This window comes from Orbicella faveolata, unplaced genomic scaffold, assembly GCF_042242905.1.
Source record: "Orbicella faveolata isolate gen_17 unplaced genomic scaffold, um_ofav_v1 contig_35, whole genome shotgun sequence".
Classification (NCBI taxonomy): domain Eukaryota; kingdom Metazoa; phylum Cnidaria; class Anthozoa; order Scleractinia; family Merulinidae; genus Orbicella; species Orbicella faveolata.
Window position 1 is genome coordinate 13367501 of NW_028301564.1, and position 105000 is coordinate 13472500.

Sequence of the window (105000 nt, forward strand, 5' to 3'; positions counted from 1 at the left end):
AGTGTGCTACTAACAAGTTGATAGTCTGGGCAATCTTGTTATTTAAATACCACGGTTTCGAGAAACTAGTGACTTCTTCAATGCGCGACTAAGCCTGCGCGTTGGTAGACCAGCGGCGTTGTTCTACAAACGCGCTGGCGGCAAACCCTATTTTCCAGAGTCGTACCCCAGCACGTGACTTTATTTACGAGAATGGTCAATTTTATAACTGAATTGAAATGCGATATAAACCGCCCAAGTTAAGTGATGAATGTTTCTATCAATATCTTTTTTCTCTGTTTAAGTGTATAGAAAAATATTTGGTAGTAAAGAATTAATTATACATTAAAATATATTTTTATAATATCTATAGATTAGCCAATATTTTAAGTATTTTTTAGAGATTTCAAAAGCGTTTGCTTCAAGTTTTTCGTAGTTTTTGCAGTTTTCAGGAAACATGATAATGAAAGCATGTAGAAGATTGTGTAAAGCCAGTAATACTGAATAATAATAAATAGTGTTTTAAACCTGACCTGCAATAGTTGTGAGGAAACTGCGACAAAATGTGAAGGAAATGGTAGAGTGAATTATTTTGATGTACAACATTAAACTTGTGTGTTGTCCCACTTGGAGGTGTTATTCCAAACTGGTTTACTTTCACTGTCATTGAAATAGCTCAAAATTGGCCAATACCCAACTTCTCTTTTCAATTTTACAACGATTTGTCAATAAAACGTTAAACAATTTATGAGAATCGGAAAATATCTTAAACTTAACTCAGGACTAAGCCGGAGATACTGTCTTGATGTACTTTACCATCAAAATGTCTTAAAAACATGTCTGAACAAAGATTGCGAGGTAATTTTCTCAGTCTCGGTTACGTTGGATCGCTGAGCTCGCGAAGCTTCAGCTTTGCACTTCTGGTCTGTATGTCAGGAGGAACGCGGCAAGCTCTAATAAGAGATTGGAGACGCCCCCTCCCCTCCTCCCCACAGAAATTAATGATGACATAATAGAAATGCTGTTTGACAGATATAACGCTAAAAGATTGGTCCTCCTTCAGTTCATACCGGAGGCTGAGATCAAAACGGAGTTTGTCAGTGATCATCTCTTGAATTGTTCAACCTCCACCTAAAACTTTGTATTTCTCCTGTGTAGCGAAATCGAAACAATTTCCGTGCTTACTTTTCACTCATCCGGTAACCCTTCATGGAATCACGCTCACGCAAGGTACTTTGTCACTGACATTCACACCGTAATTAAATGGCCGACAAACTGCTGAAACTGTACGTCACGAGATAAAAGCCGGCAAAGATTATGCAAAATAAAAGCATTGAAGGCAAAAAAAGTAGACTAGAAACTGAAATTGCCAAACAATCGCTGAAAACCACCCTAGCCAACCACGATATTCAACTTTCACCTTTGTGCTAAAGGAAACAGTCCACCTACGTTCACGTTTAAGGTTACGTTTGAAAGCTATGTGACACTCTTAAGATAAGTCATCCACGACATAACATTTTCAACTGTTTGCCTCATTGAAGCAGGAAGTCCAAACATTGATCCGTGGTAGACATATAGCGTGCCGCGATACGTGATTAACTGCACACATTTACACCGTCTAGCTGGAGGAAATCATCACGCTCCTGAAGAATGGATAACTCTAATTCTGGCAGCTTGTTTTTTATCTTGATTCTTGAGCTTGTTTTTCTTCAAGGTACACTTATAACAAGTAAGTCCTTATCGTGTAAAGTGCCATGACAGCATTATTAAGTATAATAAATCATTCCCGTTATAGAGATATACGCCATGAAAGGAATCTTGGGTTACACTGACAAGCTATTACGGCGCCACTTGTATTAAGACAAAGCTAGTTACAACGTGCTATGCATGAAAAGTTATCTGGTTAAAGAGAGGGTAGTGAATGATAAATGCGAGACTTTGTGGGAAGGCGAGACAACGGTTTTTCTTCTCGAGCTTGAGACATTTTTACCTTTTCAAATTGCGATGATCGAGAAGTTCAGACGTATCTAGTTCCTCGGCGGAGAGATTACAATAATACATGTATAAATGCACAGAGATTTGCGTGTTGATTACCGACAAGTACCGCTTTTACTATTATTGTACCGAGACGGAGTCAAAGTGAATATTCACCAATGTAAACCCAGCCTGAAGCGAATAATTGCTTAAGTGAAACTTTTAGATTTCAATATAAATAACATCGGAAACAAGGAAAAACAGACGCAATCGTTCGTTCGCATTCACGTTTGAGTTCTCGCGTTTAGAAATCGTGTCTAAATGATCGGCTGCCGGTTACAAAGCCACAGCTGGTTATTTGCCAGTGAGACCATATGGAACACGTAAACCGCTTTTTGTTTTTAATTTGGTTTCAAATGATCAACTTTTGTGTCGCGAAACCGCGGGCAAGTCTTAGAATTAAGGAACTCGATAACGCAAAGATATGAAATTTTTGCCTCAACCACGACTGCCATTATAGAAATTCCAAGAAAATTGCCGTTCTATGTTAAAGGAGCTACGTCACGGTTGGTGCATCTTGAAAAGTTTAGCCTGAATTTTTCAAGTTCGTCGTTTGTAATCCGTAGCTAATCTGTGTTAATCTTCTCCATCCTTAGCCCTCCTCGGTTCTTTTATGGTTTTATTTTGTTAACTCTTTGGTGTTTTTCCATCCTAGTAAACTGTTATTTTCAGGTTTCCTTCAATTTAAAGGTAATTTTGTACATGGCCAAAATAACTCAATATGCCGTGACTAAGCTCCTTTAATCAATACGTGCAGTTTATACCTGCTGCATTAAAATCGATCAAATGTTTGGTACTCAAACCCAATAAACTGACTTCAGTCGTTGAATTGATGTTGACTTGGTTCGGCAATCCGATCGAACACAATCAAACTGACCTGAAAATCTAGCCAATTGAACACAATCAAGTGTTCAGTAATCAAACCTTTATGCAGTCAAACACAATCAAACTCTTGAAGTTTGATTGGGATCTGAATATCCAGTTGACTAAGCCATTCATTCAGAGCCAGTTTCAACAGGTTTTCAAGTTATTTGTGTGGTCTTGACACACGACAACATTAATATCCACGTTATTGAAATGTGCGGAGCTTATTGATATTTGTGCGTATTTTTTTTTTTTTTTTCAAACTAAATAGTTTGGTACTGTAATTGCTTTTTGTTGTTCAGTTTGGTTCAAATAACGCCAGCTTCAACTGCAATTTTCCACTGGAGTTAATTTAATAAATTTTGATAATTGTTGTAAGACGGACTGGTATGTATTCTACACCATTGAATCTATAATTTTATATTTTACGCGCACAAGGTCTGAAATTGGGTGGAGCCAAAAAGGGGTTACTCTGACTTGTTTTCATGCATAGTTAATAAGTTTACTTGAATTACTATCCTCTAACGAGATAAACCATATGTGAAATCAATGTATTCTTCTCTCTATCTTGGTTATTTTCTTCTTCTTCTTCTTTTTTTTTTTTTTTTTTTTTTTTTTTTTTTTTTTTTTCGTTCTGGCAGGCACACAAGCTTCCAATGGAGGTATGACTTTGATTACTTACACTGTACATATGTTATTCATGATTTATACAAGTATGCATGTACGTCTGTACGTGAGTCATCTTTATCAACTCCTGGATGGTCTGGGAATTCCTCAGTTGCAGACCAGATCTCATGATCTCTCATACGCGTATCATCCAATCTCTAGGTGTGATTGTATGAAGAAACAACGCTCAACGTTCATTTTTCACTCTGATTAGGCCATTTTTAGGGGAGAAATGTTTGAATAATTTATGCAGTCTTGTGTTAAGGACGGTCCCTACTTTTGTTAGTATGCAGACGTTCTGCGCATCACGCAAAGCACGGTTGGCATTGACGTAATCAACTACGCTACCAAGAAAAAACCAAAATTTTCCTACTGTGACCAAATCAAGTTTTGATGAACCTGTACTTAAACCAGGTACACCAAAATAGCAGCATATCGCTAACCACTAACTGTTAACGGCTTCCAGCTGAAAAACTAGCTGTTATCTGCCGAAAATTATACTGAGACCCACCTGTAAATATGTACCTACAGATGGCGTAGTACGCGCGCAAAACAAGTGCGAGACGCAAATGTTTTACTTACTGGGGATGTGAAAGGGAAAAATATAACGAGCACCGTAACAGTTTTCAAAAAAGATTAAGACGAATTCTAGGGAAATCTGTGAAGAAATATCCTTTTCATTTTCTTTTCTCAGAAAAATGCCGATGTCAACATTTTAATGAGATGAGAGGCTAATTATCTCGAAACAAAAGCGTGGCTACCCCCATTTTTTCTATGTGGATTCCAATATACATCCCTTAAAAAGATCTACTTGGTCCCTATGGTCCTAATCTGGCGCAAAGTAGGCACCGCCCTTAATAATCATATTTCCCAGCCTTTCTGTAAGGTTAGAAACTCCCAGGAACCCCTAGTAACATAACGTATTTTCCTACCGAGTAGAACCTTAATACATGTACACGTACCATGACTGTGCATGTAATTAACCTTTCATATTGATTATTTTCAGCTCCCACACCTCCCAGAAACCTCAAGCTTGTGGTGGACTCATCCACTGAAATCACAGCCTCTTGGCTTGAACCTCTAAAGTTAAACGGCGTTTTACGACGTTATGTGGTTATGTATGGCAAAGTAAGAGGTAAACTGGATGGACGATTTAACACTACGGGGAAAACATACTCACTAACACCCCTGGAAGAATTTACGGACTATTTTGTTCAAGTTTACGCAGAAACATCTGTATCAGGAGCTGCTTCTAATATTGAACAGGCAAAGACTCTCCAGGATGGTAAGTTGCTTCCTTTCCATTTTCTTGGTTTTGAGCGTTACAGTGTACATGATCAAAAGTAATTACCGGTAGGCATTAGGAGATGATTGTCTGCATGCAGGCTATTTATAAGAGATGTTACAGAACGCTTTTTGATATCTCTACCGATTGTGTAATCTTTCATCCGACTCTGGCATGCCCGCAGCGCAAATCGTCAAAAACAGACGGAAGTCGCATGGGCTAACCAAACGCAAGGCAGTGTTCCTCCATTAACGCCATCAGGAGTTGTTTGTATTTGATTAATAGCTCTGGTTCAATTGCAAGTCGCAACAGTTAACTCGCTTTCGTTAGGAACAACGCAGAAGGGAGGGGGGCGTCTGTAAGCAAAACATTGGTTGAGTCATCGCTGCCAGTGTGACGTCACGTTTCGCTTGGATGAAATTCAAAATGGCGCCCAATGGGTAAAGTACAAGAGGTTGATAAAAATGCAGAATTTCGCTCCGATATTCTACCCCATTTGCTTAGGTTCGTTAATATGTGGTTTATATGACATTAAGGAATCTTTATTTGGTACTTTTCGTTGGCTAAAATATTTAACAGGTAGATGATTTGATCGAGAACTTTCTGTTTTGAAGCCAATTTGTCGAGCTAAACTGTTAGCTGATTGACCTTTCGAGGGTCACTGCATAACGAAGCAGGGCCCTTTTGACACAAGAATACGAGGTTCGACAGAGGGTATGCTTGGCTTCTTGTATGTGGAATTTCAGTTCTTCAGTGCTCGTGGTTCGTCTCATCAATCCCTTCAAAGTGCAAAGACTGGCTGTATGGGAAGAACAGCCATGTTTCAGTTAGCCAGATTAGGTAAGTTTTCTGCCTTATTTCACCTTTGTCGTACTACAGTTTACATTTAGGGCAATATCCGTAATTTGGTTAATATTTATGGTTTGATTAGTAATTCGGTTCTATTTTATTTTGTTTTATTTGAGAAAAGAGAAGTTTTGATTTTCTTATATGCTAGGTCTGCCACAAATATTATACATAGTTGTGTTACATGAAAAACTCAGCCTAGTTCCTGGCCGGCGGCCTAATTGCGACTAGCTTTTCCCAGATTTTAGTTTGGAATTCGATATTTGAAGAATTGGTGAATGCTGTTAATCCAATAGATCCATCAGAATCTATCGATTTGCAAGGTCATGATCAGCCAATAGTCCCCTTTTGTTCATGTAAAAAATTGTGTCCCACTGAAAACAGGTTATTGAAGACACTTCGGGTTTTTTTTGCAGGGAATGTCACTGGAAGGAACATAGCATAATGCACAAATTCCCTTCCAGAATGCCACACTGGGCAGCACTTAGGGATTCTGATGAACATTTTCCCCTTGATGGCTAATGTCCCATCGCCCCCCCCCCCCCCCCTGCCCCTGGATGATCAACTGGCATGGAGTTTTTAACTCACCTTAGTTTAGATTTTTTTTAAATTTCTTTATCACCTGTCAAGACATACATATGAGAGCTAAATATTTTTTTTCATGTTCAATCATGCTGTCAAATTTACAAGTTCTTTCTTCATTTTTGCACCCCCTTAAGTACTTTTCCACACCTTGTTATTAAACTCCCATTGATTATGACAGCCGAAGACATTTCCTTTAAAGGAACAGAGTCATACAAAGGCTTACCACAGCTTGATTGCCAGTATAAATCAATTGACAAGTTTAATTTGGAATTAATTTGAGATCCCAAATTTATGATAGTTTCACTTAATAAATCAGTGTGAAGTTAAAAAATGTGACTTTTCTGTTACATCAGCAACTAAAATAGATGCCACCAACCTTATTGACTTTAATACCATACTGAAGAAAAAGCTAGGGTGGTGAAATTCAACCATTTTTACACAAGGATAACTAAACATTTAGCTATGAAGACACAAAACAGTGCAAAAGAGGGGAAATTCTCTGGAGCGAACATCAAGGTTTTCAGAGCTGACTGCTATCACACAAACCACAAATAAAACCACTAACAATGGATCAGGCAGGGCATGTATGGCCATATATGGTCAGAATGAGAGCATAGCTGCTAAGCACACTGGACGAGAATGAAGCTTATGGACCTCCGGAGTCTGAGGAAGACATGTTGATTCAGTCAATCATTTATTCCTTTATTTGGTAATGCAGGTTTTATGAAAAGTAGCCTTCATTCGGTGTCCGCTCTGTGGATATTATCCATTCCAAGAAGATAGGAACAGATAATGTCCAAGGACAAATATCGAGCATATTTTTAAAGTCAAATGGAAGCTATTGTGTTTATTATACTTCAAATATTTTTGGCAATGTGCAGAATCTGCTTGAAGATTAGAAAATAGGGGAGTACCACTCCACTGGAGAATATTTTACCGTTGTAGCTTGAGCATTTAGTGATGCAATTAGACAAAGACATGCAAGCAACAATATTTGATGGATTAAATGGTACATATAGTCATAATTGAAACTATAGGCTGATGTGGACCTGTGAAGAGCGGGAGATGATTATAAGAGCAGAATAAATAAAAAAAGCTAATAGGCATAAAACTTTTTTAAATATAAAAAATTAATAAGAATAGATGTCTGATTGTCTTTACAGCATTTCTGCACTCTAACACTTAGCATTTGCTGTCATTTATTTTGAGTGCTATGCTGCAATATCTATTTAGTGACATTTAGTGGAGGGTTGTTTTTTTTAGTTGGAATATAATGAGAACTTATAGGGATGAAAAGACTACAATGCAGCCTTGAAATTCTTGGAGGCTTAAGAAATAGGAGCCATTACAACATGGCAATGCAGGACAGTTGCAGCATCATTAACCTGTTCCATGCTCTCGGTCTCTTTCTCTACAAAAACCCGCTTGTTGCTCGGCCACTTTTTTCGATTGTGCCCACTGACCAAGAACCTGGAACAGGCTACAGCATCATCCAAGATGTGGCACTGTTCAGGAATAAGCCAAGTTATCAGGTTATGACAAAAGATAAATAAATCATACAGTAAACTTGATTTCACCATAACTGTAATTATTATATTTAAATGCTATATATTTTTACACCAAAATTGTAAGTGGCAAGAAGAAAACCAAAAACAGCTTACTCCGGCTAACTCTAATTTGAACTTTGTTGTAAGTATGAAATCACAACACTGAACACCACAACTGCAGTGGACAGCAATAAGTCAACAGTTGCAACGAGACAGGAAAAAAAAGCCAACAAACCTTCACAACAAAAGCCAACAAATAAAGCTGCTGTACAATTAAAGCCAACAAATATCACCATACAGCGGACAAAATTAAAACACAAAAAGCAAACGGAGTTAAAACACAAAGAATTGAATTCAAAGACCTGATAACTACCACCAAAAGTTCTCCAAAACATGCAAAAACCGATCACATCGCAGGGAAATTTTGGTGGAAATCAAGAAATAAACAACATCTCAACACCAAAACGGATTGATGAGAGGAACGCGGCAGGTATATTTTGCAGGGTGCAGGGTGCAGGTTGCAGGTTGAAATTTAATTATAACTGGAAAACCGCTGGCACTTAAAAGAACGTACAGTTGGTAGAATTACCGTGACTGTTACATGACGCTGTTTACAGTCGCTCAGAAAGGTGGCTTCCACCTAAGTGCCAAACCGGCCGAAGCGATGGGAGGAGAGTATATTTCAATGATTTTAAGCCTGCAATGACTTATTGTTTTTGAAGAAACATCTCAAATATCATCTCAAATATCTGCTGAATTTGGTTTCTTCCCAGTGAGTACCAAATTGAAAGCACACTGAGCTTGCGCTAGTATATTCCGTCGGTTAAAATCTTATATTATTTCATTTCTTTATTTAATTGCTTCATTTGTGATGGCAATCTTCTGTTGTTGAGGGAAGACTCGAGCCAAATCTGGAATCGATGGAGACATCTGTGGAGCGGCCATCCAGATGGCTTTGAAGAGATTTCACCAGTCTCTGCGTGTCGATCGATAAGTACTTATAGCGGATCGATCGTGTTTTCGATGGACATGAGAACATTGCCCAAACCAAGTGCGATCACAAACATGTTGGGAAGCGTACGAAGTCTCTGGTTTCTGTACACGGCGTAACAAGTTAGAAGATTGCCAAAGAAGGCCTAAATATTAATAACAGCGTGTTTTCACTACGTGAAAGAGGCGAACTACTTTATGTAAGAACCCCCGACGAGTATATAGGTTATTAATTATTTTTAGTGCCAGCGGTTTTTCAGTTATAATTAAATTTCAACCTGCACCCTGCACCCTGCACCCTGCACCCTGCAAAATATACCTGCCGAGAGGAACGGCTCATTCAATCGACACAGAGATATACGCAGATTAAACGTATACTATCAACGCATAAAACCTCCTATTAACAAGACTATATTGGTAAGACATTTAAGAGAGAAAACGCGAACGTTTTACGTTGACCTCTCTCATCCCGTTTTCAAGATGGCGGTCCCGCCACTTATCCGTAACCAAATTCAACGAGGATACACGATAACGCGCGTACAAAACTAAAACAAATAATGCACACAGACAAAAAGCAACAAACTGTACACACCTATACTTAGTTAGCGAACAAAAGCGATATTAGGCCTGTTTTTTGGTCTTTCTTAACCTCTGTTGTCCTTCTTCAATGGCGTAATCTGAACAAGCTACTCGAAGCGCTCATTCGTTGCTATGTGACGTCACACTGGTAGCAATGAGTCGGTCACGAATGAATACCGAAACACAATAGAGTCACCCCCTCCCTCCTGGAACAACGACTTCAACTGCAGTTTTAATTGTTAACCATAACCTCCCAATCGCATACAAATTTGGAAATGGTAATTTTGTTTTTCATTTTCTTTTTGAATCATCTATGTTCTAATGAAACAATCGATAAGTTGTTAGGAGATGATTGTCTGCATGCAGGTTACTCTTCTTCACTTTTGATTGTTATGTGCAGTTTTGAAATTCTTTTTTGGGGGGAGGGGGGAGAGGAGACACGCAAACAACCTTCTAAAGAGATATAGGTGGAATGTACAGCTGTATGAATGCTTGAAATTGTTTTACTTGAAACCTCCACGCACATGCACAATTAGCCTTTGTGTCAACTTTAGATTTTTGATTTTGAGTGCATTTTACCAGCAGTCTTAGTAAAAGATCCTTGTATCACTTTGGCTAAAGGGATTAGAGGCTTCATTTCATTGTGCACACACCACGTAGACTTACTTACATGTACTTAGTCTGCATATTTACCCTAAAATGTGTTTCTACAGCGTGCAAAGAAACCTGATAGGACTAGCGGATAGCCCAGTGGAACTAGTGGATTCTGTTGATTTTCTTGCTCAGTGGGCAAGTGAAGTTTCCTGGGAAATTATTTGTTATGTAATGACAATAATTTTCAGTCTACATGTACTTGTCAGAAGCACTGTCAAAGGAGCAGTCACGTTATTTTTAGTTATTTTGGCCACATACAAAATTACCTTTAAATGGTAGGAAACCTGAAAATAGCACTTTAATATGATAGAAAAAAAACCAACGAGATAATGATAAACCATAAAGGAAAAAGGATGGCTAAGGATGGAGAAGATTAACACGGATTACAAACGACGAATTTGAAAAATTGAGGCTAAACTTTTCAATATGCGCAAACCGTGACTAGCTCCTTTAAGTAACATATCACATTTTTGGCACTGGTCCGAATGACCTCGGGAAAGTACACATACATGTACATGTAGTTACAGCTTGCCAAAGTCCGAAAATTAGTTTCCTTTGTACCCAGTTCTTTACATATTGAAAGGGAATGTTATTGACTTTTTCTGTGATTTACAAAAGCTCCTAGCACTCCTCCAGCCATAGATAAACAAGAAACGAAAGCAGAAGACGCTCACACTATACGAGTCAAGTGGAATGAAATAAACAAGAAAGATCGAAACGGTATCATATTGGGTTACATCGTGTATTACAACGAGAAAGGCCAACTTAAAGAGTTCAGCAAACAGACAACTGCAACAAATACCATTATCACTGGACTAAATCCATTTACAGAGTACTGCATCAAAGTCACAGGCTACACTGAAGTTGGGGTGTCTCCTCAGGGAAATTGCTTCTATGTCAAAACCATAGAATCGGGTAAGCTACATATACAGTGTGTGACAAAAATAGACCATTTCCAAGTCCCTTACTGACTCTTCAAAACACATCCTGGTACAAAATTGACGTATCAGAATGAGTTCAACTTTGTGGAGATGAATGTGTGGGTAAGGCAGTTTTTTTTTTCAGGAATTGAAATGTTTTGCATCAGAACTACAAATAACTGCATGTTAATGTTACGTACATGTTCATGTAGTTTGAATCAGAGAAAAATGTAACTGGGAGATTGCGAGGCATTGATTTGCTCCAGGAAATGTCAACTAGTACTACTTTGAATTGCATTTTTTTTTTAACTAAAGGGGAGTGCAAGTGAGATGAAAGAAAAGAATGTGATAAAAACGGACAGAACGCGCGGACAAACAGGAAACCTAACAAAAGAATGCGGCAGCAAAACCAAGGACAGTTTCGTGAACTTTACATGTATTTCGTGATTTCAACATTATTATTTTATCGGCAGAAAGTCTCAGTTCTAAATTCCTTACAAACTCTTACATTTTGAAAATGTCATCAATACGTAAATATTACGCTTTGGTTACATATGGTGCTACGAACTTTTGGAGCCTTAAGTTGATGAAAAGTGCCAAATGTCACGTAGTCTTTGATGACTTAAGCCACGTGACGAAATGTCACCGAGCCGGAAGTTCAAAGTCACAGTCTCCATTGAGGGTTGGGGTTTGGCACTGGATTGCAATCTTTGTACACGTATAATAGTTCTTTTTTTCTTGGTTTTGTCTTAACATTCTAGGCCCAAGCCACCCACAGAATGTCAAAGTTCAAGCTACGTCTTCTGTTTCAATTCGTGTGACGTGGGACGAACCAGCTTTTCCAAATGGAATCATCAAAGAATACATCATTTCTTATGGAACAAGCAAGGACTTCCAACCGTACGAGCAAATAGTCGCAGGGAAAACAACGGAACGTGTTCTGGATGGTTTGGACAAGTTCACTACTTACTTCATCAAAGCCAGGGGCAAAACGTCAAAGATGGGAAATGCTTCCAAAATATTGAATACAACAACTTATGAAGACAGTAAGTACTGCGCAACAGCCTTTGGCAAGATAGTGCTATGTTTACTGAGTAATTTTTTTTTCCTTTTTAGATGCAAATTTAGCCCTTCCGAATTAAGCTCAATCATTTCTGCACCCTCTCTCGAGGTTCTTCTCCTGGTCAACACAACTGCTATTGTCATACCTCCCACCTCAAATACGTTTTCCGATTGGAGGAGTACGTGTCACATGTCATGGGTCACAACTCGCTAACTCTCAAGGGAATCAACAACTTGAACTTTCCACTCGCACGTGATCAGGTCGTGCACTTTAAACCGTGGCAAATTTGTGTGCTAGCCGGCGTCAAGCAAGTAATGTTTTCTCAATTTGTTCTATTTTGAGGGTCTTGCGGAAACAGAACTTACTGTTTCCTGTGGGGCCAATCGTTAAGTGACGAGTGCTTACAGTATATTAATTGACTTTAAGAATGACCTCTTCTCCATCCGCTCCAGAAAATACACCATTCGAAAAAAACTTTAATTTGCCAAGGGTTTAGCTGTATAATGGGATTTTGCGGTGTTTATCTCAGTAGAGGGTCCTTTCTCAAACCTGAAGTTTCTAGTCAGCAGAGGTTTTAGTAGTGCCATGTTTTCATGTGCACGAGAAGATCGTACTCTAAAGTCCCGTCCACTCTTCGCCGGAAGAATTTGAAAACAGAGGTTTCACTCTGATAACGCATCGAATGTTGTCGGTCCACACTGCGCCGCAGGAATTTAAAGAAACGCAACAATCACCGGTTATTTTAGATTTGTGATGAGGGAAACTCGGTCAGGGAAATCGCATGATAATCGTGACTACACTGTTTTCGAAAAGCTCCGTTTTCAAAATGTTTTCCGTCCACTCGAAAACGAAAAGCTGGTGTTTTCTAATTCCTCCGGTTTGAAGACCGTTTTCCAAAAGCTTCGTTTTCGTGAAATATTAGTAGGGACGGTAGCCTTAACCGCTGCCTTTTCAAATTTCTTTAGCATAGCGTGCAGGCTGCCTAACTGTGTCATCGAGCTAGTGTTTGTTTCTCAAAAAGTAAAGTTTGTTGCCTGTGCATCATTCAAAATATGAATAATGCTGCTCTATACCTGCTACTGGAGCTAAACGCAAATTAGTTTTTTTGTTAATATAACTCTACCTGCGTTTTACATGTATCACGAATGCCGTTCTCTTATCAGCTATGTTTCTCACTGTGTTCTGTTGTATATAATGAGTAGTCTAGTGGTGTGCGGTTGTTTACAAAATGGCGGCCGCTGGATACTTTGCGTTTCCGAAGTGTGTGTGAATAGGATTTAAATATAATTGTTACATAATAAATCTTCATATATCTGCGTGTCTACAACAGGCCCCGGACCTCCTAGGCAATTCAACGGACAAGTTATGTCAGATATGGACGTTTATCTCTCCTGGAGAGATCCCGTTAATTCCAATGGGATTGTGAGGTTTTACTACATCAGAATTTACGACACCAAAACTGGCCAACAGGTGAAAAATCTTGTGAACAAGACTGCAGTGAAACAAGATCGTCCCCAGTGGCAATTGATATCCAATCTGAAGCCTTTTACAAATTACACCTTCACAATCCAGGCTGTCACCATCAAACCTGGAGAGATGGTTACCTTTACAGCAAGGACGAATGAAGGAGGTATTTTAATTTATGATTGGTTGCCCTTTTTACAGTCAACTCTTGTTATGATTGCGGACACAACCGGGACCGTCATTAGCTCTCCGCAATAACGAGGGTCCGCATTAGCGGGGTCAGGCGTGATGAAAATGACTCGAGTTTTGGTTCTGAAGTGTCACATTTACTCTTTTAAGATTCCTTGTTTCATGTTATTAACTGGTAGGGCACATTTATTTTCATACATAATCGTATGAACTCTGTAACAAAATTCTCAATCTTGATTGGCTCTCCTCGCGCCTATTTTCATGTAATCAGTGCGCGATCATGCAGGTGTCCAATTACAGGTATCTAATTTCGACTTCTTGTTAGTTGATACCTACATGAACGCCAATCGCTCATCAATTACGTTAGCTTCAGTGGCTTCCCTCTTGATGTTCCCTACAATTTTTACAACTTATGGAAAACACTAATGACTTTTTCGCGCAAACGAAGTTCTCAAAAGACTTGCTTATTCTCGAGATTTGTTATTGATACTAACTACTTAATAACCTCGACCGTTCGGTCGTTACCGGAAAATCTCAAACTGGTTTCAAAGGTTTGAGATTTTCCCGTAACGACCGAACGGTCGAGGTTATTAAGTTGTCTATTATATGGCTCATCAATAAAGAGAAAAATCATTCGAGCGGAAGTCGTCAATTTACATCCGGTGATGCGCGCGTTTACCGATTCATTCACCGTCTCAAACCTACCGCAAAACTACACAGTCAGTGAACTTCACCACTGTATTACGTATTCCGTTAAAAACACTCATTTCTTTACAGAAAAGTCACAGTCACAGCCTCAAAAACGTATTTTAGTATCGTGGTACCACAAGTTGATGGGGGAGTTTTTCCGACTTTTGGGGCGAAACGTCAACGCATATAGAAAAGACAGCAAGTGCTTCAAAATTGTCCAAACCAACCGTCTTTCGGTGAAAGAAAATACTAATGCTTCAGAATGCACTGCTCAAAATAAGCTTAACTCGATCTTCGCATTCGCTTTCGACAACATATCTTCGCCTTCTTCATTTTGGGATTTATGGATGAACATTTCAAGCCTTGTGAACGTCTGCAGTTATCAGAAACACTGCTACCTACAGAAACCGCCCGATTGTTTACGTCTGATGATCCTGGAAGCTGATTTACACTTGCTTGTGTCAAAGCGAGGGAATCTAATTTGATGAGAACTTTGACGGAGTTCAATACTTCGGTAATTGCTGAGACTAAGATGATAACTTATAAGTTTCTTTGTGGCGTTCTGCTCAGGATGCATGGCAGATCTGCCGATGGTGTTTTTTACTTAGCGATTTTAGCTTTACTTAAGATGTAGGCAAACTTCGATTGTTTTTCACTAGTGCCCGCCAAGGCCGTTACCGACTGGTCAGTCATCTATATAAATTTTATTAAAGAAATATCTTTAAACTTTTAGCTACTGACATTCTCGTACTGATTTTAATCGGCTTTCATCGTTTCAATGCGCTTGAATTTTCAGAACCGGGCTCTTCCTAATTTGCATAATCCGTAATCGGCCCGTGGGCATTACGGCTGCATAATGACCGCTCAGATCTCGCTCTTAGCCAATCAGAGCGCGCGTTATATCGACCACAAGCCAAAGCCATATAATAAGATTAATTAGTAACTGGTTCTCGTGCCCTACGATTCAGGGAGAAATCGTACCCGTAATATCAGATCGGCTCGCGCTGCGCACTCGTCCCATTTTGAGATTACTCGCCTGATTATTCCCTAAATTGTACTCCACTCGGGCCCAGTACTTTTACTCGTTTAATCATATCCCGTAATACCAGGGAGGTTTCCGTAATAGCGGGGTGTCGGTAATAGGGGGTGTCCCCAAGGCGAGAGTTGACTGTATTTAGTTACTACGCTATTCTTGAAAAAGATACTAGCGACTTCAATCAAAGTACATTTATGTGCTGTAATTCTGGATCCCCCAAATCACTCATTTCACACACTTCCTTTCTGCGGCGTGAGACCTTCGCTTGTAATTATATCAAATGGTAAATTTATTAGCCGCTGAACCATCTCGTTTGTTATAGTCCCAAGTCAACCAAGAGATGTCACAGCTAAGCTGGTGAACGATGCCATAGTTGTAACGTGGAAAGAACCACAAGATCTCAATGGAATACTCACTAGATACAAGGTGAATAAAAAGTACCCGAACAACGAGCTCAGCTCGAAAGAAAAAAATATATATACGTCAATTAAGATCAGATATCCAAACACCGTCACCGTCGTGTTTTCTTTGTTTAAACTTGATGCGTTTGAGAAGACTCAAGAAGAAGGTCAAGACGCAATGGGCATAGCCCCTCTCACTGTATACACGAAATGTCCTTGACTTAACGCAAGTCTTGCCTACAGTAGTTGTGTAAACCACATACCGAAATACCTGTTATCATTAAGGTTAGTGCAGCGATGTCCAGTCCTCCGACCTTTTACCTCCACTTTTCCCAAGATATCGGTGCTATTTGTTTTCAATTTTCTACTTCAAGGTGTTCTGCGAGGGCACACGAGACTACAACAGTTCATTCAGAACTAGTATACAAGTGGTAGAAGCTGTGAGCGCGCGACGGTCTGTTATAAAAAAGGACGAGTTAAAGCCCGGCACAAAATACAGTGTTTATGTTAAGGCAACCACAGTGAAGGGAGATGGTGTTGGAAGTGATCCTGTCATACTGCAGACCCCATCAAAAGGTATGCATGTAGAGCTGGATTTAATATCAAGGGAGTGCACTCATTTTTGGTACCAATGTTTTAGTTTGGAACAGATTTTAATGCTGTTAAACTTGTCATCATTGCTATTTTGTCAGGGCTTGTCAGGGCTTATTAAATACGTTTTGAAAGCGACATTTTCGACGAGAAAACAGTTTAAGATTGTTTTCCATCCATATTAATTCTGATGAATTTAAAACGGAACATTCTTCTCGGTTTGGCCTTCTGTCAACACTTAAACATCTCCAGAAAAATTTTTATGTACGACTGCAAACGACTCCCTATCCAAATCAGGTTTGGTTGCGAATATACTCCCTGCAATGCAGCGGGCTGGGTTTTGAAATTTCTCCTCTCTGAAGACCTTATCAAAATGCTCCGGTTTTGGTAATGGCACCTTTTTAGCGCCGTTTAAGTCGGGACGGCAGGCCAAATTGGATAACAAATGCGTCATCCAGATAAATGTGGACGCTGCCTTGTATATGATGGCTGCCGATGGCTGAAATTTGAGTTAATTAGAAAACCCAAACCCAGAGAACAATATTGTTGGTATAAACATATCTGTAAGCACGATTGTAAAGGTTTTCAAGTCCCTCTTTTTTTCCTACATGCGAAACTGTATTTAGTTGGATCTCAACTTGTGACTACTCTCGCGGGGCACTCTGTTCTACTTATGCAATAAATCGTCTGCACTCTCATGCATGCATGAGAGGCGCGGTCCGTGCTCGAGCTCTGGCCATGGACCTTGTTTTGAGTTACCGGGTAAGACACTTTGCTCTCGCAGTTCCTTGGGTACCAGCGTATTTAACGCTAAAGGGTAACCCTGCGATAGACTAGCATCCCATTCGGGAGGGACGTAGGGTAAACAGAAATACTCCTAGTGGGTTCATGCTACTGGAACTGGAATACACTCCAGCCCGATCAATGAGCCACTTGGCTCGTATTCAGACTTTTTACCTTTTACTCTCATGCATACCAAAGTTGAATTGTTGTTTCTGGTAAATATTTTATTTTCAGCGCCTCCTCCACCACCTCCTCTCCGAGTAAATGAAGATGACGTCACGGCAACGACAATTACCATTTTTCTAATACCATCTTCAGATAGCAATGGAAAAATTACGTAAGTCTGATTGAAATCTAATTAATAACTTATCAAAAGCTGCGTGACGACCTCGGGTAACTGATGTGAAATTACAAGGTATTATGACGTTATGGTCATCTTTCATCCAGTTTTATTTCGATTCCTTTGTTTCGTCAAAACCTTTAAGACAAAACAGTAACACCGACAAACACACTGTGCGCGAGAGAGACTGCTCGGGGGCGGTGGGAGTGGGGTGTATTCATGGACAAGCAGTCCATTGGGGGTAGGGCCTGATTCTTAGTGAGAACTCGGGAGATAAGCGTCAGCCTCATGGGCTCATGATCAGTCGAACTTCTACAATTGAAATCGCAATTTTTTTTTGTTTTGTTCTGTTTGTTTGTTTGTTTGTTTGTTTGTTTCTCTTAAATTGATTTTCTTAACTTTTTTTGCCTACATCGAACAGTACAGTAAAGAAAATAGGTTTGTTATCAATTCTTAAGTTCTTATTATTCCAAATTACATAGTGGGTATAACTGATATCAGAAAAAGCATTTCTAACGTCTGTTCACCAGATAAGTAACTGCTGATAAAAATCGTTTAAGCGTAAATTAAGATTCTTTACATCATAATTGCATTTTAACAGCAGAGTCCCTCCATATTTTTTCAAATGAAATTAAAAATATGGTTTCCATAGACCTATCCGGTCATCAAGAACCCGTGGAATCCAAGGTAGCCTAAAGCTTTACTGTTTGGGTTTCGAGGTCCGTAAGATTCAGGGCACCATTCTTCAGCGAGTTAATAACGGAGATTATTATATGGCTGTGTCTCATAAGGACTGGGAACTACCGAATTCACGAATTTGATTGGCTGAGGTCGATATTGACCGCGGTCTAGATTTTCCCATCTAGACCGGCATCTCGACCGTTTACATTTTGCCGTGAAAACGTTGCAAACTAAACACAAAAATATTGGCTATTTTCTTCCAAAATATTAGTTCCAGAAAATATCCATATTATGGAAGTGCGAAGCCTGATGAGGAAAAAAAGGAAAGAGGACGAGTTTGGCAGAATTAAGTTCATCTCACCGCCGTTCGCAGACAAAATGTCAGCTAGTACATGCAAACCAGCTACATTAAACGAATTAATTTTTTCTTGTTTGCCATATAATAAACATCTTATTAACCGAGCTTAGTCGATCTGTATGTGAGAATCTTGAAATCGTTCAGAATTTGCACGAAGATTTTACAGAAGATGTGTTCGCCAGAGTAGCAGTCAAATCATCAGCATATAGGAGTGTTTGGATTTCGTCATTATCGATTTTTATACCTTCAATATGTTCATTTTGCCGAAGAGATATAGCCAAAATTTCAATTGCCGCAACAAATAAATAGGGTGACAAAGGGTCGCCTTACCTTACCCCTCTTTCTAACTTAAAGGGCTTGTAAAATAATCGTTTGTTTATGACACAACTCGAGGAAGACCTTTTTGATTCTGTTGGCTATGACCTTGGAAGCAAGCTTGGAGTCAGTATTGACTAAAGAAATTGGTCTCCAGTTTTCCAAATACATTCGATCCTTATATTTTTTATCAATTAATGTAATAATTGCCTGTTTTTGTGAGGTTGACATTTCTCCTAAGTCAAAAGAACAGTTAAAAGCATTTATCATAAGTTCATCAACAGAGCTCCAAAACATTTTGTAAAACTCGGCAGGTATCCCGTCTTTCCCAAGGGTCGTTCCATTTTCAAAAGTGTCCAGTGTTTTGACACATCCTTCACCGATTATTCGTCCTTCACAACTTAACCTTTCTTCCTCAAACAATTTTGGTATGCTAGCTTTACCAAGAAAGTGTTCCAATATATCAGGCTGTATCGTATTAATCTTACTATACAGATCTTTATAATATTTCGAAGACGAGTCCAATATTCTTTCATAGCTGGTAGTAATAACTCCGCTCAAACAAAGTTTCCTAATATGTTTCCTTGAATGGCTTCTTGTCTCCAAACTTAATAAAAATACTTAGTACTCTTTTGCGCATGTTCATGCCATCTCGCCCTTGAACGCACCATTAATCCATTACCTTTCTAGTAGTAAAATTGCGCGAAATCATTTTTACATTTGTCCAGGATCCTTTCATATTCTTCGTAAGGGTTTTGTTGAAGTTGTGTGCAGCTTGGAGTTTCTTCTGCAGACTTTCCTCTTTCTCTCTCTTAATTCTTGCTAGTTCTTTTGAGTATTGCATTGAAAAAAGACGTACATTACATTTAATCCAATCTCAAGCAACTCTTATATCTATGAATTCTTTCGCTTCTTCTTTTCATACTTCCAGATTTGTTTTCATTAGTTGAACGAACTTTTCATCTGACAAGAGCGATGTATTCATTTTCCAGAATCCCGGCCCTTTTTTAGTCTCTCCAACCTGTAGCCTCTAACCAACACTGTAAACGAAGAACAATTGCCGAGTGATCCGTTTTAATCGATGCTAAAATATCTACATTTTTAATCAGGTCCTGAAGTGTCTCTGAAATAAGCCAATATAATCTAACCTGCAGAAGATAAATGGAGATTTTTGTGACCATGTGAAACTTTCTTTCTTTGAATTTTCAACCCTCCAAATGTCATGAAAATTGAATGTCGATTAAATTTCTTCAATACGTTCAACAATTTTCTTTCTGGTCATCATTACCCCGCCTTGTTCATCCAACATCGGATTCAAAAGACAGTTAAAGTCCCCTCAAAGGATTATTCTATCTTCATAAAGGAGGTCTTCATTTTTTAGGACGTCGAACAGATGATCATAGAATAGACCAATTTCGATATATTAAAATTCAGTCTAACACAATAGACCTCAGCACGAGGCTCTGGGGAATAAACCCCACAAACTCTGTAGTTATTCCCCAGAGCCTCGTACTGGGGTCTATTGTTTTAGGCTGAATTTTAATATATCGAAATTGGTCTATTGTGCAGCTTGATTATCTTTGTTTGGACCGTAAACGTTGAATAAATAATAGATTTCGTCATTAATTCCTGCCTGAATACCGGTATATCTACCGACGGGATCAAGGTAGTTTTGTTTATTTTACAATCAAAGCCATTTCGTGATAATATCGCACCGCCTCTTGCATTACTGCTTCCATGGGCGAGCTCTAATGGTGCGCCCCATTTAGCTTTCTATTTTTTTCCCCTATCGCGCGGGGAATGCGTTCTTGAAGATAAATTACATATGCAAATATCGAACGTCGTTTTTTTAATTACTCAAACTTCTTACATTCAAAGACAACATTTTGAAATCACAAGAACCCTTCATAAGTCTTCTTCAGCAGTGATCGAAGAGGAGCCGAGAGAAATTTGTGGCGGGCTGCTAACAATTAATATTGGTTAAGAAGGATCTCCATTGTACAAAGAACACAAACACACACATAAAAACACAAACATGATAGAATTTTGGTGAAAACAATTTTCGAAAACATGTTGACGAAGATTTTACTGAAGGAGTCTCGCATCCTTTCCTCCAATAGCCATGTCTGGTCCTAAACATAATATGCCTTTTCTTTTTTTCGAAATAGATATCACCTGACATATTTATCGGTTTTAAAACAAATAATAAACTCATTGGAGTTTACAGAATAAAACCCCTAGATACTATTAAATATGCATCACTACGAAGTAGCAAGAAAACAACCAAGAGAAAGTCAAAAATATAAAAAGATACATGTTCAGTTGTCTGGCAAGAAGAACGACCTCAATTTCGGCGCATCTTTCACCTTGTAGAGAATACGCGCGGGGACATTCCAAGGAATGCAGGCAAATTCCACTTCTTCTCGAGAGCTAATTTCGTTAATATACCTCCCCTTCAACTTCTTTCGGTCGTTCCTCACCGTTTAGATTTGCCTCCAGGAAAGGGTTATCTCTTAAAGCTGACGCGGCTTTGCGGAGAATACACAACTTATCTGTGTAACGCAGTAAATACACGTGGACGGGTCTTGCTAGAGGTGACGTAGTATTTTCGGAGGTGCTTTGTTTTTTTTATGTTTGTTCGATGAGCGCGCATTATTTCCAAATCGCCTACCAATTGCATGTGATGGGTCAAAATGTTATGGACGATGTCTTGACAGGAGAAACCTTTCTCGGCGCCTTCAGAAATGCTCCATGTAACAATGTTGTTTCTTTTCGCCCGGTTCTCAAGGTCGTCGGGCTTTTCTTCCAGACTGGCCAGCCGAGCGGAGTCCGTTTTATTGCTCAATGCATCCTTTACCGCCTCGACTTCTTCATTTGTAAGTTCAAGTCCTTTCTTTAAGTCGTTGATCTCACCCGGTTGGTTGGCTGTTTTGGACTCCAGTTGTTGAAGTTTTACACACAAGACATCATGGCGGCTTTGGCTGTCAGAATCAAGCTTGTCTATTTTCACCGCCAAACTTTTGACCAGTTGGGTAATTCTTCAAACTTGTTATTAGTCGGAATTTCTTCTTGTAAATTGCCTTTTCCTTTCCTTGAACGTAAATGTTTGTTCATGCTCGCCAGGATTTTAAAATTTTAGGAGCGGAGCACGGAGTGACGGGTCCTCACGCTTTGAGAGTGATGCTAAAAATCTGAATAGCAAAGTTACTAGAAGAGAAATGCTCTCTTATCCTTCGAGGTGTTAATTCTACTTCACTTTCAATTATCTTTTCAGAGCTCACCAAGTTATTGTAGAGATGGTCGTCAAAGTGAGCGAACGACAGGAACTAGCTTGTTTACCAAATGACACTTCCGACTACGAAGAGGCGAAGTCAAATGGAACTCGTTTTTACATTGCAGCTCAGTTAAAAAGAAGTGAACTGCCTGCGGAGTTCATTCTAGGCGATGGAAAATTATACGGTGGTTATGCAAATGCTCCCTTGCAGCCAGAGACACAATACAAGGCGTACTTGAGAGGAGTAACCGAGCATAACGGGGTAAGCCTTTCATCATAATAGTCAGAACCATTTCATTTAAGACAATGAAGGTTTCGATCAACTTTCGCCATATGGTACTTACATGAACGGTGTGACCATTTTCAAACTCAGCTAAAGTTAACTCATCCGATGAGATTCCAGTTATCTTGTTTTTTTTGGTTCCTTGAGAGTGTTTCGCAATTTTTTAACTTGTAGTACGGATGTGTTTTACCATTTTTTCTGTCGTTTCTGTAGAAATCGCTTTTTGGAGAGCCAGCCGCGATTTGCCTGCCACCAACGGGTAAAATGTTCTTCTCTCTCTTTTTCTTTTATCTTGTCCTATCAAGTTTGTGGATAAAGATGCAGTCTATTAATGCAATTGTTTGACTGTATGTTATTGTTTACATGCTTTGCCATGTTGAACTTCGAACACATCAGCAAAAACCGAGTAACATTCTTTCATACATTACCCTCGCATAAGGCCACCTGTGAGGATATCCCGGACAATCGGCGTACTTTTAAAGTGAGTAAGAGGGTCGAATTAGTGGAGTTGGGGTAAGGTGTTGCGTTACGAACCCAATTACTCCGCTCGCATTGTTGAATACATGCTGCCTATCTCCTACAAAAATTATAATTAACCTTTGCCAACAGATCCCAAGCAGGCTCGGATCAAAGATAGCTCTTCCTTGGTAGTGATAGTTCTTGCATCCTCGACAGCAGTTTTATTTGTTACGTTGCTCATTTTTGCTGGAGTTTTCATCTTTTGGCGAAGGAAACAGCGAAAAGGTGATTTATTGTCTTACCTACATGTGTACAAAATGTTGGGTATATTTGGTTCGTCTATGCTAAGGCCTCAAAAGGTAAAGTGATTGTAACTGTGACAGCTTTAACAGGTTACTAGTGAAGATTTTGTGTTATCGATTATACATTCATAGCACATATGAATTGAATACTGATGTTCATTATAACATAATATGCCAAGTTATTCTCGCATTTTGATTGGTTGTTACTGATCTAAATGGGAGGACAGATGCATAGAGACGTCATTAGTAACTTATATAAAACAAGTAGATTCCCTGTTGCCGTGCGTCTGTTTAGTAATAGACCACAGATGACGTAAAGATGGGGTGAGAACATCAGTGACACACTCGCCAAACGGCTCGGGTTTCACTATTTTTGGTCCTAGCACATTTTGACGTAATCTGTGATCTACCTTAGGGACCATAGAACGGCAATATGGAATCTATTTGTTAAACATCATGCTGCTTTATATATTGCCGTAAAAAAAGGATTCATTGAAAGACGGGAAATGACCAATCCCCGGCAGAGAGGTTATGAATTAGAACCAAAAATTACTAATCTTGTAATGGGAACAGGGTATGTACTATAGTATTACGGGAATTAAGCCAGTAGTTGTATGGCATTCATCCAACACGTTAAAAGTAACAAAACTGTGGTAACATAGCTTTGTGCTAACTGTTTTTTTTTTTTTTGTTTTTGTCCGAACAACAGATGCAGGACATGTGCCTGTTAACAGGTACGTCAAGTGCTAAACTTGGCATATAATTTAAAACAAAAAAAATGAGAAACAAAACAAAACAAACGAAATGTCATGCGAGTCCTCTTTTAGCTTAGTATCTAATAGGTGTTTATGGGTTCAGACCTCATTATATTTCAGGAGTTGCGACTCAGTAAACATAAAAGACGCGGAATTGCATTGTTGGAATTATAGCTAGTGAACTTTCGAAAATGTAACGACTTAACAGCCATTGCAATGGCTACAAGCTTCATTACATACGATCATTAAAAACCCTTGCTTTTAAAGCAAGGTCATGCAAGGATAAGAACGGCAACAGAGAGTTTGAGCACTAAGGGAAATATCAGATTGTTAATGGTTATTTTCTGTGCATCTGTTCTTAGATATCACATTGCTAACGGGAACCAACCTGATAATAATGATCCAGATGGTTCGTCGTTGAATCCAGCAAATGCAGCGAGACAGCTTGGTTTTGTAGATGAAGCAGAAACTGCTAACAATGAAAACAGAGAGGAGTGTAGATACGCCATGTTAAATCCCCGTACAATGACGGTAATTCCAGTGAGCTTTTTGAAATATTATTATATTCTATAATATTATTATTTCGTGAAAGAACGTTAACTGTGGATAAAATTATATAAAAACTAAATCTCCTTGTCGTCGTCGCTGTCACTATCACTGTTTGTTCTTATTCTTATTTTCTGGCTTCTTCATACCTAATGGCAAATAGTATTCTTCTTTCTCCTTCTCCACCCCTTCGCCTTGCTCAGTTCCTCCTCCTTCTGCTGATCTTTCTCTTCCTCCTTCTCCTGCATGCTCCTCCTTATCTTTTTCTTCCTAATCTTCGTCCTCTTCTTTCTCTTCTTCGTTCTCCCCTATGCCTCCCCACCTTTCCTATTTGGCCAGTTCCTCCTTCTCTCCCTTCTCTTCCTCCTCGTTCTTATATTCTGTTTCTCGTCTTTCTCCGCCGCTGTTGTTTTTCATCCTTCCCTTTTTCTCCTCACCTTACTCCCCTTCTCCTCCTCGTTTTCCTCGTTTTCCTCCTTCACCTCCTAGGCCTCCTCTTCTTCTTCCTCTTCATACTCCTTCGCGTACTCTTCTTTCTCTCTTGGTCATTGTGTTTTTATAATTACTTGTCGTGTACATGTTGTCCTGATTATGATAGGTTTTCTGTACCCCTTACGGCGTTTTGTTGTTGTTGTTGTTGTTGTTGTTGTTGTTGTTGTTGTTACAGTTATATACTTCGCAAAGATGTCTCATAACTCACCAAAAGGTCTTTCGTCTCGTAAATATCGCTTTAAAATAAATCGCCTAATTTGTCCCTGAATTGTGCTCCGTTTAGTCTGGTTACCACTCCTGATTCATTCGATTGACTTATCGCTCCAGCTGATTAATTGATTGCATTATTGATTGACTGTCTGATATGGTGTAGTTCAATTGCTCTAATGTATTCCACAGGTGCCTGGGGATAGTTCCTACACATTGCTTGACAAAGGAGACAGTGTCAATGAATCGTCTACAGCTAGAGCTGCTATTCCTTTGTTACAATCCGATGATGAGCAACCCATATATGTCAATCAAATGCCTTCTTCTTATTATGAGGAAATTTAACTCCGATGTATCGAAAGAAAAGTTGATCTACTCACTCTCCATGTTTATATTAGTCCTATTGTGAAGAAACTCAAATAACGATTGCGTGACTGTTTGTGGTATGTCGAGAATTGGCCAGGATGGAAAACGATCGGTTTTTTAACGCTTCGGCAGGTTTGGCTTGAAAGGCAAATTGACCGGGAGTGACAAAAGGCAGCTGTATTCTGTGATAATAGGTTTTTTGGCCTGGGAAAGCACTTCTGTAAAAACCTGGGGAAACTCTCTGGCTGCGGCGGGGATCAGTACCGGAATCTGTTACAGGGAATACGGGATAGTAGTATCCGGCGTCCCACCACCGGGGACGTCACCGAAGAAAAATTACAAAACACCTGTATATATGCTAGACCCTAAAAAAAAAAATGATCTAATATTTAGTTTAGTAATCCTAACTGCTACTGTCTGCCATTGAGCTTGTTGTTCTAGGCTATCCCATCATAGGCAAGTCAGTTATTCTGCTCGTAAATATTAACTACTTACAACTTCAGGTAGGTCTCACTACAAGAAGTTGTATGATAATAGAGATAGATAAGTGGTTACCATGGTTATTGAACTTTCACTTAACTGCCAACTGTTGGCTTTTTATGGTTACGAATATCAGCAAATTCTCCCCTCACAACTCATTGGCTGCTAGTGCCGTAAGACGGACATCTCCTTCCAGGTGTGGTACTTGCAACTTGATTGTCTGTGAGATGGCAGAATATTTCCCCGGTTTCAAGGAAATAGTAGCAAACTTAAGCAGCGACGCTTTTGAGACGCGGACGCTAACCGGAAGTTAAAAGTTCTCGTTCCAGGTGGCTTTTTGGTCAGCACAGTTTGGTTTAAAATACAAACACGACGACTTTGCAGTTGATCCCATGGCGTCCAAAGCGCTCCAGAATTAGCTCCATTCCTCTTCTGGTTGCCGTCCGCGTCCCAAAAACGTCGCTGCTTAAGTTCGCTTATAACCTCTTGAAGTCTTAACTGAGCCCGCGTATTCATTCCAGCAATGTTGCTAAGTAACGTGGCAATTTCCAATCTCCTACCTATCGAGAACAACGCGAGGAACTGAAATCCAGTTAAGCCGTCCTAGTAATATTAAAAATTTTATATGTTGCGTTAAGGGTACCGTATATATTTTGTTATATAGTATAGAATTAATAACACAATTTATTTTTACGACGTTTTGTAGTGTAGCAAATATCAGAAATATCGAAAGATTTTAAAAGCGTTTGCTAAAAAATTTTTCCCACGCGTAATTTCCATTTGAGAGTATTCTCTAAATTTTGAATGAATTTTGGTAATGGGGAAATAACGGCAAAATATGCAGTAATAGTTATGTGAAGCAGGTATACTTTAGTATAGGAATATAATTATAATAGGGGGAAATGTAGAAATAGGTGTGTGTGTGCGTGTGTGTGTGTGTGTGTATTACAATAGGTCAAGACTGAACGTCCAGCTTCTCGTTGTAATGTTAATTAAATAATGCTCCTGCAATAAGATACTTAACAAGTTATGAGAAAAGGGAAAAAAAATTAAACTAGGGGATATTGTGTCCTAATGTGCTGTACCTCCAAACTCGACGGCGGTTGGCTTTCTCTTCTCAGTGATTATAAAATTAACACAAGCTCAAGCAAGCTCTACCCTGAAGGCTCCGACGCCAATCCAGTACCAACGTATAGGGGCGAAATTTGCGTCGCTCCCTCCCTTCCCACCCCACACTCCCCTTCCCGCTACAGATGTCACATGCTAAGCTGAAATTTTGGCCCTTTTCCAAATGTAACGGAAGCTGAGGTCGAGACGGATTTTGTGACTGGTAATCTTTTGGTCATTTTCCATTCCAGAGCTGACCGTGTTGTCAGCCGTCTGAATTAAAATCCATGTAATACTTCGCATTTTTCCCGTGTAGCGAAACTTTATTGTTGCCTGTTTGTTTTGGACTAAGTCCGGAAATCCTTCTAGGAATCACACAACACCGTACAGCACTTAAAATTCGATCACATTTAAAATGTCGACAAACTGCTGAAACTGTACGTCATGCGATAAAAGCGTGCAATGATTATCACGGTAAAGAAAGATCACGCAGAAGAAAGGAGACTAGAAACTGAATTGCTAAGTAATCATTTTAAAACCACCCGTGTCAACAACAGTGTGAAACTTGTTCCTTTGTGCTGAAGGAAAACACGTACTCCACCCAAGTCAACTGAGGCCCCATCCACAGATAGCCTGAAATGTCAGTCATCTCCGATCCCGCCCTCAGGCAGGCTGAGGGCGGGAGATGACTGACATTTCAGGCTACGTCCCCACTACACAGGAGAAATTTCAAAACGGAATTTTCACTCTAAAAACGCATCAAATATTTTACGTCCACACCACGCGGGGGGAAAATTGAACACGCAACAATCACCGGTCATTCTGGATTTGTGTTAGAGGAAAACTCGGGCAGGGCCGGAAATCACATGATTATCGTGACCTTATCGTTTTCGGAAAGCTCCGTTTTCAAAATGATTTCCGTCCACAATAAAACGCAAAGCCAGCGTTTTCAAATTCCTCCAGTTTGAAGAACGTTTTGTTTTCGTGACAGATTAGAGAGGACGAAAGGCCTAATCGTAGAAATATACCCTGATCCCAGAGGTTTATCTTGATTTTTCTCCGCATGAGAGAGCCGCGACAGAGCGACTCGTGTTCGCCGCTTCGCGGCTCTCTCACGGCTCTCATGATGCGGAAAAAAATCGAGAAAAATATCTAGGACCAGGGTAGTAGAAATAAAGCTGCGTTTTCAGATTTCTCCGGCGAAGTATGGACGGGGTCTAAGCTCTCCGCTTTCCAGTGTTTTGTTTTTTGATGAATATGTGATACACGTCCCCGTAAGATATGAAATCCACGACATGATTACTCGGTAATTTTTCTACTGTTAGCTTCAGCAAAACAGGAGGTGCAAATCTGTGATGACATCACCTGGCTCTTTCCGTTTCTCTGCCACGCCCGCAGCGTAAAGATGACTTCATGGTGATCAAATTCCTCTAAATATATATACAGTTTTATGCCGTCTGGCTGGGAGATATCGGTATTGATTTACCATTCCTCTGAAGTATGGACGTCTCTTATTCAGGCAGCTTCTTCTTGATCGGGATTCTTCAGCTTGTTTGTCTTCAAGGTACACTTATAGCGGCGGGTGAGTGTTGAATTCTTGCTAAGTGTGGGGAACACTTATTTTATTTCATGATAAGCTTCTCCCATCATGGCGGTGAAAGGAATATTGCTTTACAACATGAAACTACGTCGCCACAATAAAGGCTATATCAGCTCTATGATACGATCTTATTTCGAGAGAGATTGAATATGTTGAACTCCGTGACATACAACAACAACAACATTTATTACTTATATTGCGCTTTTGACATGCAGTTAATCAAGATTATTGAAAGTAAATCAATCCGTACTTGGCGCTGAGACTGCTCTTTCGCCCTTTTGTCTGCGCGGTTTCTTTTTTTTTTCCTTTTTTTTATTTTGTCCATCTCTTTCTTTAATCCCTTGCCCGGAATCTATATTCAGAAATCAATGAAATGCAGCCGTATATATTCCAAGCTCGGCATATTTGCCTGGCTTAAACGGAGAAACTCGAAAGATCTACATTTTTAAAATGTAATGAATAGTGATCTGCTTTAACGCTCAAGGAAGTAATGTGGTTGTTAATATTGAATAATCTGAGACGTAAAGATTAATACGAGGATTCGCCTGGAGGTGGTTTAATGGATAGCCGAGAACTGGTAACCGAGAAATCGCCGAATATTTAGCTGATTGGCCCAAATTAAAGCAACAATATTGGATCTTTAAATAGTAACAATTTGATGCCATAACAATTTTTAAATAGCCGGATCTTTGAGGTTAACCTGGCAATCATTGAGGGCGCATTTTTGCTTTTGACAAAAAAGGAAAGAAATGGAATTAGACCAGGCCGCTGAAAGAAAACAAACCTCGCTAAACCGCAGGGTCGAGCAGGAAGTTTAACGCTCGTGTACCTTCACTCCATTAAAATGGACAAGCTTGACGAGACAACTTGACAGAACGAAATAACAACATAAAACATAAGTTAAATATAAGAAGCACGTTATGTCGCCCCCAGGATTTCGCGCGGCTATTTTTTTCTCGCGGTTTTCTTTCGCGTCACGCACGACCGCCTAAGCGAAAGAGGGACTACTCGAGTCTAGTTGTGTCGTTATGTTTGCAATGCGAACATCCTGACACACAGTGTAATGACATAATAGCAACATAACAGCATGAATATAACAACATGAGGAAACAGAAACTAATCTTTCCCTTAGGTCTTTATGTCGATGTTTACAGTATCGACGTAAGCGATTACATGTTGTCATGTCAGTAAAACTGTACTATTAAACCTCATTTTCTCGGTCCGTACTGTAAATTTTCTCCGTTCGGATTTATGGTCCAATTAAAAAGCCCGAAGCGCACGAGCGATAAAACCGAGCGGAAAAAGCGAGGTTACTTACAGTACGGGAAAAAAAAAATTACATTAAGGACCGAGAAAAGGAGGTTGGTAACCCTTTTATTATATCTCTGTTATGTGTCTGAGGATTCCGGAGACGATTTCTATTTACGCGGAATGGCTTTAAATCGGACTGAAACGAGTAAAACGAGTAAAATGAGTCAATCGCAATCATAAGTCATTAGCACGCCTAATACACAATTTAAAGATAACGAAAGTTTTAATTTTTTCTTGCATGAAAGTTAAAAGCAGTTTGCGATACAGTTTGGCAACAAACGCAGCTTGAAATTTTTAGCGGGCTGTACAGTAGAATACAGCGCACGTAAATCCCAGCGCAAACTGAGAGATGTGTGATTTAACCAGTCAGCAAGTTTCTTCCTTAGGTTTGGGTTTTTCTGGGTGAGTGGCCATGGCAAACGTGTTTACATCCTTGTTGCCATCCAATTCAGACCACGTGATGATGCATTTGGGGATATCTTGAGAGGTTACAATTGAGCAATATTTGTCACATGCAACTGATTGCATGCTGAAGTATGTACAAAACAGAGCAAATGTAACCTCCCAAATGAATAATCAGGTGATCTGAATTGGCTGGCAGCAAGGTCGTTTACACGTTAGCCACATCCCTCTATTTCCAGCAAGAAATCGCAAGATGAGCAGACGTTTTAAGGAAAAGATTCTTATTATAGCATTCACCCTGACTCGCCCTGAGTAACAGTCATATTCTTTTTAGAGTACTAGTAAAAACAACATGGTCTTCTTTGCCTTGCAGCACAGAGACACAGCATCGTGATCACGTCCCACCCACCAAGGTCAACACTTATTTCACAGCAATCAACACGGGTAACGCCGAGCACGACAACCAATCAGTTAAAGAGCTCGAGAAAGACTGTTGTATCGACCTCGGCAGCAGTAACAAGTACACAAACTGCTGTTGCTGTTACTGGAAGTAAGTGTAAGAATTAAGTTGCGCGTGTGCAGGAAATACTCAGTGGACGTTCCACTAGGCTAGTGGAGTTCTGAATAGACCAGTTTACAGTTGTCTGCTCGGTGACCTGGCCTTTGGATGCCAGCGAGGCTGGAGTTGACCTTGTTTTGAATACAGACCTCACTCACTGCTAGTCAACCACTCAACTAGTCAAATCCTTATCAAAAATCTCTAGCCAGCGATGCAATATTGTACCCGAATTTATTCACATTACACCTTCGGGGTGGCGAGGGAGGGGGCGGGGGGAGGGGGGTTAGCCAAGGCCAGCCAGCAAATTTCTTCCTGAAGTTTGGATCCTTAATTTTGTGCATGTGCCCTTGCACATTTACCCTGACAAGTCCAAAGCTGCAGTCATACACAGAAAAAAAAATAATAATAATAATAAAATCGGTCTTCTTTGCCTTGCAGCCCAGACAAACAACATCGGGATCGCGTCAATGCCATCATGGGCATCACTTTTTTCACAGCAATCAACACGGGTAACGCCGAGGACGACAACCATTCAATTAACGAGCTCTAGAAAGACTGTTATGTTGCTCTCTGCAGAAGTCACACGTACACAAACTGCTGTCGTTGTTACTTCAAGTAAGTGCAGAAGGTTGTGCTTGCGCAAGAAATACACAGTCGACAGTCCACAGGAGCTAGGGTAGTTTTGAATTAAGGAGGGGGGATTTTGGCAAAGGTCTCCCGTTTTCCGCTAGCGTCCAGTTTTCTCGCGATTCTATCCGCGCGTTCGACGATCGAATAAAAATACAGGAAAGTAGAGGGCTGTGAACAGTCTACTTCAAGTCTAGAAAATACATTCTGATCCCGGAGGCTTACTTACCTCTTGTTTCTTTCGACGCAAAGAAAGTTGTCCGCTGACTGAGCGGGACGTACAGATTTAATAGAGACAACAAGAGAGAAAGAAAACCAAGCTGGTTCCAGGGCAAAGAACCAAAATTTCTACGTAAATGATTTACACAAAGATTAAATGCAGGCTGGAATGAACCACAGCACTATCGCTCCTGACTGACTGACTGACTGACTGACTCTGACGGACTGGCTGACTGACTGACTGACTGACTAACTGACTCACAAACTGACTGACTGACTGACTGACTAACTCACTGCAGGTGGTTGACTGACTGTACTGAATGACTGACGGACTGACGGACTGACGGACTGAAGGACTGACGGACTGACGGACTGACGGACAGACGGACTGACGGACTGACGGACTGACGGGCTGACGGGCTGACGGGCTGACGGGCTGACGGACTGACGGACTGACGGATTGACGGATTCACGGACTGGCTCGCCAATCAACATTTGGACAGCACCGACTAGCTACAAGCTGTGTAGGAGATACATTGGGTGTTTTTCTTGGCAGGGAGGGGAAACTACCTGTAGTATTGAGGCATTAAATGGGTGACCAGTAAAGCCTACTTGTAGCCTCGAATATGGAAATCTTGAGGGTCTTCTTTACAAATTTACCAGCAAGACGCGGCGTTTATTCACGGGAGCCGACATTTCAATCGAACCTGAAAGATTAGATGTTTTCTAGTGAATTTCGTTTTGTCATGAAGAAATTTTTTGATTAGGAGTGTGAGAGAGAAGATATTGAAAAGTTGGAGCTAATTTAAGCTAATGTAGCAAAAATAATATAGCTCTCAAGGTTATAATGAGTGACATGCAAGTAAAAATAACAGACCGCCACGCTGGATGTCATTTCAGACACAAAAATAACCCTATGACCGGAAATCGACGTAGACTTCCGTTTGGACGCGCCCGTCTGAAACGTGATTGGTCAGTGGAAGAATGGTCACTTGAAGTCACATGTCTAAATAGTCACTTCCCGTTTTCAAGAAGGTAACTTCAAGAATGACTTTCAGTTAACCCAGCGAATCGTAAGGAAATAATGGCGTTTTTTACGAGCTGTATGACCCAACTATCAGCCGTGTTCCTATTATTCATCTACACCTTCCTCACGAATGCAGGTAAAAAAGCCTTATTCTGTATGATAACGCGGTGAATTGTTTATTAGCGTGATTGTCACATTATGGCGATTCTGGAATCGCGTCGAAGCTCGCTCGTTTCATTCTGATATTTTGCGATTTGTTTGGATGGAATGGTTGCCGTGGGCTTCGATCAACGCTTAGGCTCTATCGAGTGTCTCTTATATAAGACCTCAAATAAAGAATCTGCCAGAAAACATGATATTTGTATATTGTGACCGTGTAAAAGCTTTTAGTGGAATGTCATTGGCGTAGATGTCGATTGACTTAGCGGAGTTATCTTTGAAAATCTTGAATAAAACTGTCGCTTTGCAAGCTCTATATCTTGTATATTTTCTGCTTGAAGCTGGAATCATGTGTATTTTGTACAAAAACACAACATAAGCCAAGTCGTTTGACGTAAACGATCGAGCGGTCATTTTGCCAAAATATTTGGTTTGTCTCACGCTACAAGGGTGCTCATAGCTTTTTTAGTTGCTTGTGTCGCAATCTTTCTTTACTTCTTCGATGAAGTTTAATTTAGTGTGCGAAATCTTTTAGTTTCGTCAGCCAACCGTCAAGGACTTCGAAAATAAAAATAAATCGTGGAAGAAATATTGTGCCTATGGCGTTTGCTGGGCAAATCGCCAAGAAAATTACAGCGAGCCGATTATTTACCACTGAGACCATATGGAGCACGTAAACCGCTTTTGTTTTTTAATTGATTTTGAATGAACAACTTTTGTGTCGATAAACCGCGGGCTAGTCTGTGAATTAAGGAACCTCATGGCGCAAAGATATCGAAATTTTGCTTATCCGCGACTTCAAATTGTAGAAATTCCAAGAAAATGTCTGTTGATCTTACATGACACTGTACTGTTCACATGAAAATCAGGAAGTTAAGTAGATCATCGTCGCGATTGGTATTAGGCTTAGTGGATTATAAGAGAAATGGAGTAAGTTTTATTAGGTTTGTGATGTGCATATTTTTTTAGTTAAAAATGAAAGGAAAAAATGTCGAAATATAAGTGTGCATGTAGATTAAGTTCTCTTTTGTGACATACATAGAGCAGTAATCTTAATACAATCTTAATAAAATGTACAGAAAAATTGCCAATCGGTACTTAATCATTTCATGTAGTATACCTAGTGTATTAAAATCGATCAAATGTTCCGTAATCAAACCCAACAAAACTTCAATCCCTGAACTGATCTTGATTGTGGGTTTGGGAATCCAACAACATCAAACTCACTTAAATTCCTCTGGCCAATCAAACTCAATTAGATGTTCGATAATCAAACCTTTAAGTAATCAAACACAATCGAACTCTTGAACTTTGATTGGGATCTATTACTGAATATCAATTGACTAAGCCAGGCATTCAAACCCAGTTTCAAAAGGTTTCTAAGTTAGTGTGGTCTTGAAATACAACAACCCAGGGGTACCCACATTATTGAAATGTACTAAGTTTGTTGATATTTGTGTGTTCTTTTTTTCTCAAACCAAATCAAATTGATTGAGTTCAGTTGGTGTCACTGAGTTTGGTAATTGAACTCAGCGGCGGGATCAAAGGTAGCTGCCAGCTCCCCTCCTCCCCCCCTCCTGCAGCAAACAGATGGAGCTTGATTGTGTGTGATTGTCAAACAAATCGCAAAACAGCCAAACCATTGGAATTCAATTGAGTTTGAATGGGTTTTTGTTGTTCAGTTTGGTTCTATTGATTACGCCAGGTTCATCTGCAATTCTCCACTGGAGTTGATTGCATAAATTCTGATAAACGTTGTGTGACGGAGTATGTTTTGATAAAACATTGAATCATTGTATAATTTTATATTTTACATGCACAAGGTCTTTTCTTTTTATTACTCTTGGCTTGTGGCAAAAAGGGGTTACTCTGAACTGCATTCATGGTTATTTAGTGTACTTGTTAAACTCTAATGAGATAAACTACATGTATGTAAAATCAATTTCTCTTTTTTTCTCTTTTTTTTTTGGCAGGCACACAAGCTTCCAGTGGAGGTATGACTTCATACATTATTATGATTCAGACATATACATGTACATGTGCATGTACATACATGTATCCCATATATGTCAACTTTCCTGGTTGGTCCGGGAATTTCTCAGATACAGGCCAGTCTATCCCCTGGTCTCCCATTTGAGTGACATCAAATCTCGGGGCAGAGCTTATTTTTGTAGAGTTTTGTTTTGTTTTGTTTTGTTTGTTTCTTTGTTTGTTGTTTTTTCTGGGGGGGGGGGGGATTTTTGGATGTTTGATGCATTTTTGTGTTGAATCAAAGGGCTGGAGCTCTATACATACATGTATATTACATGTACTTTTTAACAGTCTGTTCATTGTAAAAAGATATAAAAATTTATGATCTCCCAGATTTCAAGTTTTTAGGCTGGCATCTCTGCTGTGTCACTGTGATTTCCTGTATTCAGCAGTGCAGTCTGCTTTCTGTATATTTTACTGGAAACAGTTTCCTTTCACCTGCACATAAATCTCTTTATTTGAGTTCAGTGGAACCCCCTCCTTACAATGGCCTTGTTCATCTGGCCACCTTGTTATTACAACCCAAGATTCATATGGTGACATTTACATTGTGCAATTTGTGTCCTTTGCAATACATACAGTGGAACCTCTGGTTACGACCACCTCTTGTACAGTAAGAGATCACCTGAACTCTCCTCAGCGACCAGTTTTCCAAAATACCAATAGTTGAAGCCAAATCACTGTATTTGAAACCTCTTGTAAGCGACCACCTCTCATAGGCAACCGTGACCACTTTTAGAGCTAAAATTTTGAAATTGTATTGTTTTTAACTTCCCATAAGCGACCGCCTGATAAATGACAGAGCAGAAATTGGAGAACACAGCGTTTTAACATTATGGCATTCCTGGGTAAAACAAGAGACGGAAATTTATCAATGAGAAGTACTGGATTTTTTCTCAAAATTCTAACTCTTCACGTGAATAAGCATTTTAAAATGCACATACACTGTACTCTGATTAGTCTCAAAAGAGATGACCTTTAACGTCTTAAAATTACCATAATGCTAATGAGGCAAAATTTTGAGCCAATATGGTCTCTCTCATATGTGACCACCTCCTGTAAACGACCACTTAGGCTTGACATTTTGGGTGGTCGCTTACAGGAGGTTTGACTGTAATTTAATTTTTCATATTGATGTTTGTATATATACATGTAACCATCAGGTTGTTTTTCATCAGCATTTGGCATGGCAAAAAGAACCATTCATGACAGGGATATCACAGCATCATCAGAACTGGATTCTGACTCATCTGCTTTTCATGCAAGAGTAAGAAACACAAAAGCATGGATTCCCAGGTCAGATGATAAACATCCATGGATACAAGTGAATCTACAGTATAGGAGAAATGTGACTGCTATTGTTACACAAGGCTTCAATGGTTCTTTTGTTAAGTGGTATTATGTGAGTTATGGTGATGATGGAAGTAACTGGATGAACTATACTGTTCAAGGAAAATTAAAGGTACATGTATTTGATGTTGAGATGAATATCAAGTTAAAAATAACAAAATTTAATGCTTTTCAGGGTGGAATATATATATTTTTGCTTTTGTTTGCAAGAGTAAAAAGACTGTAATTTGCAAATTTGGAAGCATATTGTTGTTATTGAGGTTGTGTCTTGTAACCGAGTATTTGGGAGAAATTTACAGTTTGTAAGCTACTTTACACTGTCCTATGGTGTCAAAAAATTAACGGTGTGCCTTATAACCAAGTGCGCCTCATGTGCAACTTAAAAAATGCAGAATAATAACTTGTCACACATGTTTCAGTTTTAGTTACAGTACTTATTAAGCCTCATGTAGATGTGTTCCAGACACATGACTGTACAAATTTATGTAGATCTATGTACATGTACTTGTACATACATACATGACTTTGTGCAGATAGAGCTCTAGATTACACTGTACTTATTCTTGTAAACAATTTACACTGTAGAATTTATGTAACAGTTAAATTTATAACACTCAAACCAAGTGAAGTGTACCCCTCAAGGTTACACTCGTCTGATTATTGACTATTTGAATATTGAACCCGCTAATCGTTTCAAGAACGCAATAATGATGATTGATTATTTGAATATTGAACTTGCTAGCCATTTCAAAAATCAATGTTAAACCCATTAGCCGTGTTCTTGGAAGGACTAATGGGTTCAATTTTCCAATAATCAATTCATTACAACCCTCCAAGTTGCGACCATTTTAGTCGCCATGGCGACTAGAATTTTGGAGCTGGCGACTAAATTAGAACCCAAGTCGCCAGCTCGGCGACTAAAATTAATGTGACCTATTCGTCAGGAGCTTGAGCGGACTATCATCTGGGGCGAAAAGAAAAACGTTCTGAGCATTAAGAATTCACTTAGCAAAGCTAGTTGTTGTGGGATTTTAACCAACAGAAATGGAGACTGAATAAAATGAAATGTTACACGGTAAACAAAGATCAAGGAATTGCATTCAGTTGAGCTTGGGATGCGACGAAATTCGTTCAACTCGACTGAACTTTGGCACGTGACAATTTTACCTGGAAGCATGAGACAACGCACACAATCCGGTCATTTGCCATCGAAAAGAAGAGGAATTGCAAAAGCTTGGAAAGCTCGACGGTGACAGGATCCACAATATATTTGAGAAACATCCAGATGTATTTGAGAAATGTATTTTGTTTCAGTGGACACGAAAATACTTGACTTTACAGCAAACTTGATAACACAAGCACAGGAGATTCTATAAATAAAAAAACTGTGATGAAAAGCGGCTCGCAGTTGTAAATAAATTTCACTTGTGTGAACGAACCTGGGTTTATTTTTGAATTGTCAAAGATTTCATCAAAAAATATCCATCTTAGTGATTGCCCTAAAACTTGTGAAAGTATTTTCGCGTTGAGTATTCGCGTTCCGCGGTTCGCATATTAAATTCAAACGACATTATTAGAGCGTGAACTTTTCTGTCCATTTCAATACAGTCTTTAATTTTCAGATGAAGCTTTATTTCGTTTGCTTATTCAAGCAGAAAATGAGGTTGAACATTTAAAAAAGATAATAAGCGATAAGGTAAAAATAGTGTTCACTTTATGGTCTCAGTAAGAATTTGATGCCGCCTCGATAAACATTGGAAAACTTTCCGCCATTCAGCTGCGAATGAGGCTATCTTATTTTAATTTGGTATAATCTGTGTCCTTTGCACTGCTCCTGTTGTGTGAATTATAAATGATATACACAAATATTTCTGTGTTTTGTGAAGCGACTTTTTTTCTTAATTTTCATTTTCATTTGATCATCAATCATTCCAATAAAAGCATATTTGAATCAACATTAGGTAGTTCTTTCACTGAACGGGACTTCAATTTACTTGGTGGTTCAAGGAAAATGTTATTAATAATACAGTTAGATAATAATAAGATTATTATTTATTATTAATTATTAATTTATGCATATATTTTGGCGACTAAAATTTTTCACTGGCGACCAAACCTGAACAGTCAGTGGCCAAATGGCTACTAAAGAAAAAAGTTAACTTGGAGGGTTGCATTATTGCTTTCCTGAAACGACTAGTATTTTCAATATTCAAATAATCAATTCATTTATGTAATCTTGAGGGGTACACTTCACTTGGTTTGAGTGTGATTGTACACGTATGTATTTATGTACATGACTGAACATTTAACATTTTAGCTCTCACTTGTTTCTGGGGAGGAAAATAGGATGGGATGCTGATGTGTCCCATAGACTGGGAATTAGAGAAGAAGAAGAAAGACTAAACAATCACACGTGTGTGTACGTGTACCCTCATTAGACCAAAGTCAATTCTGTTCATCTTTAGAGAGGTCATTAACTGGATAGCTGCCACTGCCACTGCTACTGCTAAGGGTTAGGGTTACGTTTATTAACAATCATAATTATATTAAATTTGTTTACTTTTTTAAGATATGGATAGGCAATGTTGCTGATAACCAGTCCAAAACAGAGGTTTTCAGTCCTTCGATTGTGGCACAGTACATAAGGTTGCATCCTACAGACTGCTCTAACCAGTGTGCACTGAGATTGGAACTTTATGGCTGCAATATCACTGCAGGTAAGAGAAGAGATGTATGAATACATGCGTGTACATGTTATATTCCATGTACACATGTACATGACATTATGAATATGTACAACTAGGTGTTTCTTGTGTTAAGTTAGAACGAAACAAAACTAGGAACAAAATCAGACTGATTTTGTATTTAACACTGTGCTGGGTTTACATGTATATTCACCTCATAAAATACAAAATGTAGCCTATTTGGTTGCAGACTAAAGGTCTTTTAGATTCATTACAAATGGTAACGGCAAATGTCTTCGGGGCTGGTGACCTGAGATATTTGCATGCATGTAACACAACTGGTTGAGTTGAATTATTCCTAATATCACTTAAAGTGCCACTAACCCCCAAAATTGTTTTTCGCTAAATATAAATCTCCTTCTTTTCCTGATCACCACTGCGAAAAAATTATCATTGTAGCTATTTTTGTTAATTTTCTATGAATTTTCAAAGTTTGAAAATTGGCCTTTTCTATGTTCACGACCGAGGAATGGGAGAGAATGGGATGAGTTAGCTCCTGATGTCATTTCATGAATAACAATGTTTTGCTTCTGAGAATCTCTGAATATACAATGCAGGGTCTGAAATTAACTTTTTTAGGCAGGCGCCAACTGGCGACTGAAATTTTTTTTTCAGTCACCATATGGAAAAATTTGGTTGCCAAAAAGTGTCAATAAAATTTTCCTTCGCAGCGAAACAGAAACCAAAATTTTTGGTTGTCAGACGGAAAATTCTGCTCGCCAATTTTTCTTTTAAGAATCGGAACGAGGAGAATCCATTTGGCGCCACAATGATGGCGATTTTGCCACTAACGATAAGATTAAATACAAACACGCTGATTATTTATACACCTACCACTGAAAACCCACGACGAACGAATCGAATACCGGTCATATACGCAGTTTCGTGCAGCAGCCAAATGTTTCAAGTCACTTTTATACCTTCTCTTGTCTCTACCTTTTGGAGAAGAAACGTACCCGACTAAAAACTGCCGTTTGGTTCTTTGCTCTATGTGCAAAACGATCTTTCCTTTTCGCGTTCTGTCAAGACGATCGACGGATCGCCATGTTGAATATCGAAATCTTCTACTAATTTCTTCACGGATGTTCCGTTTCCATTTTGTAATAAATTATGGAAAAAGTTCAGGACATCTTTGGACACCACGTTGCCTGAATGAATATTCATGACGAAAGAACACACGTGGCCTTCTGTGCCCGCAATACGTATGTTATGGGAAACCGCTGGAAAAACATGGCGGTGAAGCTTCGCACTGATCGTAGCTGTGAAACGTTGTGGTACAGTTATAATAACAGGAAAATCAGTTTTATACTTCAAAAGCAGCGGAAAGGTAAAAAATAAGTGACCAATTGGCGGGTGGCTTTGAATTTTATTTTAATCGATTTGGCTGAAAATCTAAGTTTGTGTAATTATCGTGGCTTGAAATAGTTAATCGCCCGCTGGCGACCAGCTGTGAAATTCTGGTTGCCAGTGCAAACTTTTTAGTCGCATTGGCGACCAGGAAAGCGCAATTTTGGACCCTGATGCAATGTAGGCAAAGATGTGATTAGTGCGAGTCAAAATTGTTGCAAAATGCAAGGAAGATTTGTTGTTGCAGGCTGTAGCAATATAGGAAGCTTACGACTTCATTCAATACCTCTATCTTGATGACACTCGACCAGAAGTGAGAAAAAGACCAAAGAAGTGAGCTGATCTGTGCGAGTAGGGATCTTTAATCTCTCCATCAGGTTTGCCGCCACTGTAAAAAGCCAGAGATTCTCATGGCATGTCTATTCTTCTCTAGCTTCTAGTGGAAAGCTCAACATTGTTAAGGTACTGTGTAAGACACAAATTTGGGATCTGACCATTGCGAAGTTCGCAAACAATTCCCCAAGTCCCAGATCAAAATAATGTAGGCTATAGGTGAGAAAACTTTACGGTAAATCAAATGTGGTGTGTTTTTTGTACTCGAAATAGAGAATTTCCTAAACGAATAGTAAACAAAACCCATACATCATGATACTACAAGGCTATTAAGATTGTTGAGGCTTTGAACTGGTGAACTACTGTAGCTATGTATTTGTGGATTTTGTACAGAATCACACACGCGCCGGAGGTCATATTATCCAGCATGTACATATAGACAATTGTTTTGTTCTCTGAGCTTCATCTTTGAGGAACAAAATATATCTCAATTACAAACTTAGAGCGAACCAATCATTGATAAATATATGAGAAAAGTAAAACAAATGATTTAGATTCGACTCTGTACATGTAGCTACTGGTGGAGAAGAAGAAAAGGAATGTAGTTGTCAGTCAACCGAAACGCAAACATCCCAGGTTATTAGTGTACGTAAAATGGTTTCCTTTTTCAAAATATCAGTGAAGTAGAAATAAATTAATTGATACTATACTGAACCTTTTTTTCAAGATCTTGTCGCAGGATTTTCCATAATTTACCTGTACGAAGTATATGCAAATTTGTGTAGCTTACGATGTGTATGTTTGTGCACAGTAATTGACTACACAAACTATACATGTAAATACTTCAGTCGGTCGACAATAACGAAGCAAAAAGTTACCTCACCTTTGGATATTGTTTGCTGACATCTCTGCTTATATCTCTTATGTTAAAACTATTTTCAGTCATTGATCTGGAGAAGCAGGCAGGAGTGGACTTCAACTCCATTGCATTTTAAGCTAGTATTCGGGGGATATTAATGTTTGAATCTTAAAATGTTCCGACACCCCGGAATCTGCACGTTATGTAAAGTCAAATTACCAACTCTTCGTGTTCATCAATTGACATTCTTTAAGAGCTGTAAGTTAACTCTTCAGCCATTATTTGTGCCTTTATAACCCAAATGTACCTGCAAATTGCCGATTTCCTGTCCTGACTTGCAATGCTGTGGGCTCGACTGGTGAGCTGCACTTCGGAATGGAAAAAATATATATATATACATCACAGCCATTCTAATCGTAGCTAGTAATGTTAGATGATAAAGTTCTTTCGCTGAAAAATCTTGTTCATTTTTTGATAAAAATAATATGAATCACAAATAATAATTATGTTTTGACAGCACTCATCAAGCTCAGTCAAATGTCTCTTGAGTCCTTTAGCCTGGTTCCCGAGGTGACGTCACTAGTAGCCCGACCTAGATGCCACTTTGCGTGGTCATAAAAACAGAAAATTGTAAGTTCAAATGCCTGTAGAAACTCAGGGATTTTATCACTCGAGATAATTTTTTGCTGATTGAAGAAGTTGAGGATCACTAGTAGATTTTATTAAAAGAAAAAAAAAAAAAAATGGGGTCAGTGACACTTCCTTCCAAGCTACCAGTTGGTCATGAATTTGGTGTAAGGATGGTTTTTAACCATCCTATTTTGAAACCCAGACCTTCTTAAGGTAAGCTTTTTGCACAGGTTTGTTTCTTATTTACTCTTCATTTTTTTTTTGTTAGGTTTGCCTGGTCAACCATCACCACCCACTGCAAACTCAGTTTCAATGCATGTTATTGATATATCGTGGACCGCACCCAGTGATACAGGTGCTGGAATCACAGGGTACAATGTACAGTGGCAAGTTGTTGGAAAATTAGTGAAAAACCAAAAAGTCATTACAGGAAGTAGGACAGCAAAACTTGATGTAACGCCATACACCGAGTATGATATCCGGGTTAGAGCTTACAACGGGAAAGGAGATGGACCTTGGTCACAGCCACTACGAGTGAGGTCTAAAGAATCAGGTAAGTGAAGCTGCAGTGTTTACATGTAGCTGATCACAGTCATTGTACTGTAACGTTATAATTGCAATGACATGGTCATGGATATCGACTGAGAAGGATGTGTGTATGATTATAAGCCTTGTTAGACTGCAACATTTGTTTACTTTGTTACAAAACAGTAATTGCTACATGTACATGTACGTGAACCAACGAAAATAATGAACTGGGGCTGGAAGAGATGAGCCTTTTTATGCTTAAAAAAAGTATTATTAATGGTAGGGTCAAGATGTTAGTGAGGAGAAATAAGTTAAAGTGGATGTTACAGCATACATGTACTAGCTTTGCCCAAACAAGAAAGGAAAGATCCTTTTTGGGAGCCTTATTCGGTGCTGTCAGTACAGTGTAGGGAGTTTAAGTAACCACGACGGCGACGCCGAGGACAACGTCGATTAAAAAACGACTTTATGTTTTACCTACGAATCTCGCGATACTCTAAAGTCATTTACTTTGTTTATACTGACAAGACTTTCTTGAAACTGAATCTTGGACACAGCGGTAAACTTGAAATAAAAATTAGCCGTCGTTGTTCACGTCCTCCAGACAACGAAGAATTTGGTCATTTCACGTTGTTGTTTTGCCGAGGACGGTAAAGAAATGTCCCAAGAATTATAACGCACGTGCACAGCCATTGTTCTCCTAATCAAACCTGTTGTTTAGCGACGTTCCCGTTGGCGTTTCCGTCGTGGTTTTCTTAAACTCCCTAGTAAGATTTGGCAGCCGCTGAATCTCCAGTAGATACTCTGTTGTCAATTGTTAGCTGTAATGTCAGAATTTTTTTTTTTTTTACTGAAAAAGTTCTCTCTCTAGGGAAAGTGCTTATGAGGCTCTCTTACTGTTTTCCGATGCACCAGGACAGTCAGCTGCTTCAAATAGTATTGAAAGCTCTGCTTATATATGTATCTACATGTACATGTACAAATTCTTAGTGACTACAATTTCCTAATTAGAAGTTTCATTACTGTTTGCTGCACTTGGCATTACAATAATTTACTTGGAATGATACCCTATTGCGAGTAGTCCATTCCCAACTGTTTTTCGTGTACGTTTTCTCATAGTCCCTTCTGCTGCACCTGGTAACCTCAAATTAACGTCCAGTTCCTCTCTTTCACTGAATGTTTCATGGGACGCAATTCCCGAGGAGTATCAACAAGGAAAGCTTTTGGGTTACTATGTGTTCTACAAGATAAAAGGATCTGCAGCAGAGCAGAACAAGACTGTTGGTCCAGCTGAGGTAACATACAAGCTAACAGGACTTGAGTACAAGATCTATGCTGTCAGAGTAGCTGGATACACTGCCGTTGGTGTTGGTAAATCTACTGCTGAACGGAACAAAATTCCCAATGAAGGAGGTTAGGGAAGCCGTGTTTATTTATAGTTTGCCGATAATTATTACAGAGGAACCCCCGGGTGCAAGCACCTCTTGTAATCGACCACCTCTCCTCGATGACCAGTTTTCCCAAAGTTTCCGAGTCAAATCACTGTATTTGGAACCTCTTGTAAGCGACAACCTCTTAAGCGACCGCGATCACTTTTAGAGCTAAAAGTTTGAAATTTTATCTTGTTTTTAACCTCCCGTTTACAAGTGATCACGACCGATAATAGAGTAGAAATTGATAATAAGGTGTTGTAAGACTATCGCATTCCTGGGAAGTGCAAGAGACGGAAATTTCTCAATGGGAAGAATCAGATTTTTTTCTTGAAATTGACTTCACATGAATGATGCACATACATTGTACACTGTATGCTATCAGTCATAAAAGAGATGACCTTAACTGAATGTGTTATAATTACAGAAAATTAGTAATGTTATTATCCAACTGCAGTGAACACCGGCCAAATAACAGTACAAATATACAGCGATATTATTTTTACAGTTATTTGTATAGTAGAAAACCTGTTTGCCGTTCAAGCTAGCGCGCGCACGCAAAACTCTCATACTCTCTCTATTTCATTGATAAATTTATCAACTACAGCAGTCGTCAAAATATGGCACAACTCGTAAAAATATACAGCGATAGTACACACCAAAACTTCTAATAAGATATATATATCCCTCAGCAGTTACCCTATGCTTTATGAGGCAAAACTCTGACCAGATACAATGAATATGGTCTGAGATCTTGTAAGCGACCACCAAGGCTTGACATTTTGGGGGGTCGCTTACGGGAGGTTCAACTGTATCATATTTAATGCGTTATTTTCCGTTGTTCATGTAACTGTTGTTTGTGTGGTTACAAACAGAGACAACTGGTACTATATTTAGAGCTGTCACTAAGTTTCTAAACTGCTTGTAAATAAACATTCATTTCCCAGCCCGTCTGTAAGGTTTGAAACTCCCAGGACCCCCTAGTAACATAATGTATTTTCCTACCGAGTAGAACCTGAATACATGTACACGTACCATGACTGTACAATGTAATTAACGTTTCACATTGATTATTTTCAGCTCCCACACCTCCCAGAAACTTCAAGCTTGTGGTGGACTCATCCACTGAAATCACAGCCTCATGGCTTGAACCTTTAAAGTTAAACGGCGTTTTACGACGTTATGTGGTTATGTATGGCAAAGTAAGAGGTAAACTGGATGGACGACTTTACACTACGGGGAAAACATACTCACTAACACGCCTGGAAGAATTTACGGAGTATTTTGTTCAAGTTCACGCAGAAACATCTGTATCAGGAGCTGCTTCTAATATTGAACAGGCAAAGACTCTCCAGGATGGTAAGTGTCTTCCTTTCCATTTTCTTGGTTTTGAGCGTTACAGTGTACATGATCAAACGTAATTACCGGTAGGCATTAGGAGATGATTGTCTGCATGTAGGCTATTTATAAGAGATGTTACAGAACGCTTTTTGATATCTCTACCGATTGTGTAACCTTTCATCCGACCCTGGCATGCCCGCAGCGCAAATCGTCAAAAACAGACGAAAGTCGCATGGGCTAACCAAACGCAAGGCAGTGTTCCCCCATTAACGCCATCACGAGTTGTTTGTATTTGATGAATAGCTCTGGTTCAATTGCAAGTCGCCACAGTTAACTTACTTTCGTTAGAAACAACGTCATTAACTGCAGTTTTGATTGTTAACCATAACTTCCCAATCCCATACAAATTTGGAAATGGTAATTTTGTTTTTCATTTTCTTTTTGAATGTTCTAATGAAACATTCGGTAAGTTATTAGGAGATGATTGTCTGCAAATTTTGGGGGAAGAGGGGACATACAAATAACCTTCTAAAGAGATATATGTGGAATGTACAGCTGTATGAATGCTTGAGTTTGTTTTACTTGAAACCTCCGCGCACATGCACATTTAGCCTTTGTGTCAACTTTAGATTTTTGATTTTGAGTGTATTTTACCAGCAGTCTTAGTAAAAGATCCTTGTATTTCTTTTGCTAAAGGGATTAGAGGCCTCATTTCATTGTGCACACACCACATAGGCTTACTTACATGTACTCAGTCTGCATATTTACCCTAAAATGTGTTTCTACAGCATAGAAAGAAAGCTGATAGGACTAGCGGATAGCCCAGTGGAACTAGTGGATTCTGTTGATTTTCTTGCCCAGTGGGCAAGTGAAGTTTCCTAGGAAATTATTTGTTATGTAATGACAATAATTTTCAGCCTACAAGTAATTACTAGAGGCACTGTTAAAGGAGCTCAGCCGGTCACGTTATTTTTAGTTATTTTGACCACATACAAAATTACCTTTAAATGGTAGGAAACCTGAAAATAGCACTTTAATATGATAGAAAAACAGCAAAGAGATAATGATAAACCATAAATGAAAAAGGATGGCTAAGGATGGAGAAGATTAACACGGATTACAAACGACGAATTTGAAAAATTGAGGCTAAACTTTTCAACATGCGCGAACCGTGACGTAGCTCCTTTAAGTAAGAGATCACATTTTTGGCACTGGTCCGAATGACCTCGGGAAAGTACACATACATGTACATGTAGTTACAGCTTGCCAAAGTCCGAAAATTAGTTTCCTTTGTACCGAGTTCTTATATTGAAAGTGAATGTTACTGACTTTTTCTGTGATTTACAAAAGCTCCTAGCACTCCTCCAGCCATAGATGCACAAGAAACGAAAGCAGAAGACGCTCACACTATACGAGTCAAGTGGAATGAAATAAACAAGAAAGATCAAAACGGTATCATATTGGGTTACAACGTGTACTACAACGAGAGAGGCCAACTTAAAGAGTTCAGCAAAGAGACAACTGCAACAAATACCATTATCACTGGACTAAATCCATTTACAGAGTACTGCATCAAAGTCACAGGCTACACTGAAGTTGGGGTGTCTCCTCAGGGAAATTGCTTCTACGTCAAAACCTCGGAATCGGGTAAGCTACATGTACAGTGTGTAACAAAAATAGACCATTTCCAAGTCCCTTACTGACTCTTCAAAACACGGCCTGGTACAAAATTGAGGTATCAGAATGAGTTCAACTTTGTGGAGATGAATGTGTGAGTAAGGCAGTTTTTTTTCAGGAATTGAAATGTTTTGCATCAGAACTACAAATAACTGCATGTTAATGTTACGTACATGTTCATGTAGTTTGAATCAGAGAAAAGTGTAACTTGGAGATTGCGAGGCACTGATTTGCTCCAGGAAATGTCAACTAGTACTACTTTGAATTGCATTTTTTTTTTAACTAAAGGGGAATGCAAGTGAGATGAACGAAAAGAATGTGATAAAAACGGACAGAACGCGCGGACAAACAGAAAACCCAACTAAAGAATGCGGCAGCAAAACCAAGGACAGTTTCATGAACTTTACATGTATTACAGTTCTAAATTCTTTACAAACTCTTACATTTTGAAAATGTCATCAATACGTAAATATTACGCTTTGGTTACATATGGTGCTACGAACGTTGGGAGCCTTAAGTTGATGAAAAATGCCAAATGTCACGTAGCCTTTGATGACTTAAGCCACGTGACGAAATGTCACCGAGCCGGAAGTTCAAAGCCACAGTCTTCATTGAGGGTTGGGGCCTGGCACTGGATTTCAATCGTTGTACATGTATCATAGTTCTGTTTTTCTTGGTTTTTTCTTAACATTCTAGGCCCAAGCCACCCACAGAATGTCAAAGTTCAAACTACGTCTTCTGTTTCAATTCGTGTGACGTGGGACGAACCAGCTTTTCCGAATGGAATCATCAAAGAATACATCATTTCTTATGGAACAAGCAAAGACTTCCAACCGTACGAGCAAACAGTGACAGGGAAAACAACGGAACGTGTTCTAGATGGCTTGGACAAGTTCACTACTTACTTCATCAAAGTCAGGGGCAAAACGTCAAAGATGGGAAATGCTTCCAAAATATTGAATACAACAACTTATGAAGACAGTAAGTACTGTGTAACAGCCTTTGGCAAGATAATGGTATGTTTACTGAGTAAATTTTTTTTTTTCCTTTTTAGATGCAAATTTAGCCCTTCCAAATTAAGCTCAATCATTTCTGCACCCCTCTCTCAAGGTTCTTCTTCTGGTCAACACAACTGCTATTGTTATACCTCCCACCTCAAATACGTTTTCCGATTGGAGGAGTACGTGTCACGTGTCATGGGTCAAAACTCAGTAACTCTTAAGGGAATCAACAACTTGAACTTTTCACTCGCACGTGATCAGGTCGTGCACCTCAAATTTGTGTGTGGCAAATTTGTGTGTTAGCCGGCGTCAAGCAAGTAATGTTTTCTCAATTTGTTCTATTTTGAGGGTCTTGCGGAAACAGAACTTACTGTTTCCGGTGGGGCGAATCGTTAAGTGACGAGTGCTTATTAATCGAGCTTAAGAATGACCTGTTCTCCATCCGCTCTAGAAAATACACCCATCGAAAAAACTCTAATTTGCCAAGGGTTTACCTGTATAATGGGATTTTGCGGCGTTTATCTCAGTAGAGGGTCCTTTCTCAAACCTGGAGTTAGGCGAATGGCAGTTTTTCCTAAATCAGCAAATAACACTCTCTGCCTGGGTACAATATACCATTTGAAAGCCGCTGATCAGCTTATTTAATAACTGACATCAGCAGTTATGAAAAAGGTAGTCATTTTTAGAGAAATGTAAAATGTGAAATTGAAAAGCTTCCAACACGTATCAATTCTCAAATATCATAGGTACACCCCTGAACTATAGCTTATTAAGCAGGTCTTAGTACATAGCTTGATGTGAAACAAGTCTTGCATTCCATGTGCATCTCAAAAAAGAAATTGGAAAATAATGTGGGTTGGTCAACCATGCCTTAGATAGTAGGGGGTCACAATCTTATGCCTTCAATGAGCAGATCTTTACAAGGCAATTTTCATGGCAAAAATTCAAAGAATCTCTCAAATATTCACAAAGGTATGCTTGTGTGCCAAATGGCACTCTCAGGGAGTTAAGGGTCATTGTATCATAGAGCCAGTGGTTGTTTCTCAAAGAGCTAGGTTTGTTGCCTGTGCATCATTCAAAATAAGAATATTGCTGCTGTATACCTGCAATTGGAGCTGAGCGCGCATTTTTTTTTAAACATATAAATCTACCTGCGTTTTACATGTATCCCGAATGCCGTTCTCTTATCAGCTGTTTCTCATTGTGTTCTGTTGTATATAGTGAGTAGTCTAGTGGTGTGCGGTTGTTTACAAAAAGGCGGCCGCTGGATACTTTGTGTTTCCGAAGTGTGTGTGAAAAGGATTTAAATATAATTGTTACATAATAATTCTTCATATATCTGCGTATCTACAACAGGCCCCGGACCTCCTAGGCAATTCAACGGACAAGTTATGCCAGATATGGACGTTTATCTCTCCTGGAGAGATCCCGTTAGTTCCAATGGGATTGTGAGGTTTTACTACATCAGAATTTACGACACCAAAACTGGCCAACAGGTGAAAAATCTCGTGAACAAGACTGCAGTGAAACAAGATCGTACCCAGTGGCAATTGATATCCAACCTGAAGCCTTTTACAAATTACACCTTCACAATCCAGGCTGTTACCATCAAACCTGGAGAGATGGCTAACTTTACAGCAAGGACGGATGAAGGAGGTATTTTAATTTATGATTCGTTGCCCTTTTTACAGTCAACTCTTGTTATGATTGCGGACACCCCTAGTTTCATGTTATTAACTTGTAGGGCCCATTTATTTTCATGCATAATCGTATGAACTCTATAACAAAATTCTCGATCATGATTGGTTCTCCAGGCGCCTATTTTTACGTTATCAGTGCGCGATCATGCGGGTGTCCAATTACAGGTCTCTAATTTCGACTTCTTGTTATTTGATACCTACGTGAACGCCAATCGCTCATCAATTACGTTAGCTTCAATGGCATCCTTCTTGATGTTCCCTACAGTTTTACAACGTACGGAAAACACTACTGACTTTTTCCCACAAACGAAGTTGTCAGAAGACTTTCTTAATCTCGAAATTTGTTATTGATACGATTAATTAGTAATTGGTTCTCGTGCCACACGAATTAGGAAGAAATCGGGCTCGTAATGTCAGATCGGCCTCGCGCTGAGCGCTCGTCCCATTTTGAAATTACTCGCCTGATTATTCCCTGAATTGTACTCCACTCGGGCCCAGTACTTTTACTCGTCTTATCATATCCCGTAATACCGGGTTGTCCGTAAAAGCGGGATGTCCGTGATAGGGAGGTTTCCGTAATAGGGGGGTTTCGGTAATAGGGGGTGTCCCCAAGGGGAGAGTTGACTGTATTCAGTTGCTACGCTATTCTTGAAAAAGATACTAGCGACTTCAATTAATGTACATTTATGTGCTGTAATTCTGAATCCCCCAGATCACTCATTTAATACACTTGCTTTCTGCGGCTTGAGACCTTCGCTTGTAATTATATCAAATGGTAAATTTATTAGCCGCTGAACCATCTCGTTTGTTATAGTCCCAAGTCAACCAAGAGATGTCACAGCTAAGCTGGTGAACGATGCCATAGTTGTAACGTGGAAAGAACCACAAGATAACAATGGAATACTCACTAGATATAAGGTGAGTAAAAAGTACTCGAACAACGAGCTCAATTCTCAGTAAAGAACAACAAAATTACGTCAATTAAGATCAGGTATCCAAACACTGTCACCGTTGTGTTTTCCTTTCTTTAAACTTGATGCGTTTGAGAAGACTCAAGAAGAAGGTCAAGAAGCAATGGGTATAGCCCCTCTCACTGTATACACGAAATGTCCTTGACTTAACGCGAGTCTTGCCTACAGTAGTTGTGTAAACCACACCGGAATACCTGTTATCATTAAGGATACGTGCAGGGATGTCCAGTCCTCCGACCTTTTACCTCCACTTTTCCCAAGATATTGGTGCTATTTGTTTTCAATTTTCTACTTCAAGGTGTTCTGCGAGGGCACACGAGACTACAACAGTTCATTCAGAACTAGTATACAAGTGGTAGAAGCTGTGAACGCGCGACGGTCTGTTATAAAAAAGGACGAGTTAAAGCCCGGTACAAAATACAGTGTTTATGTTAAGGCAACCACAGTAAAGGGAGATGGTGCTGGAAGCGATCCTGTCGTACTGTATACTCCTTCAAAAGGTATGCACGAAGAGCTGATTTTTATTGATATGTAATGAACTCATTTTTTGGTGCCTTGTTCCGCAGGGACGGTAGATCTGGGTACCTGATATAAACCCGTGGACTTGGGACTCCAGGGTCTGTACACATTTTAAAGGACAGTAGACCAGTCTGGAGAAATATGTGTTGTCCTGATTATAGTGCAATGTGCCTTACAAGTATATGTTAGCTGGCGAATTGTTGAAATTCGGATAAATTAGAAAACTGAAGTCTCCATGTGTTGGTCATATGTCGAGGTTATCCTGTGCTTGTTCAAGTCGTTCTGCAGTTGTTCCTTACAAGAGAAACTGTTTCTAGTTGGAGTTCAACTTGTAAAATGTTTACTGCACACACGAAGATATTGTGTTCTACCTAAGTAATGAATTGTCTGCACTTTCATGTATATGTGCACCAAAATTAAGCGATAGTTTCTCGTAAATATTTTATCTTCAGCGCCTCCTCCACCACTTCCTCCCAGAGTAGTTGAAGGTGACGTCACGCCAACGACAATTACTATTTCTCTAACACCCTCTTCAGATAGCTATGGAAAAATCATGTAAGTTGCTCTTAAAGTATTTCAGCTTATCTACAGCAACTAGGAGACGTTAGGTTTTACAGCTGCAGTTATATTTATTATCAAAAGCTGTGCAAAGGACTCGGTTGATCGATGTGAACTTACATGGTGTTATTAAGTTTGGTCCTCTTTCATCTTTTGTTGGCTCAAAACGTTTTAGACAAAGCAGTAACATAGACACACGCTCTGTACGCGCCAGTCACTGCTGGCGCGAGGGGGAGGGGGAGGGGGACAAGCATCCATTAAGGGGGGGGGGGGGGTGGCGGTGTGGTAGGGTTACTTTACTCTGTAGTTGAACCAGCATTATAGACCTCTTTAGCTTGGGCGGTTTGTTTTCCCACTGCAGACCAAGTGATGATACTCTTGAGAAATCTTGCTTTCAAATTTTTAAATAGACGCATGTATATGAATGAATAATTTTAAGATGAATAAGAGAAAAAAATCTCTAGGGAATAATACGTGGTCTACAGTGGGAAAACAAACCGCCCAAGCTAAAGACGTCTATTGGGCACTAGGCTCGAACGCACATTTGACCATCTACTTAGTATTGAAATACCATAAATAGTTGAGGATAAAATGCTTTCTCGTCCTTGCATTGTCAATGTTACTTCACTGTCGTTTCTTTCGTAGATTGCACCAAGTTATAGTAGAAATGGTGGGAAAAGTGAGCAAACGAGAGGCAAATTCTGTGCCAGACGATATTTTTGGCTACAAAGAGGCGGAGAAAAATGGAGATCGTTTCTACATTGCAGCTGAGTTCAAAAGAGGCCAACTGCCCGCGGAGTTCATTCTTGGCAATGGAAAAATATACGGAGATTATGAGAATGCGCCCTTGGAGCCAGAGACTCAATACAAGGCGTATTTGAGAGGAGTAACCGAACATAAGGGGGTAAACCTCTCATCATAATAGTCAGAACCATTTCAGTACAGTCATAAAGTTTCTATCAACTGTCGTCGCTGTGTTTTTTTACTTACTATGTGATTGAATATGTAATCACCTCTCCAGACTCAGGTTTTTTTTTTTTTTCCAAAATTCGCCTCTAACTAGATTCCAAGCCCTAAATCGTCAACTTTTTTCCTTAAACGTGTTTCGCAGTTTTAAGATTTGTAATTTTTACTCATGTTTTTTTTACTTTTTTGTCGTTTCTGCAGAAATGGCTTTTAGGAGAGCCAGCCGAAATCAGCTTGCCACCAACGGGTAAAATATTCTTGTTGTTGTTGTTGTTTTCATTGTTTATCCATACCATGCAAGGTTGTCTTGAGACCGTGCATGTAAACTGTTTTAACGTGCTCTTGCTGGTCTATGAAGGATATCTTCCGTCTGTCTGTTTTCTCAGGTTATGCCAACGCATCATAGAGATCTAGTGTGAATGTTTTTGTTGTTTATTTAATACCTGTTACATTGTCGATAAATTGTTTGTAATACTGATTGACAATTTGTTTCTTATAGTAGCTTGTTATTGTTAATGTAAGACCCCGTCAACACTACACCGGAGAAATCTTGAAACACAACAATCACCGGTCAGTTTGGATTTGTGTCTGAGGAAACCGCGGGCAGGAAAGTCACGTGAATATCGTGATGTCCTCGTTTTCAGTCCACACTAAAACGCAAAGCCGGCGTTTTCAAATTCCTCCGGGTTGAAGAGCGTTTTCGTGTCGGATTAGTGTGGACGGTAGGCCAAACCGTAGAAATAAAGCTGCATTTTCAAATTCTTTGGCGTAGCGTGGATGGAGCCCAATAGTGGTTTTCCTTGTTTTATTATTATCTTTCAGGCGAGGAGCCAGTTGCTAAAAGTGTTGACAACATTGTTGGTGTGGTCGCTGGTATTTTAGGAGCACTGATTCTTATCGTGATTATCATCATAGCAGTTTTGCTTTATAAAAGGTAACTGTCCCAGTTATGATAATCGCAACAATAATGGTCTTATTTACAATAGTAATGATGTTTGTTAAGCTCCGGCCAAATGGTCGCAACGTTTCAACGCAACGTATCGCAATATTGTTAAGCGCAACATGTTGCGCGCATTTGGCCACCCTGTCGCCACATGTTGGGGTTTGTTGGACCAAGTTAGAAAATGGTCCAATTGTTCCACCCAGCAATGTTGCGATATGTTGCGTTGAAATGTTGTGATCGTTTGGCCGGGGCTTTATACATCGAGTACGAAGAAATGTAGTGATATTTTATGCCTGTTCTTTTGAAAACGAACTGATAGTGATTTTCTAGATTAGATTCAAGGATAGGCTCGATTTTCGTCGCTCTCTCGTGTCTGGAACAGCGGCTGGTAACCGAGCCTAATTCGAGGATGGCCGGTAGTAAAATCATAATAAGCGCAGAATGCATTACATTTGGTTACTTCGAAAAGAAAGGGTGGTGACTAGGACAAAACACAAGCGCAAGTTTGTTCTTGACTTCTGATTGAAAAAAATCCCACAATGAAAACTTCAAACCTACGAAGGGTGAAGACTGCATTTCAGATTTAAATCGTCGAAATCACTGTGACCTGGGATTCTGTGTTGCCGGTGTTGTCCTTGTTGCCGTGTAAACTGTAGTTATGTTCCCCAAACAAGTCTTTATATATTCTGTTTGTAAACTAATATCAATGAGTGACAAAGATAACCCCTTTTCGCACTTGTTTTCATATCAGGTCCAACAGACCACCGAATGCAAACCTTGATGTAGAAAATCAGAAAAGAAAGCGACGAGAGTTTGAGCTACGACCCTCCAGTAAGTTTGAAGCATAGAGTAAAAGTCATTCGCGTTTAAACAATCCATAGTGGGCGTTAACATGATTCTTCTTGGTTGCGTTTCAGGTACTAAAAAGAAACTGCTTGCTGCTCCAGGTGAAATTACAAATGATGCAGACCATCCCCCCATACCCGTGGAGCAGTTTGGGAAGCATGTGACGAAAATGCACAAGTCTGATGATCGTGGATTTATGATCGAATACAATGCAAGTATAGTTTCGTTCCCCTTCCCCCCCCCCCTCCAAATCCTGCCCTTACGCTTTCTCCCCCCTCCCCCTCCTCCCACTTTCTTCATCTCTTCTCCCTTCTTCACCCACCTCCCTCATCTTTCTTCAACCCACTTCCCTTCTTCTTATGTCCTCTGAAACTTTGATGATCATTTTGTTACTATTTCTGCAGAAATTGGACAGTGGTCAAGAGTATGCCAGTGATGCCGCGCTGCTGCCAGAAAACAAGGCAAAGAACAGATATGGCAACATTATTGCTTGTAAGATAACCTCCACTGTCTACTTTGTTTCTATTATGACTGCTTACGGATTGATTTGCGTATTTGTACGCTAAATGTTTGGGCAAATAATTTGAGTTTCTTACTCAATAGGACTGTGCTCTTTTGCTGATGAGACTCAATGTGTGTCGGCAATGACTATGTGGTTCCTGTTTTAGCGTTGTCTTGCCTCTCCTTTGACAGTGTCATCCAGGCTTAGTTTGAAAAATTACAGACCCAAAAACAAAACAAAACATAAAGGGAAACAGGCAAACACGTTAAATATTGCGATAGCTTTCGTTTGAATGGACGCACTTGCAAGCTTCACTAAAGTAATAAACTGGCTGTGGGATTATTTCATGGAATTGGGGCAAGAGAGTTAAGGAAATTTTATATAAAGGTCAATAGTGATAACGCAGTATGCAGTAGTTGGAGATGTACTTGTTACTGTAGCCTGCGTATAAAGGGGAAGGGAGGAGGAGGAAAAGAATTCGGGGAAAGTAACGCCTACTACAAAGCCGTTTCTTTTGCATCTCTACCTACTGTTTTACCGTAATCGGACCAACAGAACTGTCAGTTCAATGACCAATCCGAATAAGGCGCGCACTTTTCTGCATGACTGGCTTTATGCTGGAAGGCGTGAAAAAATATTCATAGCAGCGAGCATTGTGAGAAAATCTTCAAGCCGTGTAATGTCAGCAATTCCCACAAAGGTTTGTAAAAGAGGAAGAAAACCAAAGAAAGACATTCAGAAAAACAGCAGCTGTAGATTTTGTGGAGTAAACTATACTTCTGGAGGAGGAAGAGCGTCATTTGAAAATCTGTTTTCGCCGTCGGGCAGAGAAGAAAGTGTCGGGCTGATTTTAGCTGAGTGTTGTGGTTCGATTGGGTTTCCACTAATGAGAGACGAAAACTTTTCAGAGCGGGTCTGTAGATCTTGAAGTCGCAAAATAAGAAATGCAGCTGAACTGTACAGTTTTACTGAGCAAGCTGTATGTAGCACAAGAGTCGATGAAGATTTAAACTGCAAGGATTCGGAAGATCGATGCAAAAGACAACTTCCCACCACTATCACGCCTGAAAGAAGCAACACCAAAAAACAGCTTATCGGAACAGACGGTAAACGCAACCAAAAAAGTACTGGAAATGTTAATTCCAAAAAACCTTGTTTTCGGATGCTAAACAACGGAGAAATCACCAGAATCGTTGCTTTAAAGTCCTTGGCGCGAACAAACATTTGATATATGAGGCTTTTGCTGTATCCTGTGGGCAACACCGCTATAATACATCTTTTCCATCTAGAAGAGATTTTACTGCAACTTCTTGCTCCGGTTTTAACTTGAATTCACTACGAGCGACGACGTTCAAATCAGCCAAAGCTCTCGCTAGCATATCCACTTCGGCCGCCATTTTGGTTGTTTTCGCGTTACTTCACAAACCCGTCCTATTGTCCGATTAACCAATCTGAATTTTGCGGCCGCCAACGACCGCAGAAATGAACCAATAGGGGTCTTTATAGCAGGCGTTCCTTTTTCCCTGCCCCACGCCACTCCACCGTTTTTTTTGTTTTTTTCCCGAATTCTCTTTCTCCTCCCCCACCCCCTCCCCTTTATACGCCTGCTACGCAGGCTATTGTTACTGTAGTTTGAGTGGCTGATACCTGCAGTTACCTAAGTTGGCCTTCGGTATTTCTGTTGTTTGTATAGATGACCATTCTCGCGTTGCACTGTCCCCAATTGAAGGAGTGGCAGGCTCGGATTACATTAACGCCTCAAGAGTTGATGTAAGTGATAGATTTCTGTCTCGGAGAATTGCTTTTTACTTTTTTATTACTTTTCTTATTGTACTAGTTTCTCTTGTTACTTCATTCACGTGAACATGAACCCCGTGGCTCACGCTGTATAAGCTAACTTAATTCCTAAGATCTTACTTCACAGCGTTTATCATAATTTTACTCGTAATGAATCGAATTGAATTCATGTCAACATTTGCGATTCAAAGTTATTACTGTATATTGTAAATTTTTTCTTTCTTTTTTCTCTATTTTTGATTGTCGTCTCCTTATTTCCAGGGATACAACAAACCAAACGCATACGTTGCTAGTCAAGGTATGTATCGATGTGCTCATTGCCAACAATTACACCCTATCGGTTTTCTAAGACTCTTTTTGATAAGAATATCGAACCTGAAATAAGCGAAATTTTAATATATAACTTAGGTAGAGATTTTGTTTACAACATTTGTTTGCGTGTTAATTTTTTTCTGTGTTGATGTGTTATGGGCTTTTTTTCTTAATTTTTTTTTTTTTTAATGAACTTTGTCTTAGCTTTGAAAAGTATGATATGACTTCATTTCCTAACAAAGCCAGCTTAGAAAATGATAAAAACCTAAATATATACGAGGTAAAGCGATAAGCACGTGTGCAGTGTAGCCCAATAAAGACACCACGCAGTTCTATTTGGAATGTCAATTCCTGGTCCGTTTGCTTAACTGAAATACATGCATGTATACTGTACTATACTCTGTAATCTAAGCTGGTACACAAGCATATTTTCCGCTCAAAGTTGGAGGCAAAATCCAGCCCGGACATGAGAAAGAACTTTAAAATGTTGTTAATTCGTTTCTTACAAGAATGGGCTTTTTCAGAAGTAGGGTGGATTATCTGATCCCGTCCTCCCCCTCCCCTCCCATGTTTGCCATGCCCTTGCGATTGGACAATTTTTTCCCAACGTTATTTGTCCCAACAGGCCCAGTCCCTCCCGCCTTTGACGATTTTTGGAGGATGGTATGGGAACAGCGGTCAGCTTCAATAGTCATGTTGACAAATCTACAAGAGAGACACAAGGTATGTAGCTTGGCGAAATTTGCCGGCTACAAGAATGTCATAGGCAAATATTGCTATTCTATTTTGCGGCAAGTAGCAACAGAAACTTCAACTAGTAATGGAGCAGAGAGAAGATGCAACAAACCTGGGAGCGGTCTTCCTAGAAACTTTTGTTTCCACTCTCACGGGAACATTCGAAAATCTTGGGTTTTTGTAGTTATTGTCTTTTACTCTATAAACGTGTTGCACTGACTACGTGTAAGTCGTTTGTGGAGAGCGATGGTCTTGAAATGGAAAAGGAGAAAGTCATTTCACTCTTTGTGCTCTTTAATATGGAAGATGTCCTCCTACTGTGAGATGACAACCTGAACTAATTTTGAAAATGTAGAAGGCCCAGCGACTGACTGATCCTAAAGGGAGATGATCCAAATTAGAGATTTTACAACGATGCTAAGAAAGCATTACTCTTAGTACAGGTGCCCTTGATACCATTACCGTATTTTACACCAAGGGTTGTGCTCTTGTTCCTTTGCATCATCTTACATGTATTTCGTATGTGCATTATATTTCCAGCTGAAATGCCACAAATACTGGCCAGACGAGACACAGGACTACGGAGACATTTCTGTGATGCTTGTTAAGTCAGAGCACTATTCAGACTACATAATAAGAACGTTTAATGTGAAGCGGGTTAGTAGCATTTCTGTAGTTTATTAATTACCTTGAAGAAAAGGCCGCGAATAGTGCCCAAACTTTATAGTGACCTTAAATAATTTACTTGTGTCCTTTCCAGGAAAGCGAAAAGGAGGAGAGAGAAGTGAAACAGTTTCATTTCACTGTGTGGCCTGATCATGGCGTGCCTGAATATCCCACTGCCTTGCTGGCATTCAGGAGACGAGTCAGAGCTTATAACCCGGCTGATGCTGGACCGCTTATTGTGCACTGCAGGTTTGATATCGCGTTTGTTTCCTGTCAGTCATTTGTTCATTTTTGTCGATATTTGCTTGTTAGTTTTTGTATCACAATTTGCGTCCGTGTTCTTGTTAATTGTTTTTCGTCATGTTCGAATTGATTCACAAGCACAGTGAATATTTCTTAAAGCATAAACAAGCGAATATTAACGTTAAAAGCCGACGTTTCGGCGTCATCGTGACACCATTCTCAAGGCAAAGTGAACGAATAATGCGATATCGATGATTTGATTTCTATAGTCTCTACAAATTAACATAATAACAAAGGATCACAAATTCTTCAAATAAATACCTTTGCGCGAATCATCCCTAAACGTGCAAACAGAATATTATTCCGCATTACTGTTTTCTTCGTTGCTGACTTCTTGTGCTGTTTCGTTTTGTTTTCAAGTGCTGGAGTTGGCAGGACAGGTACATTCATGGTTATCGATAGCACGCTCGACAGGATAAAGGCGGAAAGTACAATCGATATTTTCAACTTTGTTGCTTACTTGAGAACACGAAGAACAGCCATGGTTCAAACAGAGGTGCGTAATACATCCTTGTTTTATTCTGATGAAAATCTTAGACCAAGACTTTGCCAAGGTTTGAGATTTTCCTGTAAAGACCGAATGTTCAAGGTTAATAACTTGTTGATTATATGGTTTTTTGCTTTGTTTTTTGCAGCCCCCTAATCGGCCCGTGGGCATTACGGGAGAACAGTGCCCCAGAATTAGCCAATCAGAGCACGCCTTATCTCGGCTACAAACACAATCCATATAATAAAAATGGTTATTGAAAACTTCCAAGTACTATTTAAGATTACAATATTACTTTATTTAGATCTATACGTTTGGTTTGTTTCTTTCAGGAACAATACACCTTTTGCCATGACGCCATTTTAGAATCCGTGCAGTGCGGCAACACACAGATCTACGCTCATGACTTGAGAATAACGCTAGCTCGTATGAATGAAGGGAACAAAGAATCCAAAGTGACACGCTTTGAGTCTGAATTCAAGGTGAGTAATCATGCTTGCGTTTGTCCAAGGCCCCGTTCACACTACGCCTGAGGAATTAGAAAATGAAGGCATCAAACGTTTTCCGTCCACACTAAACCGGAGAAATTTCAAACGAAACAATCACCGGTCATTTTGGATTTGCGTTTGAGGAAAACTGTTGCAGTGAAATCACATGAATGTCGTGATGTCATCGTTTTCGAAAAGCTTCATTTTCAAAATGTTTTCCGTGCACACTAACACGCGAAGCTGGGGTTTTCAAATTCCTATATACGGTTTGAAGAGCGTTTTCGAATAGCTGGGCTTAACCGGAGAAATAAAGCTGCGCTTCAGATTTGTTTGGCGTATTGTGGACGGGGAGTGAGGCTAAACTCTGGCGCATGGCCATACATGTAGTTCAAATAATTGAATCAATAAGTAATTACCGCCTTTTGCTAGCCCAGTTGGCCAGTTTTCCAGGTTAGTTTAATTAGCTTTTTGTACTTTTTTCAGACACTCAACAAAGTCAGCCCAGTACTACACAAAGGACACTGTATTGTGGCGTCGTATCCAGAGAACAAGGAGAAAAACAGATCGCAAGAAATTCTAGCACGTAAGTGGTCATCTAAAGTGAATTAAAATGTTTTTCAATGTAGTGAAATATATTCGTTAAATCGTCAACTTTTGTTTTGATTACCAACGTCTCATTTTCACATTCATTCATGACTTTGCAGAGCAGATAAAGAGAAAAACGGACACGAAATTGAACTGATACTAAAAGGATAACCCACGAAAATTTACATTTCAAGCGCGTGACTAACGGAGTAAAGTCGCTATTGTTACTTAAGTACTGTGCTACACTTGTTTACATTAACTAACTGTGTCTCGTTTCGCAGCTGACTGTTATCGAGTGATTCTTACTGCAATTGATGACAATGAGTCCACTTCCTACATAAATGCTGTTCATATTTCGGTGAGTTATCTTTTGGAAACTGCACGGAAGATCAAAGAGCTACATATTTGATTTTGTTAGATCCCAGACTTCTGCATATGACTGCGCAAAATTTTGTCGAATGTCTATTTCGCTCCTAGCTCATGTCAATTTTTCTTCATTTTAGGGTTACAAGCAGCAGCATGCTTTTATCGTAACGCAACACCCTATGACTTCCACCGTGACTGACTTTTGGCGCATGCTCTGTGAGCAAGAATGTTCCTGTGTCGTGTTGTTTGATTCAAAAGAGGAAGAAGCGGTAAGGCAACATATAATACCGCTTGTAAAGCTAAATATTACTCTTGGGCAACACTGGTCCTATGAATCATGTCTCATTTGGCAATAGCATGCCATGGGTTAATGGTAAGATACCTGAGATGTTGTGGAGTAGGTCAGTAAGATGGTGTCTGTCGTTTGGTTGGTTGGTTGGTTTATTGGTCACTTCAACAATCTCAAAATGGAGACTGCGGCAACTAGAAGTTGTTTGTTTGTTTGTTTGTTTGTTTGTTTTCTGTTCCCTTTGGTGATGATTAAGCGCTAATATAGTAACTGTATTTCCATGATGTGTAGGATTTCCCAGTCTTTTGGCCCGAATCTGACACAGCGACCTACGACGACATGTTAACGGTCCAGCGGTTGGCTGTCAACAGTAGCAGTGTAGATAACTTGAAGGCGAACTATGACCAATCAGAAATCACCGAGAAGACCTTTAAAGCCACTGACCTGAGAGTAAGTATGGCTTGCACGCAACATAGTAATATTTATTCTTCAGGTAAAATTGATGTTCTGATTCACGATATATATTTGCCGAAAGCACACCAGCATATGTAAATAAAGTGGCCAGGTATTTTGAGGTTGCTCCTCCCGTAGTGTTGATGTGTGGTAGTTGTCAGTCGGCTTCCTGGAAATTACTTGAGGTCACTGTTGAAAATTCCACTTCCTGTTATAAGTGTTCTTTTAGGGTTCGCCTGTTGCCGTTTATTGCCTGAAATTAATATTGAGCAAAATAGCAGGCATATTTTGTCGGAACATTCAGTCTCAAGCGCTCATGCACTACTTATGTTACAATTTTTCGACACTTATTATCGCATTTCGGACAAATTTTAGACAAAAATTTCGGACACTGCTGAAATATAACTAAAGTAAATTTACGCCTATAAAAGCGAATTATATTGAAACAACATCTATGGAAATGTAGTTTTACCCTACCCTCAGGGTTTTACAGATACACCGACGAGAAAAGAACACGTATTTAACAGTGTCTCAACAAGAGTTCGCTCCATAAAGGGAACTAAGAGCTTTGGAGCTACTTAAAAGTCTTTTGATATACCGTAAACATTTCAGGCGCGTAAAAATTTCGGACAGTTTTATTTTCGGACACTTGTTTACTAACATTGATTCTCTCTGACGTCTGTCTTCTCTAGACGCCTGAGAAGAGTCTGCGGATAAAGATGTTTCAGTACAGTGGTTGGGCCGATGGCAATAAAGTTCCCTCAGGTTCTGGTCTGATTACTTTGATCGCTAAAGTTGAGAAGTGGCAGCAGCACTCTGGAAACGGACCCATCACAGTTATCTGCAGGTGAGTGATACACCTAGGTGAGCGTATACCTTTGTTAGATTTGTTCAAAAAACCACTGCGTCCGTCTACACTTAATGCGTAAAGTTTAAATGTTACATTCACAGTCGTCTGTTAGTCTGTTTAGCTGGTTGTATTTCGCGTGGGAGTACTCCGTTTTGGCGACGAAACTGCGAAATTAAAGCCGCCACTCTTAGCTGTGTAAATAAGTCAGCTCAAAATTTCCATAGATAGACCATTTTACAGTTGTGTGAAATGTAACCGAGCCTCAGCATGGAAGCGAGGTTTCGATCGATCTTGTGACGATAAAGATTAAAAACTAGTTAGCACGATAACAGGACAATATATTTCAAAAGTGGCGAGGTGTGTATGATTACATTAAACAAAGACAACTCTAGCCTCTCTTCTCTTCAAATGCCTGACCACGAAGCACAGAGCTGTGAAATGTGACATTGCTTTGTTGTTTGATTTTCTTGTTGTCCTTTGTTTTAATTGTTTTTTGTGTGTTTCTGTGCTTTATAGTGACGGTCTTGGTCGCAGTGGAACATTTTGTGCGCTGTACTCGGTGCTTGAACGCCTGAAGATCGAGCAAGTCATCGATGTATTTCAGGCGATCAAAGCCATGAGAATTTCCCGCCCTGGACTGGTGAAGACTGCAGTAAGTTGAAGTTTTGGATCGGTAGAGAAATTCTCATTACTTTTTGTTTGTTTGTTTCTGTTGTAACAATGCTGAGAATTTGGTAGTAAAGTACATCTAGACAATTCCATAATTATTTGACTGCCCTTTTTGCAGGCGGAGTATAAATTTATCCATTATGCCATCCAAGATTACTTATCAGCCTTCGATGACTACGCGAACTTCAAGCCTTGAAAGACAGTCTGCTTAGAACAGAAAAGTATGAATTGAAAAAAAAAAGCTAACAGCTATGAGGACGCTTGAGGTCTCCTTTTGAGATTGTAGCGTAAATCAGCCACGCTTTTAATCAACTTTCAGATCAGCTTAAAGCTTAGTAGGACTAAAATGAGTTAATATCGCGTGCGTAAATTTAGTCAGTCTTCAGACACTTTATTTTGTCGTGAGTTCGTTGATATAAACGTCTGTGGACTTGGATACTCTTACCTGACACCCGCGGGTCCCTAAAATGAACGCATGTTCCGCTTTGGAACTGTACTCCCTCGCGCGAAATCCACGCTATTAGTGGAACAGAATTCTGTCAGTTATATCCGCAATTCGATTGCGAATCAATTGAATTAACTTCCTTTTACGCATTAGTATTCTATACAGTATAGTTATTTTATAATTGTACAGAGACTGAAATAGCAACAGAAATAAAAGAATGACCTAGAGGGGTATAATACCTCCATAGAAAATTAGAATAGCGACTGACAGAAGGGACTTTCTACGGAGTTACCGACAGTTGCCATAATTGAATTGATGCTTTTTAGGTGATTTCACATTAAAAGTGATTTTTGATAAAGTGTACATTAGATTACTGCAGGAGTTTTATGTGGTCGAAACTTAGTGTTTTGTTTGCCCGTTATGTATTATAGATACAGTGTAGGTCTGCATTTTGTCCAAAAATTGATTATCGATGGAAAGGTCATTGTTTGGCAAATTGCTGGTTTCAAAGTTCTACGATAGTCAGTGAATCATCAAAGTTATTATCGTCTTAAGTTGACATAAAAGAGTGGGTAAAAGTGTCGCGAAACAGTTGTTTAGGCATGGTCTCATGGTCTGACACTACGTGAAGGATTTGCAGTAACAGATGTAAGAGTAGATTAAAATGAAATGCACATTTAGTAACTTAATGGTGCTATCCCTTAATGATAGTTTTTATTATATATATGAAAATCTTTTATAAAGTCATTTCAGTATTGTAAAGCATTGACTTTGTTTGGTGACTTTTTGCGATGTTTGAAATGCCAGTTTCGTATAGTTGCATGAGATTGCTAGCTCGAAAATTACGAAGCCTTAACACACCTTGAATGCGCCAATGTGTGTGGTATTTGCTCTCAACGGTATGCTAGGTAACTCTGTAAGAGGTTTATTGTGCGTGAGGTAAATTGAGACCTTTTTTATAACCAGGTTGAAATTATGAAATGTTTTTACATGTAAAATGTAGTTAGCCAGATATAATATAGAATTATATCTAGAAATAGCAATACCGAAATGCTGAATGCGAACCCTAGTCAAATCGCAGAGGCTTTTTCTTTTATTATAAATCTATTCTATTATTATAAATATAACAAGTATTTTCTTTCTCTAAGCAAGTGCATGAGAGTGAATGTATTTCCAATAGTGACCAGGTTATGGTTTTATAATTTATAAGTGATATTTTACCTATAACTAAATCTAAATCTATAAGCATAAAGGGGTGTCTTTATTCTAAATTGCCTAAGGAAAGGACTGCAGTAATCCAGAAACATGGATAACCTTTATGCCCGTCATCGAAGCATGAAGTTTTTATTTTTAACCTCAGTAGAAGGTAAACAATTTCAGTGTTTTCGAGGGAAAATATAAATACTGTTTCCCAAGGAACCAGTGATTATTTTGTTAGATAGCTGCAGTTTTGTGCAAAGTACTAAGGCAGGAAGAATTAAGAGTAACCTCTGGTTAGTGGAAGAGCGGGCGGCCTTTAGATTTAGTCATTGCTACGTGACCATAAATCAACCAATAATAGCGCACGTTAGGTTCAACTTAACTCCAGCTGTATAACAAAAACACTTATTAAAGTATGGTATGATAAAAATGAAAATAAATAAATTTATGAAGTTAATGGACGCAGTGCTGTGTGTTCCAAGCTTCCTTTTATATTGTTTCTTAGAAATAAAATGTTTTTTTTAATACAATAATTGTTCACCACTTGTGTATTGCACTTCATTCGCTATTGGCCATTCGACCAAACTTTATCTTTAGTCCAAAGGAAATCGTTTCTAACTCTTGGAGTGTGTGTAGTCTTGACTTCAAAGTCAATGCGAAATTGGACACAATAATGAGGGGTGGAGTAGGTGGTGCTGGGTTTTAGTAGCGAGGGAGGGTGGGTGGGTGGTGTACGTGAGCTTACATAAGTGCTGGGAAGAGGTTACAGATATTACAATACAGACCCTCACAAAGATATAAACACGCTGAATACGAACTTGAGTTGCGTGTGGTTGTCCTAAGCTACGTGTCTCCCAGTGTTTTATAATTAGTCACTGTTGCCTTAAGAAAAGAAAACAGAAACGTGTTGACACTGAAAACTGCAAGAAAAAATAATTGAAAATTGATTTTTCAATTCCATTTAATTTTACAGAAAATCATTAAATTCAACTATTTATTTGAACGTTTTAGTGCATCGAAGTTAACAGTTTACTCGAAAGAACAAATTTTCTTTTGTTAAATCATCAGAGCATTTTAACCGTGACAACCACAATGAAAAGAGCCGCCAACTTACAATAGTTCAAAAAATTAAATCCAAACACAGCTGCCGCTCGTATATTTTTATGATCTAACATTACCGGAGCTCTTTTGCGTAATACAAATCTGGGAAGCATTTTGTTGCCAGTGTACAAGTAGCCAAAGGTATAGATAGCCAGCTGAGTTGGAAAAATCTGAAACTTTGTCGCTATGTCGTTTGTGGTTGGAAACGATTCGTTTCCACACCAGCATCAACAAGAACAGACCTTACTTCAGCAACATCAGATGATCCCTCTTCCTTCAGCAATCCTTTTCACCTGCTTGGCACCAGTAACAGTTCTCGGCAATGGATTTTTGCTTCTTACATTTTACAGGAACTCTCCATCACTTCTTCGCACACCATCTAACTTCTTCATCTTCAGTATGGCGTGGGCGAACTTTCTTACGGGTTCTGCTCTGCAACCGCTGTTAGCGTACCACTATTATTCTCTCTATCTAAACGAGAATCTTTCCCTTATACTCCGGAAAGTGATGTCCGCGTTTTCCATTGTTACAATGAACGCTTCAGTATTTAGCGTCTGCGCTTTCTCGTGGGACAGTTTTCTGGCTTTGACCCAGCCCATTAAACATAGAAAGTGGGTGACCATCCGAAGGGCTAAAATGGGCATTGCTTGCGTCTGGATTTACCAAATCGGATTCGCGTGCTTGTTGTTTACAAACATACCGTTGTCATTGGTACTTCGGGTCGATCTACATTTGAACACGACTTTGACATCTACACTCTTGCTTGCGTGTTACGTTTGTTTGTACAAAGCTTTTAAGCAGCGTGAACGGAAGAGAGTGAGGTCTTTCAACAGTCCCAGACCGCATATGAGCTTCAGGGCCAGAAAAAGATGCGCCAAGTTGGAAAGGCGCATGCGTATGATTATCTTCTTGTTTACCTTGGTGACGACCATTCCGATTCTGCCAGTAACCGTAGTGTGGCACTTGACATGGTATTGCAGTGAGTGCCAACGCAACCAGGAACTGTTGCTGGCTGAAAAAGTGCTGAACCAACTTGTGTTTGTCAAGTTTGTTCTTGACCCGTTTGTCTATGCCTGGCGCTTGGAGAGATACCGGAAGGCGTTGAAGAAAATGTTGTGCTGCAATCGCTGATACATGGGTATTGCGTTCCATTGCGGACAAAAAGATATAGATGGTGACATGTTGAAAACCATAATACGAGGGTTGAAAATTGTATAATAACATAGAAGGTAATAAAATTATTATATGTCGAGATTGACAAAATATCTGTTGACTAACGATATAATGGTAGTAAACAGATGTCATGAACCCCACCCCCCGTCCACCCCAACCCCCCCTCCCAACAAAAAAGGACTCGACGCGTACGCTTTGAAATTCGAGTCCACAAAAGCTCTGAGTTGAGAAAAAAAAAGTACGAGAGAACGCTGACCAGTTGTCTTGCTAGTCTATGGTTTCCTTCAAAGTAAGACAAAGTTTCGGTCTAAAATGGCAGCCCGTTGGTTGCCTCTTGCATTTTTTTCCTTCTTCTTTGCTAGACTTGCAGAGAAATCGGAAATACAGCTTTAAGTTTAGCGTTACATTACACTTACGAAATTTTGTTTCGATCCTAAACATCAAAAAAGCTTTGCAGACTTAACCTTCTCTTGATTATGATAACAATGGTTGTATGGATAGTCCACATAGCAATGTACATCCTGTAGCAAACGAACACTTCCGGAGACCCTAACCAGCGAGACAGACACCTTAAGACACGGGACGCATTTAGACAAATTGCGCGCAAGCGAAATATATCTGATGGATTATAAGCGATGGTATTCGGTCTCGCTATTTTTACACAAAGGAAGTAGAGTAACTTATTGTCCTCTATCCTTAATTGTAATAACACCAAACATGAAATTTCTTATTCTTGTCTTGGGTTTTAGTGGTGATAACAGCCACTTGATTTCCACAACCAGATATCGCTTCCCGAATGGGGAATGCGGCTCTGACGTCACTGATCCATCCATGCCTGCGAAGAAACAAAAGAAAATTTTATGACCTCTTAAAAACACACATTTCGGATCGATGCAGCCCTTTACTACTAGAATCAAGTTCAATTCAAGTCGATCTTGATTCATTCAAATCTTCGATACTAACCTACTCACAATCTCCTAATTCACAGCTTTCATAGGGCTTTTTACTGATATGGCGGGCCATTTTGAATTCTATTGTTTCAAATAGCTATTATGGTATGCTCAGGGGGCTAAAACATAACAATTTTCTTTTGAAGCATCCCTTAATAGCTATTTGAAACAATGAAATTCAAAATGGCCGCCGTATCGGCCAAAAAAAGTCAAAACTATTGATCTTCCTGAGAATTGACTTAAATGATGTATAAGAGCAGCTGAAAACTAATATTCATACAAATGTTTGCTCCGAATGGGTTCTTGGTTTTGTGATACACTACGCTTGAATTTCCAAGCTTTCGCGTGACGCGGCAGTTACATGACGGCCTAGAGAGCTGTCATGGTGGTTAAAAAAGTGAATTATTTCGGGGAACTTGGCTATCTGAACAGTTCATGTCTTAGAAAAAGTATTATTTTAATGTTTTAGAGTTTCTTGAGGGACAAATTCACGCTTTTGTAGCAAAACTCAGTGACAGATGTTTCTGCTGGTTTCCGGCCGCCATGTTGGTGCCCATACCGATGGGTACCAGCATGGCGTCTCCATACAAATCTATAAATTTGGGTAAAAAATTTCTCCGCATATCTCGCATAAGAAAAATTGCCGTGACCAGAATTTTGGCGAGAGTCTTTGCATATTTACGTTCTCTCATTTCCCAGGTTCTGGACTTAATCTATTGACCGGTTTTGATTTTTATCTTAATATATTTTGAATTGCGTGACACTGAAAACCAGCAATTGTCCATTTGAAAGGTCTACAAAGGGTTGAAAGGCGAAATTTTCACAATTACCAAATGAGTAATCAGGTTTGCAATCAATTTTTTTTTTCTTTTTTTTTTTGCAATTGCTTAATTTCAGCTAACATGGCATTAAGATGCTGCTGAACTAAGCCAAAATCAAATCAACCTCGGGTTTATTGATGTTTTTTTAAAGATTAGCCACTTAACTGAAGTCGCAAACTCATGGTAGCCTCTTGCTGAAAATAAAAACTACCTTGAAAGGCTACCTTAAAGGCTACCTTAATTTTCGCGACACGTTAATTTCGCGAATTTTGCGATTTAAAACAAATCGCAAAATTAAAGCGACGCGAACAACAAGTGTTGCGAACAGAAGATGACGCGAAAATTAAATAACTCACATTAGTTACTGGTGGCATATAGTCCCACCGCTGCGTTTTTGATAATGGTGACGTTATTATACCTTTGATTAAGTCGGTTTACTAAATTCAAAGACATGTTTAAGTAACATTGCCAAGGAAATGAATTGTGTGTTAGTCGAAAACGCGAAGTTAAAGTGATTCAAAATACAAAATTTTCGCAACTGAAGTCGCGGGTTTTAAGTGTTGCGAAATACGCGCACCCCAAAATCGCGAAATATTCGTGTCGCGAAAATTTCATGTAATAAGGTAAATTAAATCATAACTTGTAGAGCTGTTCTGTCAAACAACACTAGTTAGCTACTTACACACAGATACTCAAGCCAGCACTCCAGGCTGTGTATAATTGATCGTAAGAAGCCATGGAGGCGTTCACCAATTTGCAAAGTTTCTCTGCCTCGTAGAAGTTCAGAGTCCTTGCTGTGAAGCGAGTGAGTGCTACCCTCTCCATCATGGTTCCCATGGCAATTTGCTGCAAATCTGTACTCAGAAAAAGGATCCCAAGCTATGGAATGCAGCCACTCATCACGTGCATATTTTCATACTTTTTGCTCATTACAACAGTACTTTATTCAAGCACTTAACAATTATAATAGTTTAATTTGTCAATTTTTTTCACGCATTTCGATTAGGTCTGATTTATAATCAATTAGAAGACAGACGCATAGATGACGGCATTCAGATATCTTGTTGTTCTTCATTACCTCACCTCACTTCACCTCACCTCACCTCACCTCACCTCACCTCACCTCACCTCACCTCACCTCATCTCACCTCACCTCACCTCATCTCATCTCATCTCATCTCATCTCATCTCATCTCATCTCATCTCATCTCATCTCATCTCATCTCATCTCATCTCATCTCATCTCATCTCATCTCATCTTATCTAACTCCCACCCTTTTGTAGGGAAGTGATGATTATAAAACTTGTATTGCAGTCGCAAATTCTCTACTAGCATTCACTAGCAGTCTTTCTTACCAGCAGTACACTTGTCATCGAAGAATTTCAAACCAATATTCTCAAGAGGACATTGGCAGTGAAACTGTCCTTCAGTGGGTCCATTGATGCAATCTTTACCGTGAAGGCATGGTGAAGAAGAACATGGAAGATACCTGTTGAGAGACTGGATACCAAAATATATATCTATATTTATTGTGATTGATGCTAACATGGATAACTGCTTTAATTAAGCAATTAGGACAATGATAGTACTGTAGTTATCTTAAATTTTACACCTCGAGAGTAAATCTAAAAACGGTACGAGACACTTCAAGATGTTTAAATCGATATATATCCCCTATTCTACAATCCCTTTAAAATTAATTACATGTTGTCAATCATGAAGGTCACTGGCACTTGCCTGTAAAATTACAGTCTTATCTAAAAACCTGTAAACCAAACCATCCAACAAACACTGGAACGAACAAACAAACAAACAACCAAACAAGCAAGCAAACAAAAGGAAAGAAAAGAAAAAGAACCAGGCTTTAGGTTTACAGCTGCTTGTTGTCAGTGCCCTCTTTGAAACGTGCCTCCAGGGAATCACGGTAGTTGTATTCATCCGTCATCAATTACCATGATTCCCTGCAGGCAACCTCGCGGTTCTATTAGTCTCCATGCACAAACTATATACCATTGTCATGTTTAATTGTTATATTTGTACCTTATTTTTCTTTTTTTAATTTTTATGCTAATATTGTAATTTCAAAATGTAAGGGCAAAATAAAGTGAAGTTGGAGTTGAAGTTCAGGCCTGTCTCATACAGGAAATGTGCTATTGTGCGTACGCGTGCGATGTTTTTTCAATCATGAAACCATTAGATACGGTATGTAAGAAGACCTTACCTCTTCTGTCATGCCATAATAGATAAACCCTTGTCTGCCTTGGATTTTTTCCGGTTCCAGTTTCATTTCAGAGTTGGTCAGCTCACATTCTTGAAACCTTTGCGTTTGCATCCCGCCAAAGTTGAACGAAAAGCAGTTCTTGTTTACAGCATTAATGCAAAGAAACAAACAATCCCAAAAGTCTTGTGCACGGTGCCGCTCTAGCAAGCTGCCATTAAACGACTTCCCTTCCAGTTTGTAAAAATGTGCTTTGCGAACGTCAAAAGGGAGAGGATATATCAGAGACAGAAAAAAGATGGCCAGGCACAGAAGTAAAGACAGAGGAAGACCTTTTGTAGAGGGCATTTGAACGTTTGAGTTGAGGTCTCGCAATAACCTGAAAGTTGAAGAAATATAATGGTAAAACTTGTAGTTGTCCGTTTCCTTTGCTTCCATTTTATTTTCGTTTATATCAGTTTGTTATTTGTAATTTTTGATAAGCAAGCTCCCTAGTTTGGGTCCTCGGTTTCATTTCGATACCGTTTTAGATGTATAAAAGTTTAATACCCGTTTCATGCCTAAGGGCTGCCTTTTCCCGAGGGAGATTTGAAGAAGTCATCCACTCGTCCTCAGAATGTTTAACTTTGAAAATTAAGTGTATGGGGGTTACGTTTCTACATTAGCCAGACGTCCTCGGACTTATTTTACAGATCTTTGAGAAGTCAATGTACATATCTCAAATAAAACAGAAAACGCGACGATACTAAGCTTCAGTATTATATCACAACTAAACTTTGAAAGTGTTTGTTGTTAATTAAGCATTTTTGCTCAGAAGATCACCCCAGGGTCACTTTTTTTATCACTGGAAAACTAGTTTGGATCCTTTGTGAGCTTTCCTGACTCTGACTTGACACAGAAAAAGAGGAAAATGTCATTTTTCTATTCATTACTCTACATTTATCTATTCGGTAATTGCTCACCAAAGCAGGAAAAAAGGTTTTTGAGGCAAATTAGGAAACATTCCAATAAAATTGTAATTACGTGTGTTTCTAAACCTGCCTGAAGCCTAAATGGAAGTTTGCCGATACGTTGGTCTTTGCGTTTAGTTATTAAAACGTTGTTTTGGCTGTAATTTTACTAAGCTTAAGCTTGGTACTGATGTTCAATGTACTTGTACTTTAACACTTGAAATTCGATCTAGAATTGCTAATACTTTTTTTTTTCTGTTTATTGATTACTTATCCAAGGTATTATTTCCACACTCGAGTATCTCAAAAGCATGTTCAAGGTAATCCTATCTCTCCTTCCATTCTACGCGCGTATACACTTTATTGCAACAGAATCCGCCATTTCCACTATCTACCCCTCATAAGGAATGCAAAAACCGGCTGTCGATGTCCCGATAAGACTCATAAACGTGTATTATATAATTTTTCATATTTTATCTCAAAAAATCACTTCTTTGAATTGCACTTTGTTTTACACTAGGTGGGCAGAGTGCAACTCTCCATAGACTTTCCTAAATTGCATGAAATTGAGTGTTCGCTGGTTAATTCAGATATGCAAGAAAAATGTTCGTTGTACAGGCCATTCCTGTCACTGAAAAAGGAAGGGTTGATGCTCGTACATAGCTTACAATGCAAAGTGAAGGCACAAAAGAAATTTATCCCTTTAGTGAAGTTTACATGGACTGAGCCAGTTATTTGGAACCGTAGTCCTGTGTTGACTTAGCAGAAAGCTACAGGAGTCAGGAAAACAAACAAACAAAAGTCATCTTACCTTCTTTGTTAGCGCTTCGTAACAATATATGGCTGCCTTTTGAAAATTCTTGCTGTAACATGGGCGAGGCTACCATAACTTGCTTAATAATTAGCTTTATCCATAACAAAATTCTCGTTTCTTATTGGATCTCAAACACCTGTTTGTCGCATGATCAAGGTGTGGGGGACTATAACAGGTGACTACTCGCCGTTTCGAAATTCAATCCTTGACATTGAACACCTAAATTTCCCATTTGGTTTTAAATTTTGTGTATGAAAATATCTTGCGTTTTTGAGGAATTTTCACAAGAATCGAGGGTGCATGCAATGTGGTAACTTTGTAGGTTATTAATAATGATATGCTGTGTACATCTGTTATTTAACAGTTTGGTGTTCAACCAGGGGCCCCGGTCTATGCGATAACACTCACAGCCACGTGATTTGTTTCCAAATGTTAACTTGATGCCTTTGGGTTTATATTTAAATTCAAATGCAATTGATATGTTTTTTTTTTTTTCTTCAGGCTTATGGAAAATATATGGACTGGTTGCGTCTTTGTCTGTTATTTTATACCCACCTATATGTTCAACAATTCTTTGCCGAAGGCGAAGTAAACATTGGTGAATATTTTCCGAGACGAAGTCGATGAAAGGAAATATTCGCCAATGCTCACTGAGGCTGAGGCGAACGATTGTTTTAATATAATATCAAGAACTACAAAATGACGGATTAAAACAAGGAACCACAGACGCAATCGTTCGTTTGTATACTCGTATGCAGCCGTAGTTTTACTAGCCTGATTCTCAGACGTCCGAGGTCGTTCACGGCCCCTTCGCTACCCCTCTCTCCTCTCCCGTCTGATATACTCTGTGCGAGGCTGTGTTCATGACGTCAGAGCCATTGTCAATTTTCACCAATCAGAGCGAATGTACCACATCCCGAGAAGTGTGGAATGTGTGGAATGTTATTCAAAAAGGTCTTGAATCGGTTGTGCAAACTTGAACACTTGCCGAGTTTTGGCGTGGAAAAACTGTTCTCTAAACAGTTCAAAGCACTCAAAACGTTTGTTTATGGTATTTATCTCCTTCTTGACTTGCCAACGGGATTCGGAAAGTCGCTTGTGTTCCAGATGGCTCCTTTAATTCACGCCGAAATCACTAGGCCACGATGGATTTGAAGCGAACCCAATGATAATTGTGATATCCCCTCTAGTGAGCTTTATGGAAGATCAAACAAATTTCTTACGGAAATTTGGTATATCAGCTGACTCGATAGGAGAAGATAAGGCTCTGGATCTGAAGATTGAGAAAGGAGAGTGCTCCGTGATACTTTCGTCGCCGGAGTCCTTACTAGGAAATGGTCGGTGGCGAAGGTTTCCTGGAAAAACCGGACCTTTGTATGAAAAGTATTTGTCGAAATATTCTGTGTATAAAACAGTTTTGTTTTTCACAAATTCATTATGTACTCACACTTAACAGCCAAATACATCGCTAAATACAGTTTATTATAATGATACTTAAGGAGGAACATTTCATATTCACTTATGTCAAACAAAAATGTACCATTTTCTTTATTCCTTTTCGAGCAAAAAAAGCCTTGATCGAATATTACGTGAATATTATTTAACCTAAAAAACGCAGAAAGGGGCTTCAATATAGGAATTGTCCACACCTGTACAAAAGCTTTCGGACACTGAACCAAGTTCGTCTGGTGGAGGTGAGAAGAAATTCCTCCCAATGTTTACACATGCTGGAAATGCCCGCACAACTACAGGAACACCTGAGTGCCTTACTGCTGTATATCCGACCATCGAAACTGTAGGAGGTAACCCTGTCAGACTGGTAATCTCCCTCACCGTTAATACTGGTAATCGAAGGAAACCTTGTTTGATCTTGAGGTGGATTTGTAGGAAATAGAGCTTTCTTCACGGGCTTCGCTTCCAGCGATCTCACGACAGATACCTCCTGAGTTTGATCTCCACTCAATCTCCGCTTTATGCGAACCGTGTTGTTTTAAGCATTTCTGCCCTCAACTCGTCCTCGAGACTTTTGAGATTTCACATCATTTTTTTCGATCTTTTTCAACTTTGGGTAGCATTTTCTTCTGCAATATTGCAAGTCCTCGTTTGACGTTTGTAACTCACCGCCTAAATATCTCGCAGAGTTCCTCGCAAAGCGCCCAAAAACCGCTATTCTATCGCTTGTCTCGAGAAATTCAGCGCAGAACAAGCACTGAATCGAGTTCGTCCGAGATAAGATGGCTTTCTTCGGCGTAGAAGTTAAAAACATTGCTAAGAAATCTTCGCTTTGCCAAAATCTGATCAAGGAAGAACCCGCGTGAAATTGATTTGTTGACTTTTCCACGCTTCATTTCTTACGCGCGTTGTGACTGGTCCTTACTATACAATAGGTGCTTTAACGTCATGAACACGATCTCGCACAGAGTATATCAGACGGGAGAGGGAGAGAGGTATGGTTGGCCATTCGTTTCAAAATTACGACAGAGTTTACGCGGATTTTTCTGCCGCGTATACTTGATTACATACGTTAAGTATGGGCTTTAAGCTCATATACGACCATTTAGATCGCGTATAGACGCATTTTTAAAGGGCCACATATTTGCGTAAATTCAAGCGCGGAGATATGCGAAATAAATGCCCAAATATACGTGTCCTACAAGGACCCATATATACGCGTGCTAAAATGCGCGTATATGCGGGTCTCGTAAATTACGTCTTATATGCCAGCACGAAATGTGCCTTTTAAAAAGAATGGCTGTTCGTGTATGATAGCAATGAAAATTACTGTAACTAAAAATCGTCAATATGGCGGCAGTGATGAAATAGCTTGTCTTCAGTTGGTCTATCTGCTATTTAATGTTTGTTACTGAAACTCCCCCAGTGACTGAACTTCTAGAAACAGTTACGCGTGTTTTGAATGACTGATCAAGATTTTATCCTCACGCTAATCGTAACATGGCAGAGAACTTGATCGTTCGTCGTGAACTTGCTGTGGATTATGTTCACCGTTTAGGACAGAGGTGCCCAAGCGAATGCTGAGAGAATTCTGCCTCTTGAATTGTTGGTGAGACAAATTCAATACTTACTAGATAGATGGAAAATGTTTGCAGTTCAGTTTTGAACTTGAGTAATCTCAATCTACACAAAACATAAGCAGTGGGAAACATTTTATAGAGAAAAATTTATATTTGGGTTAACTTTTAATCCTGGGTTAGCGTTAACCGGCTTTCGAACAACCCGGCCCTGATGATTCGAGAAATAAGACTGACGTGGGTTTTCCAATTCTGGTATCAGTATCATGCTGGGTCATTTGCAAAGTAGAAATATCTATGTTCAGCGTCAGCGTGTAAGGGAAAGTTTTTTTCAAACTGACCCAGCAGGGTCTGATTTGAGGTGGTTCAATACCATCACAAGGCGTGTTGACAGCGTCAGGGGACCTAATTCTCTCTGGCACATTGATGGACTACACTGCCTATCAGTTGGAGGTTTGTAATACATGGTGGTTTTGACAGGGCTTTAGACTTATAGTTGTGCAACAAACAATTCTGCAGCGACTAGGATCGCTCTGTTCTTAGCTGCTGTGCAAAGTTATGGATTGCCCTCTAGAGTGTGTTTAGACGAAGGGGATGAAAATTTAGAGGGAGGAAGAGCTATGCTATGGCACAGGGGATTTGATAGGGGAAGCAAAAAAGCTGGGTTGTCTGTACACAACCAGTAAATTGAGCGTCCCTGGAGAGGATCTTTATTGAAGGCGGTCAGTTCTACTACACTCTGTTCTACCAGATGGAAGAAAATGGCATCCTGGAATCGACCAGCATAATCGATCTGTTCTATTTCTTTCCAGAATTAACAACCAGTTAAACCTCCTAGTTGAGGCATGGAATAACCATGCTGTACGCACTACCAGTATGGGTGAACGCAGTGTTTTTACAAGATATATGTAATACTGGAAATACTAGCTGTCAGGGAAACATTTGATGATAACACCCAACCAGATGAACTATCTGATGAAGACCCAATAGGACTTACACTAAAATCACATTCTGTTTCTTAAAACTCCCCTTGAGGTATTGATATATCTCATAGGCGGGACGACCCACTCTTCCATTAGAAGCTGATGGCGTTGGCAAAGCCCTAATGGGAGTGCAGTGAGGTGCATGAAACTGCTCTTCATGCAAACATTTCCCATCTAAGTAGTAAATATCGCATTTGTCTCACCAGTGACTCTAGAGGCCGTATCCTCTCAGCGTTCGCCTTGGTACCTCTGTCCAGTGAGTCAACTGAAGGATTAGCCTGCGTAGCTTGGGAGTTTAGCAATTTTTAAGCAATTTGAGCGCGAGCGCACAAAGCGACAAAGCCGCGAAAACGAACAGGAACCCCCAGGCTCCTCGTGGCTATGCCGCATTTGGCGCTCGTTATCGCAGGTTCGCCGCTTTCTTAGCGCGTTCAGATTGCCTAAAAACCGCCAAGCTACGCAGGCCACTAAACGATGTACAGATTAATCCACAGCAACTTCACGGCGATAAGCGTTAGGATAAAAACTTGAACAGTCATTCAAAACACGCATAACTGTTTCTAGAAGTTCATTCACTGGAGAGCTGCACAAACAAACATTAAATAGCAGATAGACCAAGACAAGGCATTTTACCACTGCCGCCATATTGACGATTCCTAGTTAGAGTAATTTTCATTGCTATCATACACGAACAACCATTCTCTTAAAAGGCACATTTCGTGCTGGCATATAAGACGTAATTTACGAGACCCGCATATACTAGCATTTTAGCACGCGTATATATGGGTCCTTGTAGGACGCGTATATTTGTGCATTTATTTCGCATATCCCCGCTCTTGAATTTACGCAAATATGTGGCCCTTTAAAATGCGTATATACGCGATCTTAATGGTCGTATATATGAGCTTAAGGGCCATACGAAACGTATGTAATCAAGTATACGCCGCAGAAAAACCCGCGTATACTTTGTCGTAATTTTGAAACGAATGGCCAACCACAGAGAGGGGCTGCGAACGACCTCGGACGTCTGAGAATCAGGCTACAGTTTTGCTAACAAGCTTACATGGTCATCGTTTGTGAATCAATTTACACATCAAGCTAGGCAAGAAAACAAACAAGCGACACAATACATAACTATGTTACATCATTGTTTACTTCATTCACAGTTGTACTCATCGTCTAAACATGAATAGCTCAAGTCTGAAGAAAACTAAATTTTGGTCGCTTGATCTGACCTGCTGGCGATCAACGAAACAACTACTGCGTTTACGATTCATAAAGCTCTTGTATACGAATTCTTAAAAAACAAAAGAAAAAAAAAGACATTTCAGTTTGGTCTAAGGGCGACAACCGTCGTTTTGAAAATTTCTCATACTTTCAAATATTCTACACTTAGAGCGATATCTTTCTAATAAATGCAAATTTCATGGAGAAAGATGGCAAAGGTGGCGAGCTTAGTAACCAAGCATACAAGAAATGTTATACTTGCCGCCTAGCGCCGTGAATATAGCATCATATGCCGAGCTTTTCGACCAGTCAGAATGTCCAATTTTTCTCTTCACCTCTGGAAGTTATTATTAACACTTACATGCGCACAGCTTACTATAGCAGCTTGAGGTGTATGTATTGGTTAGTGGCAAGTCAGTATAGTAAACCAATAATAAAGGCTGAATTTTTATGACTTTTTTCAGTAATTTGATTTAGAGCAGGTCTGGCTCAGTTACCTTTTCAATACAAATTAATGCAATAATTCTACATTTGGTTCCAAATGCTAACTGTTGTCTGACAGACAGGATACGTTTTCGCTAAAATCAGGAGCCCCGGTTATGGCTCCTGATTTCGATGTTTATCTTCAAATTCACCTTCATGGAAGCGATATTCTTCGTCTTTTTGTCTGTCGATTCACTGAAATAAGTTTTGATTAGACTTCTATTGTCAACACAGACAATATGGAAACCTGTATGAAGCTCCCACTGTAGCATTATTAATTTTTCAGGTAGTTTCAAAGTAAATTAAAATCCCTCACAAATTGCAAGCAGACTTTAAGAGTGCCGCAGACATAAATTAGATAAAATAAAGTGTTTTTGTTTTCTCTTTGGCGGTAAGTTTCTGTTTTACTGGCACCTTTAATGACAAGCAATTCATACCAAGCCAAGTGAAATTGATTTAGTGATTAAGCCTGACACTTGGGAACTAAATAGAGAGATTTTGCGTGACTGCAGCCCTATCCGGAACATATAGTATACAGACAGACATGAGCTTTATTTGAGTGTCAATAAGGAAGTGTTCTTCATCATATGTCTGAACAGATGAATCCTGCGCGAATATTCACATCTCAGTTCCTCGGCCTTTGAGAAAGTTAGCTTTAATATACACTGTCATTAGGATTTTAACGCACATATTCACGCTGATATCTTTTGACTTCTCGAGAATTGCGAGCTTACTTCAAAAAAAAGAAAAAAAGAGCGTTTCTTCCCTTAATTTATTGTTACGTGTTAGCTAAGTATTCGCGGACATGTCGCTGAAACTTTGGTTTTCTCTGTGCATTCAATAGAGCATAACGTCTTCAAAATTCAGAGGTGGGAAAAATAATTAAAAATGAACGCCCAGTAAGCCCGGATCAATTGCTAGCTGTTTTGTTTTTGTTGCTTTTGTTGTTTTGTTTTTTTTTTACTTTTCTTGTGCGACCGAGACAGGTGCAAACAATGTTCAGTAGGGAGGAAAACGTCACACGCTTGAGCCAACATTTAGGTTTAAGTTGTCAACCAGCTTTACAACCGACATATCGCTTTCCTTCCCGCTTCTTCCCGTTGCCATAAGGTGAGCATTACCAGTTTGTAAATGAGTTGTCTTCTGATATTATTATTCAGTGCGACGCTGATTGTGTATAAGGTAAATGAGAAAAGTTCAGAGATGGTTTCCATGCGCGGCTCAGCGACTCATCTCGTCGCTATGTACCATGCGAAATTTCTTCCATTTACCACGCTAAACGAGAAATGTTATGCCTGCGTTTGCAGCAATATTCGTAGGAAATCGATTGTGTTACGTTTGCTACCGGAGAACAGAGTTCGAAATGGTAATCCAAAAATTGGATGGAGGAAATTAAATTCGTATTGCAATGATGTGTTATCAAGTAGTTCATATATTTGCACGTTGTAGACAACCTAAAGAGCACCGAAAGGGATTTGAGAACAAAAAACCGTAAGAAAATAAAACGTTCACGATTCGACATTAAATGTTAGGAAACCTGGAACACGATTGTTGCCAAAGTTCACTTTTTAAGGTTTAATTTCTGAGAAGGATCGAAAAGGTTGTCTGGTGAGTATATAGTACTTTATCAGATTATTTTATTTCACAGGCAAACAAAAGGCGATCTTCGCAATTTACAAATCTTGTTTTATAGACTTGCTAGTCATTGAAGAAATTTATTTTACAAGGTACATGAAGTATTCGCTTTAATTTTTTTTTTTTGTTTGATTACATTATAACATACACAGCACCTTCCAAATGGCTGCAAAAAGATCGTCTACAAAAACAAAGAACCGAATACAAGCTTCAAGAGAATGATTCTGTAAACGAATTAAGTCCGTGTGCGTTTCTATAGATGTACATTATCATTGTTATTTCTTTATTTTTTATTTTTCGAGCTAAAACACTCGTAGCGGAAGTAGGTGTAGGATGATAATGCGGGTTTTCTGGGCGCTTTGACTTTTTTGTCATGAACGTCCATCAAGTTGTCGTGAAGATGACGTCAAAACAAGATCTGTTGACCTGATGGATCTACAAAGGATAAAGCAAGCAAGCAAAAAGTTGAAAAAAAGAACCGCGTTCTAGTGAACTGAGATTATACAGACATCAGCAAATGCGAGATTTAAAAGGCTTAATCTGTTTCCGTTACATAAGATGTGCCATCGTCATTCATATGCAACTGCTTAAAAATTAATGAACGGGTAATTTACACCCCGATGATTGACCCATAGATACGCTGTTAAAAATAACTCAGTTCTACATCTATATTCATTCTCTTTATACAGAACAGCACGTCAACATGGCTTGCCATGGAAACGAACGATGCCTTAAAATGCAAACTTCGATCACACTGACCCTTGTTCTCCTGGAATGGATTTTTGCCACTGATGGGGAGTTTGGTGACGAAAGTCAGAGAGAAGTGTTGTTTTACAGTATAAAATCAGCATCACTTATCGGCAAAGTCACAATGACCACACTGGTAAAAGATGAGCTGGAATGTGCGTTCATGTGCTTCCGGCATTATCCAAGCGACTGCCTTTCATTTAACTTCCGCAGAGAGTCCATCGGCGAAACGCACGTCTGCGAACTCAGCAATTCTGAAAGGGCTTTGGAGCCAGACAGAATGCAAAATGGGCCAGGATTTGATTATTTTGGCGTACAAACGGTGGTAAGGGAGTGCTTTCTCAAAGCATGACACAAGATTTAGATTAATTTAACACTTGCATCTCTTCTTCCAGTACCTATCTAGGTTTTACCCATGTCTGTCGTCTCCATGCCGTTATGGAGGAACCTGTTTGAATGGTCCAGAACTGGAAAGGTTCTGGTGTAACTGTTCCTTGGAGATAAGTGTACTGCCTTACATTGACAACAAGTGCAACGTCAGTAAGTAACCAAACATTCCAGTTTTGTTTTATCCTCAGTACCATCTACATATCAGAATCTAGTTCAGTGACTTCAATTATATTTAAATGATTCGAAGTCAAGATGTCTAATTTCAATGAAAAATGGCAATTATAAACTCCTGGAGGTAAGCCCTTGGCAATTGTTGTGGAGCTATACAACCCATAGCGAGTTTTAAGTGAGCGTACGACTGAAATGAGTCTTCTAAAAAAAAGCTTATTAGCACTATTTAACAAATAAAGAAGCCTCGACTGTGCTCTGTTCTGTTGTAAAGCACGCAGGAAGCGGTAGAGCACGAAAAACGTGTAGGGGAAAACACGAGACGAAGTCGAGTGTTTTTCCCCACTTCTTGAGTGCTCTACCGCTTCCCAAGTGCTTTACAACGGAACAGAGCACAGTCGAGGCTTCTTTATTTGTTTTATGATAAAGAATCCAATAATTTCGCCCACGCATTCGGCTGAATTTTCGAACCAAACTTTATTTTCCAAGTGGCGTCAGCCGTGCTCTGTTCTCTGATAAAGCACGCTAAAATAGGCCAACCACAATCCTTGTTAGAATTGTTCAAATAATTTGATTGGCTAACGAAGCGACAGCTGTCAATCACAAACTGGACTTCATCTAAGCTTTCCGGCAGTTTCGAGTAGTTTCGAGCGGCTTTCGAGAGAAGAACGATACCTTCAAAGTTCGCTTTTTAGTTAATTTTCAAATAAGATTCTAAGGGCAGGTAAAGGTTTGTCAGTTCAGAGGAATCCGGCCGTATTGTGGCTCATGAAAACGTGCACTTTTCCAATGGAGATTACGAAACCAGGAGCTCGAAGCTTGCGGATGAAAATGCGAAATGCTGAGTTGAATTTGAAAGAAGCTACAGTTATTTACGGCTTGCAGCCGCTTGCAGCAAGATCGCCCGAACTAGCGTGAAAGGTAGACAGACTAAGAGGAGAACACCAGAGCAAGCTTTGAGCTGACCACTCGTCGTTTCACTTTGCTGAGATGACCAGAGAGCAAGCGTTACTTCACTGCATGTAAGTGTTTTGAACAATTGAGCATTTTTACAAAAATAAAGCTTCTCATCTAAACAGAGACAGCTCAGTTGTTGTGTTCTGTCGTTGTTTTACTTTTTAAGTATAATCCGCCTTCGTAACAAATATAATGTCTTTTATCGAAGCACTGGTTAGGTTGACAATTTGTTTATTTTGCTACGTGTTTTGTCGGCGGGAATCTAGCAAATCTTGTCATTTTAGTACAGTGTTCACACCACTGTTGCTAACAATGGTCTCCGTGAGCCACATTTGCTGTAGACATAGAGTTCGTTTCCATTGCGTTTGTCTGAATAACAGGGGATGTTTATTTTGGGTAAAATTTGTCAAAATTCCGATGCAAACATTTGAAAGCCAGCTTACTGTCATCAACCCGTGCTCAACCCGTGCTCTGTTCTCTGATAAAGCATGCTGTTTCAGCCAATCAGAGCGCGCGTTATATGGAAACTTTATTGTAAATATAAATGAGGAGACAAGAAATAACTCAAGGCCTCCTATATTTTATCAGAGCAACTATGATCAAACGTTCAAAATCCACACTAATTGCAGACTTTTAATTTGCTCTTCTTATTTGAAATATTATGTTCTGTGAAAACGTCAGCAGGTCTATCATTTCGAATCATCAGAAAAAACAAAAAACAAACAAAAAAAAAAACAGTGAACGGAGAAATGCTTATCTCTTCTACAAGGTCCAAGCATTTCAACTAGTTTATACTGAGTTCCTTATAACTCTCTAAGAGGAAGTTTTTTTAAAACATATGATTATCTATCGACTCTCTACAATTCTACAAGCAATTCGGTCGTGTAATTATTATCGATCAATTAATCAGTCCTTCAGTCAGTCAATTAGTTATTCATTCATTCATTCATTCATTCAATCATTCAGTCATTCAGCCATTCGGCCATTCGGCCGTTCGGCCGTTCGGCCATTCGGCCATTCGGCCATTCGGTCATTGGGTCATTGGGTCATTGGGTCATTGGGTCATTGGGTCATTGGGTCATTGGGTCATTGGGTCATTGGGTCATTGGGTCATTGGGTCATTGGGTCATTGGGTCATTGGGTCATTGGGTCATTGGGTCATTGGGTCATTGGGTCATTGGGTCATTGGGTCATTGGGTCATTGGGTCATTGGGTCACTGGGTCATTGGGTCACTGGGTCATTCGGTCATTCGGTCATTCGGTCATTCGGTCATTCGGTCACTCGGTCAGTCAGTAGGTCAGTCAGTCAGGCAATCAGTAGGTCAGCCCATCCATCAATCCATCCATCCATCCATCCATCCATCCATCCATCCATCCATCCATCCATCAATCAATCAATCAGTTAATATTTTGACCAGCTTGATTCGAAGAAAGTGATTCAGGCCTAATGACAGTAACTTGCGAATGCTTGTCTTTTATTTCTTTTACACGAGACTATTTTATTTCAGATAAAACCTTAATCATTGAAGGCTCTCCAGTCGGACGCGTTTTCTACGCAGCCGTGGATAAGGCGAAAATGAACTATTATGAAGCCGAACGACTTTGCGAAATGCTTGGAGCTATTTTGGCATCACTCGATCAATTAACTGCGGCTCATAAGGCTGGACTAAACCAGTGCAAGTAAGTCTCTTCTTTAAATACAAAATAATATAACTAATTAGACGAGATTGAGCAAAACATCGTGATTTGTCAGTAACAAATAATTGATCCGCGAGACACTGACAAATCACGATATTGGGCAATAGTTTGTTTTCATATTTAAATCACTCTCTGACACTGCTCATGGAAGCGATTTGCCATTTTTCACCCGAGATCTAGAGCTACCTGGTTGCCGATTGCCCATGAGCAGAATATTATTTACATTTAGCCGGTATTACGCATGTGCAGACCATTATTTGTAGGAAGTTATTTGCAAGTCAAGTGGTGGGCTTTCTGCCAATGAAAAGAAAGAAAAATTGCATGGAATGATAATAAAATAATTTTCCATTTTAGTCCATACATCACATATTTTCCTGGTTTTTGAGATGCCGGAAATGTAATAGCTGTGACAAATACACCTTTTTAAAAATACGTTATTTCCCCGGAAACCGTACTCAGACATTTTGTTTTTATCTTTTCCCTCCCAATTAATTCCCTATTACTTTTATAATTTACGGGGATAATTTTAGGTTTAATTTACCCAGGAGATTGAGGAGGTACACGCCAACAAGGTACAAGTGGACTGGCTTCGTTCCCTCTTCAAAAATGATCTTCCCATTGCTAGGAGCGGTAGCACCAAATATAATGTCATTGTCAGTCAGTCGACCGGTATTAAACTGATTATCGTTCTCCTATCTATATTTCAGTTATGGCTGGCTGATAGATGCTACTGCTCGTTATCCAATGCAAACAGTCAAGCCAAACTGTGGAAACAGAACCGGAGTCATAGGAAATACAGCTAAACGTGATAAACATGATAAGCGATATAGCGCGTACTGTTACAAACTTTAGAAGGTTAATCTGGTGAAGTCAATTCCAATGACGATAATAGCCGTAAAATGAAGACTGATATCACTTGAAGCAGGTCTTAAACAATCGACGCAAGTTTCTATTGTTTACATGAAGCACGTTATGTTTTTCAACAGAAACGAAGGGCACTCAAATATAGCTTGCTATCGCATGATAAACAAACAAGTAACTAAATACAGTCACTGTCAGTGAATGTAGTATTTTTAGACAGAAAAACAATAACTTAGCTGAAAAACGCTCACAAAACATTTTTTCTTCAAGAAAATCTACTTAACGACGTTGTACAAAGAGGAAGCATGAGCTTCGGGGAAAGAGTTTGTAATACTATTTATCGTATGACCAGTACGGCCCCGCGGGTAATTTCCTTGGAAAACCTTAAGAAAAAAGGTCCCGTATGAGGGCCATACGCGTCGAAGTAATAGGGCCGGGAAAACGCGTACGGCCCTACTAGAAATGCGTTCGACCCTACTAGAAAGGGGTAGAACTGCAGAGCAATTTATCCTAGTGTACACAAAGTATGTTTGTGATTTCTCTGGTTTAGCCAACTTCTCCCAGAAACTCTGAAAACTCGAAGAAAACTGAAGAAAACGTTTATATCGTATCTTGTTTTCTTCACGTTGTTCTTTTACTTTTGACCCACGATGAATTCTTTATACTTTCCACTGAAAGAAGTTTCGCCTATAGAGTCTGTTTGTTTATTCCAAAGGTTGATTATCGGCCAGTTCATCCGGAAAAGTTGTTTTCTTGACCGCCTGTTTGCTTGTTATTGACTTCTGAGAAAGTTGTGAGCTTCTTCAGTTGTGAGGAGTGTTGACTTTCTTTCTGTGCTTTCGGATTGAGTTGGCGACTGAAGTAGTTCTGCATCGGACAATTCCCCTGGATAGTAATATTGCTCTCAGGATGCTTCAAGAATGTCCACTTTCATTACAAATTTTGAAGAAAACAAAATTAGACAGCAATAAAATTGTCTTTGTCATTAACTCGCATCGATTTTGCCGTACGCCTTTCTAATAGGGCCGTACGCGTTTTTCCGGCCCTATCACTTCGACGCGTACGGCCCTCATACGGGACCGTTTTTCTTATGGTCTTCCAAGTAAATTGCCCGCGGGGCAGTACGGGTCATATGTGTTCATTATGTTCTTTATTAATTTGAATAATAGTTGGATGTCGACCTTCAGTAGCATTTTAAATGAAACTGATAAAAGTTCAATTGAGGCCTTGCACTACTGTAAAATTGATGTTAAAATCTTAAAAAAAACTTTTAAAAATCCGAGCTTTCGCCGATCTGCGGCATCATTAGGGATAAGAAAAAAATATTCTGCGTAAGGCTTATATGCAGATGTAAAGTAAAATCGTATAAAAAGCGAAAGAGTGTTTGAGTGTGTGTGTGTGTGTGTGGAAGGGGGGTGGTGGGGTGGGGGTAATGCATGAGATAAGTAATAAGGTGCAACTATGAATAAAAAACGAATAATATGATCTAATGGGCGAGTGTCAAAGTACAAAGAGTCTCTAATATGTTAAAATAATTATTAGACTAAAAGTCCGCGAATTCGCTGCATTCCTCTCGGGAGTTGGGGGCGGGTTTGTAGTTTCGCATGTAATAATTATATGATAAAGATTGTTAATATTGTTGTTGAATTTGCTGCAATATATCTAGGATAATGACGGAAACAGAGTGCTCCTCTTCACCCCACACCTCCACCCCCACCCCCCAACCCCACCCCTCTCTCCTTCATCAAAAGAAAAAAAAAAACGCAACAAAAAAATCCACTTGCGCAGAATCGTTTTCTACTTTGAATTAACTTTCTACATCTCCTTCTTCATCTCGGATCCGTCAAGTTAGGGCTAACAAAAAATGAAATTTTCTTGTTCAGTCGTGTTAAAAAAAAATCTGGGAATTTAATACCTCCTGTTTTCTTCAGAGGGGGGAAAAAGGAATCGAAAAAAAGATAAATCTACGGTTAGTTTTCAAGACCGAGCGTAAACGAAAAATTGTCTTTGAAATATCACATGGTCCCTTTTTTGAAGATATTAAGTAATTAATGGAGCGCAAGTAAGGTAGACCAAACCGTTTTGCCTGCATCTTCATTCTGTACGGAACATCCAACATCCACGCGACGCGCGAGGTAAATAAGATCATTATCGTCGAGAGGACCGGATGCAATGTCCACAAAAAAAAAAGCAAACAAAAAAACAAAAACAAAAAAACAAAAAACAAAAAAACAAAAAAACAAAAACAAAAAAATAAATAAAAAAAAAAAAAACCCAAAACAAACAAACGAAAAAAAAAAAAACTTGAGAGAGAGATAACTTTAGGGGAAAAAAATCCTCTTTTGTTAGGCAGCGATGCCAAGAAAAGGCAAATAAATGATACTTTTATTCATTATCTTAAATGATTGGTTTTATTCAATCAAAAGGAAAGCAGACGCTTTCCCTGGTCTCTATCGCCTTATTTCAAATTGAAGTAAAGAGACGAAATTCTCGCATTAATTAAAACTCATTGTTCATATCAAAGTATTTGCACCAAGAATTGGCATGAAGCGCCACGGAATCTGTTTTGTGGGTTTGCGAAAAAAAAAAAAAAATGTATTTTTAGCTATAAAAGGTAATTGTTCACGATCTTAAGCCGTCGAAGTCAGGAGTTTTTACAAATGATTGTTAAGAATCGTACCAAGGTGTATAAGAAAGTGAAAAGCCATTGTACTGCTCATTGAATGTTTTTTAAAATCGTCCCTTTGCCGCGCATTGCCGCGTGTTGCCGCCGTGGTTTGATAACAAGTTCACTAATTGCAATGATCACCTCTTTAGGAGCCAAGCGTCGATTAGTCAATTAGTCAGTTAGTCAATTGAGTACTCTTAAAAGTGTGTCTACTTGTTTCGAATTCGTTATTGTCACTCAATCGATTGGCGAATACCGAAACTGAGAAGATTAAAAATTGCTTCCAGTTTTATTTTCCGAGATCGGGACTGCAGAACGCAAGTGTCAGAGGTCCTCGCAGATAAAAAAAAAAACAACAACAACAACAAACAAACAAACAAACAAACAAACAAAGTTCTAAAGGTATGTATGTATTGGATACATAATTATATGAATAACATGGTTTTAAACATGTTAAAGTGATAAACCGAAAATCATTTACACGGTTTTGTATCGAGAAAATAAGAGTCTTCAGGCGCAAAAGTAAAATAGGTAAATAAGTTAGAGAAAAAGCGACTCGGTTGGAATTCACAACCAGTAGCAGATAATGATACTCAAAGCTATTCACTAACGGTAATAAGGATGGGAAAAAATTCAAGCAGATAAAAATATGGGCCGTAGCTAGCTAATAACAGGCAGACCGGGCCACTTGCCTCGATCAGTCATTTTTTTTTTCGTTTTTGTTGTTTATAGTCTTCAGAAACACGCTAAATACCTAGGGAGAGAATTTAACCATGCACATCTCCTCTGGCATATTTCTACGGCCTTGAAAGACCTTCTCAACTTGATAGTTTAAAGGGGTGCAACATATAATGATGGCAAAGCTTACAACTGGCAGATTAAACATGAGTTATTCAGTCCTGAAACTGTTTCTTCCAACTCCATCAAAATACGATCTTAAACTGAATAATTCCTAGCTACATAGCCATTAATTTTAGTTTTAAATTTGGGATTAGCTTATGGGATGGACGACCAATATCTTTTACTGTTTTGTTATCTAAAGCTACTGACACTATTTTGCTTCGTATAACAACTTCGGAGTTTAAGAAAGGTAAAACTTGAACAATAAAAAAAGAACTACCCAAGTCTGAACTGATGATTTTAACATTCTTTGCTCACCAAATTGGGCACATAACTGCATGTACTTATAGTGAATGCATTTATTTCTTCAATATTTGTTTTCTGTGACAGCTTAATTAAACCGCTTGGAACGGGAAATATCAAATTAAGGACGGTGCCTACTTTTGTTAGTGCGCACACGTTCTACGCAACACGCAAGCCATGGTTTAAGCGCCACGCGCGCGCTGGGGTTGGCAATGACGCAATCAACTACGCTACCAAGTATACGACTGCCCAGTTCATACGTCGCATTTCTGCCGTGTCGAATTCAATTCAATTAAGTGCGGCAGAAATGCGACTGTGGATTCATACGTCGTACTTGTGTCGCACTTAATTCAGAATTTATACTGTCGGGTATGTCGGTCAGCGGAAAATGTTTTAAACGTAGAGTGTTCAATATGGCGGACGAAAATACTGAGCGCAGAAGGATTTTAATTTTGCTAAAAATTGTCCGCTAAAGGAACGAGAAGGAGAAGGCTGACAACGGAGCAGTATGTGTTGCAATATGTTCAGGTTGCACTGGGTCGAGAATGGCCAAGTTTCTTCTTTTTCTTTGGCGGGAACACATTTACGCATGCTCAATACATTAACATAATGTATGCATTAGATTCGATACGGCAGAAATTCGACGTCTGAATCGGTGTCGCATTTCTGTCGGATAATGCGACAAGACCAGTCGAACGTGCAGCAGAAATGCGGCAGCCGATTCAGACGTCGAATTTCTGTCGAATTTAATTCGTTGAATTGAATTCGACACGGCAGAAATGCGACGTATGAACCGGGCCTAAGGTGGCTCCGATCGCGCGAGCGCTGAGGAAGTAATCTGCGCGCGCTCTCAGTGTTTTTCGATATTTTATTACGTCAACATGAGCACAAAAAGCAAAACTGGCAGTGAATTTTCTCGCGTTTCCTTCGGTGAAATTTCGTAAAATTTGGCAGTTTGGTAGAAAATATTTTACTTTAGTCGGAGCTCGTTTTTCAGGGAAATCTATAAGACCAGATTTTTTGCAGCGGTAAAAGACATAAATTTGAAAATATCGAAAAAACTGCCTTTACAACCCCTACTTTTTTTCGTGTTTAAAATTCGTATCCCGCTGGAAGCGATGTGATGTAAAAATTTTGGAAGATTTCACCGAAGGAAATTCATGAAAATCACAAATAAAGCCATAAAAACAGTAATAAACACTTTTGTTTGGGCATTTATTATTTAAGACTAAATCCCAAAATTTAACAGAGATGATAGCAAAACACTATTTAATCATTGCTTATTACATGTAATAAGTTTGAGAGGACTAGGTGTGAAAGCGAATGCAAAAACAACATGCTAAACATAACAATTGCGCGCGCAACGCCATAAATGATTACCCTATGGAGCCACCTTAAGTGCGGCAGAAATGCGACTGTGGATTAGACATTTGCGTATCTCGCGCTTGTTTTGCGCGCGCACTACGCCATATGCAAGTACAATTTTACGGTTGGATTTCTGTATAATTTTCGACAGATAACGGATAGGTTTTCAGCTGGAAGACAATAACAGTTAATGGTTAACGATATGCTGCTATTCTGGTGTTCCTGGTTTAAGTACAGGTTCATTAAACTTGATTTGGTCACAGTAGAAAAATTTTGCTTTCAGTTTAGGCCCGCTTCATACGTCGCATTTCTGCCGTGTCGAATTCAATGCAACGAATTAATTTCGACAGAAATTCGACGTCTGAATCGGCTGCCGCATTTCTGCCGCACGTTCGACTGGTCTTGTCGCATTATCCGACAGAAATGCGACACTGATTCAGACGTCGAATTTCTGCCGTGTCGAATCTAATGCATACATTATGTTAATGTATTGAGCATGTGTAAATGTGTTCCCGCCAAAGAAAAAGAAGGAACTTGGCCATTCTCGACCCAATGCAACCTGAACATATTTTAACATATACTGCTCCATTGTCAGCCTTCTCCTTCTCGTTCCATTGGCGGACAATTTTTCGCAAAATTAAAGTCCTTCGTCGCTCAGTATTTACATCCGCCACATTGAATACTCTACGGAGAGGTGACAGGAAAAAATGTGACGGGCACCGTAAAAGTCTTCAAAAATGACGAATAACTTTAAAAAACGCGTGGCTACCCCTACATTTCATGTTATGAAATGGAAGTGGCAAGCCTATTCGACACGTGATTAGTTTTTGATTGAGAGCAAAAAATATTTCGACTGTATTTTAGTTGAACCAGAGGAAGGCTGTCAGAGACGCTAAAAGCGCTGTTGCAACGATTTTGTTATTAAAAACATACCAAAAAATGGTTTTTATGTTACCATTTGCCATGTAGTTTAAAGATCTTTTTACATGTGTTTGCTTCACTGTATGTAAAGGAGATTTCCAAGGAAGTCTGCGAAGAAATTTCCTTTTCTTCTTTATTCAGAGAAATGCTGATGTCAACATTTCTGTTGAGATTCAAGGCTAATTATCTCGAAAAAATGCCTGGCTACCCCCAGTTTTCTTTGTGGATTCCAATAGCCCTTGCAAAGATCTACTTTTTTCCGCGAGGTCCTAACCTGGGGCAAAAACCTTTGTATTTAGTAGGTACTGTCCTTAATGTAACTGAATCTGTTCGCTCTACGTCAAATTATGTTTGTTTTGCAAAAACATCTGACAACAGGAAGCCATTTCTAGTGCGAACATTTTTTTTCACCCACCAAAATTGCCTTTAAACTCAAAAAATCCCGTCAACTAGCTAAACTTTCTTCGTGATTTTTTTGTCGGGCGAGAAAATCCTTTGTTCCCTGACATCCCTCCTTTATCGGATCATCATATTTCGAAAATAATTATGCACAGCGTACGTGACAATACTATTTTCCCGCCTTTTATCTGAGCTAGGGAAACGAGATCGATCCGTGGTTTTTGAATTATTATGGCTCTCAGTGTCATCAGGATCAGAATCAGAGTAGTTCACCGTCATTACTAGTTCGATTTGCAACTACTTGCATGGTAGCAGTTCCTGTTTCAGCTTTGACTGCAGCAAACTCAACCGGGTCCTCAAGGTCCACATCGTACAGAAGATATAGCAGGACTTCTGAAAGTTCGGAAAATGACAGTACAATAACAACAGCAGCGAAGAGTAAATAAGTTCGAAACATTTCCACAAAAAGTACAGCAATACTTGGTGAATTTATGGAAAGAGAACTTTGAACAACCGGTATCTAGACTCTGTCACACAGCTTAAGTGCGAACAGGGTTACAAATATGAAAAATTGGTGGCAACAACATTTTCAATTTTTTTGCAAGCTCCAAACGCTATTTTTCGTCGTAGTGCGAACAGACCCTGAACTACTTCTTATTTCAATATAGAACATAAACATTAAATGTGTCTTCTTTATTTGTAGCGTGCTTATTGGACATGATGATACCTCTCAAGTTTATTATTTTTCTCACCACCTGGCTCACCGCAATATTTTCATCCCTTGGTTTCGTTCAACATTTAGCCTCGCCAGAAAAGACATTTTATACACTGTTGGACAAGTCCTTGGTTGAGAATGTAACACTAACGAAGAAAGTGAAGAGTGACTATGAATTATCCTTTCTTTGCTTGAGACAAGGTCCACCTCCCTGACTGTCTTTTAACTTTGGAAAAGTCACTGATAGCGAGGGTTATTACAAATGTGAACTATGCAACTCAAAACGATATCTGGAACCCCATGGAATGCAAAAGCGACTTAACTATGATTACTACGGGATCATAACCCAAGTAAGAAAAGTCTCATTTTCTTTGAATGTAACTAGTAGACACTGGTCGTCTCGATATAAGGTCTGTTCAGTACTTTTCTCTCATCGTTTAGTTTTTAGTAGGACTATTATGTTAAAGAACTATTATGTTAGAATAGAGTGGTTTCGCTTTTGCATTTCTGCGATGTACGACTGGCTTAAGAAAACTCGCGCCACTTTTCATCCAATCAGAGGTAGAACCAAAACCAATCGCAACTAACTCTCTCGAACACGCTTCTCGCACGTCTTGTCAGCTCCATGTAATTACCTCGAGTTTTGATTGGATTGCACATGTTCTTTGTGATTGTTAATCTGGCTTTGGTTCTAAGACGTTAAATTGACAACCGTTTTAATTTCGGATAGTGGTTGTGTAGTACCTAAGAAACACATCATCCTGGAAAATAGCCACTCAGTTCGTCAAAATGTTGGGATAATGTTCTTTCCTACCCCTAAAATACTAATATTTTCATCAGGTACTGTACCATCCTATTTAGTATTCTATATACATTAGAGACAGCACTTGAAACAGCACTCATACACAATGTATAGGTCTTTAAACAAATTCTATGAGCTACCTCACGAGGGATTCGGTAGAATACTTCGACGCAAACTGAGTACGTGAACAATTAATTCGTTGTCAGTTGTTGGTGTTTCTTTCTTATTTCAGTCTCTTCTCAGACTACTACCATGTTCCAGCAGTCCTTGTAATTATGGAGGAACGTGCATACAAGGTCGGTCTTTGCATAAATTTTCCTGTCAGTATATGGACGAAGTCACAGTTTTACCATTTATCGACGATAATTGCAACGCTGGTAAGTGAATTAAATTAAAATAAGACTACACTAGCTGCTGATCCAAGAAGTAAAGTGAGGGGGGGGGGGGAAGTAAGGGAAAGGGCGGGGGGGAAAGGGAAGAGAGGGAGAGAGGGGGGGCTCATTGAGGTCAAGTTAAACCCTTCAGTGCTTCTTAAAAATAGAGAGGCAATCAATCAATCAATCAATCAATAAGTCATTCAATAAATTAACAAATAAATGGTAAGTTCATCATCTCGTTCTGATACAAATGTCAAACTTAAGGTTTTTGTACTCGAGACTCTAAATAAGCAAAAAGCGCTATTGTGATTAGAATTGAACCTTGTTAAAATCCCTTCTGTTGGAGGACGGACAAGTTGGGTTTATTTTGTCATGGTCGATTCAAGACCACACACAGAACCCTAATCCATCTAGCAGTAAGAGGGACGATATCAGGCTGCGAGCAGTTAAGAAACACCTCCTAATTGAAAAGCGGCTCGGCCGGTAAAACCCGTTCCATTCTGTTTATCATCGTATTGTGATGAGCAAGTTAAGATCATTTTTTTGCAAAGTTCGAATTCGATGCAGGATAGAGGGGATTTAGGCGCATTTCAAATTTCCTAACATTTAAGTATTACTATTATATATAAAAATACATATTTTTGGAGGCAAGGGGGAGGGGGTTGCTAGTTCGTTGTTGTTTTGACGTTTTATTGTTGTTGTCTTGTTGTCTAGTTTTTGTGATTTCTTGACAGCAACAATTAATTTGTCAACTTCGACCCCTACTGAAGGTGTATTTAAAGCAGCAGTCGGCCGGTACAAGCTCAATTATTATGACGCCAAGCGACTTTGTGAATTGCAATTACTTGGAGCAACATTAGCCACATACAAACAAGTGAGGTCAGCATGGCGAGCTGGCCTGAATCAGTGCTCGTAAGTAACTTGAAGAAAAGTGCGGAATAGTGTAGAATCACAGAGATACCTATAAAATGAAATGATTCCAATAAGAGTCAAACTTCATCAATGCGTCGGGGTGACGTTTTAGGCCCTCGTTAGCTTTGAACATTTTGGGTTGAAGCAGCGGACTCCCAATTTGACCTAGCTTGCGAGCAAGCTGTTTTCCATCATCTTGATATCACAGTATAAACTTAATGAGGCCCGGCCACAATGCTAATAGACAGGACCTGCGTCCGAAAAACCAATATTTAACGGAAAAGCAATTGTTAATGTTTTCATAGCAGCGATCTTTTCAGGCCTCTTTTACGCATCCGAAATTTGAAAACAATTGATGGTCTCAGTAAACGTGGTTTGCGCAACTTCGAGCAATAAAAAGCAGGACCCCATTTGTCTAGGCCGCGAATTTCACTAAGCATGTCAACAGAGCGTTTTCACTCACGTGGCCAGCAACCATACAGACTTATTTTAGCAAAAAAAAAGTGTTAACAGAAGAAAGGAACTCTCACAGGACTCGTTTGGGACACACATGACCGCCATTTTGGCACACCAAAATGGCTGCCCTGACCTCATCTATTGGCGTCAGAATAATACCTTAGCCATAGAGCATGCTGAAAAACTTTGAGTTTTTCTTTGACGATGGTTAATCGTGATTTATTTTCTATTTTATAGCAAAGGTTGGATTGACGATGGAACTGTTCGCTATCCAATTCGACGAGCAAGAAGGGGATGTGCACGCTATGTGGGCATAATGGGATCATTTACACCGAGAGGTAAAAGCGAAAAGTACAAATTCCGAAAAATCATATTCGGTGCCTGCCTATCAAATTGCTAAACATAAAGGTGGAATGAAAACTGTTCTAAAACGGGAAAATAAACAGCAAACAAAGAAAAAAGACGACAGTCAATTGCATCAGCACCAAACTGAAGACACTTACAAATGTAATAAGAATAACTATGTATATAAAAATATCAATGTAATCACTTTTTTAGTGTCAGGTAAATACTAGAGCGAGTGTATTTAACAAGTGTATTCAAAGGATGTTCGGTGTTTAAGACTCCATCCCAGGGGAGCTTCGTTCGCGGGTGGTTTACAAATTTCTGTGTGCTAACTGTAATGCTAGCTACGTTGACAAAAGCAGTCGTCATTTTTCCACGCGTGTACGTGAACACTTGTGTTCAGGCAAAAGCTCCCACGTTTTCAAACTTCTACAAGATTCAGAGGAATGTGTAACTCTTGGTCTGTGGAGTCGTTCACCCATTTTGGACTTGTACTCTGCCGCCACAAGCTTTGAAGTAAAAATTAAAGAAGTTATGTTCCGGTTGGGAGAATCCAGGTTTGAATCAGCAAATTTATCATGTTAATTTGTCTATTTCATTTTTATCTTGGAAAATAATTATATTTTCAAAGTTGTAGTGGTGGGACGATTTCACTCCATCACTCCTTCACTCCTTGGGAATTCTAATTTGATCTGATAATCTGATAATCGTAGTAAGACCTTCCCGCCTTCACGCCTTCACCTGTTAGACATTTGGAACTTCGGGGGAAACTCCCGTATGAGAAGGTTAGGGATGGTTGTCGGAAAATTTGTATTTAACTCCAAAAGAAGACTAATGTGGGCGTTGCTCGAGCTTCATTAAACCCCCAAAAGATACCACTTTATACTGAATAGGTTCCATTACTAGCCACCATTTAAACCTAAAATTTTTGCAACCTTTTCTGTTGTCTTTTTTAAATGTTGTCACCCTCTACATGAACTCTCTTGCTTCGGGCAACCCTTAACATTTTTTTAAACTGATTTCCTAAGATTCTTCAAACGTTGCCGAAAGGCTGTAGGAGCTTTGATTATTTTGCACTTTGGTGCACTTATTCTCAATGCGGAAAAAAACCTTGGAGTTCTTTTCACAGGAACACATATTTCTATTTATGACTAGATTCGTTGCAACCAAATTCGTCTGACTAAATTAACACATATGTGCTTCTCTCTCTTTTTGATGTTAGTTATGTCAGCTGTATTTAAATATACAAAGCTTTCTTACAGTTATTACCATCTGAAAATGCTAAGATGTCTTCCGTGACTTTCGTAAGGGAATAGACATACTCTTACTGTGGTCTAAATGCCAGAAAAAAAAATGGGATAAAAGGAGTTGAGGACAAAGCTTGTGCTCTGGAACTGAATGCTCTCACAGGTCAAGACTACGAACCGACACTACATGGCACATAGAGGTTACTCTGCCAACTGGGCATATAACTCCCCAATCCCCTCCGGTGTTATTTGTCTTAATTGTCACATAAACTTAAATTTGTATGGGTTATAAATTTGCTTTTTTGATAAATGTTGAGCAAGTTGGGGACGGTAGCCCTTAGGCGTCTCCCTCCGAGACAATCCAAGATCCAACGCGGTTACTCTTTGGTTTTCGAACCACGTCAGTTAAGTGGTATGGCTTCAAAATTAAAGTAGTAGAGATCAATGGTTGTTTTATCTCCTTATTTTTGTTTTCTTTTGTTTTGTTTCGTTTGCCTTTTTGTTCACCTTTTATGTATTTTCTATTTGATCTATTTCCAGACACAAATAAGTTGGTAACCGCGACTCCTATTGAAGGTGCATTTCTGGCAGCAGTCGGCCGGTACAAGCTCAATTATTATGACGCCAAGCGACTTTGTAAATTGCTTGGAGGAACATTAGCCACATACAAACAACTAAGGACAGCATGGCAAGTAGGACTGGAACAATGCGCGTAGGTAATTTGAAGACATACTGAAATTGACGAACTTTTTGGTCTCTTGGTAGTCTCCAGTAAATAAGATCCTTATGGTTGTTGTATCCCAATAATAGTTTAGCTGACGTTCCTACTTTTTCTTTGTCAGTTAGTCACTTTATACTGGGAAACTTGACAGACCAGAAGAAAACCCCAATCCGTAGAGCTCTTACTACGATTATCAGTTGAGTAAGGTGGGACGAAAGTTTGGTCACCAAGTTTTAACGTAAAAATCTTGTTGTTGTCACGAGCAACTGGCTCCGCGACGCGACGCGACAGGCGTCAAACGGCCGTTGATATTGTTACCAATGGAAACGAGGTAAGTTGCCCGTGACAACACCATAATTTTAAGGCCAAAACTTCGAAACCAAACTTCCCTCGTGCCTTACTCAACTGATAATCGTAGCAGCTTCACTATCAACTCTTGCAAAATGGTATCATAGTTTGACTTCATTATTATAAAACGTTTAATTTGTTTCACCTTCCCCTTTAAATAACCAGGAGCACTTAGCTATTCAATGATCGTGGGCAACCGTAATGTATTTTTTCAAAAGGTCTAGATAACAGCAGACACGTAAAGATTTTAAGGAAAACGACCAATTTTTTAAGTTTACAAGACATGTTTCGACAGAACTTCTGTCATCTTCAGTTGAATGATTACAAAGCAAGTTGAATAATAAGTAGGCAAAAATGCTAATTAAGACAAATAGTAACAAAAGAACGTGAAAAGGTGTAAATTAAAAGGATAATTTTAGATTTACATGGTGTAATTGCTGATTGAGGCAAGGTAGTTCTTTTTGAAAATGGATAGCCTCCTTTATCTTGAGTTGAAAGCTGGTAGTGGCGTGATCTAAAATATGAAAGCAGTCTATTGAACACGATGAACGACAACGTTCAGAATTCTGAAGATGTTTGAAAATGTGAGAGGCCTTATCAACGGCTAGGTGCTCACGTACGCGTGTGGAAAAATGTCGGGTGGTTTCGCCGACATAACAGGCATTACAGCCCGCACATGTAAACTTATTAACCACACGTGAACGAAGCCCGCCGGGGATAGGGTCTTTGACACCAAAAAGGTTACCTATCTCAAAGGAAGAAAAAACTAATTTGATGTCTAAATCATTACAATAGTGCTTGATTAAGTGCCGAGTCTTCTTCTGAGTGATGACAGAAAAATGGCCTATGTACGGCAGCTTAAAGTAAAACGTGGGCGAGGTGGTAAGGGGGTAGCCCCGGGGACAATGATTGCTACAGGTCCCAGTGATGTAACGGTTAACCACTTTTTCAATTAAATGGGCAGGGAAAAGGTTCTTTTTGAGAATTTCAGTAAGCTTGGTTATGTCCTCGTGTAACCCCAACCAAGTGTTGTTGATCTTGTAGGCCCTGTCAACAAGAGTCCTAATGAGACTTACTTTGTATGAGTACGAGGTGAAGCTAAAATAATTAGTTAATAACCCAGTAAAGGTTTTCTTACGGTAAACCCTAGTTAGGAAAGAATTGGTGTCACTATTATCAATAAGAACATCTAGAAAGGGTAATTTGCGATTAAGTTCTTTTTCCATAGTAAACCCTATGTTGGGGTGCCTCAATCAGCAATTACACCATGTAAATCTAAAATTATCCTTTTAATTTACACCTTTTCACGTTCTTTTGTTACTATTTGTCTTAATTAGCATTTTTGTCTACTTATTATTCAACTTGCTTTGAAATCATTCAACTGAAGATGACAGAAGTTCTGTCGAAACATGTCTTGTAAACTTAAATAATTGGTCGTTTTCCTTAAAATGTATTTTTTTATTGTGTAAGTATGGATGACTTGTTGACGGTAGAATCTGCCTTCCAATGCAGACCAAAAAGCCAGGCTGTGGGAACTACATTGGTATTATTAGCAGAAAAGCGGTAAATAAAAACATGAAGTACAATGCCTGGTGTTATAAGGAGGGACAGGCTAACGAGGAAGCTTGCATCTCCGCTATATAAGAACACTAGTCCACGATGTAACAAAACAAACTGATGGGTTTCCTGAGTGGTCCCAATTTTGCAGTACTGCATGAATGTCCAGATAGACAGCACCTGCAAAGCTCGATCTTCGACACGTCATTGCATATTATTTTGCCTCCTTGAAACACGGCCCTGTTTGATAATCATGATACTGTATGCAGGGATTGCCTCCAAAGAGTGAAAGAGCTTGTGAAACTTAGTAATTGGTAAAAGTTGTAGCTCTATGGGTGTCTTATCAAAGGGAATACTGTCTTGCAAAAAATACAAAATTTCTCGGTGTCAAAAGCGCTGATGAGCCCATACATTCGTTGTAAACTTTTGAGCTTTTAATCCCGCGCTGCGTCGCAAAAATGTATGTCATACATTTGATTCAAATGTCTTGGGAGCTTTGATCGTGCTATGACCTTTCAATACCCAGAGCTGATATTTTGCATTTCGATCAGAAACTGAATCTCGCTTAATGGTAAGAGGGGAAAATATTTTAACCAAGGTTCTCCGTAAATTCCTTTTGACACATTGTGCAACAGAATATAATTTGGGTCATTGTTTACCTTTTCAGTCTGGCAGTCATACATGCACAATGCACAAAGTTGTTTTGACTCAATTTGTGTTTATATGGATCTACAAGAGGTCGACTAAGACTTAGAGCCCCTAAGGCTAGATAAGTAAACACTTTAAGACTGAAACGGATCTTTTTAATGTATACTTAATCAGATATAGGATTGTACAAACCCTACATAAGCAAACAAGATTTTAAATATTTTTCACGGATTACCGTAGTCAACTAGCTTTTGATTACAATTGAAGATTAAACTGCGGTTGGACCCAAGGTCTGTCTGGCCTTCTAGTCCGAGTAAGTCTCTCTGAAATAATACACACTCATATTAGGAAACAGTAACGGTCACTGCTCCTCCTAGTCAACAGATGTTCTCCAGAACTCATTTCCCTCGTGCTTTTAAGCGCAAATTCCCTCTGCAGGTAATCAGTTTAGATACACCTATCTTCACATAACGTTTACTCGAATAGTAGAATTACGACGTGAAAAACATACAAGTCGTCAGCAATATTAGGAATTACACTGAATTGAAAAAAAGTAAATAAAATTTATGACAATGCGATGCAGTTTTTAAATTAAAAGGAATGTTTAGCTGTATTTCGATAGCTCAAGGCCTCCCAGGATCAGAATTGAATAAAAATAATAAAAGTCATTATAATGCAATATATCACTCGCCCCACCGTACTGTTGTCAGCTGTTACGAAAAGTTGTTTAACTCTTCATCGAAAGCATTTATGTCACAAACTGATTCTCAAATATCTGCCGGACACTATGAAATCGTTGAACAACCTTTGACGGTAAAACGTCTAACTATGGAGAAGAATTTAGTTTCGAAACTCGAAGTGCAGTTGCCCAGTTATACAGATATATCACATTAAGGGTCACAGTGTGATAGCATGTCTTTTTATTAATGATTCATTGTTTCAACGTAAAGGTAGAGTGAAATTCGCCTCTTTGGCAAGAACTTTTGCCCAACACCTCCACGTAGACACCTTTAAGGTAACTTATCAGTCAAACCATTTTAAATGAGTGTAGCATATTACCATGTTAATAGGAAAGCATTTCTTTTCCCAGTCTTTAAACAAAGCTCTTAAGTGGTAGCAGTGTTTCCCGCTCAGCATTCAAGCTTTCTGAGCCAAAACAGATAGTAACATAATCAATAATTCTACAAAATTCGTTCCCACTTATTCATTTAGCGCAAGAATGAAGTCACTACAATGTATTCTCGTTTCAAATTTCCATTGACATTTGTGGATTGATGATATTCGATTGCAGGTAGAGTTGACTTTTCTCGGCTCGTATATGTGAAATACATAATTGCAGGTGCGTCATGAAAATCGGAGGGATAAGTAAGATATAGCTTACAGAAACCACACGATGTGTTTTGACCTCAAAATTTGAAATTGAAATTTATATGGTACTTTTTCATTCATATTGTATTAACAACACATATTTCGGATGAATTTCAAAGGCATAAAGTGAATTTCTGAAAGCTATATCTTACTTTGTATTGCTAAGAAGCCTTTGTAAAGTACAAGTAATATTAAATTTACTTTTAAAGCGGAAAATAATTAACAGCCTACATGTCTGAGTAAGGGAAATGTTTGGCCGCCAAACACGATCAAACTTTGTTCGGTGACCAATTGTTTCCCAGTTTGGAGACCCTATTCGATCGTGTTTGATCGTGTTTAGTAAAATTTGTCGACAAACATTTCATCACACTTTTAAAACATTTTGTTCGTTTGGAGGGTGATCAAACATGTTTGAAACAGTCTGGCTATTAAGCACAACATCTGGATGACTCTCCTGGTCACCAGACAATGAGTCGACAATTTTTGGCCGTGTTTGGTGACGAACATTTCCCGTTTGGACAGGGCTGTAGATAAATTATACGCGTTAGCTTTTTACTTCCTATACCTGGAAGGAAGCAATACATGGAGAGTCAGCTGTCGGCCAAAAATAGACATTAGGGAACTGTTTTGTGGTTAGAAACTTTCCAACACTATAGACAATCTAAATACAAACGTGTGAGTTTTTTAAATGTTTTTTGGCGAGAAAATGAGGTCATCATACTAACAGCAAAATTTCATTTTAAATTTATCTTTTGACTCAACTAATGCATGATTTTGAAACGATATGTTGAGAAGAATTCAAATGTCAACGAAGTATTTTTAAAGGATTTTAACTAAAAAAAATATTACATGTTGAATTTTGTCAAATTGCTAAATATCAGTAACAAAATGGAGGAAAATTCAAGATTCAAATAGATGAAAGCTGGGAGAGGTATTTATGACTGTGGTCGTGTATCCGTTACAACATCAGGGTCCGCAAGGCCTTATAGAATTGATCCAAGAGGCCCGAGAAGACGGTCGTGTTTAACAGATGTGGAAATTAAGCTTGTTTAGCAGATATGTGGAAATTAAGCTCATAGCATTTTTTCTTGGCTAGAGAATGTGATGGTTTTCCACACGCTTTCTCTCTTTGTGGAGTCCAAGGTAAGCTTATAAGTTCTTGTTACGTTTTGGCCTCATTGTTTCTGTATTGTTTTATTTTGTACACTGGCTGTGTTAGTATCGGAATTTCGAAACCCGTGATTTAATTTGTATTTTAAAATACTTCAAGCACGAAATTCGAATTGCCTTATCTTTCAATTTTGTTGCCGTTCACACTTCATTTCTTTTCTATTCCGTGCAGTTCGACCAGAGTCAAAATTTCTTCACAGATGGTATGTAAGTCAAGCTACATGTACGATCGAGTAAATATCAGCTACTCTGAAATATTTTAGTGATGGATGTAATATATCAAACACGAGAGACAGTGCTTCATCGGGATATCCAAACACCGAGAGGAGAGTTGAAAATATGACACGCAGCGGAGCATTTTTGACCAAATTCGAGGTGTTTGGATAGCCGATGAAACATTGTCTGGAGTGTTTGATTAATCGAAACAAAAACTAAGGAGTAAACGGAGAAGTAACATCGTCAAAATCTATGATAATTGAGACCGGGTATCCAAACCTCCTTTACGGTTGTGATTTCCTTTGTTTTAACTAGATGAATTATTAATGAGTTTGAGAAGAACAAATTAAGTCCAAGAGACTGTGGAGATCTACTTTTTGCGAGAGAGAGGTATACTGTCCATTCATGTCAAACATAAGCCAAGCCAAACACGCATGGTGGCTGGTGATGTAGAGTTTGTTTTTGATGCTAGAAATGAGAGATTTAAACAAATTGAAATCAAAACTCGAAATAATTATGAATAAGAGAATGCTAGAAATATGTCAACATAGGTATGGTTTTTAATCATCGCAAAAATCTATTAGAAGAGATATATCTACAATCCTTTTGAATATTACTGCTTGCTAATAAGATTAGCACAAACAATTACCAATATATATAGGAACAAAATACCATAATGTAATAAATCAAACACGAGAGACTGTTTCATCGGGATCTCCAAACACCGAGAAGAAAGTTGAAAACACGACACGCAGTGCAGTATTTTTGACGAACTTGATTCGAGGTGTTTGGATAGCCGATGAAACACTGCCTCGAGTGTCTGATATATCTTCTCAATCGAAACAAAAACTAAGGCGTGAACGGAGAAGTAATATCGTCAGAATCTATGCTAATTAAGACCGGGTATTCGAAACCCCTTCACGGTTGTAATTTTCTTTGTTTTAACTTGATGAATTATTAATGAGTTTTAGAATTGTGTGTCCAAGAAAGAAAATTATTGTTATTTTACTTACATACATGACAATATGTAGTACCCTTATTATGGTATTGCATCAAGCTGGGGGCCTACTCTCTATAGTTGACTAAACTAAAAGGTGTACATTTTTTTTGAGGCTGGAGGTATAAAAATTAACAGGGCACGGATTACTTTATTACATTAATTTATCCAATCAACCTACAAACTTCAACACTCAATTCCACTTGGTAACGTAAACGAAATCATGACTGAATATATCAGTTCCTAAAATCCACACTTTCAAAGCGAGGCTACATGCGCAAGCTTTGTTGTCAAAATGAGACTTCCATAACAAAGATTAGCCAATAACACTCATCTTGAAATGGGCTATTGTACAATTTATCTTGTTTTATTGATTGACAGGAACAATACGGAAAACTATGTAACCGTAATCACATATTAGCGCTACTAATAGAAACTCAATAAGAGATCAGATACTAATAATTTGTCAGCTTCCCAACGAAGCAGCTCAATTTCGAAAGCAACACATGTACGCATTGCGGATCTATGTTTGAATTTATCCCAGCACAATCGTTCAAAATTATATTTTAGTTAAGTCAGAAGAAAAAAATGAATTCAGCCGTTAGTTTGGTGAATTCATTTCCTCCCAAAAACCGTTAGAGTAATAATAATAATAATAATAATAATAATAATAATAATAATAATAAAATTGGTTTGCACTTGAATCAGACCTCAACATCTGGGAATTATTAGGATTTATTTTTACACTCCTTCTGTCCAGAAGTATATAGTCAAACTGAAAGAAACAAATTACAATTACCTCAAGGCTCTGTGCCGTAATTGTCGTAATTGACCTTGAACTAATACAAACTGAAAATATGTTATAATTTTACTTACAATTCTTGTAATCCTTTCCCGTCTGTAAACCTTGCGTTTAAGTTATGATACTTTCTCTGTAAGAACTTAGGGTCTCTTAACAAAATAACGTTCCCTCTGCGAGATTCGAACCGCGTGATCCCTTTTATAGAGGTATGTCCCTAGGGACCTTACATAATCCCGCAGGGACTTAATATAACTTCGTGTTGGTGCAAAATAATAATAATAATAATAATAATAATAATAATATAACTAGAAAAAAAAAACATGTATTTGAGTTTGATCGGATTAAAAACACAAAAGTAGTTTCGTAATGTCTGTTTTTGGCCGACAGTTGACCCGGCGTGGTTAACTGTGACAGGTCAAAGCGAATCAAGGTGAGGGTCACTCACATCTCAACTGTATTCATTTTCATTCATGTAGTTTTAGTCCGTTTTGTTCTCGTTACAAATATGCTATTACTGAAAGTGAAGAAAAAGTAATTAACAGATACTAAGATGGTGCAACAATGTAGCTCAAGGGCTGAAAAAATTAATTTTGCAAAATAATATTTTACACGTAATAATATACATGAAAAAAATCACTCTATTCTGATTGGCTGAGAGCAG

General features: G+C 39.1%; 6 protein-coding genes, 1 long non-coding RNA gene and 1 pseudogene across 12 annotated transcripts in view; 6 read left to right on the forward strand and 2 right to left on the reverse strand.

Annotated features, from left to right (window-relative positions):
• LOC110056387 (uncharacterized) overlaps nucleotides 1-605 on the forward strand; it is a 13133-nt gene extending 12528 nt beyond the window's left edge. Inside the window, exon 8 of the mRNA XM_089272618.1 lies at nucleotides 1-605. This exon is cut by the window's left edge and continues 1124 nt beyond it. The gene's annotated coding sequence lies outside the window, so the exon portion shown is untranslated.
• A 1009-nt stretch (nucleotides 606-1614) lies between these two features.
• LOC110056385 (phosphatidylinositol phosphatase PTPRQ-like) lies at nucleotides 1615-27116 on the forward strand. Of its 3 annotated transcripts, XM_089272609.1 has the most exons (15): nucleotides 1615-1708; nucleotides 3519-3539; nucleotides 4550-4828; nucleotides 10648-10944; nucleotides 11711-11995; nucleotides 13343-13642; nucleotides 15714-15817; nucleotides 16167-16368; nucleotides 17401-17503; nucleotides 22135-22396; nucleotides 22631-22676; nucleotides 23027-23161; nucleotides 23888-23912; nucleotides 24296-24464; nucleotides 25371-27116. In XM_089272609.1, exons 1-15 carry the CDS (start codon nucleotides 1630-1632, stop codon nucleotides 25521-25523), a joined length of 2460 nt encoding a protein of 819 aa, XP_089128735.1. In that variant the 5' UTR covers nucleotides 1615-1629; the 3' UTR covers nucleotides 25524-27116. The 3 variants fall into 3 exon arrangements, with proteins under 3 accessions (XP_089128735.1, XP_089128736.1, XP_089128737.1); XM_089272610.1 differs by lacking the exon at nucleotides 3519-3539; XM_089272611.1 differs by lacking the exons at nucleotides 1615-1708; nucleotides 3519-3539; nucleotides 4550-4828 and adding an exon at nucleotides 5207-5668.
• Nucleotides 27117-28552: 1436 nt separating this feature from the next.
• LOC110055496 (receptor-type tyrosine-protein phosphatase delta-like) lies at nucleotides 28553-65489 on the forward strand. 4 transcript variants are annotated; one of them, XM_089272603.1, is made up of 35 exons: nucleotides 28553-28713; nucleotides 30818-30994; nucleotides 31442-31618; nucleotides 35009-35029; nucleotides 36230-36528; nucleotides 38986-39133; nucleotides 42598-42882; nucleotides 43977-44270; nucleotides 45368-45646; nucleotides 46979-47275; nucleotides 48002-48286; nucleotides 49663-49962; nucleotides 50821-50924; nucleotides 51276-51477; nucleotides 51949-52051; nucleotides 52700-52958; nucleotides 53222-53267; nucleotides 53843-53954; nucleotides 54715-54794; nucleotides 54881-55020; nucleotides 55214-55301; nucleotides 57005-57081; nucleotides 57370-57406; nucleotides 58046-58143; nucleotides 58696-58812; nucleotides 58916-59070; nucleotides 59485-59620; nucleotides 59944-60093; nucleotides 60583-60682; nucleotides 60966-61042; nucleotides 61188-61319; nucleotides 61631-61789; nucleotides 62485-62639; nucleotides 63159-63294; nucleotides 63430-65489. In XM_089272603.1, exons 1-35 carry the CDS (start codon nucleotides 28632-28634, stop codon nucleotides 63505-63507), a joined length of 5385 nt encoding a protein of 1794 aa, XP_089128729.1. In that variant the 5' UTR covers nucleotides 28553-28631; the 3' UTR covers nucleotides 63508-65489. The 4 variants fall into 4 exon arrangements, with proteins under 4 accessions (XP_089128729.1, XP_089128730.1, XP_089128731.1 ...); XM_089272604.1 differs by having other exon boundaries at nucleotides 36245-36528; XM_089272605.1 differs by lacking the exons at nucleotides 28553-28713; nucleotides 30818-30994; nucleotides 31442-31618 and adding an exon at nucleotides 32856-33012.
• Nucleotides 36557-40308, reverse strand: LOC149103395 (uncharacterized). Its single transcript, XR_016201783.1, has 2 exons — nucleotides 39995-40308; nucleotides 36557-39127 (listed from the first exon to the last, which is right to left on the reverse strand). It is a non-coding gene; the product is annotated as an uncharacterized LOC149103395 (long non-coding RNA).
• A 671-nt stretch (nucleotides 65490-66160) lies between the features above and the next one.
• Nucleotides 66161-67343, forward strand: LOC110055497 (adrenocorticotropic hormone receptor-like). The gene has a single exon (XM_020761888.2). It carries the CDS (start codon nucleotides 66244-66246, stop codon nucleotides 67186-67188), a length of 945 nt encoding a protein of 314 aa, XP_020617547.1. The 5' UTR covers nucleotides 66161-66243; the 3' UTR covers nucleotides 67189-67343.
• Nucleotides 67344-67585: 242 nt separating this feature from the next.
• On the reverse strand, nucleotides 67586-71630 carry LOC149103396 (aggrecan core protein-like). Its single transcript, XM_089273531.1, has 4 exons — nucleotides 71224-71630; nucleotides 70358-70502; nucleotides 69684-69855; nucleotides 67586-68065 (listed from the first exon to the last, which is right to left on the reverse strand). The coding sequence occupies exons 1-4, from the start codon at nucleotides 71566-71568 to the stop codon at nucleotides 67927-67929; spliced, it is 801 nt and encodes a 266-aa protein (XP_089129657.1). The 5' UTR covers nucleotides 71569-71630; the 3' UTR covers nucleotides 67586-67926.
• A 7460-nt stretch (nucleotides 71631-79090) lies between these two features.
• Nucleotides 79091-86652, forward strand: LOC110055495 (uncharacterized). Its single transcript, XM_020761884.2, has 5 exons — nucleotides 79091-79816; nucleotides 81031-81413; nucleotides 81484-81628; nucleotides 84112-84283; nucleotides 85009-86652. The coding sequence occupies exons 2-5, from the start codon at nucleotides 81045-81047 to the stop codon at nucleotides 85151-85153; spliced, it is 831 nt and encodes a 276-aa protein (XP_020617543.2). The 5' UTR covers nucleotides 79091-79816; nucleotides 81031-81044; the 3' UTR covers nucleotides 85154-86652.
• Nucleotides 86653-92291: 5639 nt separating this feature from the next.
• On the forward strand, nucleotides 92292-97284 carry LOC149103397 (uncharacterized; annotated as a pseudogene).
• The last annotated feature ends 7716 nt before the right edge of the window (nucleotides 97285-105000 follow it).

Coding starts and splice junctions, on each gene's coding strand:
- LOC110056385 (XM_089272609.1), top strand. CDS start 1,630: ATGGATAACTCTAATTCTGGCAGCTTGTTTTTTATCTTGATTCTTGAG. Junction 1,709..3,518: donor TCAAGGTACACTTATAACAA/GTAAGTCCTTAT, acceptor TCGTTCTGGCAG/GCACACAAGCTTCCAATGGA. Junction 23,913..24,295: donor GGACATGTGCCTGTTAACAG/GTACGTCAAGTG, acceptor ATCTGTTCTTAG/ATATCACATTGCTAACGGGA.
- LOC110055496 (XM_089272603.1), top strand. CDS start 28,632: ATGGACGTCTCTTATTCAGGCAGCTTCTTCTTGATCGGGATTCTTCAG. Junction 42,883..43,976: donor AGTGAGGTCTAAAGAATCAG/GTAAGTGAAGCT, acceptor GTTTTCTCATAG/TCCCTTCTGCTGCACCTGGT. Junction 59,071..59,484: donor CCGCTTATTGTGCACTGCAG/GTTTGATATCGC, acceptor TTTGTTTTCAAG/TGCTGGAGTTGGCAGGACAG.
- LOC110055497 (XM_020761888.2), top strand. CDS start 66,244: ATGTCGTTTGTGGTTGGAAACGATTCGTTTCCACACCAGCATCAACAA.
- LOC149103396 (XM_089273531.1), bottom strand. CDS start 71,568: ATGCCCTCTACAAAAGGTCTTCCTCTGTCTTTACTTCTGTGCCTGGCC. Junction 70,503..71,223: donor ATTATGGCATGACAGAAGAG/GTAAGGTCTTCT, acceptor TTTGGTATCCAG/TCTCTCAACAGGTATCTTCC. Junction 68,066..69,683: donor GCTGGCTTGAGTATCTGTGT/GTAAGTAGCTAA, acceptor GTTTCTTCGCAG/GCATGGATGGATCAGTGACG.
- LOC110055495 (XM_020761884.2), top strand. CDS start 81,045: ATGGCTTGCCATGGAAACGAACGATGCCTTAAAATGCAAACTTCGATC. Junction 81,629..84,111: donor TGACAACAAGTGCAACGTCA/GTAAGTAACCAA, acceptor ATTTTATTTCAG/ATAAAACCTTAATCATTGAA. Junction 84,284..85,008: donor GCTGGACTAAACCAGTGCAA/GTAAGTCTCTTC, acceptor TCTATATTTCAG/TTATGGCTGGCTGATAGATG.